This window comes from Trachurus trachurus (genome assembly GCF_905171665.1).
Source record: "Trachurus trachurus genome assembly, chromosome: 7".
Lineage (NCBI taxonomy): Eukaryota > Metazoa > Chordata > Actinopteri > Carangiformes > Carangidae > Trachurus > Trachurus trachurus.
The window spans coordinates 28,951,716-29,067,047 of record NC_139901.1 but is presented as its reverse complement, the minus strand read 5'-3'; the positions used below and the strand labels follow the sequence as shown (position 1 = coordinate 29,067,047).

The window sequence follows — 115,332 nt, the reverse complement described above, 5'->3', positions numbered from 1 at the left end:
TTGTTTTTCTACCTCCTTTATATTGATGCTGCTGCCTATGTGCTTTTAATTGCCCCCTGGGGATAAATAAAGTTTTTTTTTTCATTGAATTGAAGAAAAGAAAACCGCAAACAAACAACAGAACAACAACCAAACCAAAGAAACAGTGTATCCTGTGACCCAGTAGTGTTTAAAACAAGTCTAACACAGTATAAAAACAGTAAATAGAAACCAACAGAGAAACCAACTGGACCAACTGGTCACCTGAAGGGTTAATGATGCCTTTTTTATAAAAATTAGTTTGGGTAATGAGTAAATTACTACACTCACGACCAGCATGTGCCAAGGTGCCAGAAAACCACAAAGAAAGGAGAGTATCTGCACACTTGAATCAGAATCAGATGCAAGTTTCAGTATCTTTAACAGACCAAGCTTTTGGTCTATTAAAGATACTGAAACTTGCATGAGTGTGGTGATTTACTCATTTTTATAAAAAGGCATTATTAACCTTTCAGTTGACCATTTGGTTTCTATTTACTGTTTTTTATACTGTTCGACTTGTTTTAAACACTATTTGGTCACAGGATTACACTGTTTCCTTGGTTTGGTTGTTGTTCTGTTGTTTGTTTGCGGTTTTCTCTTCTTCAATTTAATGAAAAAAACGTCTTCTTTTTTTATCCCCAGGGGGCAATTAAAAGCACATAGGCAGCAGCATTAATATCAAGGAGGTAGAAAAAATATAGAAAAACAATATAAATCTACGTATTTTAAAAAATAATTACAAACTAGATGATGATGATGATGATCAGTGCAGTCATATTGTACATGTATGTTATGCGCAAAAAGTGCAAATGGAAAATTTAAGTGCCTTGTCTTTAATGTATGTTATTTTATCTGTCCCTTAACTTTGTTAAGGAGCGTTGTAAAGCTGGTTCCAGTTTTTCAAACACATACACAAACCTAAAATAGTTCATAATACTGTATAAACCATCATATGAACCTGGAAATGCATTTGTCTGAGACACCATAATGCACAATGCACCATCTGATATAGGTAAAATTAGCCCCACCTTTACCAAGTGCAACATTACTGATGCCTACACGTTAATGCATCAGTTATAAAACATATATATGTATCCCTCAAGTACAGTTTTACATCACAGTACTTTTATTCACCACCACTGAGCACATCCCATCACATTCGATTTACAGGTCAAATCAGTGTTGTGGAATAAAGAGCTCAAGCACACGTTATCAGCAAAGTGTAATTAAATTATCAAAAGCCCTTTGTTCCTGTAACTGATCAATTATATTATCACATTGTTAATATTAACCCAACAGTGCATGAGGAGTGTTTTATGCTGAGTGGGTTAACTGGTTCCCACTGTACAAGAAGAAGCAGAAGAAGTCTCAGCCTTTTTCCAGATGAATATAGAAACATAATGAGTTTCATCTTCCTCTAAAATGTAGGACAAGCTCCTCTTACGCAAAAAAAAAAAAAAAAAAATCTTATATAACGTTACTTCATCTTATATAACATGATATATATATGTGTTGCCCTGAGTTTGGAGATTTTAATGCTGGAGCATCTGATAACGTCTCAGCAGCAGACTGAGAGAAAGAGTGTTGTTGTTCGTTATGAAAAGTAGCACAGCTGCACTGAGGACGAGTGTTTGGCAGCTGGTTTTTGAGGTGATGTTTGAAGTTGAATCCAGTAACATGTGTTTTGATGCAGCCCCCCTATCTGCCCCCTCCCCAGGTGACTCCTCCTGTTTGTTCACTTTGGCGTTTATATAAAAAAGAAGTTGCACCGAGATCCATGGGATTTAATTTCTCAGGCAAACAGCCACGGTTGTTTTGTGTTTTTCTGACTCGTCGTCTCACCATCAAGATTTCATTCAAGGTGTTTTTTTGTTTTTTGTTTTCATTCCTGACTCTGCACCAGCATCAGGGAGGCGTCTGATTGGCCCCACGCTCGTTCATTCAGCAGCTTGATTGACAGTCCGACTCGTAAACAACAGCCAAGTTCAGAGCAGAGAGTCCTGCAGCAAGATTTTTTAGCTTAGTTGCAGTTTAGATGGACTGATATCCTTCCTGCTCCTCTCCATTTATGGTGCACTGCAAAAACTCAAATATCTTACTAAGAATATTTGTCTTATTTTTAGTCAAAATGTAATTTCTAGTCAAAACAAATCTCATTATACTTAAAATAAGAAACATCACATTACAAAGCTTGTTTTTTAGACAGTTTTTTACTTCTTTCAAGCAGATTTTCACTTGAAATGAGTAGAAAATCTGATAGTGGAGCAAGTTTTTCTTCCTTATTACAAGCACAAAAAACTTGCTTTCACTGGCAGATTTTTTTTTTTACTTATTTCAAGTGAATATTTGTTTGAAACAAGTAAAACTGATCTAAAAACAAGTTTTTTAGGTGATGAGTCTTATTTTAAGTGGAAAGAGATTCGTTTTGACTAGAAATGAGACATTTTAACAAGAAAAAGGAATATTCTTGGAAAGATTTTGAGTTTTTGCAGTGTGTTATAATGTAGATAAAGAAACAAAAAAGAGAAAAGTTAACATGTGTAATCATGTAATGTATGCATGTAATCCATGAATGGAATAATTATGAAATGAATGAATGAATAAATGAATGAAAGAGGCCCCTGAACGCAGCATCATATATAAGGCACTGAGTCTGTGGTAGGTTCAATGTACCTGAAGCAGCTGGAGCTGTTTTAGAAAACTGGGGGTGGAAGGTTTTCACAGCAAATAATGATCCAGTTTGGTGTTTTTTTTTTTAGTTTGGGTGAAGAAATAGATTTAAAAATAGTTTGGGTTATTTTTGAAAGCATCCTCACTAGGACACCTCCCACATGTTGCAACAGCTGCTTCGCTTCCTGTTTTATTTTTATGTTTTTGCATTTATGGATGAAAGTCAGGTGACGTTCCTCCTTGCGCTGCTGGAAGGATCATATGAACCAATGTGATCATGCATCTCTAACTATATTCTTACTGCTTTTACTTTTAATGCTTTTACTTGTTTTTTTCTCTTTTTTATCGCAGTCACGCACCATTTTATTATTTCTACCTGGCTGAATTGCATCGCTACATGATCTCACTGGTCTCAATGTAAGTTGTCAGGTTTTGACATTAGGATAATTGCCATTTTTTACAATCTGGACCTTATTTCTAGTATAAAATACGATAATTTACTCACCCAGATAACTTTGGTGTCATTACAAGTCGTTTCCGACAAAATTAGCTCCAGCCGAGAGCCGCGTATATCTGTATAATGCGAAAACACGGGGCAGCGGAATGCAGCCTCTAAATAACACATTATCTGCTGCGAACTTGTTCATTTCACCAAAAATGTAGTTCTGATAGGCTAGTGCTATTCCCCTCTGAGTCCGGGGTTAGCTGTTATCAACATCCGGGGTCTGTAGGTTGACCTACTGACCTCTGACCTGGATGATGTAATCTCTGAGCACAGCGGTTCGTTTCTGCGTGTTTCCAACTTGTCAGAACAAAATGAGCAGCTGGACGAAGTTCAGCTTCCACAGGCTTCCTCTCCTCAACCTGGACTCACTAAAGCTCCGGCTAGTTGAGATAAAAATGGACCCGAATGCCGAAGCAGAATGATTATTATCAGAATGAGCCACACGGCGCTCAGAGGTGACATCATCCAGGTAAGAGGTCAGTAGGTCAACCTACAGACCCCGGATGTTGATAACAGCTAACCCCGGACTCAGAGGGGAATAGCACTAGCGTATCAGAACTAAATATTGGTGAAATGAACGAGTTTCTCTGCAGATAATGTGTTATTTAGAGGCTGCATTCTGCTGCCCTGTAGACTCACATTATACGGATATACGCGGCTCTCGGCTGGAGCTAATTTCGTCGGAACGACTTGTAACACCAAAGTTATCTGGGTGAGTAAATGATCATATTTTATGCTAGAAATAAGGTCCAGATTGTAAAAAAAAAACTGTAATTATCCTTTAAGCCATCAAATCACTTTATGAACCCTGTTTTAAAGGTACTGTACGTATAAATACTGTATATATATAAAGGAATGATTCTCCTATTGGACTCATGTGACAGGCGGTCGACCTGCAGCTGTGGTCACAAAGCAGTAAACCTGACTCACTCAACATCTGTCCTCCTGCCAGTGTTTTGTTGATTGTGACAACACTGAGGGGAGTGGCTGGCGACCGACCGACCGACCGGCCTCCCATGATGCCTTTCTTCTCTCAGTTTACTCACCTGAGAGGTTCGTGTGTGTGTACACAACACAGAGAGTTCCTTTTCAACACATTCAGAAACTCCAAACACACTCTGAAGTTAAAGAAACCACAGGACTGATGTTAATGAAACGTTTTCACAGACCCAACGTGTCAGAGAAAATGAGTTCAGGACAACTCATGAAAAGTGACAGAAGCCTTTTTATATTTTATATGTTTGATTCACAGTTTTACAGCTGCAGCTTCTCCGTGTCTTTTTTTTTTTTTTACAGAGGGAAACTAGTTGATTACTGTCGTGTTGTTTGCCAAGTTACAGGAAATATGGTCACAGTGTCAACGTCCTGAGTTACAGCAGTGAGCAAGGTGTGTCAGGTCAGGTGTGTTTTTGCAGATGACCTGTATTCATTCAAGAAAAAGTGTATTTTTTATTCTATCATTTCTTCTTTTCTTTCTTTTCCATTGCATGTAAATGTATAGATTTATGTTTCTCTGTAATTCAGCTATATTTTAAGTCAACGTGTTTGTTCTCCAAGGATTTAGATGAACAAATGATGATTTTTCTTATTTTATTTTATCCTGAAGGGCTCAAATGATGTTTGAAACTTTCCCCACTTGGCTCCACGGATGTGAAACTGTAAGTTAACGACTCACTGAACCTTAATATTTACTTGATTAACATTATACAACATTATTAAAACAAACACCTGAAGAACTAATGGCATCCTGGTCGTGTCGTGCTGCTAAGCTGCAAAATGAGGTGACGACACAACGCCACCTCAGCCAGGAGGCAGCACCAGGCTGTTGTCGAGTTTCTGTAGGTGTGTCACTTTATTGTTAGACTCTAAATATGATCTCTGAGTCTCTGTGTGTGTGTGTGTGTGTGTGTGTGTGTGTGTGTGTGTGTGTGTGTGTGTGTGTGTGTGTTGACTGACACACGGCCTCATGGGAGATCAGTGACACTCATTTCTTCCTCTTTACTCCGGCTAAAAATGGAAAAATGGACGTTCATCATCATCATCTGGTGACTTATGACTGTAGTAAATATCACCCGGTTGCCATGTAAACTCAAACAGGCCGCCGCCTTTCATTCACACAATCAAATTAAAGATCCATCTTCTCCACACGTCGGTGCCGTGGCCGTCGTAAACCAGAGATATGGAGGCTGTAAAACCACAGAGAGTAAATACACATAGCTACATGTAAAGTTTTAGAGTGTAGATCATCTTATATTAAACATACTCACAGGTTCATTTGTTCTCTCTGAGCATCACAGCTGAACACATGCAGCATTTCACGTTTTCAGACTAAATCTAATCAATTATTACTCAACAAATAAATCTGTAATGCTTTAACAACGCAGTTAGTTTAGAAACATAATCTCTTAGATGATGTTTTAGAGCTTTACTGTCTCTATAGGGACCAAAAACATACTTTTCCTTATAGTCATAGTTCTGGTTTGAGGCGGTTAATGTTCACTTTCAATGGGCTCTTATTGCACTATTGCCCCACAGCCCTGTTAGTGCACCGCAACACTGGTGACTGAGCTTCAGGCCAAACACTGTGAGGTCTGACACATGACTCAGTCAATACTCAGAAAATGTTTTTTTAACCTTTTGACCAAATAAGTTTTATTAATTTTTGATAAAATCCGGTTAACTAAGTGATTAAAACTCTGTATTTGTCATTGCAACAGGACACTGGGCATCATGTTGTATTATTGAATGAATGCATTATGAATAACAACCTTTTATACCTGCTGTAACACACCTGATATTTACTGTATGTTTGCAACATTGATAGGTTTAGTTAACTAATATGAAGTAATTACAACTTACATTGATTTCATCTCATCTAACATCATTATTCTGTTTGAACAGAGTCCAACAACTGATCTCTCCTCTGTCATCACCTCTGACAGTCGGCTTTAAAATAATACAAGTATTTTATGTTTTTAAAGAATAAACAGATTAGATTTAGATTTGTATCTGAGCTCAGAAGTCACTGTTTGCTTATGTTGTGTTAAAAAATAATGATTATATTTATCATCATGAGATCCCATCAACTGAGATTCCTAAAAACATTATTAACTGACTCTTACAGGTAAATAAGAGGCATATTATATGTAGGTTTTAACAAATATTATTTATACTTATGTATGTAAACAGACCAGTGTCCAGTGTTTAACTCCTGTGTGTAAAAGGAAAAAGTACAGGAACATTACAACAACTGTATTTACAACATCACAAGTGAAAGTGTCAGTAACATGTGATATAATGGAGAATATAGTTCATCCACTTTTATTTATAGCTGTTTGGTTTGTAACCTAGAAATCAGTCACAAGGTCAACGGGTGATGATTAATGCTGAGTGAAGAAGAAGAGGAAGAAGAAGAAAGTGACTGTTGGGCTGAAACTGTCGTAATAATGAAACTGTAACAAGTTAATTTAGGTTTAATTCACTGATCTTTATTGTAAGAAGTCAAACAGCCAAAAACAAAACAAAACAAAACAAACCGCAGCCACAGGTGTTATTACTACTTATGTTAATTACATGAGGTCGTCACAGTGTGACTGTGCAGCAGCAGCAGGAGCCACCAAACCATCACAACATGGCCTACATCAATATTCAGGTGTAAAAAACAAACAAAAACTCAATTTCAAGTATCAATATGTAAGTTTTATCAGCAAAATGTACAAAATTAATCTCTATTTATTTATTTATGAAGTGCATCTGCACCTTTATTCAAATGGCAGTGCATTTTTGCAAAATGGCAATTCAATGTGCAATTTTGTTGTGCATTTTGAAAATTTCATTCTATCAATTTCACTCCATTTTAACATTTTATGATGTATGATTCTCTATATCAGTGGTTCTCGACTTTTTTTTTCCAGAAATGTCTCTAAATGTCTCAAAATCCATGCCATTGGCCCTATTTAAACGTACATTGACTAAAAAAAAGTAATGTTCTTCAGTCTCAGAACAAATATTTGTGTATTTCTGGTGTTTGTTTCAACATTTTGTCCAATTTTGTTGAATTTGTGTCAGTTTAGGGGTCCTTGATGTACTCTATATTATATTGTGATGTATAAAGCAGCAACGTATAAGTCAAATGAAGTGCAGCAGATATTTTATTTCCATCAACTTCTTGTGAAATTGTCTGGTTAAGTTTTGGTTTCGTCCTTTTCTATTTCTGCAGTGTTTTCTGTTGCTGTAAGTTTCTGCTGTCAGTCGTGTGTTTTCTCGGCCACGTCAGCCGCTGTAAGAATAAATCACTGCAGTCAGCGTTTCGTGTGTGTGACAAGTGTCGTTGATGCGTTTCAGTCACCAACTTCCTCCATGTTTGTTACACTCAGGCTTCTCCTCCCTCCCTCTGCTCTGCTGGTTTCTGGCTCCACCTTCAGTGAGAAGAGGAGAACGACCGAGTCCATGAGGAAGTGACACAGAAATGTCTAGTCTTTATCACAAAACAATAAAATATTGCCTGTATTCAGACTAAGAGTTGCTCTTATTGACATAAATCTAAGAAAAATCTCATAATTTCCCCTTAAAGTTTAGACTAGGACCTTGTAAAGATAAAAGTTATTCACAATAAAGCATCTTAGGCCTTCAGAGAGCTGCTGAGGTGACAAGCTGTTAAGATGAGGGAGGAGAGAAATTCTCCAAAGACTGAATGACAGAGATTTAATGAAACACTACAGATTAGACTGTGCAGGGATAATGTTTGTGCTCGACCTGTAAATTGTTGACAACTGAGTCAAAATCCCCCACTAACAAAAAAAACCCAGATGAAGCAGTGAAATGACCAACATGGCGATTAAACATAAGCAAATAAATATCAGCATGTCATGTGAACACTGCACTAGTCTGTATGTTCAAACTATGTGCAGCAGCTTCTTTTGAAGTCTGAAGTTATTTAGTAATAATTATCAGAGAACAGTTGGAGTTTTGTTTTGCGTAGAACATAGACCTTGAGTCAATGTATGACATCAAATAAATTAACTTTTCTCCAACTTTCATAGGAAAATATATGTGGCTACTTTTGTCCCATGGAACAAGATACAACTAGGCTGTAGATACAAATTGCATATTTCATTATAGGAAGTTATCTGGGGAATTATTTAAAAACCTTTAGCATTAGTCTCTCATGGTTTAATATAATTGGCTGTTTTGTTCATCATGAGGAATAAACGTGCCTATTTTGTGCCTATTCTAAGCTAAAAATGTTTCATTTTATACATTTGCATTTACATAGTGCTTCCATATTCAAATGGCAGTTGTTGCAACCGTCCCCACCCTGTCAGTCATGACAAAACATCATGTACTAGCTAGACACAATGACATTGACACATGCTAACCATGTCATTTAATAGTCAACAAAACAGTGATTCAAACTAGGTAGGTTTGGATTAATTCATACAAAAAGATCAGGACAGTATGACAAAAATACAGCTCAAGAAAAAAGCAACCTTCACACCTCTAAAACAACTTTGTCTCAGTACAAGCAGGAGCAGATGCTGAATATGTCTTCTCTATTCTTGGTGGCTAGAGGGTCTAACTGTGCATGTGCAGTGTGAGTGTCATCACTTTAGCATGTTTCTGATAAGCCTCTTGGATGAGAGGTGAAACGTCTTCCTAGACAAATAACCAAGTCCAGTTGCTTTCAATTCAAATTTCCTTGAGATAACTGTGACCTGGACAAATGGGAATATTCACAGGCTTGTTGCAACCGTCCCTTGCTGCCAGTGTTGGGAACGTTACTTTTAAAAAGTAATTAGTTATAGTTACTAATTACTTCTCCCAAAAAGTAACTGAGTTAGTAACTCCACTACTTCACTATAATAGTAACTAGTTACCAGGGAAAGTAACTATTGCGTTACTTTTTCTTTCTTTTTTTTAAGTTTAAATATGTCGAAGAATTTGGATTTTTTTTCTCTCATTTTTAAATTGTATTTTATTGTTTTCATATATTTCACTGATCGCAATTATGGAATGCGAGTGTGTGTTTTATTGAAAGCGAGGCTGGTGTGCCTATGAAAATAGGTTACAGTGCTGTGGCTACAAGCAAATCTCATATTGTCTCTGTACAAAGACAACAAAGACCTTTTTAAATGTGAAAACAGCGGAGACCTATTCAAGATTTGCGTTTAATAACAGGCGAAACATCGAAATTAATTTATTCATGGCCACATTAAGTGAAATTATTAACTTTACCGATTATCCATCTGATTATCTGTCCTGCTGCGAGCGCACAACAGGGTATCTGCGGATCCTTAAAAAGTCTTAAATTCATGTATCTAAAATTAAGGCCTTAAAAAGTATTAAATTTATTAGAAAATTCTAAGATGGTCTTAAATATATAATACACAGCATCATAAAATATGTATGCACTTAAACTTTTATATGAAATAACAGGGTATGCGCGCGGGGTCTTAAAAAGTCTAAAATGTGAAAATCAAAATTTTAGGTCTTAAAATGTCTTAAATTTGTTGAATTATTGTGTTCAAGTCTTAAATAATTTTAGACAGGTCTTACATTTTCTTATGCCCACCATGGGCGAGCATTTCACTTGCATTTGCCCCTAAAAAAAACAAACATGTGTGAACCGGAAAAATCACAAAAAGAAAGAGCACACGATTGGTCAAAAACTACAAATCCCACAATCCTCTGCCTCAACAATAACAGTAGTTAGTGTAAGTAAGGGAGAGTGGAGCTGTAGGTGAAAAGAGGAAACAACGCCACGTCTGGTCCTGTTCTATGTTGTTCGTTCACACCGTCACCGTTTATTCGTTACGTCCGCGGTGTAAAAGGCCGTGACGCAAAGACGCGATTAGGCGCGAGACGCGATTAGGCGCGAGACGCGGTATACGCGACTTTTTTTTTTTTGCGACGCTACACGCGATTCTTTTATGGCGACGGGACCTTCGCGTCTTCGTCCTTTTCATCGTGCACGAGGAACGCACGAGGAACGCTTTTTTTTCGCTCGAGTTTATACGCGCGACCAAACGCGAGATACGCGAGAAATGCGATTTATCGCTCGTTTTGACTTTGTGTAAATTCGCGTCTTCACGAGCCCGCCCATTTTCACTACAACAACAACATTTCTGCTCTCACCAACCATGGTTGAGGTCACAACGCTGCTGTAGCTGCTCTGGAAGAGTTCCAGCTGATGAGCTACAGAGACTTTAGAGGCAAAGAGGAGCAGTGCGTCGCTGTGTCAGACTGTTTGGATTTAATGAAGAAGCTGCACAGAGTCAGGTGAGCAGAAGCTCAGGACAAACACTTCGCTCCGGGACATAATGTAGCTACACCTCACATGTTCTTGTCTTTTACCTCAGGGAGATTAAAGTAGTGTCTGTTTCCACTTTCCCTCCGATCTCGGCAGCTTCCCTCTGCTAGTCTGTGTGTGTGAGGCTAAACTGCGTGCGTGTGTGGTTTGTGTACAAACTGAACACTGCCTCTGATTGGCTTAGCATGAAACCTTACTCTGCCTCAACCAATCATCATCACTTATGCGGTTGTCTCGTCCCTCCCTCCTCCCCCCTCCCCTCACCAAAGGAGAGGAGGAAAAAACAACAACAGTTTAGCAGCTTCTGTGTCTGAGATGAGATGAGCCAAGTCGGAGGACAACGGCTTCACTGAGTAGTTTGTAACGTGCCTCATTTAATTGTCGGTAACGGTAACGGCGTTGTAACGGTGGAAATAGTAATTAGTTAGATTACTCGTTACTGAAAAAGATAACGCCGTTAGTAACGCCGTTTATTTTAACGCCGTTATTCCCATCACTGCTTGCTGCAGCTGTCCCCAGTCTCCCCTATACATACAGTATATATATGTACAGTATATAAATGAATGAATGAATTTATTTATTTCGGTATATCAAGCTTATATAACCGAAAGGGTGTAGGTTGAAGCCAAAGCTGATATACCCCTACCCCTTTTAAATTAAAATAAAATAAAATAATATATACGCATTAATACAATAGGATCAGATCACAGACATTTGAAATTAATCAGTACACTTAAATTTCTGATCACAACAAAATAAAGAATTGTACTCAGCGCATAACCCAAAATAGTACAAAATCATTTAACTTAATTTTCCATACTGTAACGAGAAATTATGTTGTTCTTATACAGTTTTTTAAAGCTGACTAGAGTACAGCATAATTTAATATTTTCAGGACAATTATTCCAGATGTTAACCCCTCTAACAGAAAGACAGTGATTTTTTACAGTAGTTTGAGTCTTTGGTTTCTCAAATAATAGTGGTCTTCTCAGGTTATAAACTGGAATCCTTAATTTTAAACAGATTCTGGATATCTTGAGGAAGAAGTTTATTTTTTGCTTCGTACATGGTTTGTATTGTAATGTAATCAACTAAGTCCCTGAATTTCAAAATGTTCAGGCAACTGAATAGTGAGTTGGTTGGCTCACGGAAAGGTTTATTACTTATGATTCTTATAGCCTTTTTTTGCAATAAAAAAATAGAATTTGTATTTGTTCTGTATGTGTTTCCCCAGACCTCAATGCAATATGTCTTATAAGGGGCAATTAATGCATAATATATGCATATAAAATATATGCATATAAAAACTTAATCTCAGAAACTTCCTAAACCACTCTTTAGCTAAGACCTTGCTGGGGATTTTTAGGTCGAGTTAGGAGCCGTGTGTGTAAAAGAATAAAATAAAACAAATTTAAAGAAACCTGTGACTGGTATTTATTTGTTGATTATTATCAGGACATCGACTGGTTTGTTTGTTCAGTGCTCAAAGTCAAGAGACGAGACTTCTCCATAGAACAAAAGGTTTTTTTTTTTATTCCACAATATAAACTTGTAACATCATATTCTTCAGCTAATCCCCCCGACTCCCACTCCCACTCCCTCCCCCCTCCCAACCCCCCGAGTCCTTCCCACAGTTCCCGTTACAGGTCACATGCTGTGGACGTACGTTGTCAGCAGAGACTTCTTCCTTCCTTCGGCAACTGCTGCTGCGGTTTTTATCGAGCCGCGTCCACATGTGAATGAAGCTTTCTGTACATCATCATCATCATCGTCATTATCGTCGCTAAAGCACCAACACAACTCAGCGGAGATCAAACCATTGAAGTCAATTCAGACAAAAAAATTATTGCTCAAGATAAATAAACCTATTCTACAAAAAAAAACGAAACAAAAAACAAAAAAATAAAAACAGGAATAATTATATTAAGATGCAATGTACTAAACACTGGATTTCAAAAAGAAAAAAAAAAGTTATAGTCATAATTTTTTTTTTTTTTTTATGGGGATAGCAGGGGATGAAACCGTCGATCTCCGTTCCCCTCGTAGCTCTGGTTGTTTAACATGCAAGGAAGTCCCAGAGATAAAAGATAATATCGCCCCTTGATTTACGCTCTTCACTCGGGTGCAACCATGATTAAGACTCCTTTGCGCCAAAGTAAAGGGAATCCCATGCAGCACACGTCACATCCTGTGTTTTGTTTAGTTTTTTTTTGTCTTTCTTTCTTTTTTTTTTATCATTTAGACAACCACAAACAATTCATAAGAAGAAAAAAAACAAAAAAAGAAATATATATAATATATATATATGTAAAAATACAAAAGATAACTAAACATTATAGTTCTGGACAACAAGTCAAAGAGGAGATAGCACCGTTGTTACAAAAGGGTCGGACAGACGAGACCGTGGGGGAGGGAAGAGGAGGGAGGAGGGGGGGGGGGTCAGTGACACATCCAGACTGGTGGCTCCATGACGACGGCAGACGACGACGGACAGACGGACGCACGGACGACGAGCCTCCTCTTCTTCTTCAGTCGTCCTTTCACACACATTCACACACAAAAAGAACAAACAACCTCTTTTCTTTATTTCCTCAAGCGCCCGTCGTCGTCGTCGTCTTCGTCGTCGTCCAGTGAACACCTGACACAAATGTAGTCCTCCTTCTCCGCCATCTCCGCGGTGACGCCCACGCACACCTGGTGAAACCACTGGTTACAGCTGCCGTCGCACTGCACCCAGTTCACCTGCAGGTTCACACACACACACACACACACACATAGAGGTGAGACGGTTTCACTTTGACCCAATGTGAAGAGTTTAGATTCTTGTTTTACACATCCAGAGTAGAGATGCACATGATTAACCGTTTAACCGTTAACCGATAACAAGAACTTTGACCGATTAATACTATCGGTTATTTTTTAAAATTATTATTAGGTCCTTATGTCGTCAACTCATGGGGGCGTGTCGACACGTGCAGAGTTCACGTGCCTTCAGTCATATTTCGCAGCAAAAAGTTACACAGGAGGACTGACAGTATAGCAGCCCCCATGAAGGAAGATCAGACAATAAATGTAGCTACACGGACATAGATGTGAATCATCTGTAACAACGGCGCTGGAAAAAAAAAAAAAAAAAAAGAGGACGAGGACGTCACTGCTCTCCAGCCTGTTCACCTGCAGCTCTCCTGAGCTGTCAGAGGAGCTCTGCTGCTCCTTCAGCCTGGTGTTTGGCTGCACTTTGTATAAAAACAGTTCTACATTGGACGATCTAACCTCCATATGAGCGCGATCAGCTGAGACAGAGTAGAGTGGATGTGGCGCTGCTCTGTCGCAGCGCACGTGAATATTTAACGGCAAAAAAAATAAATAAATAAAAATTGGAGCGCTAATTTTTTTTTTTTTTTGCCGTGCGCCGCAAGCATCTTAATCTTATCGGTTAACGGTTAATAATCGCTTAACGAGCGTCGGTTATCGGTCAGGAAAAAAAATCAAAATGTGCATCCCTATACAGAGAGTTGAGGTTCAGCCCACCTGATGGATCTAAGTCCAGCGTTCGTTCACGCTCTTTTCTTTTCTTTTCTCTCTCTGACTCAGGTCGCCACCAACTCCTGAAGAAAATATGCAACTCTTTAGTTGCTAAAAGCTTCGCTACGCTACTACGATCACCAGCTACTGACTGACTGTCTGTCTGCTGTTTACAGGGACTAGACAGGGACTGGAGAGAGGGGGTGGGAGGAGGTGGAGGAGGAGGAGGGGAAATGCTATGAACAAAGCTACTGGATCAGCGGGAGCGGAGAAAGCGACTTTAAAGAGGCAGAAAAAACGACTAGCGACTAGTTTGTCATTCATTGTTAATATAAAAAATATTGATTACATCCAGTTTAAACAGCTAAATAAGTGTCCTCTGGTTCTTTATTTTTGGATCCCGATGTCTTGTTTCCATCATTTCTCTTTATAAGATCACGACTAAACCTGAATTTACTGGGACAAAACACACAAAGCTTTATCTTTATGTTAAAGGGATAGTTCAACATTTTGCCAAATTGGCCCATTGCCATAATCCCTATAGTCATAGCAGTAGGTTCGTTACCTTTAATTGTCGGTGCAAGCTATTTTTAGAACGGCGGAGCAGAGCGGGCGAGCTGCTCAGAGCTACGCTATAGAGGCTAAAGGGGTTTCCCTCAGCAAAATCATCAAATACACAATCCGACAACTCCAAAACGCTCTGGTGGACAAGTTGTGACCTGCACATTCACCACGCTATGAGATAATAACACAACGTTACCAGACGGAGTTGTTTTAGAGGGAAATGCAGAGACTGCTTGATGAAAAACTGTCCCTGAAGGCAACACGCATCAGCGGTTTTGCATGAATTTACCTCTAAAACAACTCCGTCTCATGATGTTCTGTTATTATCTCATAGCGTGGTGAATTCGCAAAAATTTTGAACTATCCCTTTGAGTTAAATCAATATAAATGTCTTCATATCTTCCATAGTTACTGTTTTATTGTCTCTTTTTGATACAAACACTCCTTTTACAGAGGAACTATGCAACTCCGGTCTCTTCTCCTCTGGGTCTCTAACCCTCCATGTGCGTTTGTTTTCAACGAAGCTGGTGAGAAATCAATCCATTGAGCGGTGGATAATGTTATTTATCATATACGATGTGTATATTTGTGTAGTCTTATCTGTCATAAACAACAGATTACGGGTTACAGATGTCACAATTACTCCGAAGCTGTTTAATTAAGGTAAAATATCATATAAAATATAATTTATTTATCCGATGTACCGGATAACTACTGATGTAGAACCAGCCCGGACGATACAACCTCTAGTTATTCATGAGGAACACAGATTTATTGATGTTGGATGATAAAACTGTCCTCTGTGGCCTCGCTGTGACTCTGCGTCTCTCACCTCGTCTCCCTCGGGCAGCTGACACCGCTCCGCTGGACAAACGGCCATTTCCTCGTCGGAGTCGTCGGACTGGGAGAAGTCGGAGCGCGGCGAGGACGAGGTGGAGGTCGGTCGGCGCTGCAGGTTCTTCTTATTCATCTTCTGTCTTTTGTGCGAGTGCTTTTTGTCCTTCGGCCGGCGCTCCTCGCCTAGACCTTCCCTCTCCAGATGCCGCTTCGCTTTCTTTTCTGAGCCAGTCATGGTTTCCCTCATGGCGTCCTGTAAATGATAAAAACAGAGGTTAAAACTGATACTGAAGCAGGTTCGATCTGAACATGTTTTCATAGATTTCATAGATAGATTTCCGTGACTTTTCACCATTTTATCACTTTGAATGCTGAACTTCTTTAAAGTCCAAACATATTTCACCCTGTGGGTCAGAGAAATTCTATGTTTTTTGTCACATTTATAACCGCATATATATTTTTTTCTCTCTTTTTTGTTATCATAATCATAATCTGAAATGTTTTTTATTGCCAAGAGCAGTAAAGGTCAGTTTTTACAGCACAAGGAAAAACTTGACGTGGTGTCAGGTGCAAACACAAAGGTGCCAAAAATAGTTAAAAGGTAGCGATACAAAAAATGATAAAGATAGATAAAATAAAATAAAATAGAATAGAATAAATTTAAATATTCTAGTGCAAAAATATGCATACACTATATACAATTTAGGATTTATGTAAAAAGAATAAAATAGAATAAAGATAAAGATAGATAAATACAGAATACAGGAAGAGAGAGAGAGAAAGAAAGACAGAAAAAGAAAGAATGAAAAAAGACAAAGAAAGAAAGAAGGAACGAAAAAAGAAAGAACGGAAGAAAGAGAGAAAGAAAGACAGAAAAAAGAAAGAAAGACAAAAAGAAAGAACGAAAAAAAGAAAAAAGACAGAAAAAAGAAAGAAAGAAAGAATGAAAGAAAGAAAGACAAAAAAAGGAAGAAAAAAAGACAAGAAAGAAAGACAGAAAAAGAAAGAAAGAAAAAAGACAGAAGAAGAAAGAAAGAAAAAAGACAGAAAGAAAGAAAGATTATTTATACAGTAAGTCTCTGTCACTTCTTTGTCCACATTTGAATCCGGGTCGGCCTGGAGACTTCTGCCTGATTATGGCTTTTTAAAATATTTTCTACTTCACAATTCTTTATTAAAATTTTAATTATTGTTGTAACATCAAGGGGGCAGTTGTCGGTCTGAGAAGTGAAGCTCACTTCCGCATTCAAAAAGCTGCAATCCCCTCGGCTGTCGCTGGGGGCTGGCTCCAGAAGGGAGCAACTCCAATCGAGCCCCATGTTAAAATAGCCGATTTTACAGCTTTAAAAAACATATTTACAGCCTGGTACATTTTATTTTTTTGGTCTCAATCGATAGTTTCTACCCCCGCACACACTCTGAGGGGGGTGAATTTTTTTTAAACTCTACCGTTTTACTATTATTAGGGTTAAAGTTCTGGCCAATCAGGGCGCAGAACCGTTGAGTGACAGGTCCGGCGACCGCTGCTACGAGGCCAGTGGGCGGGCTCTCGGCCGGCCAACGGCCGCACCGCTCCATATGGCAAGTAGAATCCAACATGGCGCAGTTCAAACCCCCGTAGTAGCGGCACAAAACAGACTCCCCAAAACCAATGGGTGACGTCACGGACGCTACGTCCATTCTTTTTACAGTCTATGTGTAACATCTGAATCTTGCTTTCTGATAATGTGATGAATATGTGAATCATTTTTTTTTATAGTTTTGTACCTGGTTCAGTGGTTGATTTGTTCCCTGAGAGTTGAACTGCGTGAGTTTGTCACAGTCTGTGGACTCGGTGTCCTGCTGCGGCGGCGGCGTGCACCGGTCCGAGAGCTGGCTCGTGGCTCTGTCCAGTAACACGTGGTAGAGGGTCTGCACCTCGGGCAGAGAAACCTGCAGCAGCAAACCCTCGACCATCAGCTCCTCCAGCTCCTGACTCAGCCCTGAAACACAAACACACACACCAGAGTATAAACACTGCAGAGGAAGACGCTGCGTTACTCAGTCACAACTACGGTTCAGAGGAGGACGCGGCCACGCACCCTGCAGCGGGATGCATCTCTGCTCCGTGTAGAAGACCGTCTGAGCGTGGCTCGTCCTGTTCCACTCTGGAGTCAAGCAGGGCGCCTGCATCACACACACACACACACAGTTAATATCTGTAAACACCGTTTCTCATACAGAAAGAAAGAGAGAAAGAAAGAAAGAAAGAAAGAAAAAAAGAAAGAACGAAAAAAGACAAAGAAAGAAAAATGACAGAAAAAGAAAGAAAGAAAGACAGAGAGACAGAAAGAAAGACAGAAAAAGAAAGAAAGACAGACAGAGAGAGAGAAAGAAAGACAGACAGAGAGACATAAAAATAAAGAAAGAACAAAAGAAAAACAAAGAAAGAAAGACATAAAAATAAAGAAAGAACAAAAGAAAAACACAGAAAGAAAGAAAAAGACAGAAAGAAAGACAGAAAAAAGACTAAGAAAGAAAAATGACAGAAAAAGAAAGACAGACAGAAAGAAAGACAGAAAAATAAAGAAAGACAATGAAAGAAAGACAGAAAAATAAAGAAAGAACAAAAGAAAAACAAAGAAAGAAAGAAAAAGACAGAAAGAAAAATGACAGAAAAATAAAGAAAGACAATGAAAGAAAGACAGAAAAATAAAGAAAGACAATGAAAGAAAGAAAGAAAAACAAAGAAAGAAAGAAAGAAAAACAAAGAGAGAAAGAAAAAGACAGAAAAAGAAAGAAAGAACGAAAGAAAGAAAGAAAGAAAGAAAGAAAGACAGAAAAAGAAAGAAAGAAAGCGTCTACCTGAGCGTCGTTCTGAGGGTCGTGGTTGCCGGGCACCCAGCAGGTGAGCGTGGGCGGCGTTCCCGGCCGCTCCTCGAGCTCCGGGAGGCTGCAGGTCTGTGGCAGCTGCTGCGTCCGCTGCTGCCAGCTCAGCGTCCGCTCCACCAGGTGGCGCAGCGCGTCGCCCTCGGGCAGCCGCACGCCGACGCGCCGCAGCGCCGCCAGCAGCGACACGGCTCGGCCCAGCGGCGGCTTCTCCGACCGCCGGCAGGACGGACAGAGCCACGGCCGCGTCGTCTCGCACAGAGAGTCCGACGTGTCCCTGACGCACACGCTGTGGAAGGCGTCGCGGCAGAGCTCGCACTGCAGCATCGCTCCCATCGGCGCCTTCTGGCACACGCACACCCGCAGGTCCATGCAGTCGGCCGTGGGAAGCAGCTTCGACTCGTTCGCCGCCCGCAGGTTCGAGAACGTCTCCATCTCCCGAACACGCAGCTCCTCCAGAGTCGCCATCTGGGGTCGAGGGGAGGAACAGATGAGGAACAGACAAAGAAACCGTACAGAGGCAAGAGTTCAGGAAAGCTTCTTCCATTTTGAGATTTTAAGAGTTTTAAAGGGATAGTTCAACATTTTGGCGAATTGGCCCATTGCCATAATCCCTATAGTCATAGCTGTAGGTTTGTTACCTTTAAAGGGACAACGAGGAGTTTCTATTTGGTTATAAAAAAGTCTCACGTTAATGTGGATGAATCTACGTTACCCACACTTGTTAATGGGCCCATTTTCGATAAATATATCGTTTTGTCTCCATCGTTATTTTGTTATTATTAGTGGTGATGGAAATGCTGGTCGAGCCGACCAGCATTTCTTTACTTTATCTTTTTAATGTTTAAAAACATTTCTCTTTTTACGTGCTTATAGCTGAGAACTTAAAACTGTATCTATTTTATTTTATTTTACTTTTATTTGCTCTTGCTTTTAACTCTGTTTTTAGTGTTTGTTTTTATTCTGTCTTATGCTTCTTTTATTAATGTTTTGTCTTTATGTAAAGCACATTGAGTTGCCTTGGTATGAAATGCGCTATATAAATAAAGATGCCTTGCCTTGCCTTGAATTACTTTCGGTTTCGTGGCGAGTCTCTACGACGGTATCTGATCGTCTTCGAACCTCTGACTTTAATTCTTGATGAATGAAAACATGAGTCTGTCTTGCGCCGGTCGAAGAATTTCACGGCGCGCGGAGGCTCATAAATGTAGTGTGAAAACGCTTCGCTTTTCCAAAACTCCTCGTTGTCCCTTTAATTGTCGGTGCAAGCTATTTTTAGAACGGCAGAGCCATGAGCTGCTCAGAGCTACGCTACGGAGGCTAATGGGATTTCTTGGTTTCTCATCAAACTCATCAAATACACAATCCAACAACTCCACAACGCTCTGGTGGACAAGTTGTGACCTGCACATTCACCACGCTATGAGATAATAACAGAACGTTACCAGACAGAGTTGTTTTAGAGGGAAATGCAGAGACTGCTTGATGAAAAACTGCCCCTGAAGGCAACACGCATCAGCGGTTTTGCATGAATTTCCCTCTAAAACAACTCTGTCTCGTAACGTTCTGTTATTATCTCATAGCGTGGTGAATGTGCAGGTCACAACTTGTCCACCAGAGCGTTTTGGAGTTGTTGGATTGTGTATTTGATGAGTTTGATGAGGGAAACCAAGAATTCTCTGCTCCGCCGTTCTAAAAATAGCTTGCACTGACAATTAAAGGTAACGAACCCACTGCTATGACTATAGGGATTATGGCAATGGGCCAAAATGTTGAACTATCCTTTTAAGGTTTATAATTGCCTGGTGCTCATATGTTTATTTGTTTATATTTCAGGCTATTTATATCTACACATGCACTTTGCGTCTGCACTTTACTCTTTCATGCTTCATATTTATTAATATATTACTTTTTTAATCGTATTTCATCCCTACAATAAGGTTCTTTTAATGTTGTTGTCCATCTGTGTGTTGTTCATTGTGTTTGAACGTCTCTGTGTGTGTGCATCTTCACTGTTGGAGCGACAACACTCACAGCCGAGGTAGAGTCCTTGGTCTCTGAAAGCGCTTTCTCCACTTCGCCGAGCGTGTTGAGCCTCAGGGTTTTCTTCTTGTTGCTTTTCGGCGACTCTTTCCCTTTCTTGGCTTTCCTCTTCGGAGAAGGTAAAGCTCCAACTTCACATCGTGGGCACAGAACCTACAACGGACAAAATAACCGTGAGACGTCTTTTACACAAACAGAACCAGCTCATCTCTCTGCTGTGATCTTTACACAGGTCGACTAAAGACTATTTATTGGTCTTAGACTATTTGAGTAAATATATTCAATGATACATTTCCTGATCTTAGCACATACACAATGTTTGTAATTAGTGAGACAAGAAGTTAGAGAGGGAAAAAAGCCAAAAAGGTAAGAAGAGAGATGGTTTCTTCTGCACATTCCCACGTCTAAATGTCAACGTGTATTCAATGTTTTAGTAAAACAAGACAAATGTTGGTGGAACGGCTCCAATCTTTACTAGAAATGTGTCTGCAGAAGAACAGAACATTTCCAGTGCAGATTAAAGTCCAAAAAGGAGCAGGGACAGAACTGGGACACGATGCAGCTGAACAACGACAGCTCTGAGGTTTTTATTTTAATGTTCAAACTTTCAAACTTTGTGGGATTTGTTTTACCTCCAGTAGAGTCAGAGTCGAGTCTTTCTGGAGGAACGTCGTAGCTGCAGATTGTTTCCACTCCTGGACTTCCACCATTAGAGACTCGAGCCGGTCCAGAGGCTCCAGGTGGACCTGGATGGCTTGTCCCCGCAGCACCATGTCGGAGAGGCTGTCCGCCATCAGGACGCAGCCGCCGCCCTGAAGTCAGCAGATCGTTTTAGAGTTTAGAGAATCACACCGATGCACTGATATTTATCTCCCTCGGTCAGTTTTTAGTTAGTTATTCTGCTTTTATTGCCTTAATAGAGCTTTACTGAACTTTAATTGTATGCAATATTGCCATCTCGTTCCTTTGTATTATCTATTTATTATATACTGTATATGTATTTATTCTATGCCCTTTACTTACGTTATCTTAGTTTTTATCCACTCACTATGCAAGGCAGCTTTATCTATATAGCTCATTTCATACCAAGGGGAAACTCAATGTGCTGTTCATAAAAAACAAAACATTTAACAGTAAGAATTGTAAACGGGAAAACAAGCAAACGAAACAAAACAAAAAAGTTAAAAGATACAATTAAAAGCAAGAAACAATGAATAAAAGAAAGTACAGGAAAAAGAGAGAAAAAAATATATACAATAAAATAAAAACTAGACTAAAATAAAGCATAAAATATGAGCTTGCTGGCTCTCTAGTGTTTTCCCCACTGCAAATTGTAAATTGTTGAGTGTCAATTTTCACCACTTTTTCTAGAATTTTTAAATGTTTTTAGAGAAATTGTACCACTTTTTCCAGAAATTTCTCTATAATATTTCCAAAAATTGACTAAAAATGTCACATTCTTTAGGCTCAGAACAAATATTTTTGTATTTCTGGCATTTGCTTCAAAATTTTGTCCAATGGGGGTCCGTGGTCTAATTTGTGTCAATTTAGGGGTCCTTGATGTAAAAACCTTTGAGAACCACTGATGTAAAGGATACTTTTTTGTATAAAAGGTGCTCTACAAATAACTTTAAATGCTTAATAAAGTTCGATTGAAGCAGAGTGAGCGTCCTGACCTGCAGCTCCTCGGCTTCCTGCAGCCACTCCTGGGCCTTTCTGATGGAGTCCTTCAGCAGCAGACAGTTGGGGAGGTGGGCCGGGATGCCGGACGCCTTCTCCGCAGCAGCGCTCAGCGTCTCTATGGAGTGTGGAGGTCTGGTGGGCAGCGAGACACAAATGACAAACTGCAGCTGATAACACACAAGACACAAGACCTATACATCTGTAACAAAGGGCTGTCCCTGTATTTTTTTCTTTTCTTCACACAGCCTCAGTGGAAACACTTTTCTAAATGTTGTTGAACACTTCCTGCTCAGAGAAGAGTAAATGTTTTTAAAGCCTCGACACTGAACATGACCTAAAGATCTCAAGATGTTCTGCAGAGTAAAACTAAAGCATGGTGAAGGAAGAGAACTCCTGGCTGGAAATTAGTTAAGTTTTCTCTTGACAATGGAGAAGAGGAGATGCACATTCCTGACAGCCATGCCATTAAAAGCCTTCTGAAAAGCACGTGTGACAGTTAATACTGAACAGCACTGAGAACCAATGGAATGAGGGCAGAACTAAACATGATGCTCACTTTTTGTTGATCTTGTTGAATATTCTAGCAGCGGCTTTTTGCACTAGCTGTAATTAAAACGAAGCAAAATCAGGAGCACTGACCTGTGTGTTACATATAAAGTTACATTCAGTCAGTGCAAAAACACCTGGACAGAGTTTCAAGCTTAAAATGACATGAAGAAGGAGAAGAAGGTTTGTCTTCAGATGATTAAAGCCTTCTTCAGTTCCTGTTGATGTTTTGGATGATTTTTATATGACCTTGTGGTTTAAAGGGATAGTTCAACCTTTTGGCAAATTCTCCTCTCACCATAATCACCATAGTCACAGCAGCAGTAGGTTTGTTACCTTTAATTATCGGTGCATGTTGTTCTGAGATCGGCGGGGCAGAGACGTGAGCTGCTCAGTGAACGGTACAGGTCCCCTGTCCCTCATCAAACTCATCAAATACACAATCCAACAACTCCACAACGCTCTGGTGGACAAGTTGTGACCTGCACATTCACCACGCTATGAGATAATCATGTAAGTAGTTCCGAGTATTTGCTTCATGTGTCATAATGTTACGTAATTATACGTGATTATCTCATAGCGTAGTGAATGTGCAGGTCACAACTTGTCCACCAGAGCGTTTTGGAGTTGTTGGATTGTGTATTTGATGAGTTTGATGAGGAACCTGTACCGAAGACGGTTTAGAAACCAAGACGCAGCCATGACGAGTCAACTTCCTGTATCTGTGTCATGTGGGCTTTTCTAAGGCCCCGCCCCTTTAGGAGACTAGCAGCAGGTCTTGAGTCTATTGACTCCAATGAGAGGAGTGAACGTGAACACAGTTTATGGTCGATTCCTTAGTAAATATTGGACTTGTGTTTCACAAGCCACATCTCTGCTGAACATTTCAACATTAGAATGTCAATTTTCAGACGGTCACATCAGGAGAAAATGAAGTTTGTTCAAGACCTGTCTCTGTCTGAACAACACACTCTTGCAAGATTTGACACAGATCTCCTAGGCAATGTCAAACAAACATTCGCAAACGCCCGCGCTAATTATTTAAATAATTTTTGACACGCTAAATATAGCTGTTAGCTGTGTAAATATTCAATGTCGATCTTAAACAGACCGAAACATTGACCTCTATTAAATCTTTTGGGAGTATTCATCAGTGTGCATAAATTTTTTCCTCTTTCACCTCATTTGCTTTTTGCTTTGCACCTGGACACACACACAGAGGATGTGCATCATGCATTATTTTACCCTAAATATTTCATGTTATTATAAGAAAATAGAAATATCTCACTTTTCGTCTACCTATAACTTTTATAAATCGACACACAGAGGCACTGATACCATTTCATATCTTTGGAGCAGCTTCTCGTGGGGCATCTTGATAGTAATAGAGCACCAATAATTAAAGGTAATGAACCTGCTGCTATTACTATAGGGATTATGACAATAGGTGAATTTGCCAAAATGCTGAACTATCCCTTTAAAGGCTAAATCCTCCTCATCGTGGATCAGCGGGCGTGGATCTCACCTGGCTTTGAGGAGGCTGCTGGCCTTGTCCTCCCAGTGCTCGGACACGGTGAGCAGCTCCTGCAGCCGCGCCATGGCCTTCTCCACGGAGCAGTGAGGCGACAGGCCGACGCCCTGGTCGATGAGCCGCCGCATCGTCTCCAGCGTCAGCGTGGCGTGCTGCGCGCTCGCCTGCTGCACCGCCTCCAGCCAGCGCGCCTGCTCCAGCCGCACGCGGAGCCGCGGCAGCTCGGGCAGCTCCACGTCGAAGTCGAAGCTGACGTCCAGCAGGCTCTGGATCTCGGCCACGCTGGGCACCTCGTCCAGCAGGACCTTCTCGCTGTGCTGCTGGAAGTCCTCGATGCGATTCAACAGCTCCTGACGGACAAGATCGACGCAAACACACAGACAAGTTCAGTGATTTCTGTGTCGATAGAAAGGTTAAAGGGATACTTCACCAGTTTTCTACTCCCCGTCATGCCAAGGAAGGTTTGGAGAACTTCCTGAGTCATCAAAACGCTTTAGGAGTTCCAGGGGGGGTCCGGCTGGGAACGGGTTTTCATATAATGGCGGTGGATAGAGTTCACTTTTGAATCGTCCAAAACACACACTATGAAACATCCAGATACCTCCATACTGCTCGTCTGTACTGACCCAAGTGTCCTGAAGCCGCCACATGAAGAAGTTGTTCAGAAAAAATTTATCTGATCTGTGTTTTTATCCTTGTTGTAGCAGTAGCTCCCAGTGGCTGTTGATGTTTGTGCACATGCGCGAGATTTGCTGAAAGATGTTCGTCGTTGTTGTAAACCACTGGATGTTTGATATGAACATGGAAGAACATCTCGCAGCAAATCTCACGCAGCAAATCACTGGGAGCTACTGCTACAACAAGGCTAAAAACAGAGATCAAATAAGTTTTTTCTGAACAACTTTTCCATGTGGCGGCTTCAGGACACTTGGGTCAGTACAGACGAACAGTATGGAGGTATCTGGATGTTTCATAGTGTGTGTTTTGGACGTTTCAAAAGTGAACTCTATCCATCGCCATTATATGAAAATCCGTTGCCAGCCGGACCCCCCCTGGAACTCCTAAAGCGTTTTGATGACTCTGAATTAAAGTTCTCCAAACCCTTCCTTGGCATGACGGTGAGTAGATGACTGGTGGATTATCGATTTTGGGTGAAGTATCCCTTTAAGCAAGCACCTTTACAAACTGTAGTGAGCTGTTTTAGATGATGATGTGATATTAAACTACAGTGAAACTGAATTTTGCTGTCGACTGCAATTTCATTTCCTCTTATTTTTTTGTGGACGTTGTTTAAAGGGTTAGCCCGCGTCTTTAAATAAACTTTATTGTGACTTTTCATGAGCAGAACTGACGCGGTCGCTGAGTCAACACTCACATCGTTGTCTCATCAGAATCTAATCCAATCCAATCAAATAATCGTTTTTTTTTGTATGTTCATGAATATGCGGAGTCACGTTTCAAATAAACTAGTAAATGAAATCCAGTTTTCTCCTAATTGAACCAATCAGGTCATTAGTTTGCAAAAGATATTTCACACACACATGTTGACTTTGTATCAATTTGAGCTCATTAACCTAACGTGTTGCCGTTGCAGCGATTTCAGTGGAATTATAAATGACTTCATTAATATGTAAATGTATGCAGAAAGTTGCTCCAGTCCAATTAGTCTAATCACGCTCCGTTTCAGGCACCTGTGGAGTAACTAAGAGGTTTTTTTCTGTGCGTTGTTTTGAGTCATGATGTCAAATACGTCTATAATGTCTCCGGGTCGTGACAGCCCTGATGATGAAAAACTCAGCGTTTGTGCAGCTTTAATTAAAGCGAGTGTAGTTTTACTGTAATAACAGATCAGAGGACGTGTGTTTCTTTGTCCGCTACCTTCAACAGCGGCGCCTGAGGGAGACTGCAGCACAGGTTGTACAGCTGCCGCACGAACGAACTCAGCTCCTCCACAGTCAACTGGCTCCGTGACTTCCCACTGCCACACCGATACCTGGAGGAGGAGGAGACACAGTAATGAACCTCATTAACTTAGGCACTAAAACTATTTACTGACAACTAATCAGGGCTCCCACTCTTTTCTTGAAATCGTTTTCCAGGACATTTTCAGCTGCTCCAGTCTGACGGACATTAGTTTTTACGCCGTACACCGATTCATCCCCTGTCCCATTCAAGCTTTGGAGAAATGTTCTTTTCGTCAATGGGACCTTATTTTGTAAATGTAATCAGTTTGTTTCTGTGTTTATTCCTCTCTCTCATTCTCTCTCCCAGAAATCTGATTTAAAGATGTGCAGTCTATGGCTCTAATTTATGAAATAATCTCTTAAATGCAAAGAAATTATGACAAATTTATCACAGAATAGCACAAACATGTTTTTTTTGTTTTTTTGGGGGGAAACAAAATCCTTAGCAGGGTCTGAAAAAGTCAAATAGAGCTCTGCTAGCTGATGTCATGATGTGATAAATCATTTTTCAGACAACTCAAGCTTTTCCAGGACATTTGACTTTTTTTCTAATTTTCCATGTGTTTTCCATGACTGGAAAATTGGTCAACCATTTTCCAGGTTTTCCAGATATTCAAGGACGCGTGGGAACCCTGCTAATGTGAAGACAGTAGGGACAGGTTCACAATGCTACCTGCTTCCAGTACTTTTTGTGTGTATGTGTGATAATTTAAGTTATTTTGTCCATAAACAAATAGTCAATACTTCTGAAACATCAACAACTCCTCAGCCTTTAAGAGTGTTTTATGTTTTAGAGTTGGGCAATGATTTTCGAATAATCGAATAGTCATTTAGTGAAAAAAAATCAATTAGTTTATGAGACTATCGTCTTGTCTGAAGGATTGAAACTCTGCAGACAATGAAGAAAACATGTTTAAGTTAAATAGTATAATAATGTCTGGACTGAACTAACATTTTCACAGGGTGGGTTTGAAAAAAACAACATGATTAAGCCATATAAAGTAATTTAAACTGCAATTTCAGCTTCAAATTAAACTACTAATGAAATAAATATTCCTTAAAACGGGTCACAGACTAAACCAATCAAATATAACACAATTGGATTTACTATTGAACTTCCTAAAACAGGTCATTTCACATTTTTTGCATGTACTTAAGGTATATTGTGATTGTTGAATGTCCTACATTAAAAAAAAAAAAAAATTATATCACAGCTGTATAAGGCAGATATACAGGTAAAAGCCAGTGAATTAGAATATTTTGAAAAACTTGATTTATTTCAGTAATTGCATTCAAAAGGTGTAACTTGTACATTATATTTATTCATTGCACACAGACTGATGCATTCAAATGTTTATTTCATTTAATTTTGATGATTTGAAGTGGCAACAAATGAAAATCCAAAATTCCGTGTGTCACAAAATTAGAATATTACTTAAGGCTAATACAAAAAAGGGATTTTTAGAAATGTTGGCCAACTGAAAAGTATGAAAATGAAAAATATGAGCATGTACAATACTCAATACTTGGTTGGAGCTCCTTTTGCCTCAATTACTGCGTTAATGCGGCGTGGCATGGAGTCGATGAGTTTCTGGCACTGCTCAGGTGTTATGAGAGCCCAGGTTGCTCTGATAGTGGCCTTCAACTCTTCTGCGTTTTTGGGTCTGGCATTCTGCATCTTCCTTTTCACAATACCCCACAGATTTTCTATGGGGCTAAGGTCAGGGGAGTTGGCTGGCCAATTTAGAACAGAAATACCATGGTCCGTAAACCAGGCACGGGTAGATTTTGCGCTGTGTGCAGGCGCCAAGTCCTGTTGGAACTTGAAATCTCCATCTCCATAGAGCAGGTCAGCAGCAGGAAGCATGAAGTGCTCTAAAACTTGCTGGTATACGGCTGCGTTGACCCTGGATCTCAGGAAACAGAGTGGACCGACACCAGCAGATGACATGGCACCCCAAACCATCACTGATGGTGGAAACTTTACACTTTACTTTACACTTTACACTTTCCTGAGATCCAGGGTCAACGCAGCCGTATACCAGCAAGTTTTAGAGCACTTCATGCTTCCTGCTGCTGACCTGCTCTATGGAGATGGAGATTTCAAGTTCCAACAGGACTTGGCGCCTGCACACAGCGCAAAATCTACCCGTGCCTGGTTTACGGACCATGGTATTTCTGTTCTAAATTGGCCAGCCAACTCCCCTGACCTTAGCCCCATAGAAAATCTGTGGGGTATTGTGAAAAGGAAGATGCAGAATGCCAGACCCAAAAACGCAGAAGAGTTGAAGGCCACTATCAGAGCAACCTGGGCTCTCATAACACCTGAGCAGTGCCAGAAACTCATCGACTCCATGCCACGCCGCATTAACGCAGTAATTGAGGCAAAAGGAGCTCCAACCAAGTATTGAGTATTGTACATGCTCATATTTTTCATTTTCATACTTTTCAGTTGGCCAACATTTCTAAAAATCCCTTTTTTGTATTAGCCTTAAGTAATATTCTAATTTTGTGACACACGGAATTTTGGATTTTCATTTGTTGCCACTTCAAATCATCAAAATTAAATGAAATAAACATTTGAATGCATCAGTCTGTGTGCAATGAATAAATATAATGTACAAGTTACACCTTTTGAATGCAATTACTGAAATAAATCAAGTTTTTCAAAATATTCTAATTCACTGGCTTTTACCTGTATATATATATGTAAGGAGACTGTTCAGGCTTAACTGTATACTGACAGAGAGAGAGAGAGAGGTTGAGGGGGCTTGAATATTCACGTCAGACAGACACTCCCATATCCACTCTCACTGATGCAATGTGATGAAATGTGGAACCGTTTGACTTCACGTGAATCGATACGGTTGGTACCAATAAATGTACTGAACTCAGTCCTGATCCCTAGAAGACGGCGTTGTGATCTCTACACCAGCACTGATGTGGCAGTGTGTGTGTGTGTGTGTGTGTGTGTGAACTCTACCTGGTCTGCCTCTTGCCGTTCAACAGCTGCTGCGCCACCGACGAACACTTCTCTGCGTCCTGAGTGACCAGACGTAGCCGACGCAGCAGGTCGTTGTCGGGGAACAACCTGACCTCCGATTCGCTGAGAAGGGAGCGGAAGACCGGCAGACCTGAGCAGAGAGAGAGAGAGAGAGTGTCACACTATTATTCTATTTATTTATTTAAGGAGGACAGTGCACATTAATGAACATAATAAAATGTAAAAGTTTTCAGACTGTAGTCCTCCTGGCAAGGTGTTAAAAGCCATTAAAATGAACAACAAGGACATAACAACATAATTCATAAAGACAGGAAAAACACAAGAAACACAGAAAATCGGTACACAAATTGGAACGTATCAAAACAGAAACCAACAGATAATAAAACTACAAAGAGAGACAGTTAACATGACACTACTATAAAAAACAAAGAGACAAACGAAGAAACAAAAAAAAAGAAACAAAAAACAGGAAGTATAGTGCAATTTAATAAATTTAGGTGAGATGGGCTGTTTACGATGGATGAAATGGATGGAGATGCAACAATGCAAAGACCAGAACAGGGTTTCTTGATGGAGTTGTGCTAGGATGGGTTGAGAACACAACGAAACCAAGTATAATACAGTGTAATAAAGTGCTAGTGTGCAAAAAAAAAAGAAACTGTCAGGGATGGATAGATGAAATGGGGGTGCAGCAATGCAAGAACCAGAGCAGGTTTTTTGTTGGAGTTGTGCAAAGACTCACAGTGTAAACAGCCCGACACTCTGTTGAGCAACCGATGACTTAGTGCGTCCAGTTGTTTATCAGCTTGTTGGTCACAGTGTTTTGTAACAGGAACACTAATTCTGCACAGCTCACTAAACCCCACTGTGATTAACGGACATTAGTGATGAACATTTCCCAATTCGTGGAGGAGGAGGAGGTGAGGTAATTTTTAAGATCTCCATGCAGCCTTGAGCCGATTCTTTATAGTTCATTTTCACATTTTATCAAAACTCAATCAGTATTAAGTGCTATTTATTTATGTATAAAAAAACAGGCTGTGCTGAACAACCAACAGAGAGAAAAGAGATGTTTTCATCTGCTTCCAGTCTCTTTTTACACAAGAACACTCTGGTTAAGCTGACAGCGAATCGCTTTGGCCTTGTAATAAAAGCAAATTATTACAAGTGGATTGTGAATCCGTCCCCGGTGGCGCGTTCAGGTGCTGATGGCAGAGCAGAGCGTCGTAAGCTGTGATGTTTGACAATCATTTTTAATTCCCCATCAAGCTTCCCCTGAACAGGAAGCTGGTAAAAACTTCTCATAAATGTGACGGTTAGTTCTTGTGATTGCTGCTTTAGAATGATTTGAGTGCAGAACAGTTTCAGCTTCAACAAGCTTGCTCGGACGCTGCTCGTGCGGTGCCTGTGTTGCTACCTGTGTGGGAAGCCCTGGTTGTTTGTTCAGTTTGACTTTGTATATGTGTTTGTATATGTCTTTATATGTATATGACTATATAAAGTCATAAGAGAGATTAGTGATAGTATGTTAGAATAAATCGATATATGTATATACTTATATATTAGAGAGATAAAGATTAGTGATAATATATTAGAATAAATCCAACTAGATAAACTCATAAATTAACTTATTGTATAGATTATAATGACAAGAAAGCTTGATGGCTAATTCATGAATAAGGGGTGGGAGTAAATAAGTTTTACTTCTTCCCACTCCTTAAAAAAAAAAAAAAATCTTTATTTTCAATTATTTTATTTTTGTTCATGTGTTGTCTTTGCAAAATATTTATTTGTTATGTCTGTCCATTACTGTATTATGTTTTATTTCTTTTAACATGTCCGAAATAAACTTTAACTAACTAACTAACTAACTAACTAACTAACTAACTAACTAACAACACCAGCACCTAAACGCACCACGACATCAGGCTGAGGATGTGCAGCATCACTGAGATTCATCCTACAGTGTTGGTAGATTTAGTAGGGAGAATTAGTTCCACAAAAAAATGTTGTTGGCAGATGAAGCACTAATTTTAGGAGACGAGTTATTTGGCTTGAGTGTGTAAAACCGCTGATGTCTTTGATGGTTTGTTTTCCTGTTTGCTCCTCCTGCTGCTGCTGCTGCTGCTGCTGCTTACCTTTCTTCTTCTCCAGCTTGGCCTCTAGAGTCTCTGTCACCCGGGAGGCCCATTCATCGTAGAGCTGGGCTCGGTGCTGCACAGCAGTCATCATGGGGAACAGCTCGTCCAGTGTGTATCTGTAACTGCAGGAGTAAACAACACAAACAGGACACACACAGAGCGGTGATAAGAAACACAAATCTGAGGCTTACTGTAGGTATGAAACATATGTTTTTCATGAGGTTCATGCATCTTGTGATCTGGGGCTGTTTTTATCTGCGCCTCAGAGTGACATTTTAGTATTAAGTGCTGAGAATTTGAGAAATGTTGTCCTACTTTCAAACTTAAGAATAAAAGCTATTTATTTATTTATTTATTTATTAGAGTCACTCTTACTCCCCCAGATGTTTAAAGTCCCCCTCCCGCGACCCTTTTTGGTTATTTTAAAACATTCTCATTGGTCTTTAAATTGTGATTATGAAGTTTTTAGCCAAAATCACAAAACCTGTGCCATTTCCCAGGGCTCTCCTTCTGCACAGCACCAGCAGCTCATTAGCAATGCACCTCTGGAGGGTGGGCGGAGACTGCGCTGCTCTGCACCCGCCCAGCCACCCCCTCGCACCCCACCCCCCACTTGCTGACAGCTGGACATTGTACAAATACAGATTCAGCGCGTTTAGCATAAAACTCCACACTGGGATTCGATCCCAGACTGGAGCATAGTCCTTGCTCACGGTGCAAGCTGCTCTACCAGGTGAGCTATACCTGTTATACCTTGACAGCTACACCGAGCTGCCAAGCCGTTCACCTCTGAGCCAGATGCAGAGCGGGGCGGGAGCTTGTAGCACTAGTGCCCTCCCCTGGAGCTGTGACACGTCAGCTCCAGTCTCCCTGAAACGGCCAGTTTGAGTCTGCCATTGGTTCACAGCAGTTTGAAGGCAGAAAAACTCAGAAATGCAATTTTGCACTTCCTTTTCTGCTGATATGTGCTCTAACACAAGAAAAATGCCACAGGAACATGTGAAAAGCACGAAAAACACGATTTTCATGGGAGGGGGTCTTTAAGAGACATCCAGAGGTGCCCTTAGTGGTTAGGAGTTGCCTGTAGGAGACGGCACTGAAAGACCTTCTGGCTTTGTTTGATGACGAGCAGTTCATCAAATTATATCGTTTCACAGATTTAATAAGTGACGTCATCTCACCAACAATGTAATGCTGAATTAATGAATTGGAAAGATTAGGAAACATTTATTTTTTATTTCATTTCTAATGTACGGTATATATTTTGTAGATTTTTGTCAAGATATGGTTGAATATACACTCCAATTGGCCATTTAACTGTTCACTGAGATATTTCTAAGATATTTCTATATTCTTAGATAAGGATTTCCTTCAGCGATTTGTCATTCCTATAAATTTGGCACACAGTGCTGTCACTCCTTTTTTTTACACTTAGTGTTTTTAGGAGTTATTCTAAGAAGCTTGATAAACACGGCCCCAGATCTCTGCACACGACAGCTTGTCTCAACAGCGTCTCTGCTGGAACCTACTTCAGTGTGTAGTTGTTGACGGAGCAGGAGCAGAGGTCGTGGATGTGGTGGAGACACACCAGCATGCCGGGGCTGCAGGAACAGGTGAGGGCCGACAGGTAGCAGGTGGTCCTGCACTTGGCACACTGCCGCTCGTCATCCTGGAGGTTATCGTACTTTGCCACTTTGCAATGTAAAACCCCCTGAAGGCGTGACACAAGAAGCAAGTGTGTGATGTATGTTTGCACACTTCTGTATCATTTTGCACACTTCTCTGTTGTTATTTGTTCTTGTTTGTCTTTTTATAAAATGAAAACTGAATAAAGATATTGTTAAAAAACAACAACATTGTAAGTGTTGTAAAACCTGCAGTATTAGATATCTACAAAGCCACAAAATGACATTATTATTGTTATTATTAATGTCTTTACTCTGTATAAATTACATTTTCATCAAAGACCTGTATGTATTTATGCCGTGTACTAACAAAATATTAATGTTAATGAGGCCAGTCTTCACCATTTTCTTCACTTTCTCTCTCATCCCCTGCTCCTCTCGGATCATGACGACCAAGTCCTTGTGGACGGCCGAGGCCAGGACCACGTCCAGTGTGTCCGCCTTGGACGCCATGTTGCACACCATCTCGTCGTGGGAGAACACGTTGTATCGGTGCAGCAGACGATAGTGGTCGACGCACTGTCTGCCCAGAGGCATCTGGTGTCACAGAGAGGAGGAGAGAAAGAAAAGGACAACAACTCATGTCAGGCCACACCCACAAAAAATAAAACACAGGCAACCAGATACAGTGCCACAACTATTGTAATAACTGAGTTAAATTTAATGGTTTCAGCTACTGAAATGTGGATATTTTACCCTGTATTTAAAATAAACTGTGATGGTGTTCACTTCCCTCCATTTCATGATGAGTGCCGAAAAATATCGGTAAAAGAAAACACTCTGAAGATGAAAGTTAATCTGAATATAATAATAATAGTTTAGTTTAGTTTATTAGTTTAATAAGGGAGACTGTGCAATTACATTAAAGCAGATATCAGTGGAATGTTTTTGTTAATATAAGTCCTAAATAGTCCTATTTTCCGTCAGCAATCACTTACATGAAGTATTTCAGCCTAAACACGAGTCTCTCCGTCACTCTGCTCTGCTGTAACCCGAGGAGAAAATTTTCCTTGTGGGATACAAGTGTTATCCAATGAGGAGAGAGAACGGCATGAAGGGCTGTGTGTGCAGCCAAGGGATGCACGTGAATGTGGTGACGTAGCACGAGGACCAATTGATGCCTGACAAGGGCGGGGGCTGCTAACTCATGGTGCGTTCAAAGAAACTCGTACTTTGTGTTTTTCCTTCCTGTGAAGTCATACCAGTTCGATCTGGTACGAGTTCACGGGTCGGAAGTTACGAGTGGCCGTTATAGGGAACTTTCACAGACAACAGGATGGTAAAAACACGAGCTACGGGTTACCTGGAACGCTACCAAGTCGTAGTTGTGACTTGAAGCTGTAACTTACGGTTTCAAAAGCCTGCCTTGAACGCAGCATTAGCCGAAACGGCCGTGAAGCTGATATCTGCTTTAATCATTTAAAGGAAAAAATGAAAAGATGGTTGCACCAGATTTAGCTCCCAGCTAATTTCCATCTGTAGTCCCTACACATAACATAAAAGTAGTAAAATAACATGTTTTGTTTGATCATCACTTAAACTATCAACTGTTTTGAATATAATGTTGTAAAATCATAAATAATTCAGACTGAACTGATACTTCAACATTACTTCTGTCTGCCTCTGTTTGCAGGTTAGTGTGAGGAAGTATTTTATGTACTTTAACAACTGGGATGTTGTTGTTGTTGTTAGGAACAACATTAATGAAGTAATGATGCCTACCCAGTCCACGGTGCAGAAGTTGACGGCCTCGGCGAAGTTGAAGCCCTGGTTGAAGCCGCTGTGGTACGCTCTGGGGAAGGTGATGACGAACTCACCGGCGCACTGGTTTGTTCTGTAAATCTGAGGCAGAGGAGACGGAACGAAACGACAGAGGATGATTCATGTTCCAGGCAAAAAAACTAACAAATAAAACTACCTGCTTGTTTGTTGTTTAAGGCCTTATCCACACGAAAACAGAGCTTAACCCAAACAATCTTTTTCTTGTTCATTTTGAAAACAATCTCAGTAAACACTCGGGCTGTCAATCTTTCCCCCAAATCATATTCAAATTTCTAACGTTTCTTATGTTAAATATTTGAATCATATTCAAATTTTCAATGTTTTTTTTTGTTTTTTTAGCTCATTATATCCACCTATACCAGCTTATTATTACGTCCCGCGTCCATTAAAGGTCATTCCAACCAAATCTGCTATGCAATATTTGCAACACACCTAAGTTTTAAAATAGGAAAATTGAAATATTATAAGTAGCGATGCAACGGGTCGCAGTTGATCCGTGATCAGCATGCAAGCGGCTCGATCGATAAAAAGAAAAAAAAGAATGTGTGTGTGTGGTGTGGCAGCCGACTAAATGGGCAATTAAAAAAACTCTGCTCGTAAATTTGAAGCTGCAGCTCTACGTCGCGCACAACAACAAAATTGCTTGTTTTACCAACATGTTTACTACCCCAAACGTTGCGATGCACTATGTTGATTTGCGTTGTTGCAAAAGGCACATGTTCAAATATCAGTTTTCACCTTCGAATGTTCTCATTTTGACAATAATTCGAATTCTGTTCATATAGCAAAGTTCGATCTGACAGCCGTAATAAACACGGCATCATTTCTAGACATATTTGGGTACATCTGGACGAGACACCGAAACAATGAAAAATTCATCAAATCCGTATTCGTGTGGACGTAATGGCTGTAAGTTTTAACTGAGGACTTACGGGGACGCCATGCGCCATCAGGGTGTTGGGGTTCATGATGGTGACCAGCTGGTGCAGCAGGTCGGGCTGGGACTCGAACAGCTCCGGGGCCAGTTTCCTCATCACCTCCTCCAGCTGCTCGGCTGCAAAACCAGGAGCTCCGTACCAGGTTTTGGGCTCCCCCCTTCAAGACAAAAAATATTAACCTTTATTTATTTATTCTCAAAGGACACTGAGGTTATTTTCCAATATCGTTGCGTTGACAAGCACATTTAAAAACACTGACAATAATTACGAACAAAACAATATCAACAGTTGACAAGGTAGAAAATCATCTAAAATCATGAAAATCATGAAAATCATCTAAAACTGAATCCCGCTCTGTCCCGGTTGCTGCCGTAGTGTCCTTGGGCAAGACACCTTACCCACCTTGCTCCTGATGGGTCGTGGTTAGCACCTTGTATGGCAGCTTCCGCCATCAGTGTGTGAATGTGTGTGTGAATGGGTGAATGTGATGTATGATATACTGTAAAGCGCTTTGGGTATCGTTTCCGATGGAAAAGCGCTATATAAAATACAGACCATTTACCATTTACCATATTACAATTAGAAACACAGTTACTGTATCTGAGATTCAGGTCCTAAACCAGTCCTTCCAGATAAAGGAGGAGTTTTTTTGTGATTGTTGCAGGCAAAAATCCTTGATTATGCGGCACGTTTTCTTAAAAAATGCGATGGAATATGCAGAATATTTATGCAATTCTATGCAATGAAATTGTGGGAATTTGCAAAAATGTTTGATGAATAAGAAAAAAAAAGTGATTCCTCCAACACATGGCTCAAACTTACAAAACGTTAATGAGTCAAACAAGTTCACAAGATTTACGAAAAGAAAAACGCTACAACTTCTGTAAAAATGAATAAATTAAAAACAACAAAATAAAATGTGTGCTTCCTGTTTTACAGAGGTAGCTCCTACAAAACGGACATCTTCTGTTAAAGTAAGTGCATTCTCTTACGGTAACGTAAATCTACATTTACATACTACTAATATACTTACATCTGTAATGTTTTTGAAACTATTATGATTTAACCAACTGGTAACAAGAAAGTGCATCTTCCAACTGTAAAATGTTGCATCAACTCCTGAATGAAACTACGATAGTCCACTGTGAAAATTAAAACTATCATTGCGTCGCCTTTAACACCGGCCAATCATTCGCCATCCTCCTCCTCCTCCTCCTCTCTCCTTTTGCACTTAAAATCGTAAACGAGACTGATTTGCAGACTTCATCATTTACAGCTTTCCGATCATCATCATCATCACGTCACATCATAACGGCAACAGGAGGAAAATGGCTGCTCTTGTGTGAGGTAAATGCAACATTTTTCAACTTTCTGCAAAGATATGAGTGACTTTTTGCAACGAAAATGCAGGGGATAATGAAATTCTGCATATTTTGCACATTTAGCACGTAAATCTGTGATTTATGCGGTGAAAGTGCGGTGTCTTTTGAAAAAAAGACCCTGCATAAATGTGCGGACTTTGGCTGATTATGCGTTTTTTCTGGAGGAACTGCTAAACTCTGTGAGTAAAGGAAGTTTGTCCAACAGAAAAACCCAAAGCAGCAGCTGAGCTTCAGTGTCGGCAGGTGTTGTTACCAGTGCAGGTAGTTGATGGAGTAGCTCCAGTGATCCTCGATGTGCCAGCAGAAGGAGGAGAAGCACATGCCGACGTAAAGCCAGGGCAGCGTCATCCCGCAGATGTCGGCGGTCACATGAGTCAGGACAGACGGCTTCATCATGGCCAGGTTGTTGAGGTTCCAGCCACACTTGAGGTATTTCTGCAGGAGGAGCGACGACGGCGTTAAGTGGATCAGGAACACGGGGATTACTGTACTTGTTCTCGCCAGTTATCTTTATAAACAGAATCAAACAGCTGCAGCCTGCCGTGTTGGGAGGGTTACTTCTAAAATGTATTCTCCTACAGATTACTGATTACATGTCCTAAAATGCAATCTGAAATGTATTTGTATTACTCAAGTAAAGTAATGTATTCTGATTACTTCAAAATCGCCTGTCTGAGCGCCTTTAACTGGGACACTGAATTTGCTTTGAATGATCTTACACATGATCTTATAGGTAACCGTGGCTCCTTTAAACTAAAGCATTAATAAATATGTGTTTGAATTTGTCAAACCACAGTTTAATTTCTTATTGATCAAATCGCCAATCACACTGAATTGGTAGGCTTAGGCTATATTAGAACTGAGCAGCTTTCTCTGCTCTAAAAGCATGTGTATTTCTGTGGCGCGGGGGTAAAACTGTGGAATAGCTTGTCAGAGGATCTCACACAATGCAAAAACATAACACAATTTAAAAATAGATTAAAACATAGTATGATAGAAAGCTATAAACAGGATTGATTAATTGGGTGTTGATTGCAACTGTAATGCTGTTAAATTATTTCTTTCTTTCATTTTTTTGGCTACACTTGTTAATTATTGGATAATTATTTCTTTCTATGACTCTGATTGCAATTGTAATACTGTTTAATTATCTATTTATATTATTTTTGGCTACATTTGTTAATTATTGGATACTTGTTTCTTTCTATGACTCTGAAATCATGAAGAGATCTAATGGGGTAGGCATCTATAAGCTAGATAGCTTCAGCTTACACCTTTTCGATCTATTTAAACTAGTTGAACGAATGATGGTTTCATGGAAGATTGACTGACTGTGATTGATGCTCAACTGTAAATAATTTTGTGTAAAAGATCGAATAAACTACTACTACTACTACTACTACTACTACTACAGCCTCTGAACCTTTAATACTTATGCAGAATACCCTCGAAAAAATACACGGTTTAAAATAGGTTTTAGTGTAGGACAAGCAGCGTGACGATATTTTGAAAATAAAGTAATGATGAGAGGAGCCTCTGTTAAATCTGTAGGCCAACACTAAAACTGTACTGAAACCCACGTCTCTGCTGAAGTCGGTGTCGTTCAGTTTACCTCGTCGGCCGGGGTCAGCTTTAACTTCCCGTTGGGGATGGGGAACCCGCTCCCGAACTCCTTGGACGCGATGTCCGCTCCGTATTCCACGGTGACGTCCTCGTCGATGGCGCCGACCAGACGCCAGAACTCCTTCTCCACCAGCTCTGTCGGTACCATCTGGGAAAAAAAACACAAACCACAAACACTTTCAAACTTGAACTACTCACACACACACACACTCAAAGAGACAAACTGGTTTATCTTAAAACTTTGTTCACTTACATGAACCGGCATGTTGAAGTAATCAGATTTAAACGCATCAGCCATTTGCCCGAACGCACGCAGGGAATAGTCTCTGTACGCTTGTTCAAAACCAAACGCCTCGTGAGGTTTGCTGCACTCCTGCATGACAGATAAAACAAATACAGTTATCATGGTTTCCTGATTATTTGCATAGACGGTCCTTTAGTTTACTTTTACTATGAGACAGACAGGTTTTTTTTTAAAGGTTTTACTACCTCACCGGTGCTCGTTATTACAGAGGCTATTTGCTATATCGCGTTAATCAGACTCTCTGGAGCTCAGCAGCCTCACCTGAGCCAGACACTTGGGGCACCTCCAGTCTCCTCGGGGGACGTCGTGCAGAGGGGGGATCAGGCAGAACGTGTGATAGCTGTCGTCACAGCCGTCACACAGCAACAGACGGTCTTCATCTCCCCCGCTGCCGCACACCAAACACACAACCAGATCCACCTGGGGAACAACAAAAGGAGGAGTTAGTGATGAAAACGATCTGGGAAAACACTTGACCTGCACCCAGCTGCCAGTTAATTACGTACACTTAGCCAATAATAATAATATAATAATAATAATAATGCAGTCTAACTTCTTGCAGTAAACTGTTCTGTCAGGGAAGCTGTGTTTGTTTTCTGTTGAAACAGTTTGAGATTGAACTCTTGTGGTGTTTCTGTTATTTTGCCAACCCACATCGATTTAAATGAGGCAGTCAGAATAATAAAAACATCTGTCAGTACGATGTCATGCTAGAAACATTAAAACCTCCCTGAAGGAAGGGGCTGTTTGTTGTATTTGACTGCATTAGTTTTAACTTGATTTACCCAATAAACAACAGGCAGCTGAGTGTTTTGTTGTAAATTCTTCCTAATGAGAATTTCTGATGCTGAGAGCAGTGAGCGAGCACCGGGTTACGTTATGTGTAGGTTATTACCTCGTAATGAAAGTTTAGTTCAATAATGTGTTTTTTTTTGCAGAGGAAGCATTAGCAGACACTAATGTAGCTCTATTGGCAATAAACTTTAGATAAACAGTGGAAGAAGGAAATGCAGTTCATGGAAAAGCAGAGTTTGGACGAGAGATGATGCATTAAAACTGCTCAGACTTTTAATTTTAGATCCTGAAATGTGATATTGCATCCAAAGACGAGGTTTCTACTTACTGGACTTGGAGGAACTGGAGGAGGGAGGAACTTCTTGTACCGTGACTTGGTTTTGTCAGCTTCAATTATTGGTTCTTTAAATTCAACTGGTTCCTGTTTCACTGGAATGGGAATCTCTCTCTCTTTTTCTGTAAAGACACACGGAAAAACAAAAAGGACCACGGTTAATAAGTGTCGTCACAACTGTCAGGACAAGAAACACTGAATAAAATCCTTTTTGAACCGACTTTAATGACCTGGCACTTTATTTTTTAATTATTTTTTTCAGAAGTTGGTTATGCCTCTCTCGTGCTGTCCTTTCATTTATTTATATATTTATCTATTAACCCTATTAGCTAATTACCTTTCTTTAACCAACTATCTTTCTTTTAAATGACTGTCTTCTGCCTCTCATTTTCTTTAAAGGTATAGTATGTAGGAATTACCCCCATCTAGCGGTGCGGTTGCATATCAGGACGTATTCTTGATGTTGCATTCACGTGAAATCGGGCAGACGTCAGACAGACAACAGACGCTGCATGTAACAGGATAAACAAGCGTCTATGTAAACAAGTGGTCCGCCAGCACGAGGCAAAACAATACAGGCCTGACAATATGTTGTCATGGTGATGTGGTATTATTTACCTGACCCACGTTTTACCGTCTTTCTCTCGTGGAGTAAAATGACATCCGGTTGGTTTGCCGACGGCCGTCTGCCTGACTGCACCTGAATGCAACACCAGTGCCTCCGTCCTTCCTCACACTACACAGTGGTGACAGTTTTAACAGGCCGAGCCGACAGCTCCGCTGAGTTTCTGTGGTTACCTACGGTCACGCTGCCACTGAACGTAAAAAATGGCGATGCAACATGGCCGCCTCGGTTCGGTGCGTCGCCCACTTATGTATTTGTAACGACTTGTAACAACTCATTCTAAGGTACGAGAAAGCTTTCATTTGTATGCGGGTGTGATTCCACTTCAGTGAAATACGTATTTATGAAAGACATATTTGATTTTTGCTAATAAAAAGCCAAATAAGTTACACACTGGGGCTTTAAAGTCAAATGTTACCATAAATGACAGTCAGTTTATGTAAAAACACTTTGACTCAGGGTGTTTTCTCTGCTGCGTGTGGAGTCTGACCTGGTTCTGGCTTGGCAACAAAAGAGCCCATCCTCCGCCTCAGGTTCGGCTTGTTGTCACCTGGCTCACCTGGCTCCGTCTTCACACAGACGGCCTGAGTCAGAAAAAAAGCAAAAAAAGAGAAGTGAAACCGTCGGCAAACTAAAAAACTACTGTACTGATGCGTGTGAAACTGTCAATGTGTGCACATAGAGCAGTGTGTTCTCCTCGACAACGCACCTCACACTTCATGCGTTTGGCTCTGCGGGCAGCGGGACACATGTCGGGTGTCTGGGCGAGGGGCCGCTGAGCCGGGTCCTGCAGCTTGTGCTCCTTGGCGTCCGTGCCCTCCAGGCCTCCTGCGCTCTCCTGAGACTGGATTATTGGCTTCTGAACACACTGTGGGGGGAGAGGGGGGAGGGGGATAATACACCAGTTAAAACCACAGTCCAATGGTGATTAAAAAGCTGCTGTGTGCCTAACTGGAAACATCTGTAACGCTCAAATGCAGCTGATCACTAAGATGTCACAAGGAAGTTTACACTGAACTTTAAATGTGGACACGTGAACACGGTGTGAATTGATTTCACCGTCTTAAACAAGAGCAGGAGCATACCATACGAAATAACGTACAAAATGTTTGTAAACGCCCTTAATGCTGGACTTAGAAACCTCATGTATAGATTTATGTGTCGGCTTGATGCCTCAGAAAATAATAGTATCAATAGTTTGACCAACATCAACAGTAGCTGTTCTGGAGACACTGTTACAGTTGTCTCTTTTTAACTTTACAGTAATTTCAAGTTTTGATTTCAAATAATTTTAGCTTTATTCTCTTTTATTGTATGTGTTGTGTCTCAGTTGTTGTGTGCGTCTTGCCTATGGACCTTGAGTCTGAAAATATATATATATATATATATATATATATCACTACTCACAAAAAGTTAGGGATGTTTGGCTTTTGGATTAAATTTCAGATTGCACCTAAAATGCACTATAACCTTTACAGGTGAACTTAGTTTACCGTAACCTTCTCTAAACTTTTGAATGCACATGTCCAGTTGTTCAATGTTTTAGTACTTATTGAATAACATGCTGTTCTCTAACACTTTGATCAAATTGATCAAGTTATTGAGACATTGAGATTTTTGTTGTGCTATAGCCACCACTGTTGTTAGCTTTTGTTTGAGATAAAGAAATTACCATCGCATCCTTCTACTTAAAAGGCTTTCATGATAGAATATCACTGTAGCATGAACTCTTTATAGGGATATTCTTGTCAAATATCCATAACTTTTTGTGAATAGTGTATATATAAAGAATAAAGATTATGTATGGTACGGATACTTTTGTCCATAAGGGACAATGCAACAATAAGCTAAAACAAACCTGTACATGAGTTACTGAGAAGTATCAAGTGTGGTTGGAAAAAAAAAAAATTGGGGCACAGTCTGTCATCAAAGACTGTAGGTGGTATTAAAATAAGTCTGAACTTAAACAGCCAGAAGACAAAAGAGGCCATGAGAAGGATGTGGTTAGTTAGAGCTTCACCCCAAACAGAAAGTCAGAGGGAACATGCAGAACCAGAAGTAGACAGACGGTTGAACCTATGTGGCGGAGGACAGGTACTAAAATATCAGCTCGGGAGCTACCTGCGAGTTTTCTGTTTAAGTAATTATAGCAGCACTTGACAATGAGAGAAGAAAGACGAACGTCTACTCTATTTTAAACGAAGAGTTCACATAATGGCTGCCTGCTGCATGTGACACACACAGAACCATTGTGTGTTTCTTCTACATATGACCCACATATTACATGTATATATATATCTCCTTCAAACATTCATAAAGGGTTAACTTTCCACAGACAAAATGATCCAGTTGTAAAATAAACATGCAGCTTGTTAGCCGAGTGGCTTCTTAACAAACATACCTTTTCAAGTTCAGGATCAGCATCCAAACCCATCAGTTTGGAAGCTGCCTCTGGAGTCTGAGGCAAGAGAGAGCTCGGGTAATTATACAATTTAGAGTGACCTGTCCAAGAGGTCACACAAGACCAATTCAATGACCTTGACTTAGCTCTCTTGCAAAAAATATTGTGAAATATGAGCGTGTGACAGCTATTATATGACAAATATATTAGTCCGACAACAGATTTAAACTTTTTTTCTTTAAAAATCAGTAAATTCTAAACATATCCATAAATAAAACATGACAGAGAACATATATAAGCTGCAATTCAACACAAACATGCTCAACCTAATAATGCTTGTTTTATTATCTTAATATTCTTTTATAGGACAAGTGAAACACAAATGTTTTGGCATCATATAACCTGGTAGAAGCTGTGGCTAAGCATTATTAGGCAGATGAGCCACCCATGGCTGTGAGCATGGCAGCCTCTGTGTGCGTGCATCATCGGGAACAAGATGTGCTGTCATTGATGCAAGTGTCCGACTCACCAGCAGGTTCGCTCCACTCTGGAAGAGATTGTAGGGATAGAGGATTTTCTCATAATGCCCTCGCAGGTGTGAGCCAACAGCTTTGCCGGGGGTAAAGCCCATGTGTAGTGCAATCTTGGTCCATCGCCTGTCCCGGCAGACAATGTCAAATCCACCCTCGTCTGCTACATGCTGAAAGCACAGTGAGTCATATTCACGTTGTGAGCCGGCTCAATTGCATTTAAAATATATATATATATGCAAATCATGAGGGTTGATGTGAAGTGTCAACCTTGTTGAGCTTATGTAGATCCAAAATCTTCCTCTCCACGTGAGGGATCTTCAGGGGACTCCCCTGCAAATCCCAAAATTTGGCAATCTGGTCCAAGAAGTTGAGCTTAACTCTGGTCTGCGCCTGGAAAATGACAAACAAGCAGTGACAAGAGTCAGCCACATGAGTTCATGAGTTAAACTCAAGGAAATCCATGTAGATGTGGAATTTAAGGCATTCAAGAAAAAAATAAAGACACTGGAGAAACATAATATGAGCAGGACTACACTTGTGTAGTAGAGTGTCCTTTTGTTCAAAATAGATGAACAAATAGACTTTAGATTTTATCTTTTTTTTTAGTTTAATAGCAATTACCCTCATAATTATCAGTCTAAACTTAAAACCCAACCTTCGTTACATAACAATATTACAAGGCATTAGTAACTTTGCTATTCTTTGTCCCATAATTATTATGCCTACACCTAGAAATAACAATTACACAACAAAAATGTGTTAATTAAATGGATGGAGGCTTAAATGGATTATTAGACTCTAATCATGCACATGTAGATATATTAACGAGATCGTTGTTATAATAAAACTCACCTCCAACTCATTGAGCCTCTGAATCCGAGGAACAAAGTGAAGTCTGTCCACATCGCAGGCGAACGGAGGCTGCCAACCCTGAACAGCAACAAAAAAACGCACATGAAGGTCATCATAATATGTAGCCTAGATAGTTTCATTATAATTCTCAATGTTGCGTTTATAGGTCATATTGCAAAGTCTGTTTGTTTTTCCCTTTCAAGACTGCTCACTGCCAAAGACTGCGAGGGTTGTTATTTGAAGCATGGATCCAAATTTAATAAATCTTCATATTATTTACCCATACAGACTAAATCAAGCTGAAATGAAGTGGATTGGTTGCAGATTTTCTAAACTGATGTTAGATTCAAGTTTGGTAAAGAAAGAGGGAAGGCCTGTGAACAGTGTGAGTGAGGAAAGAGTGCTCCTTTTCAGTGTAAAGCTCACAACCATCAAATCAATATTTGTCTCAATAATACCACACACACAACCTAGTGTGTATAAAATATCCGAACCCTGACACACAAGCAGCAGAAAAACCCAAATTCTTGTGTAAAGTCAGTAGCCAACAAACCCCACTGGCACACAAAATGGCCAGATGGAAGACTCACTCACCAGCCCAGCTTACCACAAAGCCAACATGGAGGACAACACCCTACAACAGGCTCACACATGAAGAGTGCCTCATCTTCCAGAAAACATGAATAAAATTCCCCATAATGTGCAACACAACTGTTAATATTGTGTAATAAGGCGAGTTGGACCCACAAACTTCAAAAGACCCAACTTGTTATTGACCAAGTCTTTGTAAATGAAATAAACTCAGTGTTTTCTTTCCCTCTAATAACCATGGATGAATGTATTTGACACTTTTAACATATAAAGACATAAAACGATTATTAAGCTTGGCTCAGGATATAAATAAACACTGGTTAAGTTTATCCACTGGAAAATGACAGTTTGACCGAGAAGTGATGGATCACACACTCACACGACACACACAGTGGAGTAGTGACCCAACTGCATCATGATGATGCTCTTGAAGAAATAATCCATAATTAACTGCATGGGGGCCGTGGGGGCAATTTATAAACACAAAAATGAATCAGAAGGGTTTAAAATATTCATGTTTATTTGTTGTGATATCATCACAGTCTTCTACGCAACCCAATGGCTTCCGCATAGCCACCTATGTCAAAGCCGCTCGCTGAATTATGACAGGTTGAGAGCTGTTAGCTGTTAGCAATCGAGCTAACACGGGAGCTAAGCTAAGCTAAGTGGCTCAATGACCGGACCACAGGGACTTTGTTGACACACGGTGGACCACGACTACGGTCCACGGTGACACATTCACATTTCCAAACTCAAGGCCGAGTGAAAACAAGAACAACAACAAAAAAACCCAGCAGCAGCACGACGTAAAAGATAAACACAAATGAGAGCTAGGTAGCTATGGCAGCACAAAGAATGAACATAGCCGTTGTATCCGCCGCCATGTTGAACAGTCCCTTTAAATCCCAACGTTCTATTCTATCTCCAACCGTCTTTAACGGTCAACGAATTCTGCATCCGCGGTGGTTTTCAACGGCCGTTTTTTTTTTTTTTTTTTTTAATTATTTTATTATCGGCACTCACCGGAGGCGGGCGGACTTTGCAAATGCCAGTTTTCTCAGCGATGGGACGGATCTTATTAATGAAAGCAAAAGGATCTCTAAATTCCTCCCAGCTGGGCTCGAAGACCGGGCACTCCGGAGGAGGCTTGAACTCGTCCGGCCGAGGATCGCTCATCGCTTCGCTTCTCTCGGCTTCGCTCGCCGGACGGGTCACTGCTTCCAGAGGAGAAGTGAAGTGTGGCGGCGGCGGTGGTGCGGTTCACCGGGAGTGTTTGTGGCGGAGAAAGCCCGTGTGTTTCACCGTCAGACTCGGTGGCAGTCAGTCAGTCGGTCGACATCAACACCACCAGAGGAGGCGAACACATACACATACACACGCAGCCAGACACACACACGCTCAGTCACACACGTACACACACACACGCACAGCGAGGAGAATGTTCCAAGGCAGTGAACACGTCCGCTCGAAAAACTAGAGACCGCACAGATCTTATTAATGCATCGCTGCCCCCTGTGATTTATCACTTTCCTACAATGTTTGGGGTTTGATCGACTTCATAAGTAACAAGCTCGATAATATCTCCCTGATGTTGTATAATAAATAAGTTGTGGATAGTTTTTCTTTTAATTACACCACATTTTATATAAAGACATCATGATGTCACATTTTTAATCCTCTCAAACTATTCTGCTGCTGCAAGACTTGGACAATAAGGAAATTGCACAGGGGTCAATAAAGTTTTCTACATGTCCATCCATGTCCATCCATGTATTCGTAATTGTGTTTGTCTGTGTGTCTGAAACTTGACTTTTTATTGGAGAGGACTTTGTATAAACTTTCAGCTTCCTGCTTGTCCTGCACAAACTCTTGTTCATTTTGGTTATCTGATATGCAAAGTGTGTTTTTGTGAACACATTGTATGCATTTGTATAATAAATCCACCTATTTCTAAGTGAAATAATCATAAATTTGCACCATTGCAGCACACCATCTCATCGTCCTAAGGACTGTGTGTCAAAATCAAGTTTTATTTTGGTTTATACTGAGCTTGTTTTTCATCTTTGTTAAATTATTAACAAACAAACGCTATTTCGAAGCAGTGTTAATCTATTTTAAGGGGAACTAATCCATTCATGACAGAATCCTTTCAGCTCTAGGTCACTGGTTAGTTTCTTTGTGCCTGGTGCAATAATGAAACTATACTACCGTCTGTGTAATATAGTGGAGGTCAATAGAGGCCCAACAACATATGTTTGCCCCCAGGGCCATGTAGGGGGGTTAATCCAACCATGCATTTTATATAAAGACATCACATCATCAATTTCATCGTATCTTTTAATTTTTAATCTTTGCACAGCCTCAAGATAGAAATCATAGCTACAACTACAACCTGGCGCACACACAGGGCCCCTAAAAGCCCCTAAATATCATAATCTTCATCTGCATAATGTAATTAATCTGATGCTTGTACCACTGAACTATAGGCTGAGTCCTCCATCCTCCATCTTGACGCCTGGTTTTGCAGAGACACGATGAACCAGAATCTGATTTCAAGCGTTTAATTATTTTTAGTTTATGTTGAATTTACTTTTTTGTAAAGTTATTTAATTTGATTTTATGTTATCTAATTGCCTCTGTGTTTTTTGTGTGTCATGTAACTAGCACTTAAAGGAGTTACGGTAGGCTATATTAATCCATCACAGAGGCAGAGCTGCAATAAACCAGCAATTTTTCACTTATTTATTAAAAAATGGCTCAACAATAAACTTTTTGCCCTCTAAGTGGATAACTTGATTTACAGACAGAACCAATACAATATGAAATCCCTGCACTTGTACTTGTATTATTGTATAGTTTATTCACGTAGAGTCTGAACTGGACTTGTTTGGAGCGGTGTGTGATTTTCTTTTAAAACCCTGAACCACAAAACCTTTAAAAATGTAACACAATCAAAATATTTCCAGTAGTAGAAAGTATAAGTACATTAAGCAGCCTTTCATTTTGTGTTCCTGCTCTTTACATGATTATTTCCATCTTCTGCAAATGAATACCTATATTGAGTAGCCTACAATGTACTTTTTATTCAACTCAGCTTTTAAATTTACTTTATTATTATTTCATAATTCATATCTAATACACAATAAAGCAGCAAATAAAGTTTGATTTAGACTAAGATGAGACTTCCTCAGCTATCCCTCAGTGTATAATGTCATCAACATTTTCAGCTAAAGATATAATGGGGCTTATAATGATATAATATACATATTATATCCTGAAATGAGCCATTCTGCATCACTATTTTCAGTTGTGGTATTCTACTATATTTTACATGCAGAGCTCCAGGATGTGTAAAGTTTTATTCTGTGGTGATGGATGGTAGTTTTACCTAGGCCTAAATAAAACCACAGATTATTTCCATATTCAAAGCAGCACCGAGCGGTTGGTGGTGATGATGACACTGGTGTGTGTGTGTGTGTGTGTGTGTGTGTGTGTGTGTGTGTGTGTGTGTGTGTGTGTGTGTGTGTGTGTGTGTGTGTGTGTGTGTGTGTGTGTGTGTGCAGCAGCAGGCGTCGCTCAGTTTCTCTTCACCTCCTCCAGAAGTAAAATCTCCTCTGATGGTTAAACCCCCCACGACGTCGTGTGATGTAAGAAGCAGCAGATTGTGTGAAAAATAAAATAAATAAATTAATAAATAACTAGTTCTCCTCTTTATTGTAGAGTAGAGACTGTCTTATAATGTTTACACTTGCGCGGAGGAATACGCTCAGGTGACACCTTCACGGCTGCCGGAACTCGTTGTTTAAATAGCCAGAGTGTGCGCCGCTTTGATTGGATGTTTCATTCTCATGGTTTTGTAACATCTGCCGCTAATAAATAGACTCTCATCATCATCTCATCATCTCATCATGAACTGGGAGTCTGAGTGTAAATGTGACCGGGGCCACAGAGCCTCTGCAGCCGGAGAACGAGCTCCTCCACCTCCACCCCACAGAGTCTGGAGGAACTATATCTATCAGAGAGAGGAGGAGGAGGAGGAGGAGGAGGAGGAGAGGAGGAGAGGAGGGGGTCATGCAACAGATGGTCTGGTCCCCACAGAGACTATAGAGCCCGTCTGGGTGGGGGGTTATTACCCAGCAGAGGGACTGAAGGCTCCAAGATCCGACCTGCAGGACCTGGTGCTGGTGGTTTAACCCTTTAAGATGCACAAGTGGGTCAAAACAAAATGACCCGGTGAGGTCGTTTTCTTCTCTATCTTTGTAATGAAAAGTTGTTATCAGTTCATATGGCAGGTAATTCTCAAAGAATATGTTATTCATATCATGCCATTCAAATTTTTATCTTACCTTTTAGACATTTTAAGAAATTGTATTTTTGTCTTACCCCGAGTAAGTGGGGCAAAAATGACCCACATTCATTTCCTATGCAATTTCATGGGCACCTTTGATTCTTGTGTATGTGTGTGTGCGCACATGCATGTGCATTTGATCACAAACACATGCACACGTTTGCACACACAAAATGGATGTTTTACTTTGTTCTATTCCTGTTGTAATTTTCTTTTTCCAATTTTGAAAATGTTTCTAAAAAGGTTTTTAAATTGTCAAAAAAAAAAGTTACAAATATTAAATATTTCAAATAGGCTATGACATCATTTTTGTGTGGTCCAAAATATAATACAAGATAAAAAATGATTATTTTTAACCAAAATGACAAAAGTGGCATGAAAACACATTGATTCTGATATGGGTAATTTTTGACCCACTTATGGAAGAGTGTAAGGTCCAGTCACTCGTGCATCTAAAAAATCTAAAAAAATTGAGCTGAATGTATTGATCATGGACTCCTCTGACTCTCCACACTCACTCACAAACACACACACACACAGGTTGACAGCTGCTTCATGTCAGTGGTCAGAGAGTGAGGCGACCACTCCTGGTTTAAAGGTCTGATTGTCGGTTTGATTCCCATGTTGACAGAGATCAAACCTGGGTAAAGACTCTGTGAGGAAATGTTCTACTTCGTAGCACAGTCCCGCATTTGGAGGATGAAAGAGCAGCGATGGATGGACAGACAGACAGACAGATACTTGACCTTGATCCTGAATATGTGAAAAGAGGGTCAACCTGCCCCGGTTTCCTCCCTTTTACTTCGGGGAACTCAAGTTCCAGCTTTGGTTTAGTGAAAAGTCCTTAATCAAGAATAGAAATCTGACTCTGAGCTGGATTCAAAAACTATTTGTAAGCAGTGAAATCTGCCAAACGGAGGATTAGTGAGTGAGTGAGTGCTGAGCTGAAACTAAAAGCAGCCTAAAGCAACTGGTCCGGCTGCACTGAAGCTGCATGAAGGTTATAATGCTGAGCTTTTATTTCAGGATGGTTGGTGGTGCTGTTTTATTACATTACACAGAGAGGTGTTTCTGTTATATACTAGCCTACTTATATACTTTATTTTTATATAAACACTTTATTTCTCTCTATATATAGATATAAACATGATTTTCTTTTGCCGTTGTCTTATTTGTTGGACTTGCCTGACCCTTGCGTGAGTTGTGAGTCAGTACGTACGGGGTCATACTTGTGTTGCCTGTTTTTTTTTTTAGATTGTAAATGTGACTGTTCCTCTTGGATCAATAAAGTCGTCTGAACTGAACTAATCAATGAGATAAGCTATGATTTATTTAACCCTGTGATGTTCTGTTCCTGCTCCGACAGCTCAGTCAGCATGTGTTGCCTTGGTTTATCACCTTCTTATTGTAATTTTTGTTTTAAGTAGCACTTGGACATGATTTACAGATATATCTATGTGTTTCAGACTTAAATACAATATATTTTCTTTGCTTTATATGCAACAAATTGTCTCCTAAATCACAAATAAGTCTGCTTAAAGATCTATTCCATCATCGGAGTCTTATTGATCCGAACACACAGGTCATGTCAGAACAAAGAGGAAGTAAATACAAACAAAACACAAGGGTATTTTAGCAGATTATATACAACCTGATCATTTTATTGAATGGGTATTATATTGTCAGTTTGTACATTAGTTGTACATTTTCGTTTTAAGGCAGTGGTGCACTGCAAAAACTCAAATATCTTACCAAGAATATTTGTCTTATTTCTAGTCAAAACAAACCACATTCTACTTAAAATAAGAAGCATCACATTAAAAAGTAGCTTTTACTTCTTTCAAGCATATTTTCACTTGAAATAAGTAGAGAAATCTGATAGTGGAGCAAGTTTTTCTTCCTTATTACAAAAACAAAAAAGCTTTTTACTGGCAGATTATTTATACAAGTGAATATTTGTTTGAAACAAGTGAAAATGATCTAAAAACAAGTACATTTTTAGGTGATGAATCTTATTTTAAGTGGAAAGAGATTAGTTTTGAGTAGAAATGAGACATTTTAACAAGAAAAAGGACAAATATTCTTGGAAAGATTTTGAGTTTTTGCAGTGGTGGTTCTGTGATTTCACCTGAGACGTCGACTAGAGACACTTCCACTTCACAGCCCAGTTAAACATACAGTTAACAGCAGCTTAACTCACTCTCCTTAAAACATTTTAGCATTCAGACTGAAACACTGAGGCGCAGCAGGATGAAACCAAACCACAGCTCAGTACTCTTGATCCCCACCGTCGTCGTCGTCGTCGTCCTCAGAGTCTGGACTCATCAGACCCAGCTCCTCGTAATCCTTCTCCAGAGCTGCCATGTCCTCTCTGGCCTCCGCGAACTCCCCCTCCTCCATACCCTCACCCACGTACCAGTGCACGAACGCTCGCTTGGCGTACATGAGGTCGAACTTGTGGTCGAGGCGAGACCAGGCCTCTGCGATGGCGGTGGTGTTGCTCAGCATGCACACGGCCCTCTGCAGCGTGGCGAGGTCTCCGCCCGGTACAGCGGTGGGAGGCTGGTAGTTGATGCCGACCTGTGGAGACACAAAGAGAGAAAGACAGAGAGAGAGGGAGAGGGAAGACACTTTATTAGGTTCACCTGGCCAGGACTAGGGTTGTCTGTGGCTGATGTGGTGTTTAATAATAATATTTCATTTATTTGTAATGACTCTCCATGTCCTTCCTCTTGTGTTAGTTTTTTTTTATGCATAAAAGTATCACATACATTTGTTTATTACATCAAGGCCGTTTAAACAGCATAAAACAAAAAAAAGTTGTTGTGATGATAGATAGATAGATAGATAGATAGATAGATAGATAGATAGATAAAAAGTAGCCTAAATCCAACAAAATTGACAAACATAGGGTGATATCACGACACATTGGAGAGCTGGAAAGTCAAGCTCGTTTGTTCTTAGTTTTTTGTTGTGCAAATATAAGACAGAATATTTATTCTGTCCAGTTTTTTTTTTTTTAAATCTTCATCCTGTAAAGTGCCTATCTTGATGTCCCAGCAGCCCCACTAGCTGTCCCGGATGCTAGCGAGTGCTAGCACGTCTGTCTCTCTCTCAGCAGTCAGCACCGCAAGGAAGAAGAAATACAGTCTGAGTGAAGCGCTGGAGCCACAGACTGATACCCGGCCATCACCGACAACTAAAGCCTCGACTGGTAACAAGTATGAGGGCCGTTGTGGGGAGCTAGCTCGATGCTAACTTTGGCTAGCGGTAGTAGTTAGCAACCGTCGCTAACACCGTCTTCCCAGCTCACCACAACGGCCGTCCTGCTCGTTACAACGTAACACTGGAGGCTCCCGGTGTTGGTGACGGTCGGCTATCGGCCCAACGGCTCCAGCGCTTCACTCTTACTGTATTTCCTTTCCTTTGCGGTCCTGACAACCGCTGCTGTTTGAGGGGCGAAAGTTTGAATGTTTTGTTTACAAACTGCAACGAACAAACCTCCAGACTCTACCTTTAAACCCATCAGATGGTTGATGGTTACGTCACCGTGTCCATGCCTATGTTCCCACAGGCCTATGTTCCCACAGCCTTATGTTCCCACAGTTCTAAGATTTTTCTCAAAATTAGGCCCTATGTTCCCTCTGGACTCTCTCTACCTATCTGGCCTCTATCTATCTGGCCTGTCTAGCCTCTACCTGGTCTTTTCACTAAACTTAACCAACTCTTTTCTTCATTGCCTAAACACAACCAATGGTGGGACCAAAGGGCTGTGGGAACATAGGGCCTAATTTTCAGTGACAACAAAAGTTAGAAATGTGGGAACATAGGGCTGTGGGAACACAGGAATGACCCCGTGTCGGGTACCATGCAACCTGTTCCACGGCCGTTGATAAATCATCAATCCAGAGTCAGATCGATGATGACGACACTCACCTTGAAACCAGTCGGGCACCAGTCGACAAACTGGATGGAGCGTCTGGTTTTTATATTTGCGATGGCGGCGTTGACGTCTTTGGGCACCACGTCGCCGCGGTACAGGAGGCAGCAGGCCATGTATTTACCGTGACGGGGGTCGCACTTCACCATCTGGTTGGCTGGCTCGAAGCAGTCGCCGGTGATCTCGGCCACGGCGAGCTGCTCGTGGTACGCCTTCTCTGCGGAGATGACGGGCGCGTACGTCACCAGGGGGAAGTGGATGCGGGGAAACGGCACCAGGTTGGTCTGGAACTCCATCAGGTCCACGTTCAGGGCGCCGTGGAAACGCAGCGAGGCGGTGATGGAGGAAACGACCTGGCCGATCAGTCTGTTCAGGTTCACGTAGCTGGGACGCTCGATGTCCATGTTGCGGCGGCAGATGTCGTAGATGGCCTCGTTGTCGACCATGAAGGAGCAGTCAGAGTGCTCCAGCGTGGTGTGGGTGGTCAGGATGGAGTTGTAGGGCTCCACCACGGCGGTGGACACCTGGGGCGCCGGGTAGATGGAGAACTCCAGCTTGGACTTCTTACCGTAGTCGACGGACAGACGCTCCATCAGCAGGGAGGTGAAGCCGGAGCCGGTGCCTCCTCCGAAGCTGTGGAAGACCAGGAAGCCCTGAAGACCGGTGCACTGGTCGGCCTGAGGACAGAGGGTCAGGGGGTCAAAGAGTAGTCAAGTAATCAGTTACAGTTAGCCTACTATTTACTTTCCCCAAAAAGTAACTGGGTTAGTAACTGAATTACTATGGCAAAATATTTAATTGGATGTGCCTTTCGTTTAGGTGGTGACGGGCCGGCGTTTTCGGGGCTTGAAAACACAAAAAAGTGAAACCACCCTCCAGAGTGGAAATCTTAAAAACACGCCACTTTTGCGTTTTCTGTTCAGATCGTTTCTGCGTAAACGTAGCCTACGTTACAAAAGTAAGAAAATACCAGGAAAACTAATACTGCGTTACTTTTCCTGTGTTGGGGGGAGCATACATCAGTCCGACTGCCCAAAAGTCCGACGGCTCATTTCTCCAACTACCCATTCTACAGTGTTAAGGTTAGGTTTAGGGTAAGGTTAAGGGTTAGGGCTACTTAAGTCGGAGAAGTGGGAGGTCAGACTAATGGACGCAAAAATAAAGAAATGTATGGTCGGAGAAATTGGTAGTCGGACAGACGTCATGCGCCCCTGTGTTGGTTCACGTTACTTTAAAAAAGTAATTAGTTATAGTTGCTAGTTAGGCTATAATCTGCAAAAAGTAAAAAAAAAATTCAGCTTAAAAGGTATAATATGTAGGAATTCCCCCCATCTAGCGGTGCGGTTGCATATCTGAACGTATTCTTGATGTTGCATTCACGTGAAATCGGGCAGACGTCAGACAGACAACAGATGCTGCATGTAACAGGATAAACAAGCGTCTATGTAAACAAGTGGTCCGCCAGCACGAGGCAAAACAATACAGGCGTGACAATATGTTGTCATGGTGATGTCGTATTGTTTACCTGACCCACGTTTTACCGTCTTTCTCTCGTGGAGTAAAATGACATCGGGTTGGTTTGCCGACGGCCGTCTGCCTAACTGCACCTGAATGCAACACCAGTGCCTCCGTCCTTCCTCACACTACACAGTGGTGACAGTTTTAACAGGCCGAGCCCACAGCTCCGCTGAGTTTCCGTGGTTACCTACGGTCACGCTGCCACTCAACGTAAAAAAAATGGCGATGCAACATGGCCGCCTCGGTTCGGTGCGTCGCCCACTTATGTATTTGTAACGACTTGTAACAACTCATTCTAAGGTACGAGAAAGCTTTCATTTGTATGCAGGTGTGATTCCACTTCAGTGAAATACGTATTTATGAAAGAAATATTTGATTTTTGCTAATAAAAAGCCAAATAAGTTACATGCTGGGGCTTTAAGACATTATGAAAAAGTTTGTGTGTTTTTACAAAATTGAATTATTAGTTCAACATCTTGGTGAATTTTCTCTACTTGTTGCAGAGAGTTGATCAAACTCTTGCGTCTGTTTGATGTGACGCTACAATTAGGAGACTGAAACATCTGCCCAGAGGCAACAGAGCGTTTCATCAACATCTGTAAAGCTCAATAATTAACTCATTATTTCTTGCTTATTTAACTCATACAAAGACTCAAACATAAAAACAACACTTCATGGATCAGTGGGAGTTTTTTTTTTTTGACATAATATGATAAATGAGATAATATATGGAGGGAATGAATATGTGTGTGTTAAAGCAGATATCAGCTTCACGGCCGTTTCGGCTAATGCTGCGTTCAAGGCAGGCTTTTGAAACCGTAAGTTACAGCTTCAAGTCACAACTACGACTTGGTAGCGTTCCAGGTAACCCGTAGCTCGTGTTTTTACCATCCTGTTGTCTGTGAAAGTTCCCTATAACGGCCACTCGTAACTTCCGACCCGTGAACTCGTACCAGATCGAACTGGTATGACTTCACAGGAAGGAAAAACACAAAGTACGAGTTTCTTTGAACGCACCATGAGTTAGCAGCCCCCGCCCTTGTCAGGCATCAATTGGTCCTCGTGCTACGTCACCACATTCACGCGCATCCCTTGGCTGCACACACAGCCCTTCATGCCGTTCTCTCTCCTCATTGGATAACACTTGTATCCCACAAGGAAAATTTTCTCCTCGGGTTACAGCAGAGCAGAGTGACGGAGAGACTCGTGTTTAGGCTGAAATACTTCATGTAAGTGATTGCTGACGGAAAATAGGACTATTTAGGACTTATATTAACAAAAACATTCCACTGATATCTGCTTTAAAATGTATTAATTTAATGCAAATGTAGTGCATATATAGGTAATGTGATGATGTGTGAGGTTTAAGCTCATGCAATAAAACACTGATTATTGTGTGAGTCATTATTAACACTGATACATTTAATAACAGAAAATATAAAGTAGGGAACATTTGAATATTGAAAAATATAAGTTTTTCTCTGTCTTCATGGGGGAAGTTGCACGATTAAAAGTAATTTGCATTAAAACCAAACAGCACCTTCATCACTAAACATTAACAGTTTCTTTTTATTATCACAAACCATTTTACGAATGCGCTCCAGGACTCCGTCGATGATTTCCTTCCCGACCGTGTAGTGGCCGCGGGCGTAGTTGTTGGCTGCGTCCTCCTTTCCAGAGATCAGCTGCTCCGGGTGGAAGAGCGCTTTGTACTTTCCAACTCGCACTTCATCTACAACAAAAGGTTTTCATTCAGGGGGTAAAAGGTCAAACGAGATCAACTACAACCAGACCAGATTCAAAGACATGCAGGTGAAGTCAAACCACGTCGACTTTTTAGATTAGATTAGAAAAACTTTATTGTCTGTTTATCTTAGAAAATCATCTTTGGCATGGCTCAAGACACATTAGAAGAAGACAGACATTCTTCAGATACGATAAAAAAAAAGAATTAAGGCGGTCATACTAAAAGGAGGGGAAAACAAATGCTAAAACTGCCAGGTGATCAGTGGTGTGGTGCATTTGACTTGTTCAGTTTTTGTTTTGTTTTGTTCAGCGTTTATGGCTGTGGGAATGTTATATTTTCCATTTTTTCAGAAAAAACAAATGAAAATCACACTGACAAAATTGGGTGTTGAGTTTGAATGTTTTAAAAAGAATATGGAGTCTCTAAACTGTCAAAATGAAGCTAAAAGAGTTGTTGCACAAGTCAAAAATGAAATATAATCAATAAATCCTGCCCATCTCCTTTTTTAAAAATTAATTTAGACCTAGGGAAACGGGAGATGCTGCCCTGAAAAAGATAAATTATTAAAATTGAAACAGTAAAATAAGACAAAGATGAACAGAATATTTACAATTTTTTTGGAAATCTGCCCAAATTAAATTCTTGAAACGTATTATTCACACAGCACACCTCTGTAAATGTTAGCCAGCATCAATTAAAAAGGTAAAAGAGCCATTCTTGTTCTAAGCCTAAGGAGTTACGTTCTAAATTGTTGTATTTTATTATTTTCATCTTCTGTGTGATTGAGGGAGGACCAATCATCCCCATCTGTATTGTCAATGGAATCGTGGATGTACTGTATTACTGAGCTATTCAGATGTAATTTACAGATGAATGGATGAGATTGGTGAAGTGATATGTAAATGAACATGTGAAAATCACAATAAAAAAAGAATTGGAAAAAAAGAAGAAGATAAAAGAGCCATTGATCGCTGCTTTTGTTGCCAAGATACCCTGAGTGTTCACATCCCAAGCCCAAGGATAAGGAAGTAAAAATATGAACAAGTGCAAGACGACTTGCATCTTTTTTTCATATCTTTGGTTTTTTTTTTTTTTACTGTATCATAGTATTGTATTGCTATTTATTTTATGTAAAGCAGTGGTTCTCAACTGGTGGGTCGGGACCCAAAAGTGGGTCGCGGACCCGTTCTGGATGGGTCGCGGACAGCTGGTCAAAAAAGTAAATATTATTTAATGCACATCTGATGTTGGACATGTTTTTTATTTTGAAAAATAACTTATTTTGAAATGCACACGAGACACGTGAACACATGCAGTTGTAATGCTCCTCCTCACTTTCTTATTATTTGCTCTGAATGCAAAGATATCAGTTTCTTATTAATGTGGCCTGAATGCAGTGAATCTTGTTTTGTTTTGTGGGTCTTTATTTTGTGCAATTTGATATTTATTCACTTTTGTGAACATGCTCTGAATGCAGAGATGCATTAGAAGTCAAATATATCGTTTTGTTGGTCTCCATTTTGTGCAGTTTGATATTTTTTTATTCACTTCTGTACATGCAGTTGTCATGGTCCTCCTCAGTTTCCTTCATGTGCTCTGAAATGCACTTTGCTCAGTAAAGAGCAAAATTTGTTTTTAAAGGCTTTTTTTAAAAAAAAATCTTGGTTTGAATTCTATAAAAGTGGGTCGCGACTTAATGACCATGGGAAAATGTGGAGCCCAGAGTGAGACTAGTTGAGAACCCCTGATGTAAAGCACCATGGTTGTTTATAAGGTGCTATTATATAAACATGACCATGACCATGACCTTGACCTTGAGGACTCACCGACCACCGTGGGCTCCAGGTCCACGTAAATCGCCCGGGGAACGTGCTGCCCCGAGCTCCCGGTGTCGAAGAAGGTGTTGAACGGATCCTCACGTGAGTTCGGCGCTGCGGGATCGTCCACGGAGACGCCGTCGGGGCCGACGCCGTGCTCCAGGCAGAAGAGCTCCCAGCAGGCGTTTCCCGTCTGGACGCCCGCCTGGCCCACGTGGACGGAGATACACTCTCTCTGTGCGTGTGTGAAGGGAAAACACACAAAGATTTACAAATTTAGGCAATTTTGAACAAAACTGGGTGTTGAGTTTGAATGTTTTAGGGAGTATATAGAGTCTCTACACTTGTCAAAATGAAGCTAAAAGAGTTGTTGCACAAATTTAGGCAAGTTTGTACAAAAAGAGACAAAATAGAAAGACAGCAAGAACATCGATATCAATCAATGTCCAATATCTGCCCAATGTCCTTCTGTTATCAAGACAAAAATCTGATAAAACATACATACTATTGCATCTTGACAGCATGGAAATGTTGGTGATTTGTTTTTAACCATATGTGTTTTTGCTGCATTAGAGAAAATCTGATGTTTAAAAATGCCACTCTTACATTGACTCCAATTGTTCCCATGAGAGCAGAATTCAAAATGTCTTCAAAAATTCAGATATTTGCCAAATTTCATCAACCGTGACTGCAAAATATTTTCTTTCTTTTTTTTTCAGGAGGATTGAAAATGTATTTAGCAAGAATTGGCTGGTATATGTTTACAGTCAAACGTTTTCATGCACTGTAGGCTCAGTTTTTCAAAAGCTGGGTGGTATTTTTGTGCAGGACAGAAGCAGTGTTATGTAGCAAGTTTGGTAGTCTCTATTGTTTTCTTCGTATTCTTTATTTGCACTAATGTGAACGCTGCGCAATAATCTTACGAGCCTGTTGGGATGAATAAAGTATCTCAATCTATGAAGTTTCATTTACATTCAACTCAAAATATGAAAAGTTGCACAAATTTAATGGATCAAATTTTGTTAGAGAAATAAAAGGTTAGTTCAATGAATGCACTGAATGAACATTTACTCTTAGATTCAAGATGAAAAACTAAAAGTTGAACTTCACTGTGTCCCTGTTCAGTTACAGTCACAAAAACCTGGCACACTTGAATTTCCTGTATTAATTATTGAACTTTAAAACGATTTCATGGAGGTAGCCTGAACCAAAAACAAAAACGTTTTTTCCAGTAAATGAATTTATATTTTTTTGTGATTTAATCCCACAATCATGTGGTTATTATCTGTTAATGATCCTTTAATCCGTATAATTACAGCCTTATTTTTTGTTTCCATTCACATCAGCTCAGTGTGCAGTGTAAAAGTTCATGCTCTATTATGTTATTTTTTCCTCTAATTGTCAACTGTAGATATACATGTCAAAAACAACATGGGAGTTTTTCAATGGTTTACAGTTGGCGAGCTTCCAGCGGTCGTGTTTCAACATCAGCTTTTTGTTTCGCCCGGAGGGAGAAACATCCCCGAGATGATTTTCTGCTGCTGAGTGACACTCGTAAGACGCAGGTCGACTCACAAAGTTGGGATACATGTATATACTGTATATATATATTAGAAAACTATGAGGCAGAGGCTTATAGGACATCGAGCTGCTCAGAGCCGGAGACAGAAGATGATTTATTCTGAGGCTTGAGATTTAAAAAAAGCTTTGAGCTCCAGGTCTAAACAGTCCGTCAGTGATTATAAACTCATAAAACTGGAGCGGAGCAAAGACCAACAGCCTGTGAAGAAATGATTTAGGCTCTGTAAGAAGTTGCATGTTAATAAATGTGCAGCATCTTGAGTTAGAAATGTGCTCAATGCAGAGTTTTCAGGAGGTTTTAGTAGATGATAAAACCCACAGTGGAGACTTTAAAGAGACTAGTGTAACTCTTAATAAACAAAAGGTCAAAGTTCATTAGAGTAAAATAAAGTTTCCTTAACTGTCTTACTTACCATGTTGGTCCAGATGTTTCCAGATGTTGGTTCTGTTCTGGTGCTGGAATCTCTATACGTTCAGTTTCTTAAATCCACCGTGCAGCGCGTCTTCACCTCAGTCTGCTGCTCTTTATACCTGAGGACAGACAGACTCACCGCTCCTGTCTGACTGAGGGAGGGAGGCGACGACAACGATGATTTATCATTTATCCTCTAGGAGACAAAGGAGGGAGGGAAGGAGGGAGGGATGATGACTTTTATCCCACATGAAGCCGACTCTCCCTCAAAATGTTGTTTTAGTCGCTTGTCTGAGTTGACACGACTTGTTTTTCCACCAGACTCAGCGTTTTTCTCAGTCTCTTCTATAAAATCACACATACAGTTAATTTAACAGAACATTATTCAACTACTTCATTGCTTCACTAATGTCCCATAGGCTTGTACGGTATTTACAGTTTTATTTTGAGCTTTACTAAAGTGAAATTACAGCAAAATGTGAATAAAAGTACTTGTTTCATAGAAAAGTGGCCTCATGATATTGTATAATTTACCACATATATATATGATTATTACCGATTAAGCATTAATTCTAAATGTTGTAGCTCAGTTTAACTACCTTAATACAGTGATGGCCATTTCCAGTAATTCAACCCCAACCAAGTATTGAGTGCATATAGATGGACAGTTTTCAGAAGGCCAACATTTCTATATTAAAAATGCTTTAAAAAAATAAAAACCATTGCAATATTTCAATTTTGGAGATACTGATTTTTAGGTCTTCACTGAATGTTAGTCATAATTATTACTATTAAAATAAACTGAAGAAATAAAGACATGGGATTTAACATCCCATTCAGTGTGTAATGGACATATAGGCCTATATAATGTGTTAGTTTCACTTTTTGAATTGAACACATTCTACATGGCGGAGGCGACGTCTTTAGGGCTTCCTTCACCTCTGAAACGGGGCAGAGCTCCGTGGAAACACCTGCCTGACACAGCAACGTAGGGAACCGTGCATGTCCGCGGCGCACAGCTCCACAGACATCACAGCTCCACGGACATGCACGGGGGGAAAAACGACGTCGCCGCTTTGGGTAACGTGCGTGCATGTCGCGGGTCTACATTGGAGGTAGGCTAGTATAATCAGAAACCATGAATGAGTTCGCCTCACGTGATTGTCACTGTCAGCCTGTTAGAAAAACATTTTACTGACCCCAGCTGAGACCCCCCCCCCCCTCAAAACAAAAACTCTTTGGATCTGAACGATTCACACAAGTCACCTAATTGGTCATGAAAAAAGCGGGTTTTGCATCCCTGTGTGATGTTCAGGGACAGTCAGGACAGTCTGAGGACAGACAGCTCTGAGGTTGAAGTTTATATTAATGCACCATGACACTGTGGCAGGTCTCTGTACTAGGGATGTGAATCTTTGGGTGGCTCACGATTCGATTCCGACTTTTAGGGTCACGATTCGATTCAAAATCGATTTTCGATTCAACCGATTCTTGATTTTCTTTTTGCGATTTTTAGTTTGCAACACCAGACCATGTGAAAAAGTTGAATGATGATGATGTCTACAGACTATTATATCAGAAGCCATATTTCCCCCCAAAAAATGCACATCACATGTTTCAGATTTATTCAGCAGCAATATATTTGAACCATTTTAAAGTAAACTGCTACATGAAGCTGATTTTATAGGCTACTCTCTTTTCAAAAGCCTGGACTGAAGGATGTGAATATTTGGGTGTCTATTCGATTCAAAGTCAGTTCTCATGTACATGCACATGGACATGTAGCCTATCACCTGTAACAAAGGCTGCTAAAATAAATAAATAAAATAAAATAAAAAAGACGACACTCTGCTCTCACGCCAGCTGACCTGCAGCCTGTCTGACTCTGCAGCGCCACAGAGGAGCTGTCAGAGCTGCTGCTGCTGCTGCTGGTCCTCTCTCTTCAGCCTGCTGTTTGGCTGCACTTTGTATGAGTTTAAAAAAGTCAAGATCTAACGTCACCTGAGCACCGATCAGCTGATCCAGAGCGCAGTGGATGTGGCTGCTCACACCGTGTCCGTGTCCCGAGCGTCCGACAATCGCGTCACATCTGACGCTCTCTGTCCACACTGAATCCGTGCGTCTGTTGGAGTGGAAGCACATCAGCTGTGCGCTCGCCCGCTCGACAGACTGGAGACGTAACTACCCGGTTAAAAGATGGGTGAATTGTGCCTTTTAAACAGAAAACAAGTTTCTTGAAATATAGAGCCAACAGCAAGTTGTCTCTATAGTGTAGGAACACGAGTTGTAGAAAACATAATGCAGGGTTTTCTGTAACATTATAAGACGGCGCACCGCCCCCCGCCCAAGCTGAATGAAGAGGCTATTAAAAAAAATAAAAGTCCGCTAGTCTCCTTGAAGCGGCCTTTATGTGTCGCACACACTGAGGTGAGCAGCAGCAGAGCGGCCGCACCGTGACCGCGGTCCGCTCCAGCTGCCTGGTGTCTCCATTACGCACCACGCGTCTTTTCAGTCACTTGTCCAAGTTCTCCTTTACTGTTTTTTTTCGAGACAACACTCATTCTCTCTCTCTCTTTTACCGGCGGTGTCAGCTGATGTGCACATCTGCAGCAACCCAAACAAATGCACATGTTACTGTTGACTGGCTCTATTCCAGCCACATGATTGGTTCGGCGCGGTGGAAATCTCATTATCATTGGTTATTTGTATTGTCTGCCAAAACATGGATGAATGAAACCTATTGACCACGTCTCATATTTCTATCGAGGAAAAGTTATTTCACAATTTATAGACACAACACCGACAAGCACTGAGAGCCGCATGTTGCAGTGACGTTATATAGGCTATAAAAAAAATCCGCAAATAATAAGCCGACGAAAAGGTGCAACTTGCCACTTAACTTCTTGTAGATGTATTATTTGCGGGGGGTTTCGGGGGATCTGCTGACGGTGGAGGATCTGGGACTGATTGACTGTGGACCACCACCAGTCTGATCAGGTCCATCACAGCACAGCAGCACTGCCCCGCTGTCACATTACTCTCGCATATCAGCGCAACCTGTTTACATTAAACCGACATCAGGAGAATAATGAGAATTATGATTAAAAAATATATATATTTGTTTCCAATTTTGGCCCCTGGATCATGATTTTTTTGGGGCGCATTCTTGGTAAAAAAAAAAAAGACAGTTGGGATGCATAATGTGTCTCATAACAGTAGCCTATACTGTGCGTCACGTTATCGCCCCCCCCTCTGTACTGAGCTGGCCGGTACTGGGTAGGCTATAGCGTCCTGCTGATCACCGCGCTGAGGCACCGGCCGGTCTGAGCTGCGTTCATGTGCCGACTTTAAAACTCTCCAGTCAGTGACCTGGTGGCGGCTGTTTTGGTCGTCAGCATTTTATCCACGCAGCGACCGTTCACGGCTTAGTGGTGTTTTATTCTAGGGGTCGGTGGTGGCTGCAGAGACAGCAGCGGCTCCACGGTGAGAGGGGGGGGGGGGGGGCAGCTTCTGCTCACCTGACTCTGTGCAGCTTCTTCATTAAATCCAAACAGTCCGACACAGCGACGCCCCAGCCTGGTCAGATGCTACATGAACTGATGAAGCCTCTTGGATGAAGGTGAAACGTCTTCCTAGACAAATAACGAAGTCCAGTTGAACCTCCTTTGAAAAAAAAAAAAAAGTTGTTGGCGGGCTCGTGAGTCAAAACGAGCGATAAATCGCATTTCTCGCGTATCTCGCGTTTGGTCGCGCGTATAAACTCGAGCGAAAAAAAAGCGTTTGCGATGAAAAGGACGAAGACGCGAAGGTCCCGTCGCCATAAAAGAATCGGGTGTAGCGTCGCAAAAAAAAAAAAGTCGCGTATACCGCGTCTCGCGCCTAATCGCGTCTCGCGCCTAATCGCGTCTTTGCGTCACGGCCTTTTACACCGCGGACGTAACGAATAAACGGTGACGGTGTGAACGAACAACATAGAACAGGACCAGACGTGGCGTTGTTTCCTCTTTTCACCGACAGCTCCACTCTTCCTTACTTAGCCTACACTAACTACTGTTATTGTTGAGGCAGAGGATTGTGGGATTTGTAGTTTTTGACCAATCGCAGGTTGTGCTCTTTCTTTTTTGTGATTTTCCTGGTTCACACATGTATTTTTTTTTTTAGGGGCAAATGCGAGTGAAATGCTCGTCCATGGTGGGCATAAGAAAATTTAAGAGCTGTTATTTAAGTCTTGAACACAATAATTCAACAAATTTAAAACATTTTAAGGCCTAAAAGTGTGTAATGGACATACGTAGGCTATATAGCCTATAATGTGTTAGTTTCACTTTAATTGAACACATTCTACATCGCGGAGGCGACGTCTCTCCTTCACCTCTGAAACGGGGCAGAGCTCCGTGGGAAACACCTGCCTGACACAGCCGGACATGCACGGGGGGAAAAACGGCGGCGCCGTCGCACCGAATGCACGCGGATACGCGCCGCTTTGGGTAACGAGCGCGCACGTCGCGCGTCAACATTGGAGGTCGGCAGTTATCAGTATAACCAGAGACAACCATGAGTTCGCCTCAGTTTCATGTGATTGTCACTGTCAGCCTGTTAGAAAAACATTTTACTGACCCCAGCTGAGAACCCCCCCCCCCCTTAATTGGTCATGAAAAAAGCGAGTTTCGCTTTTCGGCGCGCTGTTTGCATCCCTGAGAAATCCAAATAGTGGGGCAGATAAGCTCATATATGGAAGGAATTGTGCGTTTTAATGACTAAAGCATGAAACTTTCAGCATTTCATCTACATACCCCAAGGTTTAATTTCAGACGTGGAACCACTTTGGTGGCTGACCTTTAGGGGTCTTTAGGGGTCTTTTTCCACATTATTCCCCATTGGAAACCTATGGAAATCTGGGAAGTAAATCATTACCAATAAATTTCTTCACCATTGTGTTTAGGAAGGTGTGTAATATCATGTAGTAAAATGTTGAAATTCAACTCCAGTGGGAAACCCCCTAAAAAACTACTCAAAGTTGGGGTACCCGTGCAGATTTTGCGAAAATTCCGTGATGTTAAATTTGGCCTAAGGTATCTTGTGAGGGGTCAAACTAGAGGTTTTTCATGATTCTGAGTTGATCACAAACATTAGTTTTTCAGCCAAAACACTCCTTGGTGGAAAAAAACAGCCACACCCACTTTTCCTGCTCATCGGAACCCCCACTACCACCAATAGAATGTATTGAAGAGAAGCCATTCCTTAGCATGGCAGAGGCTGTGTCACATATTACTACTAAATACTCAATAATATAACTTATATTCATCATCTGTATAACGTTGTACAAGAAAAAAGGCTAGAATATAAGTTATATTATTGAGTATTTAGTAGTAATATGTAACACAACCTCTGCCATGCTAAGGAATGGCTTCTCTGTAATACATTCTATTGGTGGTAGTGGGGGTTCCGATGAGCAGGAAAAGTGGGTGTGGCTGTTTTTTTCCACCAAGGAGTGTTTTGGCTGAAAAACTAATGTTTGTGATCAACTCAGAATCATGAAAAACCTCTAGTTCGACCCCTCACAAGATATTTAAGGCCAAATTTAACATCACGGAATTTTCGCAAAATCTGCACGGGTACCCCAACTTTGAGTAGTTTTTTAGGGGGTTTCCCACTGGAGTTGAATTTCAACATTTTATTACATGATATTACACACCTTCCTAAACACAATGGTGAAGAAATTTATTGGTAATGATTTACTTCCCAGATTTTCATTGGTTTCCAATGGGGAATAATGTGGAAAAAGACCCCTAAAGACCCCTAAAGGTCAGCCACCAAAGTGGTTCCACGTCTGAAATTAAACCTTGGGGTATGTAGATGAAATGCTGAAAGTTTCATGCTTTAGTCATTAAAACGCACAATTATTTTGCTTATCTGCCCCACTAAAACAGTAAATGTCTCTTTGCTGCTTTTTTATGAGACTCTTTAACAACCTCATCTTATTAATTCACAGTAACTTTAGCTGTCAGCAAAAATGTAGCAGTTTAAAAAGACATGAGTAGGAGTAAAAGTGTAAATAAACATTGGTCGCCTCCGTTATGAACAGATTGAAGCTCTGAGTGTCTGTAAAATATAAAATATTCGTCTATAATTCATGTACTGTGTGTTTTGTTTTTAAAAGTGAGTGAGGAGCGCACAGAATTATCAAAACAGACACATTAGAGGGTGAAATTATCGTGTATGGTGACATGAACACATATAATCATTATTTGTTGCTTGCAAATGAAGCAAATCCATCAGGAAATCATAAAGTTATTAAGTTATTGAATGTTTGAACAAAACTTGAGAACAAGAACTTCTAAAAGTTGTCTAAAAGTTGTGTTATAAAAAGGTGAATAGAGATCAAAGACCCAGTGCAGCTATCACAAAATGCTTATAGCTTTATTAAAATAGACATATTAGGGAGGTTGGATAGTGAGACCAGTCATATTGTGGCATGCGGACATTCAGTTTTCACCATTTCTCCTTGCGTTTAAAAAAAAAAGAAAAAAAAAAGAAAAAAAGAAAAAAAGAGAAAACGACACAGGAAGTTGAAAAAACAGCGACATAATGGAAACATCATCTGACCTGTACAGTTTTTGGTGATGGAGGTGAAACGACAAACTGCCTCTGACTCTGGTTTCTGGTTCCTAAGACGACGTCACGTGTGAAGAAGCGACTGTACAACATTAAAGTGATGTAGCGCTGCGTCACTGAGCAGCCGTTTCGTTTTGCACCACAGATTTAATTTTAAAAAAGAAAGAAAAAAGTGCCACTTCTCACTGTGTTTATTCGTTTCCCAGGCAACAGTGATGTCACGACTTTTGTCTCCTACATGGACACAAAGTCAAAATTAATAAGCTGAGTTAAATAAAAAAAACACATGCACCTCATACTTATTGAAGTTTTTCCAACTGGTACAATTCAGTCATTTTCTTAAAACCATATTCATCTCTAAATATATATAGACTCTGAGAGCAACGATAAGTATTAAACCTTCTGTAATAAAGTGATTAGGATCTAAAAGCACAGGAGGAAAATACAAAAAACAAAAAAAAACAAACCTGTGATGCCGAAACTCGATGAGAAGCGTTGACGTAACAACTGTAACGACCATCACAGTAAAAGACGAGAGGCAACATGAATGTTCACTGTTCGACGACGTCAGGCCAAAGTCATAAGGCGAATAGCAGCAACGTGGCGGAGGAGTCTACATGTGCTCCAACCTCTTTATGTTTTCTTTTTTTTTTTAATTTACTTCATGATGAGTAGAAATATATTGCACTTTGAAAAGACAAACTGAAAAAAATATAATAATCTCACAGGTAACGACGACGACAGCGACGACGACGACGACGACAGCGACAATGACGAGTTCCACCGACGAGAGTTCATGCAAGTGGTTGATGGGCCTCTCTGCGCTCCGAGGCGTCTTTTGAGGTGAAGTCGACCACGGGGGGCGAAGCTGAATCTCTGTGGCGAAAAGTTAACGACCATCCAGCAGCGGCGGCAACGGAGAGGACTGCTGCAGCACAAACAGCTGCACTTCTTCTTCTTTTTGTTTTGTTTTTGAGACAGAGAGAGAGAGAGAGAGAGAAGTGATTCGTATACTGGCAAACAAACGTCTCCCTTTGTGGCGTCTCAGAGCTGCCCGACCTCGTTCCTTCGTTCTCCGTTCTCCATCCTTCGTCCTGCTCCGCTCGTGGTTCTTGTTCTTGACCCGAAAATCTTTTAATAAAAACAAACAACCCCAAAAAAAAAAACGAAATCACTTTTCTCGTAGGACGCAGACGCCGGCGTCGCAGCGCTGCGTCGCCATGGAGGTGACGACCTCCCAGGAGTCGATCACCGGGTCGTAACATTCGATGCTGCTGAGCAGCGAGTTCCCGTCGTATCTGGAGGGAGAGGAGAGGAGAGAAAAGCAGAGAGAGAGGAAGTTCAACACTGAGCTGCAGCTGAAACCTCTAAAGTTTATTTAAAGGGATAGTTCAACATTTTGGCAAATCGGCCCATTGCCATAATCCCTCTAGTCTTAGCAGTAGGTTCGTTACCTTTAATTGTCGGTGCAAGCTGTTTTTAGAACGGCGGAGCAGAGCCGCGAGCTGCTCAGAGCTACGCTACGGAGGCTGATGGGATTTCTTGGTTTCCCTCATGAAACTCATCAAATACACAATCCAACAACTCAAACGCGCTGGTGGACAAGTTGTGAGCTGCACATTCACCACGCTATGAGATAATAACACAACGTTACCAGACAGAGTTGTTTTAGAGGCAAATACAGAGACTGCTGCTGAAAAACTGCCCCCGACGGGAACATGCATCAGCAGTTTTGCATGAATTTACCTCTAAAACAACTCTGTCTGGTAACGTTCTGTTATTATCTCTTAGCGTGGTGAATGTGCAGCTCACAACTTGTCCACCAGAGCGTTGTGGAGTTGTTGGATTGTGTATTTGATGAGTTTGATGAGGGAAACCAAGAAATCCCATGAGCCTCCGTAGCGTAGCGCTGAGCAGCTCACGGCTCTGCTCCGCCGTTCTAAAAATAGCTTGCACCGACAATGAAAGGTAACAAACCTACTGCTAAAACTACGAGGATTATGGCAATGGGCCAATTTGCCAAAATGTTGAACTATCCCTTTAAAAGTCCTGTTGGAACTGGTCGAGACTCAAACTGCAGCTCTGTTGGTGAAAAGCTGCAGAGGTTTCTCCACAGACACAATCAATATCCAGATAAACCTAAGAAACTCGTCTGATAACAATTTACCGCTGTCATCATTATTAGAATAAATCATCTACAAAAAAAACTAAAATCTGTGTGTGATGTCGACCTGTGAACACCTTCATCCAGAGGTGAACACAGACCAGATGTTGACGGAGGAGGAAGGAGACAGGGTGACTTTACCGTAGGTTTGGACAAGTTCAATTTAAGACGCCACTTTAAAATATTTAAGACCAAACCTGGGATGGAAACACAGACCAAAAGTAAAAATGTAACTCTTTACAATTAAAGGCGCTGGGTTTGCACAGTAATTGTTTTAATACAAATCAATATTTCATGCTGCAAACTCATATTTTATGCTCTATTTTAGTCTAGTTTTTATATTTTTCTCCCTTTTTTCCTGTACTTTCTTTTATTCTTTTTTCTTGCTTTTAATTGTATGTTTTATGTTTCCAATGTTTATAATTTGGGGTTTTATTTTAATTTTAAAAAATTGTATTTTTATGGGGTTTTTTCCATTTCCAATTCTTTACTGTTAAATGTTTTGTTTTTTTGTAAAGCACATTGACTGTATGAAATGCGCTATATAAATAAAGTTGCCTTGCCTTGACATCATGAAAAGTTCAGTTGAGTACAGTTGAGAACTTTTTTCAAGTTCATATCATTGATGTGAAAAAAAGAACAGAAAGATAATTGTCCTAAATCATATTTTTCATAGCATCACGTGCTGTAAATGCAACAACGGGGCAAAAATAATGTCAATTCAGCACACACCACAAGTTTTTTGTGGCAACGTGAATACGAGTCTGTGATGTTCATTTGAAGGCAGCAATATCTAAAACCATATCAATCTGGATTTAAGACAATTTGATACTTTTTAAAGCCTTTTATAAGTAAATTTATATTTAAGACTTTTTAAAGTCGCCCTGGGAAAGATGTTTTCAAAGATCTGAACGCAGCTCTGCAGAAGCTTTAGAAGAAATCTGACTAGTTTTAAAAGCTTTAACACTTGATAAAGTCACGTTACATGTTGGTTTCTCTGTTTTTTTGCTTTTATTTGATCCGCTGACGCCTCTGGGAAGTCGACTTGTTGATGAACACGACGCTGCCTGCTAATGATTATTTGTACAGTCGAAAAGAAAATACGCCCACCCCGGCATTAACAGAAAAAAGAAAAAAGAAAGGATGAATGTCTGCCGAGGGCGAGTTGCTTCAGGTTCCTGTGAGACATCGAAACTCGATACAAATATTACAGCGAGAGCAAATCTGAAGGATTATCGTTATCACAACGCTGCACGGCAAGTCATGAGACGAAGAGACAAAATGATCCTGGGACGTTATCAGTGATCAATGACATTTATCAGTGATGGTTTCAGTAACAACGGGGAGTTAATGAGGGAAACAGAAGCATCAATACAGTAAGTGGCGTGTGTGGACGAGTGGACTGAACTCATTTAACTGAAGCTGATCCGAGCAAAGTTCAATACGCAGACGTGTAAAGATTCATAGATTCAGTGATAAATGAATCAACAGCATTGATCCAAAAATAAGAACGTAAATCAGACTTTTATTTTTAAAGCCAAGTGATCTGCTGCGATTTAATATTTGGTTTGCAGAGTTGGGGTGTGGTTAATTATCAAGACCTAAAAAATATTTACTTTTAAACTCATCAAAATCTTGATATAAATAAGAACTTGATGTTTCAGTTTCTTCTTATTGAACGTGGAAACTGTACGTAACTGTTGTTGTTAGTGAATAGGAGGATTTTTTTATAGATTATTTTCCATTTAATTATCTAGCTGAGCTCAGAAATAAAACTGTAACATTAATAAAATTATGTTTTAGTTGTTTTTAGAGACTTGTTATGAATGGAAGAGATGTGTGTTAAATCTCCTATGGATCACTGATCAAATCCAAATTAAAATAAAATTGTGACATATTTTGTGATATCGACAAACATCAAATCGTTGCCCACTGAGCTGATACAATAGGGACTTTAAACCACGGCGGATTCGTATCATATGTATATTTGTATTATGGCCCCATCATTACACAGGATATACTGTATTTACTATATACACCATATATACTATATTTTAATGCTGCTCGATTAATCAAATTGTGCTGTGACGCTGTGCGATTCGCACAAGAGTCTGCAATTTGCGATTTAATGTAAATAAATGTTCATACGAACGACCAGAAAGCTCCGGTGTTTGGTTTTCTTTTCTTTTCTTTTGTTTCTTTCTTTTTACGGTAACGGTCACACTCATCTGTCGTCTCCTCTCTTCTCCTCCGTTGTCTGTGTGGTGGGTGTGTCTGTGTAACCGGTGTGAGTGAAGCACCTGTGTGTGCTGTGAGAGAGGAGGGAGGGGGGAGAAATGCATTGTGATAAATGTAATGACAGGATGGCAACGCAGTAGATTATGAAACTAATATAAAGAACACCCATATATACTATAAGGGTAACACTGAGTTTACAAGGAGAGGTTTCAGAAAATGACATGCACACTGGACCAAAAGTAACCCCCAGGTTTTGTATTTCTTGTTAGTTAAAATGTGCATGTTTGAGTTGAGAAATACTCTCCTAAAATCTATGTTTCTGTGTCGTCCTTGATAATCAAGCAAGACTCATTACAGCATTCATTTAGAATATTGTTACATTTAAAGGGATAGTTCAACATTTTGGCAAATTGGCCCATATCCATAATCCCTATAGTCACAGTAGTAGGTTCGTTGCCTTTAATTGTCGGTGCAAGCTATTTTTAGAACGGCGGAGCAGAGCCGTGAGCTGCTCAGAGCTACGCTATGGAGGCTCATTATGGGATTTCTTGGTTTCCCTCATCAAACTCATAAAATACACAATCCAACAACTCCACAACGCTCTGGTGGACAAGTTGTGACCTGCACATTCACCACGCTATGAGATAATAACACAACGTTACCAGACAGAGTTGTTTTAGAGGGAAATTCATGCAAAATCGCTGATGCGCGTTGCTTTCAGGGGCAGTTTTCCAGCAAGCAGTCTCTGAATTTGCCTCTAAAACAACTCTGTCTGGTAACGTTCTGTTATTATCTCATAGCGTGGTGAATGTGCAGGTCACAACTTGTCCACCAGAGCATTTTGGAGTTGTTGGATTGTGTATTTGATGAGTTTGATGAGGGAAACCAAGAAATCTCCGTAGCGTAGCTCTGAACAGGTAACAAAGGTACTACTGCTATGACTATAGGGATTATGGCAATGGGACAATTTGCCAAAATGTTGAACTATCCCTTTAAAGGGAAATATCTGTTTAAATAATGCAACATAAAATTGATTAAAGTATGTCTTAATGTCATACGTAGATCAACAGCTCATCTTAATTATATGGCTCATATTAACAGACTAAACCTGTATATGCAGGTTTGTAGAGAACCAGCGTAGTGGAGGAGTAATTACACCTTTAAATGTCATCATGCTGTATATGTGATGTGTGTGTGGGAGTTTAAATAAGTTACAGGCACAGAGAGGAGGACAAGAGGACGAGAGGACGCTCGTTCTTACCCGGCGATGGCGTACAGTCGTCCGCGGAGAACCGTGGCTCCTACGTAACAGCGAGGGGTCGTCATGCTGGCCACGGTGGTCCAGTAGTCCGTCCTGATGTTGTAAACCTCCACAGAGTCCAGGTGGGAAACGCCGTCGAAGCCCCCCACCACGTAGATGTGGTCGTTGAGTAACGCCACTCCAGCTCCTGACGACAGAGGAGAACAAGTCTCAAGATAAAAACAGAGTCACACTCACAGTTTTACAGACTTTGTTCCTACGTCTGTTAAAGGGATAGTTCACTCAAAATTGAAATTTCACTCATTATCTACTCACCCTCATGTCGACTGCGGGCTGGGAGAAGTTTCAGAGTCCTCCGTGGCTTCTCTGAGTTACAGCGGGGCTCGGCGCAGCACTGCATGTCCATATAACGGTTGCAAATGGATACCACTTTTCTTCGTAACAAAAAGACACACCAAAAAACATCCAAATACCTCCATGCTGCTCGTATGTAATGTGCGAGATTTGCGAGATTTGGACGGACCAGGAAGAGGAGCTTCTGCTGCAAACAAGCTTGAAATATAGACTTATTTAATTTTTTTCGGAACAATTTCACATTTCGGGGCTTCAATACAAGACGGACATTACATACGAGCAGCATGGAGGTATTTGGATGTTTTTTGGTGTGTCTTTTTGTTACGAAGACAGTTGGTATCCATTTGCAACCGTTACATGGACATGCACTGCTACGCCGAGACCCCCTGTAACTCAGAGAAGCCACGGAGGACTCTGAAACTTCTCCCAGCCCTTAGTCAACATGAGGGCGAGTAGATAATGAGTGCAATTTGAATTTTGGGTGAACTATCCTTTTAACCTCACCCACCTGAGCGCTTGGTGGCCATCGGCGTGACGCTGGTCCAGTGTCCCGTGTGGGGGTCGTACCGCTCCACTGAGTTCAGGATGTTCAGTCCGTCGTAACCGCCTGAGAGGAGACGACAGAGACGCGACACGTTCAGGGACGTTATTGTGATTTTATGATCATCAATAATCTAAGTATGACTCTGCATCAATACCGATATTTAGATCAGATATCGGCACAGATAATTGACTAAATAGCCAGATCGGGTTTCGGAGAATGAGGCCGATCCATGACGCCGATCTATTAACTTCACTTCTACGTTTATGACTCGTTCTACATCACGTTTTAGCAACAATGTTTTACAAAGTTAGGAAAGTAATGTTAAAGTCAAGCCTGATGCCTTCACTGTCTTGAAGGTGTACAGTTTATTTATTTATCAGCTGTATTGGATCGGTATTGGGTTTTGGCCGATACATTAATGCTGCATTTGAGATAAGTCGAAACTCGGATCTTTCCAACCTTTCCAGATTTTTTTTTTCTCCGACTTGAGGTGGCGTTGGATTGCACTTGTTCAAGTCGGAGAAAAAAAAATTTTACCCGGACTTTGCCAAGAAAGTTGTCTGACGTCACACAACAATCTGCACCCGTCAACGGTAAAACATTGATTAAAATGCATTTAAATGCCAAAATACATTGAAACGTTTTTTAAATTGTTTTTGTGCCCTTTGTAAAGTTTTTATGCCTCACATGATGCAGTTTGAATGCAAAGTTTGTCCCGGTCCGCCATGTTTTTGGTTATTCTGGCGTGGTGCGTCTCTTTGAACGCTGTGAACTAACTGCGACTCGAATGCAGCATAAGCCCAGATTTGAATCCCTAATTAACTACAGTTTGTGAGTACACTACTTGTTATCGACAGGGTTCTTCCTTATTTTTCAACATTGGGTTGTATTATAAGAAAAATTCTCTGGTTTCAGCTTCTGCACTGCACCAACTTTCTGCTTTTCTTCTCGTCTTATTTGACGGTAAATCCAACATCGATGGAGATCTGAGGATTTGTTGGACAAAGTGAGAACTATCTTTTTTAACCAGTTCCCCACCCTTGAAGGTAAAGTTGACACAGAGCTGAAGTCTCTGCCGTTTGGCTTCGTGCAGCTTCATGCTGTGTGACCTGCAGCGAGTCGACGGTGTTTGCTGCTGCTCCTGCTGAGCTGTCAGTTAACTCAGGGTCTCTGCAGGTTTCGCCTGCTCAAATTTAAGACTTTTTAAGACCATTATGGATGAAATTTAAGACCTATCATGACAAATAAAAAACGTACAAAAGAAATGCGGAGTCACAAAATTAGAAATTGAATGAAGAATGAAAGTGTCAGGGGCATTTTATTGAGCATTTGCGGTAGCGAGGGCTCTACCATAACATCTTTCCCAAGGAGCACGCCTAAAGTAAACTATTTGGGGGCACAAAAAGAACTCGCCGTCATGGACCAGAAACGACGGCGGCGAGTGAAATGCTCGCCCATGGTGGGCAAAAGAAAATTTAAGACCTGTCTAAAATTATTTAAGACTTGAACACAATAATTCAACAAATTTAAGACATTTTAAGGCCTAAAATTTAGATTTTCAAATTTTAGACTTTTTAAGACCCCGCGGACACCCTGTAACTATTACAGCATCTACTCTGTGTATAATATGTGACGCCTGGGATGGAAATGAGATGAATAAATCCACCTGTAGCAGACTTCAGTGTCTCCAGTGATGATTTGAAGTTGGTGCCAATGACGTTTTTATTTATGTTGTTTCATTAAGTTTCCAGTTTATGTGAATCAATCATATCCAGTTAAACAGCACCTCGAGCATCTGTGTGGAGAAATTAAAACCAGCGAGCTGCTGCTGCTGCTGCTGCGATGTGGCGTGTGTTTTATTTCTGGGTTCGATTCAGCTGTGAGAAATAACTGAATGAGGTTAATTATGTTTTTTTTTGTCTTGTTTTGTTTTGCTTGCAGCTTATGAGGTGCTGACGGAGCTCTTTTCATTTTCCCTGTGTTTAAATGGGTTGTTTCTCTTAGCTCTCAGCTCTGAGCACATGGGTTAGCGTAACGCCGTCTTCCTGCTTTAATCAAATAAATAAATCACTAGATGCTGTTTCTGTGTGAGACTCTTTATGTTTCGCTGCAGACCGACTTGTTTCTTTATGCTTTCAAGGCTTTTAAACCAACAAGACTAGATTTTTGTACAACAAAGAAAAAACAGCAGCAGCGTCTGAGCCGTCTGTTTGTGGATCTCAGTATCTGAGGGAAACTTTCCCAGCAGGACCAGAGTGAAGTCGAGTTGTGTCTCTGACAAAGTCAACAAAGAACTAGAAATGGAGTGAGGTCGAGGTTCCAGCTTCTCGAATGTAATTTAATTTTTTTGGTGTTAACTGAACCTCTCTGGGTTTAGGCCTGATGCTCCACTTCACTACACCGTTTCATTGTTTTCTGACATTTTTTAAAAACCAGATTAGATGAGAAATTAGCAAATACAAAACAAACCGATCCAGCTCTGATACGACAGGATTATTCTTCTCCATACCTAGACAGTATATCAGTCCGCTGGCCACCACCAGACCAGCTCCCTCTCTAGCCGTCTGCATATCTCCCAGCATGCTCCACTGGTCGATGTTTGGGTCGTATCGCTCCATGCTGGTGTGACGCCGGCTGCCGTCGAACCCTCCGGCCACGTAGATCATATCTGATGAGAAGAAGATGAGACGGAACAAATAGAGAAGTATAAAAACTGCACAGGTTATGTTCAAGGCAAGTAATAAACCATTACCTGGACACATACAGAAAATGTTTTTTGGAATAGAGGGGGGCTATAATTCAAGGGACATCTCAACTTAAAAATGTGGCGTATACGCACAACAAGAAAGAGCTATTGTGTATCTCAATTTATGGCAGAAAATTACGGAATAATGTAAGCCAAAACATAACTCATTTCAAAAGGAAATATAAGGAGGTAATTTTTACTAGGTATAGGAACATTGATGGGTGAAGAATGAGAGTGTAAATGTGTGTATATGAATTTGGATTTGTGTGCATATATCTAGGTGTTGATGCATCCACCGATAACCCTGCAGTTGACCAGTTCCAGCCATTTCCCCCTCCACAAAAGCAGCGATTTCCTCCAAGTCCTTCTGGTTATTTCTCCGGAAAAGATGCATTTTCTTGCATATAAAGTCCTAATACTTATGATGATATGATGCTGATGTGCCAAAAGATTAAGTATCTCCTTGTTTGTGAAACCTAGTACAACTCCACAAAATCCTCCACGGCCCCCATTTTACCAACTGTCTTCCTCTTAAACAACAGGTTAGAATATTATGACTTTTTTCTAATAAAATTATGACATTTTTTCTCATAAATTACGACTTTATTCTCGTAATATTATGACTTTATTCTCGTAATATTATGACTTTATTCTCGTAAATTACGACTTTATTCTTGAAGTTTGTGACTTTTTTTTTTCTTAAATGTGGCCCTAATACTCCGTCGTAGATAAGTAAAAAGCACAAGGGGTTGGAGCATATAAGTTTTTTTTTTTTTTTTACTTCTTCCTACTCCCTTTCACATGTTAAGATTGTTAACATGTTTGAAAGGAAGAGTCGTGTCAGAGGAAATACTTATTCATCAACTTTTATTTGTTTTTTGTTTTTTTTCGCTTCTTCTTGTTGTTTTCTTTGTCTTTTGTCAGTCTCTATTTATACTACCTTACATGTTTGAAATAAAGGCTTCAATGAATAAATAAATCTTACACCTGTCACTGTGCAGGTCTGAAATAACTCCCTCACCTCCGAGCGTCGTGGCCCCTGCGAGGCCGCGCCGCACGTTCATGGTGGCGACGGTGTACCAGACGCCGTCCTCGTCCGCCGTGTAGTCCAGACACTCCACGGAGCTGAGCCTCGACCGGCCGTCGTAGCCTCCGATCACGTAGACCCGGTCGTGGAGCGACACCGTGGCCACGTATCGTCTTTTCCTTGCGATGTTCTGTCCAAGACAAAAGGGGCGCAGGGTTCTTACGGATCCTTAAAAAGTCTTAAAATGCATTGAATTCATTAAAAACAAGGCCTTAACTGGCATTAAAATGTCTTAAATCAATTTTTCAAAAGTCTTAAAAATGTTAACACATGGTAAGTGGGATTTTATGATTGTAATTAGTCTCAAATCTCAAAATAATTGGTAACATTCTGACATAGAGAAGTTGGTGGCGGCCGTCACCGCTAAATTTCTCACCGCCACCAGCTCCCAAGTCAGTTTTTTTTTTTTTCTGGACTTTTTATTCACTTATTTTGAAAGGACAGCTGCGGAAAACTCACGCGAGTTTGTAGTTTTCACCAAAGTCTGTTTATTAATGAAAACTCAAATTTCTTTTAATGCGCATTTCCCAGTTATTTGAATCACTTTCGATGGCAACATACAGTACCGACGAGCAAACGTGTCCTTTTTAGTTTATCATCTCCTCTCCACAACTATACAGCTGTTAAATGATGCCACTCACTCACTCATAGCCCCCCCCCAATCATTCATGTAGCAGACACTTTACCTTGGACCACATAGGAAAGTGGGTAAAATTGTCCCTAACCCTATGTAATATATGTGGTGCAATTTTTTTTTTTTTGCATTTGTGAAGTCTGTCTTAAATTTCATTTCAAGTGGCATTAATAACATCTTAAAAAGTCTTAAATTTAACTTGGCTTAAGCTGTAGGAACCCTGGGGCGGCGTGTGAGATCAAACACAACGACAGTCTGTCACTCAGCTCTCGACCATCGTCGTGTTGCTCGGTTACTCACAGGGAGGAAGCTCCACTCTTGTGTTTTCGGGTCGTATTTCTCCACGATGTCGATCGGTGACTGTTGGCTGCCGAACCCTCCGATAACCAACAGGACTTCTTTGGCACCTGAAAAGACACATGGCAATCTGTTTATTGGTATTTTCAAATAGAACAGAATATTATATATATTTTTCTTCTTATATAATAATACTCCATTTCAAACACTGCTTTCTTATTTACTGATGTTGCTGTTTATTATCTGTGCTCTTGTCTGCTGCTGCAACCCTGTACACTTCCCCATCGTGGGACGGATAAAGGATTATCTTATCATATAAACATTACAGTAGCATTGGTCAGTGGGGAAATGACGAGTCCCAACAAAAAAAAAGAGAAGAGAGCCAAGAAAGGACAAATACTACAAACTAAAGGACAAGTCAAAGACTAAAGATAAGAAAGAGCTTGATAACATAGAATTGTTATATGAATAATAACAACATAAAGTAAAATAAAATAAATACACAAAAAACATAAAATGCTAAAGCATAAAGTAATAGCTGCTGGTCAGTTCGAGGTCAAGCCACAACTTTAATAACACTACTGAAATACCAAATGAGTCACTCGGGAATAACTGGAAAGTCCAGCTCTTAGAACGGACATAAAACAGGATCCTGCATCTTATAAAATGTTCTAGGGGAGCTCTTCAAAACGCTCCTAATGTTTAACAAAGTTATCAACAGACATCAGTATCTAAAAAGCAAATAAAGAAACATCTTACATGTGTACACACACATGCATACACACACTAGGTTTTATGTAGGCTTATGTGAGTTTTCTTGATTTGTTTTGCCTCTTTATTTCATAACCACTGTGCATTGGAGTGTCTTATATATGTTCTTTGATTTAGGATGACGATTCATACCTATTGTAAAGATTTAATAATAATTTAATTCAAGTTTTTGTTGACTTATTCATTTCATGATTGTAAATGTATGTCTTAAATGTGTTACCCCAGTAAGACTAGCGGTGCTCTAGAGCAGTGGTTCTCAAAGTGGGCTTAAACTTTCTTTTTGAGTTTTTTTTATTTATTCATTTTTTACTTTTTATTTATTTATTTAAAGCAGAAGTAAGCGGAATATTTATGTTAATATAAGTCTTAAATAGTTATATCTTCCGACAGCAATCACTTACATAGAGTGTTTGGTCTGAAACACGGGTCTGTCAGTCACTCTGCTCTGCTCTGAGCCGAGGAGAAAACTTTCCTTGTATCCTACAACCTTTATCCAATGAGGAGAGAGAACGGCATAAAGGGGCGGTCCTCTCTGTGTGTGCAGCCAAGGGATGCGCGTGAATGTGGTGACGTAGGGACAAGGGCGGGGACTGCGAACTCCATCTGCTGACAGGAAGTTAGCCAAAACGACCGACCGCTTACTTCTGCTTAAATTAAACCTTACCATTTTTTTCTAGATTTTTTTTGAAAATTAAATTTACCACTTCTTCCTAGAAGTGTTTGAACGTTTTTGGAGAAATTGTACCACTTTTTTCCCAGAAATTTCTCTACAATATTGAGCAGCCCTAATTTGAATGTACAAAAAAGTAACGTTCTTCAGTCTCAGAATAAATTATTTGTGTATTTCTGGTGTTTGCTTCAAAATTTTGTCCAATGGGGGTCCATGGTCTAATTTGTGTCAATTTTGGGATCCTTGATGTGAAAAAGTTTGAGAACCACTGCTCTAGAGCACAGCTAATGGGGATCCTCACAAATAATCAATTATCCATAATGTATACGAAGGAGGAGTTGGACATTTCCACTTGAGTAAAATCAAACGTCTCACTAATAAGGTAACAAAGGCTGTAAGAGCAGCGTCTGAGGAGGAAAGTGGTGTTGTGGTTGGAGGTGCACCAAAATCAATCAGCTTTCTATCAATGTGGATTATAAAATTCATACACAAGAGTTCTGGTAAACAGGATCGTTACCTAATCTGGCTTGTGTGCGTGGGCCCTGCATTTCACTCCTCAGCTCCGGTCTTAGGTGGAATTTCTTGGCCTCGTCGACGAGGTCTCGACACGGCAGGCTGCAGCGAATCAGGGGCTGGAACGTGTCAAAACAAGCGTAATTATGACAGCACACTCCAATAAATACATCAACACATGCTCATTTACTTGGAAGCTTGGCGTGTAATTATTATCACACGCTGCAAAAAAACCTCCTGCTGCTGCTGCTGGAGTGTGTCGCCCGGTGGCTCACCTCGGCATCAATGACATCTGTAATGTAGCGCGGGGTCAGCAGCGGCATTCGGACAAACTCCAGCATGTCGGGCAGGTAAGGCTCTCGCTCTTTTCGGTTGTGTTTCACCCAGTTCAACACGGCTTCAAACACGGGCTCCTCCGAGTCCACCTGAAAACACAGCGGGAGGAAATCACAGCTGCATTAAAATACACGATAATTAAACAATTAGCTGATGGTTACAGATTAAAGATGCTGCACAGTAATTAATCTACATTAAAGGATAATTATTGTTTTTTTTTACAATCTGGACCTTATTTCTAGCATAAAATACGATCATTTAGTTCAGAGGTTAGCAGGTCAACCTACAGACCCCAGATGTTGATAACAGCTAACCCCGGACTCGGAGGGGAATAGCACTAGCCTATCAGAACAAAATATTGGTGAAATGAACGAGTTTCTCTGCAGATAATGTGTTATTTAGAGGCTGCATTCTGCTGCCCTGTAGACTCATATTATATGGACAAACGCAGCTCTCGGCTGGAGCTAATTTCGTCAGAACGACTTGTAATGACACCAAAGTTATCTGGGTGAGTAAATTATCGTATTTTATGCTAGAGATAAGGTCCAGATTGTAAAAAAAACGGTAATTATCCTTTAAGATCTCACCCTAAATTCTTCACATGCTACTCACATCCCAGTTACAGAGGGCACATCACGCGTGACTGTGATTTACATGTATGGTCTAGCCTTATGTTAAAAAAGAAACAACAAGAAAAGTGACAGGAAGAGGCATCGGAGGGAACTGATGATCTATAAATCATGGTGTGATAATGACTGTGTTTTCACAAAGCAAAGCGTGTGGTTTGGGTTTAGGAATTTCCTGAGAACAAAAGGAAAACTTAAATCAGATTCTCTTCTCTGCAATTTCATTGTCAGCCCCCCGATCTGTAAACCTGAGTGTGACTGTAAGGGGGAAAGGAGGAGGAGGAGGAGGAGGAAGGGGGGCACAGAGTGAGATTACAGCAGGTTGGTACTTGCTTTTCTCTTTTCACACTCTCTGTGTTTGAGAGACAATATGAATGAAAACCATCAAGGGTGAGATCAGGACGTTTTTTTAGGCATCTTCACATCATTAGCTGAGTTTCCATTATAGGTTTTCACAAAATAGAAGTGATATTTCTAAAATTTCCAAAAAGTACAATTGCTATTTGCAGGTGTTTCCATTGGAAGGTGTTGTTTGCGAATGAGCCATAATTCTCGTAAAGCCTAAAGGTCTCACGACTGTAACAGGAAGTACTGTCTGGTTATTCTGAGTTATCAGAGTTGAATGATTGTTTTATTAAAATAACCCAGTTGGGTGGAAAACCCTAACCCTAACCCTAAAGAAGAACAGATTTTTAACAGCGTCATCACATGACACTTCTCATAAAATCACGGCCCGTGACGTGAGACTCAATTTTAAGGAAGATGGACGTTCAAAAAAATGTTGCGTTTAGTGATTTAACAACTGTGTTGACGGGACGGGACGACTCAACAGACGGCGGAGAGGGAGAGCGAAGGGAAACGTATCTGATCGGACCTGGAGTGACATGTAAATGCAAAAAAAGTGTTTCCAGTGCACTTTTGCGATACACTTTGATATCGATACGTCTGAAAAAATAAGCACCTTGAGAGCGTAAAAATGTTTCGGTGATACTGTATATGAGAAGTTTTTCGAAACTAAGGTGTTTCCTTAACCAGTTTTTCATTGCGATATTTAGGTTTTGTGCATTTCTAGGGGTAATTAAACACAACTAATGTTAAAGGGATACTTCTCCCAAAATCTATAATTCACCAATTTTCTACTCAAGGAAGGGTTTGGAGAACTTTCAGAGTCATCAAAATGCTTTAGGAGTTCCAGGGGGGGTCCGGCTGGTGACGGGTTTTCATATAATGGCGGTGGATAGAGTTCACTTTTGAATTGTCCAAAACACACACTATGAAACATCCAGATACCTCCATACTGCTCGTCTGTACTGACCCAAGTGTCCTGAAGCCGCCACATGGAAAAGTTGTTCAGAAAAAAGTTAATGTGATCTCTGTTTTTATCCTTGTTGTAGCAGCTAGTAGCTCCCAGTGGCTCTGTTGATGTTTGTGCACATGCACAAGATTTGATGTGAGATGTTCGTTCGTCGTTGTAAACCATTGGATGTTTGATGTAAACACAGAAGAACATCTTACAGCAAATCTGATGGATGTATGATGTAAACACAGAAGCTGCTACAACAAGGATAAAAACAGAGATCAAATACATTTTTTCCCAACAACTTTTTCATGTGGCGGCTTCAGGACACTTGGGTCAGTACAGACGAGCAGTATGGAGGTATCTGGATGTTTCATAGTGTGTGTTTTGGACGATTCAAAAGTGAACTCTATCCACCGCCATTATATGAAAATCCACTGCCAGCCGGACCCCCCCTGGAACTCCTAAAGCGTTTTGATAACTCTGAAAGTTCTCCAAACCCTTCCTTGGCATGACGGTGAGTAGAAAAATTGGTGAATTATCGATTTCGGGTGAAGTATCCCTTTAACTTTCACAGTTACAGCAGGTAAACACACACACACAGACCAACAAGCTCAGTGAGTTCTCCTACCTGGATCTCGTCACATTTTATGAGCTTCTCCACTTCCGTCTGGCTGAGCAGCATGAACTCCTCGTGCTGCACCACCTCGGAGAAATGCTTTTGGGAGAAGAGCTCAGCTGCCTGCATCAGGTCAAGGCAATTGTGAGTTTCGGCAAAGTCACGAATACCCAGACAGTTGGTGGGATCAAGCTGACTCTCCAAAAAATCACAACATGCTCTTTTCACCCCTGGGGAGAACAAATATACAAGTTTTATATGTATTTGCACATGTGTATCATTGAAAAGCAGCATGATTGCAAAAAAAACTGAACTTAGAAATGTCTAAACTGAGATACTTGATGTGGAAAACAGTGGTTTTGTTCTGGAAGCGGTGCTGTTAACTTTAGCCCTAAGTGAGTAAAAGGATGAACAGATTGATTCTGGTTCTGGTTCACAGATGTCCATAATAACACTGGCTATACAACATACAAATAACTCCTTTAAGACTTTGGAAGACTTTTGTGTCTTTTAAAAAAAAATACCACATTGACATTTAATACGTGCTTCTTATTTATACTGGCCAAAATATGACAGTATAAAAACCAGCAGGGACGAGAGGATTATTTATCACAAGACAAGCACATTCTCCAAACAATTAAATTAACCCTGACCCACAAAGAAGAGCAGGGCTCCAGACTGCTCCTACATTTTGAGACAGTGCAAGTAAAATTTTCATCTACTTGCGCATGAACGACCAGTATAGCTGTTTTATTTTTAGCACTGGTGAAACATGAAAGGGACGACTGAAATAATCTGGTTTCTATCTTTACAGGTGTCAGGCCAATGTGTGTGAAGATCATGAATGAAAAGGAAATGTGAATATTTGATTTGCAAGTCGATTCAAAGTGTGCGCCCCTAAGTTTTTCCGCTTGCGCTCCTAAAATTTTAAGTTAGGGGTAAAAAAAAATTATCCTAGTTAAAAATGTTAGTCTGGAGCCGTGAAGAGTGAATCAAAAATATAAAAAATAGAGTATGCTCCCGAATGTTTAAAGAGAATATCACCACATGTGGCCATTCATCAGACATTGAGGGTTCTTTATTGAACCTACCAGTACAACAATGACTATAATTATATGGTTCATTACAGTAATGCCACCTGGATTCATATAGGGGGGGGGGGGGGGATGGATGAATGGAGAAACTAATACAAAAAAAGGATAATGATTTTTTGCTAAAATTAAAAATCTTATGAGCCTGCGAGTTTCCCACAGCAGCAACTCTAAGTAACAGTGGTGCAGTGTTTTCTTCAGGTCTGATGATGCCACTGAAACACCACAGAAGAACAACAGCAGAGCCTTTGGACACAGTTTATAATCACACGTCCAACAATCACACTTCTTAGTTTATAGGTGGCTTTAGGTCTTTTCAACAGCCTGAGTGAGTTCAGACACAATAACATTAACACGGCTAAATGAGAACCACTGTATTCAGCACTTTTATAAATGTTGTGTCAAACACTTGTAAATGTTGTGTCAAACGCCCTGCCACTGCAGCAGCAGCAGCAGCAGCAGCAGCAGCAGCAGCACGCTCTCGGCTCTCCTCCACCCACCTTTCAGCTGCAGCAGACACGCTGCTGGGAGAAGCTCCTGAACGTTCTCCACGGTGACTAACACTGTTTCTGTGTAGACAAAGTCCAACAGGATCTCCATGGTCGACGCATTGAGCCCCTGAATGTCGACGAAAGACTTCCCCTTTTCTGAAAGCTGAGGATCCACAAAAACAAAGACCATCGCTTTACTTCAAAGCTTCAAGACTTTAGGAAAGACAAAACACAGATCATTTTAACATAACAGAACATTTTAATCAAGCCATGTGGGATAGATTTTGCAGAGCAGAGATACAATTCTTTGAAATATTTATGCGTTTGTGTTGAGGGGTCAATAAATGAAGGTTTTCAGTGTTACTTACCTCGCTGGTGAACATGGCACAAAAGTAGTCACTGCAGGCAGCCAAGACGATCCTGTGAGCTGGAAAATCTGTGCTCTCCACCCTCAGAGTGATGTCGCAGAGTGTGTTGCTCTTGCGAAGTGAGTTCATGGCGTTGAGGATGGATTTGGCGTGAGAATTGGTCATGATGTCTTTGGGAGCCATGCTGCCTTGACAATCGCTCGAGGATCTCAAACTACTCAGGGAATCTATAAAAGAAGAAACAGAAAAGCACTGATGAGAGCAATCATCAGGAGGGAACAGTGAGTGAAACATATCAGCATGTTTACACACTTAAGATACTGTGTGTGTGTGTGTGTGTGTGTACAAGATGGGTTTGTAATGAGTGTAAGATTTAAACAGAAGACTTGTGCTGCACAGTGACACAAATAATGCACAATTTTCATAATAGTATATAAAACATGAGGTGGGTGGACATTTTAACAGAGTATTAGTAGTTTTAAAAAGGCAAATCCTCACACTGGAGAAGTCAGATGCATTAAAAGTTTGGTATTTTTTGCTTAAATTGATCATAAAAGATTAATTGATAATCAGAATAATTCCAGATTGTCTCTATTTTGATTGATTTATCAATTCATCAACTAATTTTTTCTGCTCAAGATAATATTCTAAGTGTCTTCACTTTAATTTGAGTCATATGTTATTTTAATACTATATTTTTGAATGAATCATATTGGTATTCTATTTGTGACCAGATTAAGATTTACCATGTCAAACATTTGATTAATACATGAATATAATTAGCTTTAGTTTAGAAATGCAACACACTGTAGCAGCAGTTATTTCCCCCACTGTATTAAATACATCTTGCAGGTAAATCTATACAGCAACAGACAGTTTTTACCCGTTCTCCAGTGTAGGACTGACACTTTTAAAGCAGTATTGTTATGGTTATTATTTTTTTTTAAATTAGGTGTTGCTTAAGCAGCAGACTTAACTTACCGTTAAAAGATTTGAACACTTTTTCCACCACTGGGAGGCAATAACTACTATAGCTACACATTAGCTTAGCAGCGGCGGCAGCAGCAGCAGAGGGCTAACGACGCCAACGCTACACAACCACAACAACAACAGCAGCAACAACTCAGGAAACAACAACAGTCATATTGTATATAAATATATAAAGTGGACGGGTCGGACGGGGCCGGAGGAGGACAACAAACACACAGAAGGACTTGTCATGAGTTTACATAACACACAATAATACCTGTCGCTGCCGTGAGTGAGTGGGGCTAAAGTAGCTTTAGCTGCTAGCGGCTAACGGTAGTTGCACCGACACCAACGGTCCTAATCCATGATGATGACCTCACTGTGTGCGCGCTCACCTCGGGGGACGCGCTTGTTTATAGTTTTTTAAAATAATATCTTCATAGTATCCGCCGATACGAGTTTCTGTCTTTTTCTTTTTAATTTAACCAGCGGGAATATTTCGTGAACTAAAATCAGCAGCAGGTCACAGCAGCAGCAGCACTGACTCCACGGATTGGACATAAACACACCACCGTCACGTCTCTGTGCGTGCGCGCTCCCGACTCGGGGCCGAGCCCTGTTAAAAACACTATCAGTGTTTCTTCTATTTTTAAAGTTCTCTGATGCTTAGTTTGTGGACTGATATTCATGACTGGCTTCATATCGATCCACCTGAATCTCTTCTCTCGTGAAGATGTCATGTGTGGACTTGTCACAGATAATTTGGAAGATATATTCTCATGGTTACAGTGTGTATGTAGGCCTACATTTCTAAAATCGACTCCTAGGTTTTACATTATGAAAAAGAAAAATGCCATTAAACTGTTTACAAAAGAAGCCCTAGTCTTTGTTTTGTTTGTTTTATAATTTTATACACATTGTAAGTGTGTATATGCCCTATGTAGTTTTTGTAATTTGTGCACAACCAAAGTAAATGTTCTACTGTTTCCCTCTCCTGACAGTATAATCCTGTATTATGCTTTCCGATATAAATCAATGTGCCACTTAATTACTGTGCCCTGCTATCCATAACCTTGATATTGTACTTCGCTGTTTCCTCTTATTCCCCCTGCTTTTTATTAACTTTTCCTTATTTTGTACTGGAGAAACAAACCTCTTCTCTGGATCGGTTTTTAAAAATGATCAGAACATGTGAAAACGGTGTCATAATATGTATCACAAAGAATATATTCAATAAAAATCAGACAAACAACAGGATATCTTATAGGTTTAAATTATTAAATAAAATGTCAAAATTTTGACTTACAAAGTGAAAATTATATTTGAAAAAATATGATTGAGCCAATTATGCAAGCACAAACAGTAAAATATGCATCATTTGTATCATTGGCACACATACAGAACATACACAACCACTCCCTCAGTAAATGTTAACAGAAGGATGAAAGGGGAAAAGGGAAAACTGTACAATATCATAATATTTCATGAAGAATATAGGCATATTGAATAATATCAGATGGCTGTCGCACCAAGATCACACACATTGTATTTGTTACAGTAGACTACCATAAGTGGGTAATAATGAGGTAAAAAGTCAACAGGCATTATGCATCTAAATATATTATTATACAAGTAATAACAGTAAAATATGCATCATTTGTGTCATTATGCCATGTTGAAATTACAAACCCATGTTGTGCACACATACAGAACATACACAACCACTCCCTCACCAAATATTAACACCTACAGTGTGGATAAGAGGTAGAAAATGAGGACTTTGTGGTCAAAATATTAACAAATGAATCTTGTAAATCAAACACTGAGAGCTAAAATGTCTATTTTTTAAAGAGATTATGATATGTAAAGCCAACTAAAATGTCAAATATGAAGTAAAAGTTAAATAAAACAGGACTCAACCTGGGCTATCTGTGTCTGTTGATGAAATGAAACAGGAAACTCACCTTTTTTTTTAACATAAAGACCATACTAAGTGTCATATTAATCATCGGTTTAAGAGGAATACATAAAACCACAATTTTTGAGGTGGGTTAGGCTACATAAAGCCAACTAAAATGTCAAATAGTCGAGTAAAAGTTAAAAAAATTCTGGCAGAAGTGAATGTCTGTTTTGTTGTGTTATTTTTGCTTTTAGTTCCCTAGTATCTGTCCTTTTGTTAACAATTGTACATGATACAGTATTATAAATAAAGTACTGAAGAAAAAAAAAACGTTTACAAAAAAAAAAAAAAAGCCCCCAGAAACCCAGGGCTCCTCCTCTGGAGTCTACAGCCGCCACAGAAACACTGAAGTGTGAAGAAGTGACTCGGACTAAACAAAGTCTCAAAACCTGGTGTGAAAAAAGAAGACACACCTTTTAAAAATCCTGCTTTTATATTCGAAAGGGAATTAAAAAAGAAAAAAAAAAAGGCTAATTTCTGTCGTTTCATTTCACCGGCCAAGGGCGCACGGACGCACGGACGGACGCACGGACGGACGGAGCTCCCCGCGGTGGTGGTGGGAGGAGCCAGCGGCGTGTTTCCGCTCGGAGCAGCAGGCCGGAGGTTAACACGGTGATCTACGGAGAAATCACCGAACAAGTGGCGGCGGAGGAACAGTTGTTGTGCGGTACCGACGGCGGCGGCGGCGGCGGACACTGTTGGGAGATAATAATAAAGAAGAAGGAGGAGGAAGAAGAAAGGGAAGAAGAAGGAGGAGAAGAAGAAAAAGAGGAGGTAAAAAGAAAGGAAGAAAAAAAAGAAGAAGGAGTGGCAGCTGGACTGTCAGCACTCAGCAGCAGCAGCAGCAGCAGCAGCGATGGAAGCCGAGTTTCGGGAAATCGATGAGACCGGGAGCTGGAGCAGCGTCTACCAGGTAAGGAGCTCCGTGCGCCGGCGTGAGAGGTGGAGACAGGCCGCTGGACCCACCGACCGACCGGCTACATGGGTCTGCAGCGATCACTGGATGTAGTCGTGTTGTAATAGTAGTAGTATAGTAGTAGTGGTAGTAGCCCCCAGGGTCCTGTCTGCTCGGACCAGTCCAATGATTGATTGATTGATTGGTTGGTTGGTTGGTCGGTGAGTCTCTCAAACCCAAACAGCACCAGAACCAGAACCAGATGCCGTCATTGATCCGGTTCGGTTGTTTGATGCACGTGTGTGTAGCTACAGTATGGTATCTCAGTCAGGAGGAAGTCCTCACATCTGGGACCGGTGTTGTGGCCCTACTGGTTTCAAGTTAACTGGTTGCAGATGCAGATGTTTTGCGCTCCCTGAGCAGATTCGTCACAAATTCACAAACATACACAACATATTACCAGCGAGTTTCAAGCCACAATTCACATCTACCGCGGCGAATATGCTGCTGTGAGTGAGCACTAACAGTTACGTACCAGCCACATGGGAAAAAAAATAAAGTGGAGAAAAAATAATCTTCACATATTTGCGTGGGTCGGGACTCGATCTCGCTTCAGCAAAACCAATTACACCACTAACCACCTGTCCAGCTCTGTGAGCCACTCAAGCTCACAGGTGACAGCCGCTTCACTGCATATCAGTCAATTACGTCACTACAGGTAACGTTTTGACTCGAGCTGATCTGAGACAACTGGTTACCATCGGTTTGCCTTTGAAATACACGGACAATGCCTCGGTGTATTGTTCTTTTTCCTCCAGTCTAATCAACACATTCAGCGCTACACTTCTCTCCGCACAACGCTACGCACCACAACAAAGCCTGTCGTGTTGAGAAAGTGATGAACTAGCTCGGAAATACTGTCAAAATACGCTCAACAATATGTAAACAAAAGCGAAACACTTGAGCCACTGCATGTGTACATGGTTGAAAAGTACTACTTGCATTTAATCACATTACTGTATTGCGAATGTTTTGTGTACTTACATTTCTTTACACTTCTCTACAGATCTTATAAAACGCACAACGTATTTATTGGCGTGCATTAAAAGAAATGTTCACTTGAAGTCGCCGTGGTTCGCGGAAGAGGTGATGTTAACCTCTGCTGTTTCTGCCTTGTGGCTATGATGCGTTCAAGGGAACAGGGCAGCGTCGGACGGATTCACAGAAAAAAAACTGACAAACTAAACAGTTTTGGGTCCATGGCGATCTAAATGGCAAGAAAATTATCAATCTCTATTTGAACATTAGTCCAGAATGATTTTCTGTCATAGATATGTCAGTTTTTTTTGTGAATGTCAAACTAGTTTTAATGAAAAGTATACCTTTACAAAGGGCAATGATAAAATATGTCGACACACGAAATCTAAATTTCAAACAATCGACTCACGTCCGACGCTGCCCTGTTCCCTTGAACGCATCAGGCAGAAACAGGTAGACTCAGAGCTAACTTCACCTCCTCCTCGACCACGGCGACTTGAAGTGAACATTTCTTTTAATGCACGCCAATAAATACGTTGTGCGTTTTATAAGATCTGTAGAGAAGTGTAAAGAAATGTAAGTACACAAAACATTCGCAATACAGTAATGTGATTAAATGCAAGTAGTACTTTTCAACCATGTACACATGCAGTGGCTCAAGTGTTTCGCTTTTGTTTACATATTGTTGAGCGTATTTTGACAGTATTTCCGAGCTAGTTCATCACTTTCTCAACACGACAGGCTTTGTTGTGGTGCGTAGCGTTGTGCGGAGAGAAGTGTAGCGCTGAATATGTTGATTAGACTGGAGGAAAGAGAACAATAAACACCGAGGCATTGTCTGTGTATTTTCAATGGTAACCAGTTGTCTCAGATCAGCTCGAGTCAAAACGTTACATGTAGTGACGTAATTGACTGATATGCAGTGAAGCGGCTGTCACCTGTGAGCTTGAGTGGCTCACAGAGCTGGACAGGTGGTTAGTGGTGTAATTGGTTTTGCTGAAGCGAGATCGAGTCCCGACCCACGCAAATATGTGAAGATTATTTTTTCTCCACTTTATTTTTTTTCCCATGTGGCTGGTACGTAACTGTTAGTGCTCACTCACAGCAGCATATTCGCCGCGGTAGATGTGAATTGTGGCTTGAAACTCGCTGGTAATATGTTGTGTATGTTTGTGAATTTGTGACGAATCTGCTCAGGGAGCGCAAAACAGCTGCAGCTGCAACCAGTTAACTTGAAACCAGTAGGGCCACAACACCGGCTGGCTGCACGACGAGCAAAGGTCCTGTTGCTGTAAAAACACCTCATCTATAGTGACTACTAAAACCTGATCAGAGTGATTGATCAGCGTGGGTCCACTACAAGTAGCCTATTGATTATCGATGTCATATTATTCACCATTAATCACCAGTTCATAGTTGTTAAAATCATCATAAAAGCACCGATCAGTCATTCCCCAGAGGCACGTTTTTAGTTTGACCAGCAGTTCACTGTCATGTAGAGCTGAAGGGGTTAACCGATTGATCCGATCGATCAGGTGATTATCAGAACATTATTGGTAGCTTTTTTTCTTTTAGAACAATAATTAGCCTACTCATTCATGCCAGATCTCTATATACCCCAGATACAAAACAACTGTGAACAGCTTCATAGTTGTCATTATTTACAGGTTTCCTGTGTCACATTACACACATCTATATTTATCTGTCTCTGTATCGATGTAATTTACATTTTCTGATCTTATAGAGCAGGAAACACCAGGAAATATTCACTTTTTTCAAACTGGAACTAGAGAATTTCATCTTTTTTAATTACTGTATACTAAACTGATCAACCAACTTTCCAAATAGCTTCTGGTCTAATCAATCAACTGACTAAGGAGCCCATTTGACTGACATACTGTGTGTGACTGCACTTTGTAGCTACTTTTAACTTTTTATTTCGGGCTCAACCTAGTGACCAATTTCATTATCAATTAATCTGGAGCCTTTTTTTCTGCAGTTTATTGTTTATAATCTACTAAACCATCCATCAGGTGATGTCATTAACCCCAAATATTGAGTGTATTATGAAACTGGACAAAAGATGAGCAGCAAATTCTCACAGTTTCACATAAATTGACCAATATTAGACGTCTGTTTCTGTCCGTTGATTAATAGATGGACGTAACATATCTTTACATTTTTAATGTAAATAAAGTAAATGTTGTCACAGTTTGTTGCACAAAACATCCACAGACTCCAGCTTGCTGTCAATCATCATGTATGTTGCACAGTTTAAACAGACGTGTGCATGTGAACATGTTTAACACCCACCCACACACACAAACACAAACACACATTAACCTCTTTATAGGACTACTAGGTCATATAACATCTACAGTGTGAGCAGTTCACTGATGGTGAGTTTGAGTTCAAGCATCATCATCACCGGCTTCTACGTCCCTTCAGGATTTTATTTTATTTTTTTATACACATTCCCGGGTTGTGTTTTAGTGCGGCGGCCTCCTGCATTATTCATGTTCCTCCAGACCTTTAATGTAACATAAATGTGATGTTAATGCAACATGTTCTTGTGCTGTGTTGCAGGACATCCGTCAGCAGTCATGTGACCTCCCCTGCAAGGTCGCCAAATCCCCCGAAAACAAGAGTCGGAACCGCTACAGAGACGTTAGTCCATGTGAGTGAGTCTCTCTCTCTCTCTCTGTCTGTTCTCCTCTGTTGCACTTTTTTTTTTTTCACGTTTAACATTTTAAAATATTCATTTAAATTAACAACACTCACTCAGTCATTCAGCGACTCTTGGTAACGCGCCCCACCCACGCTGTTTGGTCTGTTCAGACATCGGCCGAGAAAGTCGTCCGTCCACAGTTACACACAAAAGTGTCTGAAAGGAGCAATAAACACTGTAATGGTCTCCTCCAATGACACAGGGTTATTATTACACAACAGGGCAGAGCATTGCTTCACTATGGAGGGACCAACGTAAAAAAAGAAAGAAAAAAAGAAAACAATAAAAAGGATGTGACTTCTGTGAGGAGATCAGGCTGGAAATATAAAAATCGTCTCAAAATTCGTTGTTGTTACTGATGAATTTAGATAGTTGGAGTGAGAGATTAGTTATTCAGTTGTGTTTATCTGAATATTGTGTAAATGAATCAACATTTACACAGATAAAGTGCTGGAGTTCACTTCATATTCCGATCACAACTAGATATTGACAAAGAAGGTTTTTGAGCACGTTTTTACACTCCACTCTTGTCTTATAACTCCTATTCGATAGTGTTTCCATCCCAGAATAACTGGTGCAGGTCAGAGTTTTTGAACTGCAAAATAAACTTTTCTGTTCTGTCACGATCCAGCAGCTGAGCCCTGTGGTTTCCTCTCTTTCACACTGAATGAACTATGCAAATGTTGGACAGAGTGGGTTGCAAACTGTTAGTGTTTCTGTATCTACTGCTTGTTGTTTTAGTGTTTTAAAAAAAATTTTTTTTATTTACTTTGATGTGACAAGAACGAACCTGAAACTTCTCGATGTTGTTTACTTTTTTTCTCTGGATATCTGAAGACAAGCCGACGCCTCAAGTCTCGTTTCTCTACAGATTTGTTGATCTGAGAATTGCACTTTTTTTTACTCCCAGGAGGTTTGTGACACATGTGAAAAACACAAGCGAGACGTATTTACATGAGTTATATTTCTGTTTTCTCCTCCTCCTCAGTCGACCACAGCAGAATATGTCTGCAGCTGGGGACGAACGACTACATCAACGCCAGCCTCATCACAGTGGAGGAGGCGCAGAGGAACTACATCCTCACTCAGGTGAGTCTGGAAGGTTGTTCTATGTGATGAAAACTAAAACTAGCAGTGAAAATAATTTAGTTAACTGACATAAAAATCGAAATGACAGTTAAAAACAAGCAAACAGTAATGTAATATGTTATAATTTCTAAAATAATAATTAGATAAGTTTAGATTAGTTCAGTTAAAGCAGAAGTAAGTGGTCCGGTCGTTTTCGCTAATGCTGCGTTCCAGGCAGGCTTTTGAAATCGTAAATTACAGCTTCATGTCACAACTTACGACTTTGTAGCGTTCCAGGCAACCCACTCGTGTTTTTCCGACCTGTTTTACCGGTGAAAGTCACTATAACGGCCACTCGTAACTTCCGACCCGTGAACTCGTACCAGATCGAACTGGTACGACTTCACGGTCGGAAAAATACGAGTTTCCTTGAACGCACCATAACAGTCCTCGTCCCTACGTCACCACATTCACGGCGTTCCTTGGCTGCACACACAGCCCTGCATGCCGTTCTCTCTCCTCATTGGATAAAAACTGTAGGATACGATAAATGTTTTCTCCTCGGCTCAGAGCAGAGCAGAGTGACTGAGAGACCCGTGTTTCGGTCCAAACACTCTATGTAAGTGATTGCTGTCGGAAGATATAACTATTTAAGACTTATATTAACACAAATATATCACTCACTTCTGCTTTAACTGACATAAAAATCGAAATGACAGTTAAAAACAAGCAAACAGTAATGTAATATGTTATAATTTCTAAAATAATAATTAGATAAGTTTAGATTAGTTCAGTTAACTAAGTATACTTTACCATTGCCGGTTTCTCAGCTCCTCTCATCCACACTTTTTAAGGAAATGGAGCAACTTGCAATGTGACTAGTAACATAATGGATGGAGTTAGCAGTCCCCGCCCTCATCATGGATCTATTGGTCCTCGTCCCTACGTCACCACATTCACGCGCATCCCTTGGCTGCACACACAGCCCTTCATACCGTTCTCTCTCCTCATTGGATAAAGGTTGTAGGATACAAGGAAAGTTTTCTCCTTGGCTCAGAGCAGAGCAGAGTGACTGACAGACCCGTGTTTCAGACCAAACACTCTAAGTGATTGCTGTCTGAAGATATAACTATTTAAGACTTATATTAACACAAATATTCCGCTTACTTCTGCTTTAAATTAAAGCCCCAGTATGTAACTTATTTTTTTTATTATTTTATTTAAAATATGTCTTTCATAAATACGTATTTCACTGAAGTGGAATCACACCCACATACAAATGAAAGCTTTCTCGTACCTTAGAATGAGTTGTTACAAGTCGTTACAAATACATAAGTGGGCGACGCACCGAACCGAGGCGGCCATGTTGCATCGCCATTTTTTACGTTCAGTGGCAGCGTGACTGTAGGTAACCACGGAAACTCAGCGGAGCTGTCGGCTCGGCCTGTTAAAACTGTCACCACTGTGTAGTGTGAGGAAGGACGGAGGCACTGGTGTTGCATTCAGGTGCAGTCAGGCAGACGGCCGTCGGCAAACCAACCGGATGTCATTTTACTCGACGAGAGAAAGACGGTAAAACGTGGGTCAGGTAAACAATACGACATCACCATGACAACATGTTGTCACAGCTGTATTGATTTCACGTGAATGCAACATCAAGAATACGTTCCAAAATGCAACCGCACCGCTACATGGGGGTAATTCCTACACATTATACCTTTAAGTAATCAGAACAGTAACATGATTTCTTTTAAAAGGAGTAATCAATAATTAGTAATTGAATTACTTTTCCAGAGTAACAACAGCAACAGGGTGACAACAGAGCACAGCACACACACAGTATACACTATAGAACAACACTATAACACAATACAAATTAAAAAACTAAATAGAAACTACAGTGAATGATGCAAAACAAACAAAAACTAAACTGAATCGCAGATAAAATAAGTTTTCGTTTCGTTTCGCCACAGACCAATATTTGGGACTATTTCCAGTACGAGCCCCCAGGTAGATAAAAGTACCGTAAACGTATCGTGGTGATGACTGATGGGAACATTCGTGAGGAGGCAACGAAAAACGAAAAAAAAAATCCCACAAATTTCAAAGTTCATCTTCAGAGCTCTGACACAAAAAAGTTTTCCTCCTGAAACCAGAAAAACTAAAACTACGTATATAGAAACTGAACTAAAATGAGTCAATTCCTCAAAATAAAAACTAAACTGAAACTGCTTAATCACTTGTTGGACTAACTCAAACTAAACTGAAATAAAGGGGAAAAAAAACGAACTGAAAAACTAAATGAAGATTTTAAATCTTTAATAACCTCGGTGGACGTGAGGAGTTGGACTCTGATGGTGATTTCTCCTTTACACACAAAACACACTGGTTATTTTAGTAGGGAGGACTTTTGACTTCAAGTCCTGATGCAAAGCTCCCCTTTGGCATGGAAGTACCTAAGGGTCATACAAATAAATCTATCCTAAGACACAAGTGAGATCACACTTTGTATCCGAAATAAACACGTTTTTAAAAAAAATGGCCGCTGACCATACTTGAGAGGCCCATATGTTTGCTTCTGTTGTAGCTCTAATGACAAATTTGGTGTCAAACTGTACATTTTCAGAGTCAAGGAATCCAATAAAATAGGCTCCAAGACTAAAAAAACAATGATGTTGTCCTTACCATGACAATTTGAGCTAAAATATCCCTTTTCTTTTGAAAACGCATGCTAAAAACACATTCCATTAGGGTTAGGTTAAACTATAATGCCTTCAGCTCCTCCTGGATGTTATCTACAGCTTGTTTGTAACATGATTGCAATATTTCAGGATTGTTTCTCAGTTTGAATGATGAACAGGGATCTAATGTTTTCAATCTGTAGGGCAGACTGACATAGGAAGCATAAAGTCCAGTCATGACACTCTATTATGGCTAATTAGAAATAAGAAATAAAGATGCTGTAACATCATGAGATAGATAAGATGAGCACCCCTCCCTACTATTTATGGATATTTGATCATAATTGTATTAATGAGCAGCTATGTATAGATGGAAGTGTTGTGTCATTAACAGGAGTGTGAGGAGATGATGTTTCTACCTGATCCAGGATATTTTATGTATATTTTCATTTTCATATATAATAACAGTAGAATAACAAAAATGAGATGTAATGTGAGCGGCTGCATCAAGAAAACACTAATCTGACTTAAAATATTCTTCAGTTTCTTTCACAGAGACATGTGTGGCTCCTCTTTAACATTAACACACACTAATTAGACACATTAAAGTCAAACACAACGGTCCTTCATGGTGTTTATAATGTATCTCTCCTCTCAGACTGAGATTATTTCGCTTATTGATCTCCATTGATATCTGAGAGTGTGTGTTTGTGTGTGTGTTTTGGATTTAAAGAATGTAAACACTCTTCTTCAGTCGAAGGTAAAATAGGTCACAGCACCACAAAGAGCATCCTCCAGACTAACCACACTCTGTTGGATCGACTCGGCTCAGAGTCTGAAACGACTCAGACTTCGACATGACAGTGTTGATGAATGGAGGGCAGGACGCTCTGGATTAGCTTTAGCTTTAGTTTAAGATAGGTGTGTTCATCATTGAGTGTTTCCAAACAGCCACAATAACCACACTTAACAACACCAAAACATAACAAAGCAATACACGGGGACGGGATTGTGCAATTGGTAGATGTGTATCTATGGTTGTGGGTTTGTTTTTACTGTTTTTACTTTTTTATGCTCTTTTATTGTCTTTTTTTATTTACCTTGAGGGTTTCACTGGCTGGTTTGGTATTTTAATTTCATTGTACATGTTAGAATGACAATAAAGTAGAGTAAAAACACAGGCTTAATCATATGTGATATGTCTTCACAGGAGGAGAAGCTGTACTTTACTTTAAGGACTAAAAAAGTCCCCAGAGCTGCCCAAACCTTCACTATAGTGTGATGGAAACCATGTTTCCATTGTTTGCCTATAAATACACATTTTAAAGAGTTTTGTTTTTAATTCATTCATTGAATACATTGAGGTAGAGGCTCATTTATAAAGTAGAAGATCCTGGAAACTAAACACAACAGTGTTGAGCTTCATATATAAAAGTGTAAAGACACAAAACATCAATTGAAAAAACCTCATCAATTATTAAAATATTTCAATCCAATAATAAAACAGGTTGAAAAGGAATCAGCAAACAACAGCAAAGTAAATCTAAGAGGAAAACTAAAACTAAATAACCTGTACCATCAGTTGTGTATTTGTAGTGTTGTTGTGAATGAGTGAAGAACGAGTGTGATGAACCAAACCAAACCTCATCCAGTCAGAACCAGATCTCAGTGGGTCACATGGTCCAGGTGCTGACGACCTTTTGCCCCGCCCATTTCCACCTCCACCTCCACCTCCACCTAAAAAACCACACAAATGTCTGAGTTTTGTCGAAGCACGACAACGAGTAAAAACTAGTAAAGGCCAAAAAAAAGAAAAAGAAAGAAAAAGAAAAGTCTTTTTCGGCCGCTCATTGTCTCGTCTGGATTTTGGCGGCTGCACAGGAAGTGGACGGAGCTCAGGAGGTTTTAGACTGAAAATAAAACAAAAATAGGGTTTAAAAAAAACAAAAACAAAACTGCACACATCCCTGGTGGAAACGCTGTCGGGAAGTTTCCAGCTAAGTTTAGAAACTGATATGTGTGTGTATGTGTGGTGGGCGAGAGCAGCCTAATGATTTGAAATATCTGTCTTATCATCATCACTAACAGATTCCTCCATGCTTTTAATTTATTTATTATTATGTTATTATTATAATTATTATTTGTTCTGAGCCTAAACTCTGTGTTTATTTTTTCAGGGACCTCTTCCAAACACATGCGGCCACTTCTGGGAGCTGGTGTGGGAGCAGAGGACTCGCGGCGTGGTGATGCTCAACAGAGTCATAGAGAAAGGCTCGGTAAGCAGCAGCAGCTTCTTCTTACCCACAATGCTTTGCCCTCCCGTCCTTTCACACTGTGTGTAACATGCTCTTTGGGTTGTGTTTTTTGTTTTTTGTTTCTGTCAGATTAAATGTGCCCAGTACTGGCCTCAGAGGGAGGAGAGGGACGCCATCTTTGAAGACACCAACTTCAAGCTCACCCTGGTGTCCGAGGAGGTCAAGTCGTACTACACCGTCCGACAGCTGGAGCTGGAAAACCTCTCTGTACGTTCTGGGTTTAGTTTTTTTTTTCAGTTTAAAGCTCTGGATCACAATCTGTACAACAGCAGTCAGTCAGTCGCCAATAAAAAACCATGCAACAGGTTTTTCTTGCTGTAAATATTCCTCCTGAGATCTCCACTCAGATAGAAAACCAACAAACTCCTCTCACTCTGCACAGAAATTAAAAGAATCAATCAAATGAAGAGTTTTCAAAGTAAAAGTCTTAACTCTGTGTTTTTGTTTTTATTCTCTCGGCAGACTCAAGAGACTCGTGAGATTTTACATTTTCACTACACCACCTGGCCCGACTTCGGGGTCCCAGAGTCTCCGGCCTCCTTCCTCAACTTCCTGTTCAAAGTGCGAGAGTCCGGGTGCCTGAACTCGGACCAGGGCCCCGTGGTCGTCCACTGCAGCGCCGGCATCGGCCGCTCGGGGACCTTCTGCCTGGTGGACACCTGCCTCTTACTGGTTCGTACTGAGCTCTGCTGCTGAGAAGTCATGACGTTGACAGACCTTTATTTGCACTTTTAGTGTTTTTCCAAGTGCAAACTAGTTTTAAAGGAGATATATAATGCCCGTTTTCCACAAATTAAAATAGTTCCCAGGTGTCTTAAAGACATGTCTGTGACATGCTTTGGTCAAAATATCCCAAGGATCAAACATCACAGCTCTTTTCATCCTCTCAAAACAGCCCTGTTCAGAACAGCTGGTTTCAGTGCCTGTCCCTTTAAATGCAAATGAACCACTACTTGCCCCGCCCCTTCTACTGGTACCAGGTAGGGGTGGGGTTATGCAAATTCGAAAACTAGTTTCATCATTTTCAGACAACTGAGGAAACAGCTCGTAAAACCATGTGGATTTCAACCTAGGGAGCCTGAACATTTCTCACATTTGGGGGGTTGGAAGGCAAGACAAACACCCAAATACAGTATATCTCAAAGAAATTTAAATCGAATGCAACTGGACTTGGTTATTTGTCTAGGAAGACGTTTCACCTCTTATCCAAGAGGCTTCATCAGTTAGTCGTTAGACTGACAGTCGTTGGTGGAAAGTTGGGTTTCGACTTTGTTAGTGCCCTAGTGTGTTGTGTGCCCTCTCAGAGGTTAAATACTTGGGTCTCCACACCAGATAGTTGGACCAGTCCCAGCCTGGTCAGATGTGAACATGAACTGATGAAGCCTCTTGGATGAGAGGTGAAACGTCTTCCCAGACAAATAACCAAGTCCAGTTGCATTCGATTTAAATTTCCTTGAGATAACTATGACCTGGACAAAGAGAATATTTACAGGCTTACCCAAATATATGTTAAAGAGCCTTCAAAAAGTGATATTTCCATAATATGTCCCTTTAAAAAAAAAAAAACCTCAATGACGCGACTGAAGGTTCCTCTGTGTTGGATGTTGCAGATGTCGATCCGTAAGGACCCGTCCTCGGTGCGTATCCGTGACGTGCTGCTGGAGATGCGACGCTATCGAATGGGCCTGATTCAAACGGCAGATCAACTTCGCTTTTCCTACCTCGCTGTCAATGAAGGTGCCAAATACATCAAGGGAGACACGTCTCTGCAGGTGAGTCGATGCTCTGCTCAAATAAAACAAAAATTTGCCGTGAGAAATAAAAGAAAAAAACACTGATTTATCAATGGGATTTCACGGTTTTTCTGTGTAGGAGTCGTGGAAAGAGCTCTCCAACGAGGAAGACGACCCTCCGGAGTTCACCCCTCCTCCTCCTCTTCCTCCTCCCAGAGATCCTCACAACGGGAAGGTTGAGCCATCCTTCTTTCCTGGAAATGATGAGATCATCCAACGCGTGGAGCCCTGGAGTCTCGGGTATTTTATCCAGATCATGCTTTGGAAACATTTAGTTTCGGTTTTTAAATTTATCATCATCAACCATCATCATGATGTAGCTGTTTTGGAAACTTACCGACAGTCAAAGCAAAGAGGAGTTCAGGCGTCAGATCAAGTTAAATAAGCGTTTCAGTATCAGTGTTGTTTACAGTGCCGTGGGTGTATGTGGTGTTTTTGTTTACGTGACGTCGACAACGAGTTGAACTAATCAACTTCCTTAGTAACGGGTTAACACAGCAGGGCAGTGAAGCAGCGTTTAGAAAACTGAAATGTGCTAAAAAAAAATGTTTACAAGGGAACGTCAGGACTCAGGAGCATCGTCCAATCGACAGCCGCCATCAGTCACATGAACAGGAAGTCAGTGCTGCAGCTGGATCAGGATTTGATGAACATCTGGCTAATGCATTTCAGAATAACATGACTTTAGTTGTATGTTGTGTTATTTTAGTGAAACGTTTATTAAATTAAACAACACGTTGGGTCCGATGTGTCAAGCTCAGTTTTCTGTGCAGCTTTTTGCAGTTAGTGGGTGAAAATATTCAGTCACATTTATCATTTATCTCCATGTGAAAAGTTGATTTGGGTGAAGCTGCAAGGCAAGATTTTTTTTCATCTAATGAAACCAAACTGGGTTCCCCGTCCTTTTTTGAAATAATTTTCCAGGACATTTTCAGCTGCTACAGTCTGACAGAGACATTAGTTATTACACCATACACCGACACATCCCCCGTCCCATTCTTTTCCACAATGGGCTCTATGCACAGCTCCACTACTTCCTGAACTTAAGGCAGCTCCTTTATTTCCTGTCTTACATTATTGGACAAACTGATTAATCCAGGTGTGAGCATTATGACTACTCAGACACACCTGGATTAATCAGTTTGTCCAATAATGTAAGACAGGAAATAAAGGAGCTGCCTTACAGTACATTCAGGAAGTAGTGGAGCTGTGCAAAGAGCCCACTGTTCCTTTGTTTCTATGTTTATTCCTCTCTCAGCCACAGAAGTCTGATTTAAAGATGTGCGGTCCATGGCTCTGACTTATCTATGAAATAATCTCTGACATGCTCAGAAATGATGACTAATTTATCATAGAACAACGCAAACATGCTGTTTTTTTGTTTTTAAACCGCACCCAAAACAGCTGCTCCTCATGATCGCCGTCCAATACTCATCAACTCAAAGTCTATTGTTTTTCTCACTACGTGCTTCTTCTTGGGAAAAGAAGAAATAGAGCTCCACTAGCTGATGTGATGATGCGATAAAACAAATTTCCAGAACAACTCGAGCTTTTCCAGGATATTTGACTTCTTTTTTTCTTCTCATTTTCCGGGATGTGTGGGAAGTGGGAACGCTGCCAAACATATCTTCTCCCCTTGACTCAACTCTTGCTCTTGTTTCTTTCTTTCTTTCTGTCCCTTTCCTCCTCCTATTCCAGATCTTCACGAGAGTCGGAGCTGCGTCAGAGGAACCCTCAGCCTCCTCCTGATCATCACCACGGCGACCACGCTGGAGGTGAAGCTCCGAGCCCCAAACCTCAGCAGCAGGAGAAGGAGAAGGAGAAGGAGGTGCAGGAGGAGAAGAACCAGGAGGAGAAGGTCGAGGAGAAGGGGAACTCCTCCACCTGGTCTCCGGTGGTGGCCAACGTGTGCCTGTGCACGGCGCTGGCTCTCAGTGCTTATGTCTGTTATCGAGCCTATTTCCACTGATGTCTGTCCTTCCTCCTCGTTTTCCTCTTTTAATTTCTTATCTTGTTTTTTTTTTTTGGTTCCTCCCTTGTTTCTCGTTGACGTGCGTGGACTTCGCCTGCTTTTTGAACTCTGGGTTTTTTTTGTTTTTTTTTACTCCGCCAGCGAGTGGAGGATTATTTGGACTCGAGCAGATTCAGGTTCACTTGTTTTTTTGTTTTTTTAATTTCCACAGACGATTCAGCGGTCGGACGGATGGAGGGAGGGAGGGATGGATGGATGGATGGATGGATGGATGGATGGATGGAGGGAGTCGAGCCGCTCCTCGTTTCCTCCCAACAGTCTTTCAGTGTCGTCGTCGTCTCGGACGCTCAGGGCCTCAGTTTATCAGGTGTCACATCTCAGATCTGTTGTTCTGACTTAAAAAAAAAAAAAACTCAACCGTATCCAACATATCGTGGTCAGTAGAGGTTTGTTCTGTTCTGTTCTGTTTTTGTTTTTCGCTCGTTGACAGAATGAATCCTGCCAGTTCTTCCATTTCATCTTTGTGTCCGTTACGATTTCACATTTTCTGTGGATGAGAAAATCACAGATCCAGGTTTTTTTTTTTTTTTGAAAGAGAGGGAGGAAACAGGTCTTTTGTTTTGTTTTTTTGGGGAGGGGGGTCAATATTCAACCCAACAATAAGGTGAAGTGTGTGTGTGTGTGTGTGGGGAAATGTGAGGGAATCGATCCTGTGCCCATGAGATGAGAGATGTTTGCTGGCGTGGGCACTGAGGTGTTGTTGTGGCTGTAAGTGTGTGTGTGTGTGTGTCTACCGATGCTTGAGTTAAATCTACTCAGTGAAAAATATTAATGAGACGTTTATGGGATGTTTGATGTGAGACCTGCACACGTTCCCTCCGTCCATCCCTCCATCCTCTCCTCCTTTGTGCACTGCAAAAACTCAAAATCTTACCAAGAATATTTGTCTTATTTCTAGTCAAAATGTCATTTCTAGTCAAAACAAATCTCATTATACTTAAAATAAGACTAATCACATTAAAAAGTAGCTTGTTTTTAGACATTTTTTACTTCTTTCAAGCATATTTTCACTTGAAATAAGTAGAGAAATCTGATAGTGGAGCAAGTTTTTCTTTCTTATTACAAGCACGCAGATTTTTCTACTTATTTTAAGTGAAAATTTGTTTGAAACAAGTAAATTATCTAAAAACAAGTTAATTTTTAGGTGATGAGTCTCATTTTAAATGGAAAGAGATTAGTTTTGACTAGAAATGAGACATTTCGACAAGAAATAAGACAAATATTCTTGGATTTTGAATTTTTGCAGTGTGTTCGCTGGGCTGCGGCAGCTTCGACAGTGACGCAGGAAATCTTAAAAAAAAAAAAAAAGCAGTGCAGCAGGAACGGGGTGAAGTGTGACGTTCTCCATCTGACAGAGTTAATCCACATCTGGAGACGATGTTTTCATTCAGTGGCAGTGGATTAACGTGTAGCGAAACCTGAAAACAGCTGATAACGTGTTGTAAAGTAACTCGAGTGTGTGTGTGTACGAGTGCGTGCGTGTGTATGTGTGTGAGTTAATGCCAGCCTCATGAACGGAGACACCCAGCTACTTTTTTTCGCCAGCAATACAAATACTGAATAAATAATACGTGGTAGTAGTAGTAGTAATAATAATAACAACGATGACGACGTGTCGCCCTTTACTTCAGCTCAAACTCTTTTGAGATTCACAGGTGGAACAAACCAAAAATCCAACACCAGCACAGGGATGAAAACAAAACAATACACTGTAGTGATGAGGACTTGTTGTGTCATGACGTGGCCCTGAGCTGTTGTCTCTTTGTATGATTCTGTTTTTCTTTTTCTTTTTTTTCTTTTTTTTAGCATGCTGCATTTGTGAATCAACAGGTTTGTCCTAAGAAGAGATTAGTTGAGCTGCTAGCGTTCAGTTTACCTTTGTGACTCGACAAAGTCCAGTACTTGAGTCTGACAGCTGTACCTTCCTTTAGAATGTATTAACGCCCCGACCAGGGACGACACACCCTTATTAGATATATAAATATATATATTATTATTATAATTATTATTATTATGTTTTTTCAAATCAGGTTTCAGTGTGCTGAGTTTTTTTTTTCTGCCTTTAGCGAGGGATGAAATCTCAGCACCTGTGCAGCCATTGCACCAGGTTTTCCTGTTTTTTCTATACTTAAATGCTGAGCTCAAAAAAAAAAAAACATGTATTTTTTTATTTACATTTGTTGTTTTCCTTTTTAAATAATAATAAAAAAAAGTCTACTGTTGTTATTTGTTCTGGTTTTTAAAGAACAGAACCTCATTCTCAGTCTTATTTCTGAACAATGATTATGGTAATAAAAGATCACACAACACGCACTCTGTGTTTTTATGTCTTTGGTATGAACTGGAAAAATAATCGACTGTTGGGTTTTGAACGCGTCACGGAAAGGCACTTTATTTATACATTTATATATTTACATGTACAAAAGCTTCGCTGCAATGTCTTGAGTCAATTATCTGTCACGTGAATGAGCTGTAGAGATAAAACAAAGAATGTGTCACAGGTAATTAGTAATTACCCAATTAGTGCTTTAAAGCCACAGACGGTGAGGAGCATGAATCATGTTTATTTTCATCTTAACCAGACGTGTTGCAGCTGCAGGTGTAGGTGTGTCTCTGCAAAACATTTCATAGTGCTTTACATGAGGTGGAGAAATGTATCGGATCAATAACAAGAAAATAACTTCAGTTAAATCAGAATAAAAAGAGATGTAGAGACAAAAAAGCAGAGAAATGAAGAGTTCAAAGGCAAAAATCTAAAATGAGAAATAAAGATTTAACAAAAGTATCTCTGTCCTCCGTCCCACGGCTTGTGTTGTTAAATGATAACTGAAGTGATAATTAAAACGATCCATCAATATGATGTCGTTCACATGAAACAAAAACACATTAAACAGTTTAGAAATATTGAAACTACTTTTTTTTTTATAAGGCAGTTTTCATTAAGGTCTTTCAGATGGTATCATTAAAGTGAGCTTAAGAAGTTTTTCTGAGACTTTAATGAGAAAAATCTGGTTGACAAATGTGAATTCAGTCATAATGTTGTTATAAATGTTGTCAATTAATGATTAAATGCTCATTTGGTTCATATTTTTCTAATGAGCCATCATATCTGCAATTATAAATGTTAAAAAAGGATTAAACATTGTCAATCAATTGATCAATTTGGGACATTCAGTGTTGGAACAGCGATGGGAGCTCGTACTGATCAGTAAAACATGAAAATGTGATTAAATAAGATTAATATAATATCAATATTTAGTTACAGTTACATTAGTTTGATTTAATCAGTTATAATGGAGGATGAAATGTCTTAAGTGATCTCAGGAGACCAATACGAAGCAGATGTACTTATCAACATTATTGATGAGTCTATTGATACGAGTGCAGTTCTCCGTCTTCACCACACGGTGGCGCTGCGACTCTGTTGTCAGAGACACAGAGCCTCAGCTTCTCACTGTTTCCTGTTGTCTCTGCTCTACCTGCCTTCACACACCACTCATGTTTTAATTCAGACTGAACTGGACTCAAACTCACCACCACACACACACAGACACACACAGACACAGAAACAAACACACAACACTGCACAACATGAATCTCTGCTCTCGTTTGGAGTATTTTTCATAAAACCTTTCACCTTCCCTAAAGTCTTAATAACATCTGATCTCATCTTCACAGTCGTTACAAATACACAATTGTTTCTCAACAGATTGTTGTGAAAACACCCAGTTCCTTTTTAAAAAACACACACACTCACTCACTCACACACACACACACACACACACACACACACACACACAGACACACACGGGACTGTAAAAGGTTGATACTATTCCCACAAAACACATTAACATCCTGACTTTGGATTTGACTTTTTTAGTGCAACCTCTATCACAGTAATGATGATGATGATGGTGGTGATGAGCACACACACGCCACAGGAAGAAGGCACAACATTCGTGTGACTTGTGTAAACTCCACAGCTTGGGGTGTAGCAGCAGCAGCAGACACACACACACACACACACACACATGATTTGGCAAGAGTCTTGGCTAGGACTTCCTGTTTGGGAAATGCGAGGCAGGCGCTGGTAGGCTACGTGCTGTACAGGAATGCATCAGTGAGTAATAGCACTCCCAGCCACGGCCGAGCTGCTGACGTCAAGCAGCACGCCAGAACAAGCTGCAGTAGGAAAACTACAATCAAGGTGTGGGGCCGGAAGTCGCCTTAAAGCAACAGTTGTTTCTTTTGAAACCAGTGTACAGTCCGTCTGATCTGACAGCGCAGCCGTGACTCATGGCGTTTGTGGTGACGACTTCTATCTGTCACATTCTTCTCTTGTCAATAAGTGAGATGATTGTTTTTGAATATATGTGGGGTTATTTATCTTTGTATGTCATCTAGGCTACTACACGTTTTAGTTGTCTCTTGTAGTGTTTGTGATTCTGGGGCCGGAGTCATCAATAGAAAGATCTTAAGATGATAATTAAGAAGTTCATAAGACAGTTCTTAAGTGCAGTTCCTCAATATTTTCTTAAGAACAGTCAATTCAAATTCAAATTTCTTAGAAACTTTTTATTTTTCCTACTTAAGAACTTCTTAAAATATGTCACTGCATTGTATTGCATGCACCAACAAACAGCATACAGTACAGTTTTAACGTCTTAACCGTCAGTCACTCACTAACCATGGATAAGGACAAACAGAGATGCAGGAGCTTGAGGTTATTATATGGTGGATGAAATTAATGTATGAAAAAAATTACTAATATGGGATAATATACTAATATGGGAATACCAGCTGAAAATAAGACAAGAGGGTGTAGTGGGCCAAAGTGGCTGAAGCTCTTTCTGTAATTAATTAAAAAATATATTTACTTAAACTACTGTATGACCTACGTACTAGTCTAAATTGTCTAAAATATGTTGAAAAAGGTGATATTAGAGGCTTACCTATTCGCCGTAGGTCTTAAAGTTAAGAAAAAAGTAAAGAACAAATTTGAGAACTTTGATTTCAAGAATACAATTTATTCTTAAGTTTGTTTTTAAGAAGAAACTTAAGAAGAAAGTTGAGAAAATACTTAGAGCAGATATCAGCTTCACGGCCGTTTCGGCTAATGCTGCGTTCAAGGCAGGCTTTTGAAACCGTAAGTTACAGCTTCAAGTCACAACTACGACTTGGTAGCGTTCCAGGTAACCCGTAGCTCGTGTTTTTACCATCCTGTTGTCTGTGAAAGTTCCCTATAACGGCCACTCGTAACTTCCGACCCGTGAACTCGTACCAGATCGAACTGGTATGACTTCACAGGAAGGAAAAACACAAAGTACGAGTTTCTTTGAACGCACCATGAGTTAGCAGCCCCCGCCCTTGTCAGGCATCAATTGGTCCTCGTGCTACGTCACCACATTCACGCGCATCCCTTGGCTGCACACACAGCCCTTCATGCCGTTCTCTCTCCTCATTGGATAACACTTGTATCCCACAAGGAAAATTTTCTCCTCGGGTTACAGCAGAGCAGAGTGACGGAGAGACTCGTGTTTAGGCTGAAATACTTCATGTAAGTGATTGCTGACGGAAAATAGGACTATTTAGGACTTATATTAACAAAAACATTCCACTGATATCTGCTTTAAGAACGCTTTTGGAGAACATGACTTCTTCTCTTTTTTCTTCTTAAGACTGATAAACATAGACAGATAAAAATGACACTTCAGAAGATTTTTTTCTTTTGTGAATCTGGCCCCTGGTGAGAAAAAAAAAAGTGTCTGGAGCTAAAATGTCAACAGCACTCAGACTTAATAATCGTTGCACATTGCTGACTCCACAGTCAACAGTCAATCGGCCCAAATAAGATATCTGCCCTGCCCTGCTGACTCCCAACTCCAACATGTATCCGACCTCGGTTTAGTTATTAACCTGGAACTGGAACTTCCCAATGGCTGGCCAGCTGTGAGAGGAGGGAGGGGGGAAAGGGGGGGGGCGATCTTTGACTGTAAGTCTGTCTTGTAACCCTGCAGATCGTTTTTTTTCACATGGAGCCGGGCAGAGATCAGGAATTTCCTGAATACGGAGGGAGTCAGGTCTTTCCAAGCATGACTCTGCAAAGCCTGAGTCACCGTACACACACCAGTGCTGCTCTACAATAGAAACATGACACCGGCTGAGTGTGAGCACGCTTTGTCAGGTCAGGTGTGTGCCGTGTCTCTTCATGCCCTTATCATATCAGAAGTCAAGAAAAAAAAAACTGAAAAACAAAAAGGAGGAGGGGGGAAGGGGAGGGGAGGGGACGGCTTCTGGTATCGACCAGTGCTGCAATGTAAACCACTACAGCTGAAGTGTTTCTGTTTTATTCTTGTTTATACTCTGACTCCACTTTATTTCATTACTCAGATACATTTATCTGACTGCTACCGGTCATTTCTTAGATTTCTGATGTGGACATGAGCTTATAAAATAAATTAACTCTCGGATAATTCAAGAAAAAAGCACTTATTTACCCTCCTGCTGAGATTTTGAGACTGGAAACAGTAGGAAATAGTTCGACTGCCTCTGTGATCTGAACAAAAACTGACATCACGCGGAGAATTATCATTATTCCTGTGTGTTTTGGTTCACGTATGATATAGAACATGTCAATTAGTGGGACTTTAAGACGCTGGTAGGTGGATTTTTTCCTTATCTTCAGACAGAGCCGGCGTCTTTCTGCTGATCTAAGCTGAACTAAAAGTTTTCACCTTTCACCCGTTTGAAAGTTTACCTCCAAAAATCTGGGTGAACTCCTCCTCCAGGCTACTGATGGTCTCTGTTTTAAAGGCTTATCTTAACTAATATATCATCCACAAAGACAGTGCAATAGAAGATTAAACTGATTTATATGAATAACGTTGTATATTTGAACATTTAAATTTGAACTTCTTTGCTCGGAAATTTGCAGGTTAAAAGCCGGTTCCTTTTTAAAAGCGAGCCCTGAGGCTGTGTGTCGTCTTCATCCCGTCAACGAGCATCAGTCTTTAGTATTTTTCACTGGAACTGTTTGTCCTCTCGTCGCTCTCTGACAGTTTTAAATCTACCTGTGACTCATCATGTGAGCTTTCACAACTACACCCTCGTTCTTCCTTCTTCCCTGTAATGGAAGGCGTGACCCAGGGTTCAACACCGGGACCACTCATTGTTCATGTTCAAGGTCAGACAGGTGTCTCCCTATCGTCGTCTCGGTGATTATTAATCGGCTGCTGCCTTTCAGTTTTGTCTCAGCTGTTCAGGAGGGTGAAACTGAAATGTAAACAACATTTAAAGTGTTTTTTTCTGATTAAAAATGTGTGGGGATAAACCGGTTAAATGTTGGGGGAGGTCTGGATTGGATTTTTCTCCGCTGTTTATTTAATTTCTTGCCGAGGCCTCGGGGTAACTATCGTTTGTGATAAAGATAATAATTTGCCTCCTCAACACCTCAGATAATTTGATTTATGTAATGATGATGTGACTTGTTGGGACTTGTACCAAACAAACACGTTCCTTTTGCCTTTGGCGGTAAATGTCCTTAATGTACATCACATATTGATTCCATGTTATGTCACAGGGCTTCAATGAAAAAGCTGCTTTGCATTTAATAAATAATGGACCAAGATTGGTCATTTGAGACTCATTGTATCACCGGAGGATAAAGAGAAAGACAATCTAAACTTCTACAGAGGTTAAAATACATATTTTATCTGACTGTTAAACAAAGTCACGTGAATTCAATCTGAATCTGTACGGTATGCGTATTGTGTACTGGGTACTGTGTACTTTTTATATATTTTGTACTTTTGATGAAGTCTTACTATGGAGTTTTTGCACACAGCTGCCAACTTTAGTCTTTTCTGTCTTTCTTTTGGTTTTGTTTTGAATCTTTATTGTGGTTTGTGTAACATGTATGTGGTGCGCGAGCTGCCAAATGGAATGACCCTTTAAGGGATTAATAAAGTTGTCTTGAATCTTAAAGACAAATGCAACAATTAGAGAGATAGAAAGATGGTAATGGTCTTCCTTCAGCATTAATCATCTCACAACCTTCCAGATTTCTGCTCTGACTCAATTAAACTAGAGATCTGATCAAATGTTACCGTAGTAAAATGGTAAAAGTGCATGAATGCATCAGTGTTCACTCATGGTGTGAGTTATTAAACGTGGCACTGGGTCTTGCTGTCTTGTCCGTATCTTATCTAACATCTGCTCTTCCCAGTGCGGCGGTGGCGGCCTGCGCTGTTGTGTGGAAAAGCACCGTGTTGTTGTTGTGGCTCTCATTAAGCTGCAGTGTCTCAGTCAGAGGCCGGTGTCTCTGGTTTCATCTGTTGAGACATTTCACCCGTGAGCAGTTCCTGTTCCTGTTCCTGTCCCCTCGGCTGCTGCTGTTGAGTACCAACCGTCACACACACACACGCACACACACACACTGATGTAACATATAGTCCCCTCGACTGTCACAGCCTGAGCTCTGTGTGCATGTAGGTCATAAGCGCAAAGACAGAGGTTTGAGCTGGTGCTTCCCCCTTCGAGCGCTTCGAGCTCCCGCATCCTTCCGCTGCTGAACGCAACAAGAAGCAATGACGTCGACATCGCGTCGACATATAGGTCCACATGTAAACAAAGCCTGGCTGACCTGTCAGCCTCACCACAGATGTCACCATGGCGTCCTAGTGCGTGATTGTTGATGTTTTCATCACAGCAACGGCAGGAAAACAAGACATTCTGTTACAACCGCCGTGCGATCGTGAGCGTCACGGTGATTCTGTCTGTGTGAGGACCAACCGCTGCCAAGGAGGTGAAAGGTGGAGCGTCCTCAACGTGAGCACGGCCACATCGTCGACCTGTAGGTGGTGGATTTTGTCATTCCTCTCACCTTCGTCAACGCGCCCTACTTCCTGTTGCATAATCCCTACATGTCAAAGCTCACACATCACTGAAGCCATTGAATCTGGCTGCTGCTGTGTGTGTGTGTCTGTGATTTCATGTGCCAGAGCAACAGCTGAGATGCAAACGCCATATTCTATCTGCTGCAGCGGCTCATCCACCAGCAAAACAAAACAGTGTTGTTTCATTTTTAAAATATTCTCCTGCAGGCTGTCTTACATGCAGTCACAAGATCAGAAGAAGGAAAAAAAAAACAGCCTTTCCCACAGATTTATCTGGATATCGCTGATCCACACTCACATCTGTCCCCTTTTTTCTAGATCAGCTCACGGCTCTCAGGTGGGGCTGCTCTTTTTTTCTAAATTAACCATTACACACCTCATCCATCCCTCCTTCCTTAAAAAAAACACAGTTTACTGTAACAGCCAGGTCAAATTTCACTTCCATAATATTCACAATTTCCGAGGTGCGGTTGTCAAAATAAAACAGGATGTCAGCGCTTAATTGGCCAGTGTGTCAGAGAGTCTAGTAATCTAGGAAAGTTTGAGATGTGAGCTTTGAGGAACAGATCCTTTTAGGCTGAACTTTCTATGATGGAGGAACTCTGGCACCTTGAAACATCAGCAGGGGCGTCTTCCTTCTTCTTACCGTCGTGGTGCCACGGTGAACTACAGAGGTCTGAGTCTTTTTGTTTGGAGGAGCCAGCTTTGTGAACGCGTATCGGTGTCAGATCAGCGTTGGGTTTTATCTGATGAAAACTGCTCTGAATGAGTTTCTTGGTTTGAGGTGGCACTTGGATGACTGAAAGAAAGATAAAACGCTCATCTCTGAAATCTACTGAAGATTGAAGATGGAAAAATGTTATCAGTTCATTCTCTTTCCTTTCCTAAATATAGAGCATAAAATGTCACCTTTTGTTTGGCGGTGGAAAATAAATAACAACGTAAAAACTGTACTTCTCTTAACCTATTTACCTTTACAAGCTGCTGCTCTACCCTCCTAATCCACCACAGACACTCTTAAACTCTGTTAGACTAGATTTATCATCTACTAGTTCCTTGTTACTCAGATATAGATATAATACAAGTAAAGTAATCAGCTTGTAAAATGTGATGCATTGTTATAGATGAAACAATGTAAGAATAAATAAAGTGATTGTTTTTGGTCAACCAGTGTTGCCTCTAATGGAACGGGATTAAAAAAGGGTAATTAATCACCTGTGTAACTGTATATTTACTTTATATTTAATGCTAGATTCTTCATTGAAATGATTACAAATGTGACGTTATGCCATATCGGTCATTACGTTTTGATTGCTTCTCACTGCCATTTATTTTGTCTGCTGGCGCCCTGTAGATATTACACAACTTAATGATCTCTACGAGTTAATATTTAATGGGAATACACGGCTGAATGAAGTTAGTGAGCGTTATCATCGCCACACACGCACACACACGCACACACACACACACACACATACGTCTATCACTGATCTGACCACAGAGATGCCAAGAGAAGGCGTTCCTAAAGAACGGCCCACAGATATAAAGCTACAGAACAATCAATATCATATTCTACAGATTATCAATGACAGGAAAATATTCAAATGTAAACCTTTGGTAATCAACTACATTATTATTCCTGTAAACTTTTTTTTTGTAATTTTATTTCTTGATGCCATTATATGTGCCTACGTCCAAGCACTGACAGTGAAATTATATATATACCTTTTGATGTATCTGTACTATTAATATAATAGGCCTAATAGATTACATGTAACACTAAAGTACATGTTGCAGATAATATCCATGTATTGTTCTTAAATAAAAGTTAAATCCATTTTTTATGGTAATATGGGATGAATTGCATTTTGTTATTGGTACTTTTAAATGAGCAGTATGAAAACTGTCTTTGGCCACTGATCTCCTTTATCAGTACTTTTAAATATTGAAAAATGGACAGAATGACAAGGAATAAAATGTTGCATAATAGTGAAAAATGCTCCTGGAAGTCTGATGTGATGTCACTAAAGGCCTTAAATAAATATATCATATTGCAAAATCATCTAATCTTCACCCATGAGAACATTTTCTGAGTATTTTTAAGCACTTTTGCTGTAAATCTTTACTTGATTAGCTGTGGTCACTGAATAAAATTATCAAAAAGGCTTTCTGATTGATTGCCCTCTTTTGCATTTGTTTGGCAAACATTTCTGTATTAGCGATAAAATCCTTATTTTTAATTATTTTAAACAAGACAAGCTACTAAATCACCATGGTACCACTTAAGTCCCAGGTGGCATGAAACACATTTTACATCTACAACTTAAAGTCATCGACTTCTAATTTATTGAAAACTTAGTGTAAAGTAGAGTTTTACGAGTTTTTAATGATATACGAGTGTATAGATCGATTAATTAATGATCATTACAGTGTTATATCTACGCTCAATAGTTCACTCTGCAGTGGTCTCCATTAAAACTTCACATTATTGACCAATGTTTTGACCTAAACTTTTCTCACACACAAATGTTGCTCTAATAATTAGGAAAACGTTCATTTTGCAAGGAGCGCCTGATGTTACACAAGATCTGGGCAGTGATACTTGCTGTGTAGTGACCGCAAGTCACTTCTGCTAGTCAGTTTTGTGTTTTCACAGTCATCTACAGCAAAAATAGCAGAAGTGAACAGCGATGTCGAAATCTTGGTTCACTTCAAGACAGATCATGTTCTGGTCCGTTTACCGTAGCTCAGGAGGTCTGGCTTCCCGTTACAACCCATGGTCCGGATATCCGTTGTTCCCTTTCACTTAGAGAAGAAACTGTAATCAAACGAGCACAATCAAAGGGTTACCTTTATAAATAAATGTTATACATCTACCTGAAAAGACGACGTGGGTTTGGCTATTTGTGACGACAGACGTTTGACGTTTCAAGGCCCAGACACGTTCGCCATCCTTTGTCGTTGGTCTGGTTCTGAGGGTTTAGGGCGGTCGGTCGGTCAACTTTTTCTTTAAAATCCTAAACAAATACTTAAACACAAACCGTTGGAGAGTCTGGGTGACATGGTTTACTCTACAATGAGGTTAAAATCAACAGGAGGTTTGTTCAAGTTCACTGAATTTGGGGTTTCATGATCATTTGTGACTCAGTCTGAGGGATGAAACAAGATTAGAAAATCAAATATAACCTATTTCAGAAACAGAACCAGATTGGAGCATCGCTGGGTTAAAAATATACCACTTCAATGTTATCTGCGTACAGTTTTTAGTCATGTGCAACTTCCATTTAGTCAGCAAAACATACACACAACGTGTAAAAAAAGAAAAAGAATAGGGGCATTTAAGTAGAAAACAGAACAGGACCCAGAATAGAACCCTGAGGTACTCCACAGTTCAGTTGTGGTCTGGTGCAGAATAACAAAGAGGAAGACACCGGGGCCGTTTAGACCTAGTATTAACGTTTATCTTCAGCGACTCGATCACAAGTGGTCAGCCCCGAGCTACATCTGTTCACACCTCGCGTAAAAATGAGCCTGATTGACCACTTGTGAACTCATCTTATACTTCCCTAAGTGATATGAAAATAAACAAACTGGTATGTGTTTTGTACAGCTTCATAATGAATTGGCTGCGGCCTGTTGGGGTGTGTTGTGTTCACACCTGTACGGCTGTCAGTTTGTGATCGAATCACTGAAGACAGATTTTTAATAAGGTCTGAGCAGCAACACATCAGTTAAAAACAATATACATCTCATAAAACCAACAATCAAGTGTCACCTGTGTCACCAAAACCCAAATTTATCTCGTTCCACTGAGCCAC

General features: G+C 40.5%; 4 protein-coding genes across 10 annotated transcripts; 1 reads left to right on the top strand and 3 right to left on the bottom strand.

Moving 5' to 3' along the window:
- Positions 1–12,128: 12,128 nt before the first annotated feature.
- Positions 12,129–46,410, bottom strand: kdm5bb (lysine demethylase 5Bb). 4 transcript variants are annotated; one of them, XM_083974894.1, is made up of 28 exons: positions 46,080–46,410; positions 44,466–44,543; positions 43,881–44,003; positions 43,610–43,780; positions 43,081–43,137; positions 41,389–41,547; positions 41,170–41,263; positions 40,049–40,176; positions 39,187–39,345; positions 38,875–38,994; positions 38,611–38,769; positions 37,252–37,433; positions 35,611–35,773; positions 34,619–34,738; positions 33,239–33,433; positions 32,741–32,922; positions 31,209–31,333; positions 29,050–29,200; positions 25,981–26,095; positions 24,097–24,452; positions 22,019–22,157; positions 20,975–21,154; positions 20,334–20,495; positions 18,276–18,767; positions 17,513–17,597; positions 17,199–17,413; positions 15,427–15,684; positions 12,129–13,247 (listed from the first exon to the last, which is right to left on the bottom strand). In XM_083974894.1, the coding sequence occupies exons 1-28, from the start codon at positions 46,230–46,232 to the stop codon at positions 13,089–13,091; spliced, it is 4,680 nt and encodes a 1,559-aa protein (XP_083831020.1). In that variant the 5' UTR covers positions 46,233–46,410; the 3' UTR covers positions 12,129–13,088. The 4 variants fall into 4 exon arrangements, with proteins under 4 accessions (XP_083831020.1, XP_083831021.1, XP_083831022.1 ...); XM_083974895.1 differs by having other exon boundaries at positions 40,049–40,170; XM_083974896.1 differs by lacking the exon at positions 43,081–43,137.
- Positions 46,411–51,302: 4,892 nt separating this feature from the next.
- On the bottom strand, positions 51,303–67,832 carry tuba5 (tubulin alpha 5; the record flags this gene model as incomplete). The annotated part of the gene is made up of 5 exons (XM_083974665.1): positions 51,303–51,984; positions 53,341–54,021; positions 56,446–56,594; positions 58,436–58,661; positions 67,761–67,832. 5 exons carry the CDS (start codon positions 67,830–67,832, stop codon positions 51,673–51,675), a joined length of 1,440 nt encoding a protein of 479 aa, XP_083830791.1. The 3' UTR covers positions 51,303–51,672.
- klhl12 (kelch-like family member 12) lies at positions 66,879–86,663 on the bottom strand. Of its 4 annotated transcripts, XM_083974901.1 has the most exons (13): positions 86,388–86,663; positions 86,123–86,231; positions 85,142–85,368; positions 84,783–84,936; positions 83,204–83,421; positions 80,589–80,738; positions 80,318–80,432; positions 78,363–78,469; positions 77,363–77,558; positions 76,105–76,263; positions 73,560–73,658; positions 72,698–72,884; positions 66,879–68,332 (listed from the first exon to the last, which is right to left on the bottom strand). In XM_083974901.1, exons 2-13 carry the CDS (start codon positions 86,181–86,183, stop codon positions 68,206–68,208), a joined length of 1,800 nt encoding a protein of 599 aa, XP_083831027.1. In that variant the 5' UTR covers positions 86,184–86,231; positions 86,388–86,663; the 3' UTR covers positions 66,879–68,205. The 4 variants fall into 4 exon arrangements, with proteins under 4 accessions (XP_083831027.1, XP_083831026.1, XP_083831029.1 ...); XM_083974900.1 differs by having other exon boundaries at positions 86,123–86,663; XM_083974903.1 differs by lacking the exon at positions 86,123–86,231.
- Positions 86,664–88,679: 2,016 nt separating this feature from the next.
- Positions 88,680–102,770, top strand: ptpn1 (protein tyrosine phosphatase non-receptor type 1). Its single transcript, XM_083975196.1, has 9 exons — positions 88,680–88,983; positions 92,590–92,680; positions 93,720–93,820; positions 98,658–98,756; positions 98,865–99,002; positions 99,258–99,467; positions 100,406–100,567; positions 100,668–100,828; positions 102,287–102,770. The coding sequence occupies exons 1-9, from the start codon at positions 88,927–88,929 to the stop codon at positions 102,555–102,557; spliced, it is 1,290 nt and encodes a 429-aa protein (XP_083831322.1). The 5' UTR covers positions 88,680–88,926; the 3' UTR covers positions 102,558–102,770.
- Positions 102,771–115,332: the final 12,562 nt, after the last annotated feature.

Bases quoted from the DNA above. Each gene is read 5' to 3' on its own strand.
- kdm5bb (XM_083974894.1), bottom strand. From the start codon at position 46,232: ATGAGCGATCCTCGGCCGGACGAGTTCAAGCCTCCTCCGGAGTGCCCG. The intron at 35,774-37,251 runs GTAACAACACCT...TTTGTCTTGAAG, and splicing joins TCCATCAACTACCTGCACTG to GGGGGAGCCCAAAACCTGGT. The intron at 31,334-32,740 runs GTAGGTTCCAGC...TTACTCCTGCAG, and splicing joins GTCAACAACTACACACTGAA to TTACAGATACACACTGGACG.
- klhl12 (XM_083974900.1), bottom strand. From the start codon at position 86,183: ATGTGTAGCTATAGTAGTTATTGCCTCCCAGTGGTGGAAAAAGTGTTC. The intron at 80,433-80,588 runs GTGAGCCACCGG...GACACGTTCCAG, and splicing joins CAGATGTCATTGATGCCGAG to CCCCTGATTCGCTGCAGCCT. The intron at 73,659-76,104 runs GTATGGAGAAGA...GTCTCCTCTCAG, and splicing joins CGGACTGATATACTGTCTAG to GCGGTTACGACGGACTGAAC.
- ptpn1 (XM_083975196.1), top strand. From the start codon at position 88,927: ATGGAAGCCGAGTTTCGGGAAATCGATGAGACCGGGAGCTGGAGCAGC. The intron at 88,984-92,589 runs GTAAGGAGCTCC...GCTGTGTTGCAG, and splicing joins GCTGGAGCAGCGTCTACCAG to GACATCCGTCAGCAGTCATG. The intron at 100,568-100,667 runs GTGAGTCGATGC...TTTTCTGTGTAG, and splicing joins AGGGAGACACGTCTCTGCAG to GAGTCGTGGAAAGAGCTCTC.